A 116,219-nucleotide genomic window follows, 5' to 3' on the forward strand; every position below is an offset into this window, starting at 1 on the left:
GTGGGTGGCCAACGTGGAATGTATTTGTTTGTTTGTTTTTTTTTTCGTCTCCGACGAAGGCTTGGTTTCCAAACTGATACATAGGCAGGATTTGCTGAGAAATCATATTCTCAGCCGTCCCCAAGAATTGAGTCCTAAGTAATGCATCGATTGGATACGAAAAATGAAAAATCACAAAATGAATACACAGCTTTGGCTCTTTACAAGTGGACTGATAAACTTGTTGACCATCGCGAAATATTTTGAAATATTATTAACTGACCAACAGCCAACAACAACACATGTTCCTGGTGAAATTTCCCCCACGTTTTCAATTTACACCTTTAAATAACAGAACTAAAAAAATTGATCAGCCGCAAAAATAAGGCACACAATTAATAACAGCTACCACTTACTATGCGTTTTCCCACTGAATAATACTCTTACAAATCAGAAGGCAAGAAAAGAAAAAAATTGAGGAAATTCTGTCCAAAATTTCACAATGGATAGCTTGGTAAGCAAAATTTAACACACTTCGTCGATCAGGCTGCAACACAAAATATAACAAAAAGCAAACCAAATTAATCAACAAAAAAATTAAGGTTCGATTCCAAGAATATTTTGTTTATTCAATTCTACCAATTTAAGCTAATGTAGGTTTGACTTGAAGCTTTTATATTTCACACGATTAATCATGATAAATACCTGTCTATGTCTGTTTCGACAATGCCTTTTTTGACAAGATTCGATCTCGGCACGAAAGATGATTTTTTTTACAAGATTCCGAATAAGACGTTTCACTAATTTTCTCAAAGAAGTTCCGAACGAGCGAGGCAAATTGAAATTTATCGAAACCAGCGGACGAAATTCCTTACTTTTTTTCCCGTATGCGGGGTTTTTTTCACTAAAACGTTACATGTGAAATCATATTTTAAGGAGTGAAAGCCAGTTTAGGGTACGATGTCAATTTTCTTTACCTGACGGCCAAAAAAAAACATTTCTTCTATCAAACCGTCATAATGACATCGTCACTGAGCCAGCTTAGTAAAAGACGAAAGGCATGATTGCGTATTTGCAACGTAAATCTCCTCTCGATAGACACAATGAATATTCCAAAAATGCACGAGCCCTAAAGTTACCGTCAAGTTTGACATATTTCATTATTTTTATATCTCCTCTAAACTTCCTTAACAACGGTGTAGAAAAATTGCGTTGATGTTAGGGTTACAAGAAGCCTACCTCAAAGGAATTCAGATGGGCTTGATTTGGCATCTGAACATCTTCTACTTCAAGGGACAACAATTCACGGCCTAATGAGCCTGTTCACATGTCATTCAACCAATTACTTTTCTATTGAGAGAAATGAATTCAGTGAACTTAAGATATCCCCAAACGGTCGCGTTTAGAGTAATTTCCGTCATTTCTTTAGACGAAAAATTACGATCACAATTGCATCAGGAATTATTCACACAGCAAAAGAGAGCCAAAGGTTGGCTCGTTTTGAAAATATACTTTTGCTGATAGTGTAAACTCATTATGCTGAGAAAGACTGTTATCATCAGAGATTTTTCACATAAGAGCACGGATTTCTGATTATTTTGGAGAGACTGACTTCCTAGATACAGTTATTACAGAAGTTCGGTTGTCTTCATACCGAGAGATTGGAACTTTAAATGTGCAAGAACTCTTTTTTGTTTTTTTTGTCTTTCTCCATGGATATTATTTACCCTTTACACCCTGACATCGGTAGGCATGTTCTCCACACTGTTCTAAACATCCCCTACGGATAACTTGTTTAAAAGTCAAGAGCTCCTCTAGATGGCCATCATTTACTTTATTCATGACCTTCATGAGTGATTCAGCGATGATAACGTAATGCTGTATAGTTTCTTTTAAACGACTGGCACAAATGAATCCTTGGGATAGATCATTTGTTCCAGCAATTGGTTGGTTGTCAGAATCTTAGAAAGTCATTTGCAGAGAATTCCAAAAAAACTTTGCATGGAACAACTTTTGACATTCGAATGCTCTTTTTTCTCGAGGCATGTCTAATATTAGACGAGTACTTTCCTGGCAAGGTGTTCTTAAAGTTGCAATGTTTAGTATTTTAATAAATCGATGCGGATGTGACTTGAAAAGTTCTATCAAAGTACACTATTTGCTACGATGTATACTTAGGCATGTCTGTCACTTACTCCAATGCCCCAATGTGTTGCACTTGAAAACAATTTAATTCCTACTCGTGTCTCTCGGTAAAAGATAAATGAGCAACAAAGAAATGTACCTAACTATCGCCTAGCCTGCGGTATGTTCTTCGTATGTTCATCAAAAAATTACATAACATTGAGTCCAAACAATAAACAGAGAGTGTGTTTTCGGAAACTCAGTTGCATGCTTACAGGAAAATCGATCACTTTGCGACACAAAACAACGAAAAGGAAGTAAAAAAAATTTATTTTGACAGGCTGTATTGATCAAAGACGCACTAATAATTTAAGGTCCATGAGGTTCTGGCACTTTCTGTCATTTTCCACAAAAACAAAATGTAGCAAAAATAAAAGGTCCTTCCGGAAAGAATACAGACAGGAGTGGAACAAAACAGCTACGTTGAAAGGATATTAAAACTACCTTTGTGTTTCTAAGTAAACAGTACTTGAGAAACATCAAACCTGTCATCACAGAGGTCATTTATGCCATAATGACTCCTCCCCTGAAAGATAGTAACCTCTACATCACGTTGCGCTGAAATACCTACTTCGACATTACAAATTTGTGGTCTTTCTTCACAAAGAATAACTTAGAATGTTCTCTTTTCGAAACTCGCTGACGCACAAGCACGTGTTTTCAACTTATGGAAAATTAAAAACTTATGGAAAGACTACGCCGTTTCTGAAGTCTCTTAATTTCAGTAAAAGATACTCGCGATACAAACTAGCGCCAGTCTGACAAATAAACAAATTCATCCAACGCAATTAGAAAAATAACAAAGAAATAGGCTCAAAATGTTGTACATCATTTAATGCATAAAAACTTCCTTTCGTTCCAAGAAGGACTGTATTCAGCAAATATGGCACTAAACCGCTGCAAAAAAAATGTTAAATGTTCTATGTTTTTAGACACAAGTTAATTCTAATTGCTCATCTCTGCGAAGATGTATTATTGCTCACTTTCGTTCGATTTGGAAATTTCTGTGCGCATGCCTTATATTCCTACGTTGCACAATTCATCGAACAAACGTTAGTATAAAAAAACTTGTCACTTACGTGTTCTGGATTAGTGTTAGATATTTGACATGAACACCCACACGGCTTAGCCCCCTCAAATTTGACAAGAGCTGATTAAAACTCAACCCAAATCCTCGGTGAATTCGACTCTGCGAAGCAGGTGAAGTGAGCGGATGTCGAAGATGAGGGAGGTTGAATCCACACTACTTAATCACTTAGTCGAGCTGTCAGGATCCTACTGATTTCAATAGCCACACAAAAAGAGTTTCAAGTGATTCTATATCTTACGTGAAGCGTGCAGCTTTGAAAAGGCCAATGTCGGGAAGAATCTACTGTCAAGAAAGACAGTAATGGATTCATACGGTGTTTCTTAAGACAGTATTCAAATTACTTGAAAGTTCTTATTTTGATGGATTTTCACCCTAGGGTACGAGAATTTGCAAGCTATCAACTTCAACTTTGCAGGGCGGGCGCAAACGAACTCAAGATTTATTATAGGCTGCCAGTGACTGAAGATATTTAAAGCGAAGGGGAAAGATGCGTTGTGTTATTGAAATTCTCAGTAAGTATCCTCTACTGTCAGTTAGTCTCCTTTTAATATTTCAAAGCTAAATAAATTGCCCTTGTTTTTAATGACACCGTTTAGATGTAAAAAAACAAGAAGACACGTTCGAGACAGAAGCCTCAATTTTAACGCAGTTTTCACACAATTAAACCGATATCGGCCGGAAGGTAACAAAAATATACGCTTTACGCTGAATCACGTCGACGCAAAGATTCTAACGAATAATTTACATTTTGATCGGAGTTACCTTTATTAGTGAGCTCAAAATTACAAAGTTTAGAATGTTTCCGTAAATATGGCAGCATGAGTGAAAGCAAGAAAGAAGAAATTACCAATTCTCAAGACTAATGAATTTATCAACGCAAATGTACAGTTTTGATAGTTGTGATGCACCGTTTGAAGTACGGCCCGCATTTTTGTTGATGTGATATTCGAAACATAACATGAAGCGCTCTTCGGTATAGTTAAGCATCTATCAACATTTTTCTTTCTTTTCACCTGGTGATCTATTGAGTCATTTTTGCGCCGCGGAAAACCGCATTTTCATTAAGGGAGAAAAAAAAACCAAACATTCTCTTGACTCGATAAAATAGACAAAACACACAAGTGGCAATGATAAACTAAGAAGGAACAAGAGTGGAAAAGTGTGATACAGATTACGAATAGCGAACTTAAAAAATTGGCCAAATTTTTTAACATACGCAAACCAGTACGTTTCCTCTTTAAACTGAAATATAACATATTTCATTGAAAACAAAACCTCTTCGGGAAAATAACACCTGTGGGTGTGGATCTGTACACGAGGTCTATACAACTCGATCACGTGAATACAAAAAAAAAACAGTTGCGTTGACAATGTGGAAATTGTCGAGCCGCTAACATCTCTGTTATCAAGGTGCATAACAAAAGCACATTTGCATTCACAAGTCGTTAGGAATTACAGTTGATGAGAATTATAGTTAAAACCTAACAAGGAAAAAAGATTCAAATGTATTTAACAGATTAACCATGTGTAAAGATTTGTACAAAAGGGCTGGACCGTGATAGCCATAAAATAGACACTGAATTAGCGATCTTTCAGCTATGGAGTATTTTTTCTACAACTTTGTATTTGGGCGTTTTTATTTAATCTTGATTAAATTATAGAATAAATTATCATGGCGCCAGTATTCTGCTTGCTTCGGAGGGCAAACTAAATTGACTTTCGGGTTTCTATCTGCAAATACGGATTTGAATCCTTTTCAATTAATTGCTCATCACTCGCAAATTTGTCTGTAAATTTGCGCGCTCAGGGTTTCCAACACAATGGCAATGTCTTGAAGTTGGTGATCTTTCAAAGAGTAAGATTGAAAATTTTTTTTTCATTTGATCGGTAAGACTCAAACAAAGCCGTTTACAATTTACACAAAACGGCGATAGAACAAAATACATCTTAAAGATAATTATTTCTATCTTACCCTTAGTCTTCACTCGCTCTCCTTCCTTTGCAACCCGTATACGTGGCTGTCTTGCACTTCCAAGGGAATCCTAAATGTCAAAAATGTATCCATCGTTACAGACTTTTTAAAAAGACATTCTTCCAAGTCTGACCTACAAAATTTTTCTTTAAATTTCCCTGATGCCTTCATTACGCTGTTTCGAGCGCAGTGAAGACAGAGGTAAAATGGCGAAAAAGGTAAGGAGTGTAACTAAACAGAGTATAACAGAAGAGCCCAGCCGAAAACGACTATAACTGACCAAATTATCGTGGGAAACTGAATTCCAGACACTCTTAGTTAGAAGATAACACTTCTGGATTTACATAAAGTACTAACTAAAGCATATAGCTGAAGTCAAAAAATAAATTAATTTGCGGTTATTGTCGCACACTTCATGCATGAAATATTTTTCTGTTAGATAAGCGACACGAGTTTCATGCATATGAAAAGAGAAGATCGAAAGAAATTATGAACAAAGGCGTTGCCTATTATCCATTTTGGTTAAAAAAAATCAAACATGTCTCGATAAAATAATGAGAGAGCCACCACTATATATTGAATATTTAATGTAGTATGTTACCTGAGGCGATTCGCACCAAAACTTTAATTCGCTGATTCATTTTGCTACGCATTTATCTGTTACTTGAAAGTCATGTTTAATGGAAAACTGAAAATCTCCATCAAGTTAGATAACCATCTTTTAAAATGAAGAATTTATGCTGATTAATTGAATGTAGCCACAAAGTCTCCCATTCATGACTTTTAGGAAGCGGCGTTGAAGAGGTAAACAGGAAATTGTAACACTGAACGACATGAAACCTCTTCTCACACAATTTAAGAGCTCATGCTTCATGAATCTGACTCTAAATACTTGTTGATGACAAACGACGTTAGGCAACATGATTTGAATATGGAACAGCGATTTCATTCAAAAGAATATGGAAATACTCGAACAGACGGTTTGTAATGTTTGAATTAATTTAAATGCTTTCGCCTTCGGTTTGTCAGCTCATCGAGAAAAACGTTTCGCTTAAAATGTTGCGAGGCTTTCCTTTAAGTGGGGTCACTCTGTTATCTAACTCAATAGCTGCTAATGAAAATAATGTAGCATGTATGCTGACATTATCTTCTGATGGGCTAACCTGTTTTGAGCACCATGAAGAGCGTACAAGATCGATCAATAGGGAAGGCTTCCTCAAATAAAAGAAATAGATCCATTCATTCGTCTTCCCGCGAAATTTCACTTATGAGAAATATCCCAGTGGTGTTAAATGCTGTTCCAAGCAAGCGCTAAGAAAGCCCCTTTTTTCTGAAATCTAGAAAATTTGGTCATCGCGAGTTCCGTAATACCTAAGGTTTTTCCTATTTGTAGTCTATGGAGACCAAATCACCAAAGTAGTCTTCTTACTATTCGTCTCTCTCTACAAAAAACGTTCCATGTCTATTTATCACAATATCCAAAACGTAGAGACCGAATCAATTTTTTTTTCGGTGCTTTACATGTCTATGGCCTTGGCAGACCTTTGTGAGAAGTTCTGGTAAAATTGTGAGTGTGCATTCGCTCTCCTGTGTGTAAGCCTATATAAACTCATTTCTATGTGCTCCCTACACGGATTAGACAAAAACAAAGGTTCCTGAATCAAATTATTAAAAGCCAGTTTGCTGTCTTTTGTATTTTTAACTCAAAGGAATAACGGTTCCACTTCCTGTGCGCATGTCGCTTGGGCGACAACAATTCACAAATCCACGAATACTTCATACCTAACGTTAAGCTGTCGCTCAGCTTGGAGGATTGTGCCGTTTGAAGATAATCAACTCGAAGAATGAGAAGATAAAGTGAAGATCAAAGTATAATAGGATGGGACAGAGGGCGATAATTCATAGCGTTGGCGAATCGTTTAAGCTAGATACTTCTAGCGAGTTGTACATTCACGTTCAGTAGGAACAGAGTGTTTTTCTAGCCCACCTACTGACGCAGGCTATCGTACAAACTTATCACCATATTTCATCCTGGTTTTACAGCGCAACAAGAATCACTTTCACCTTTGTGAATACTGAATCAAGTGGTGGGCGTAAGCAAACAATAATCTTTCTCTCTTTTTGTTTGTCAAATCGTTATTAAAACAACTCCTATAAAAGAAGCGGTAAGGTTGGGGTAAATTGAGTAAATTGTCTTGTTTCATAAAAAGGAAAAGAGTAGGCGTTAAAGAAAAAGATTTGCATGATTTGTAGCGGTATAGCTAAGGTGATTGTACCTTGTCATTGCACGAAGCACTTCTTTATTACCCTAAAGAGCTATGGATGTTTTTCTGTTCTTTCCTTTCATTTGTTTGATTGTTTGTTTTTTGTTGTTGTTGTTCTTGTTGTTTTTCATTTCAAATTCTTACTTTTCGTCTAATTTTACCTTTCCATCAGATATTTATCTTCATTTCATATTTTTTTTTCGTATTTGGTTCATTTCTTTCCAGGCACAAGCGTCCGGTTTTGGACGAAACCGTTTGACCTCTGACAGTAAGGTCTGTCAGTCTTAGACATTAGCATCCATTGTTATACCCTAATGTCCGATTCTAGCCATAGCTTTCGATTTTAGACCCTACCGTTCGTTGTTGAGGTTCTCGATAGTTTACGGTTGATTTTTTGCGATTTTGACGATTGGTGGTAACACTTTTAGGCCTTTGACGATTTACTCTTACTAAGAAGATATTACTCAGGTTAAACCAATTTCAAGTTTTTCTTTAAGACGAGTAAATTATATTCACACCAATTCGGTCTTTTTCTGCTAAGGGCTTCTATCAAAGATTGATTATCAGTATCAAGCAACACCTTGGTTCCCAATATTAGAAGTTCAAAAAACATTACCAGTATGGAAGGAAGCACGATATGGGTCAATCATCATACCAGTAGGGCTTAGATTATCGAAGAGTCTCTGTGGTTCCGTCGTAAAGTAGCAAAGCGCGAATTCGAGGTTCGATATCCTCATGGAGATGCAGAATTTCTTCTTTGTCAAACGCTTGTAAACAGACGAAAAGAAAGACGTATTTCCTCAACATTAGCAGAGCTTTGCGGATCTGACTCTTCTAGTCTTGAGCATTCAGAGTGCGAACGAAATTAGACTCACAAGGGATTTACCGCGGTGAACACAAGTGCTCGTTTCGCAATTCTTTGCTTAAAAATTAAATAAATATGGGAATGAAAACGGTAATAGAAAGCCTATGATCAATCTATAAAGCAATAAAAATGATCCAATGACATATTTCAAGAAGTAAAGATTTCAGAACACCTCTCACCGTTTTGTTCTTTCTCTCTAGCTCCGGTCAACAGTTATGGTAGATCCAAGTCGAGTTATTGTCAGGAAGCTATGCTGTAATTTTCTGTTTTCCCATTTGGTACTCTCGCCAGCTGGTACAACGTTCTGTCGCACTTTTTTAATTAAACTGTCGCACTTTGTTACACCTGTCGCACATGGTAATAAAAAGGCATCGCACTCTGTCTTAACAGACCATCGCACTTTGTAAGAAAATCAGCTTTCGCGCTATGTTATCATCATTATCATACTCGTCACATCATTATCATTATCACCATTACTTTCATTACATCATCAATATCATCATCCTCATTATCATTTTCACTTTCATTATCTTTGTTATTATTATTATTATTATTATTATTATTATTACCATCAAAATCATCATTATTGTTATTATCAGTATTATCAGAATGGATGATGGTTCTTACTGGGTCCTCCTGTCTTGCGAACAGCTAACCACTGAAGTTTACAACAAATTGCCACAATTTATTTTATTATAAAGTGCAATGGTCTATTAGTACATTGGGCGTTTTTTCATTACAAGGTACGAAAGGCGTTATTACAAAGTGCAACAACTGTTATTACAAAGTGCAACTGATCCTAACATTGAGACGTGTCGATCAACACGAAAAGTCGAATGGGCTCCCGATTTACGGTAATTCATTGCTGCACATGCGTATCATCTCCACATTTGCGCTTATGAAATCAGACACAAATCTCATGCAATTGGGTTGACGTATTCTCCAGTGATTTAAGGAACTACTTCAGTGTTTTTCTATCATAGACAATGCAGCCAGCACTCTGAATTAAGCTACAAAAAAATGAAAGTCTTTTTTGGACGAAAATATTTATTCTAAACCTCGTCGTTTAACCGTCAATGCTGTTACTAACTAGAAAACAAAGTCAACAGTCTGACATGTACATTAACATTCTAAAACAGTGTGCATATTTATGGGTTTAAACTAGACAAATACAGCATTATTTGTGCAGTAGAAAACAGTTATAGCACACGAAATATCGTATCAAATAATACTCGCTTATTTCTAAACTTCACTTAACACAAACTGTGTTCTGATGGCATGCGGCACTATTATGATTCAGTGTGAACAGATTATCGGGGTCGGCTAGTTTGAAAAATATGAACATTTTTTTGATGATCGTAGAATTAAAAAAACACATTAGACAACTGAGCTAAGGCCGCCAAAACACAATGAAAAAACTAATAAACTGGACTCTACGGATAGAATATGACATGTTAAAATTTCAAATCAGGTTTTCTATTTTCAAGATTTCGCTCGATTTGCGCGATGTGATCGGCAATATTAACATGATAGCACATGAAGATATTAGTTAAATTCGAGAACGGTTAGAGTTTACAGATATACAAGCAGACAAATCGAACAATATGGAACCACTCAATTAAAATAATTAACACAGAGAAAATGCGTTGTATTTCAAATAAGGCTTTCCTTTCATTGCAAAAGTTTTGCAGTATTCACGTCGGGTAAAAAACTAACCACGTTATTTTCGAAATAAAAGTAATCTTACCTCCCAATTGAACGCTGAAAAAGGATTTAGTTAACAATCACGGGTAGTGCTTGATCTTGACAAAGTTAAAAACAAGCTACACCAGAACGAAAAATTGTTTTCTTAACTTAATCAATATTAATGAATACTAATGACGTAGGCAGCCATGATCCCCAAAATAGTTTGCAATACATTTGAGGTTTTTTCTTTTTTTATTTCATCGTTGTTGTTTATTTCTTTGATTGTTCCATTGTGTCTACAGGTTGTGAATTTTAATGACATTTAAACCTTTTTCGGAATTTTTTCTTCGCAGTCCCAATCGAGGTCTCATTCATTCGGATATCTATGAAGTGTTGTTTTTTCAAAAGAGAACAGCTTTCACTCTAGCCTTTGGTCATCGCCAAACCACAATTGTGCAAGCTTTTGTTAAATGAGCATATACTTTTAAAATCCACTGAAATAGCCAGCTTTAGAGAGTTTAAAAAAATTTGTTGCTTCATCTAACTGATTTTGTACTATGTGTATCATCTTAAGCGAAAATAAAAAAAAAATGATTGCTTAAAATAGAAAATTAGGGAATGTAAATTGCTTATTTTGGTATTTTCTTCATTGGAAACTTGTGGTGGTCTTTCTCGATCGATATCATAAAGTAACAAAGACGGTTAAAGAAGGAACGATATTCAATTTATGGTCTTCTCCCGTTGCAAAATTAATGAAGAGTAACATCATGGGGTCAATTGAACGTGACTTGAATTTGGAATATTCAAACATTTACTTGGAGTTCATCCTGACAATGGACGACACTTTTTATCTGTTTACTAGCCTAATATACGCATTCGTGATATTAGGATAACACGAGAAAAGTGTGTAAATTAACCGCAAGCTTTTCGACTCCTCTCCCAACATCCCAGGTAGGTCATTACGCCGAGTAAAGCGGGAGAACGTGCGGTCTATTCCTTTTATGAAATAGTTATGGCTTTATCAATACATTACGGAATAAGCTTTTAGCCAACCAGAGGGTATTAGGAATATCAGTTCAATAAAGAGACTTACTACCTTGTGCATGCCATGCGCACGGATTTTTATTTTTTCTCTCAGAAGATTAAGTGGCATTTTGGAGAAATTTCACTGATGTCGAGATGCACGAATTTGATCTACCGTGCACAATTCATTGACAATTTGGAACTAAAATCTTTTTGAATATCTAAAATTGTTTTCGAATTTAGTCATGCCTTGTCATCACCTATATGCCAACATCTAACGTCCCTCCGGGTCTTTTGTTACAACGTAACGAAGAAATTTACCAAAGTTCTGTCTAAATTTTCTAGAAAACCTATTTACAAGAAAGCAAAATCGAGCATAATTTTTTCCGGAAAATCCTCAACCAAAGGTTAAAATCCATTAGAAAATTTCAAGTGTGGGCTATTTTCCGCAATGGAAAACTATTCAATGTTGTTTTTTATTGAAAACTGAACGCACTCCGACAGAGAGTAAATAAATATGACCCGTATATCTTGCTATGTTAATTAAGGTGTCACTCTCAGCAACAAATAAACACTGTTCATGCGTAAATTTCCTTTCTTTTTGGAGCAAATAACTGATATGACATCGATCGAAACTAGCTACGCCAATATCGCTCACTTTGAATCACCTGGTAGATAAACATTTGCTGGGACTAAATAAGTCATTTTATGAGGCTTACCTGAAAGGAGGAAACCAAAATCCTTAACTTGTGACAATCGTTGTGTCTAGTAATTAGATTTTTCAAAATTCGTATTTTGAAGAACTGAAAAATTCTAAAGCGAGATGGTTCTACTTAATTTACATTTCATTTTACTTATAACTGCCTTGTCGTCTGGTTTTACTTGGCGTGTGAATGCCTTGTGGTCTGTAATTAACAACATTTTCACATTTTTCCATATAAATTTCCCTAAGGGCACAAGAAATAAACTTCTATCCGCTCTGCCTTGTTTGTAATACGTGGCATTACCCTCTCTATAATATAATCATGAACGGAATATTTCGTACCACTTAAATATATTTGATTTGCTTAGATCTGTTTCATTTGAAATACCCATTTTCGTCATATCGATTTACTGCCTCCTAGCTAGTGGTTCCTCTGTCTAAAAAAAGCTTTTGCGCGGTGTTCATGGTATCGACCTGATTGGGAACAATTCCGAGAAGAAGTTGGCAACGAGATTGTGATTATGGAAACATTTGGGAAACCATGGTTAGTTTTCTTCCAGTTTTTCATCGGCCTCTTCTGAAAGGAGGAAAGCGTTTCATACAACTCGAGCCCCAATAATTACTGCTTTCTCGTCAATTAAGTGCGGCGAAAAACTGGGTAGGATCTCTTACCTTCTTCCTAAACGGTGACGCAGAAATTTGACGCTGTTGATTACACGATTTTTCTAGAAAAATGAATCCCCTAAACCTTGTAATTTTTTGTTTGTAACACTGGTGAATAAGTAAGAATGTTTACAGCTAACAGTAACGATGATGAGGACAACTTTGTTGTTCAATATTCATTTCTTCGCTCCATCTCTTGAAATGTTTTGAAAATCGATTCTCAGAACCCTTATGAATTTGAGAATTTTGCTGAGTACTTGCCAGTCAAACAACCTGAATCTTGAGTGCATTCACATCATAAAAAAGATATGGAACATGATTAGCATTTTATTTGAACGTCAGATGCACGAACCAGAACTGTCACATTGAGAAAGTTTTGGTGACCACATACACACAAAGAAAATGTTTCACGATAAAATCATATGTATGACTATGTTCCTCTGACGGAAAAAAAAGTGTTAACCAAAATACAGATTAGGAAGAAATTTTTTCCGAAATGATTTTCTTTATCCAACGAACATATTTTTAAGTTTTAATAATCTTTTATTTTTCCTCTCAAAAGCGTTCATTTGTTGACAATTTAGGGGGAATCTAAAATTTTCTCTTTAGCCTGGACACACACAATAATTAATTTCCTAAAATTCAGTTTCAGCTCACAATGTTTACTTAAAAAGGACAAGTAAAACAAACAAAGTAAACATGTTTTGTTTCGGGTAAACAAAGCAAGAGTAAACAAAATTGTCACAAGCACCTAAGCGCAGCTAACATACAAAGTGATGCATTCTAAATTTATGGAATTTTAATTAGACCGATGAACCTCCTCTTTCGTTTTCCGCGGACACGCGCGCTAATCCTATTCCCTTATTTCTTGGGATTACTATTATTCAACGTGCGGGGCCAAGGCTTAAAAATCAACACAGAGCTTATTTCATTTGGATTTGAAGGTTTTTTCTTTTTTAAGCCAGTTACGTATAGGTTCAAGGTTATTAAATTTTTAAAGTAAACCAAGCTTAAGAGTAAATTTAAAAAAAACTAAATATTCGAGAATTAACAAAATGACAAGAATTTTACTTCACCACGACATTCACCGAGTTCTTCCATAGTTTTCAACACTCTTTTAGGTCAAAATTGTACGATCTACCCACCGAAAAATTGGATCTTTTTTACTCATTTAACAAATGTAATATCCCACAAAACTTCAAAGTAAGAATTACTTTTACCACAATCCCAGACTCATCGACGTTAAACAATGACCTGGGCGGTTCAGGGACGATACTAATTTGTTTTGTTTTGTTTTTTCATGGAGGTAAGTTTGGCTCACTGCTCTACGATTTAGTTTTTTCTTTAATTGTTGTTTCCACTAAAGCTATTGAATCGGATGTTGTCATAATTCGTTGACCCAAGCAGTTTTTTTTATATTCCAGCTTCTTGCCAAAATGCAAATTAGCTAGCTGGCAAAATCACAAAGAACTCCGCTTCAAACACAGTTTTTTCCACTATTTTAATGAATTATTTGGCGTACCAGGCTCCGATTGTTAAAGATTGCTAATTCTGCTTCTTAGGTTAGATAGAGAACTTCGAGCGAAGCAAAATACGAACAATAATAGATCTATAATGTGGAGATTAGGTAGAGAGAAGAGGCAAAAGCTTTGTTATTTCGTATGCGTCTTCACGGTGAGATAGCTGGTGAAACTACGCCATGTTCCGTCCGGCTTGTGAACCTGACCATCTTTCCCATATGGAAAGAGGTGTGTATTCCAAGTACTGATCGTGCATTCATTTTTAAGTCCATTTAAAAATTTAACATAAAAGATATAGATATTCGACTTCTTATTTCATTTCAAACGACAGTTTTATTGCCATTTACGACAACTTAAGGCGTTATGTCTTCTTTGACTTAGTTCAGTCTTGGTCTAAGGTAAAAATCAGATGCTATACTTAACTGAACTTGGTCACAGATTGATCATACCCAAAAATTCAAGAGATTTCTTGGAGTCGATAAGTTACAATCTTCTCCACGTCTGACTAGGCCTATATCTTCTTGGTCTATCAAAGCTTCTTTAATGTAGTTCTGTTTAACCCTTTGACTCCCAAGATCTGATGGTCAATTCTCCCCTCTAGCTGCTACACATTTCCTTGTTAATTAGTTACGAGAAGTTGGTGTTCAATCAAGGTAATATCTTCTACCTGATGAGTTTGAATATTCTCATTACCTGTTTGCTGAATAATGTACGGATACTATAAGGAGAAGTTACATGTTTATCACTTCTGGGAGTTAAAAGGTTAAACAAATTATTACTGTTGACGTTCTTTCAGCTGATAGTAGTTTTACATGGCACAAAACGTGACTCGAACTCTCGCGATGTAGCCCTTCCACTCGCGACAGTACCTTTCCAAATTCTCATTACCTATTAGCCTGACAGTGTTAGAAAAGTAAGGAGATTTTATCGAATAATCACTCCTGGAGGTGAAGGTTAAAATAAGCTATTCGGGGAGATTTAGTTACGACTGGAGCTTGGATAATCCGTTGAATACTTACGAATGAACAAAATTCGCCTCAATGGCTTCAAAAAATAAACAAAAAACTCCAATTATACATATTCCTATTATTAACGGGACACCGTATAGTATGACGAGTAGATATGACTCCTTCACTACTCACTTATGGAAATGATTACTTAACTCTAATTGTCCTTTCATATATACTGGTTCGCCGCAGATATGGCTGCGCTATAAACAAGGTTCATAATGGAGTGCTATACAGTAACATTAACACCTCAGATATCGCTTATTTTAGACGCTATACATAAATGTTTACATGGTTACCACTCCTCCACATGATTTATACAACCGCAAAGCTTGGTGCGAGGTTCAAAAGAACACACTGTGTGAAATAATCTGGTACCTAAGATCAAAATATATACAGAGTTTCTATTTCATAGGCATCGTGATGTGGTAAGTAACGATTTCTTACAGCACAGATAATTTATTATTTTAACTATGCGTATGGAAATTCACAGACTAATTTTGTCTTCGTGAGCGAATGGGGCCTATAGTCTTTTTGGCACGAATATCGAGCTTTGTAGATCAACATCAAATGGAAATACATGATCCAAACGGACAACAAAGGCAGTAATACCATTACATTTGAGAAATTTCCGATGTTCAGAGGCTCCAACAAGTCCAAAATATCCTCTCCATTTCCGAGACATCTTTGGCACCTCTGACAAATCTCTCGGAATTCTTCTCGAGCAATACCAGAACATGTCGAAGATTTCCGAACAATCTCCCGAACCCTCTCTTGTCTTGGACCACGAACCATGACTAAATTGTAAAGCGTTCACAGAAATCGCTCCAAGTCGTGCAGTGGTCACACAGAAGTCTGATTAAGCAGCGCTGCCGATTCGTCGTCTGCCTTGTGCCAAGATTTTTTCACGGGGTTAGGAGAAGCCTTCATTGAACGTCGCAAAGATTCCGTTCTTTTAAGATTATTTAGAGAGCTGTTAGAGCCGAGATGATGGCCAGGAGCGTTGAGATAGTTCATGAGGGGTTGGCCGTTCGGGTGAAGAAGTTTATTTACTTTGTTGCTGGTGCGTTTGACGGCACTTATCAACCAATATGTTTTGCAAGTGCCCTTGCCCTGAAAGACAACAAAGGAACAACAAAGGAAAAAAAAATTTATCAGGGTAAGCACATTCCAACACATATCAGCAAGGCAGCACAGTATGGTAACATGGAATTCAGACACAGAGGCAAGAGCACTCGCCTCTCACGGCTGTCGCCTGCGTTCGCACGCGATCACTCGTGGGTTATAGCAGGTACATTATCGTTTGTCCAACTTGGAAAAAGTAACCTGAAATTTCCAAGTTCGTCAAATGCAATCCTTGTTAATCCTCGCAATCCTGGAGTTTTTCTCGTTTCTTGTTTCGCTCTTTACATTTGGGAGTTTATTTCTCCAGCGACATATTGTTAGAAGCCTTTTTCCTAATTTAAGTAGTTTATCTGAGAATGTTAAACTTATTAAAAACAACATGATGTACACTTCTTTAACAGAGGATTCTCGTATCCTCCGAGTTTTCTCCTCCACCCCCACCCCTCCCCCCCCCAATGAATGTGGTTGCAATTCACAAAAAGAGTTTCGTTCGCTGATCAATGTTCACCTAAGTAAACAAATAATAGTGACAAGTTTACGTCTCGCTTTCTTACTTTTAAAAACACTTCTCCTCTTTCTTGAACTTCAAAGCCACCTAGATCGTCGAGTATACCCTTGGTGGCTTCACTGATGTGAATACGAAGAGCTGTAATATGGAAATCAGCAATCATTTTTAGATTCGTGAGTGTCACATTTCAGAATCCGAACATTAAGTCTAGAAAAACTGACAAAGATGGGCTCAAGTAGCTAATCTGGAGTTTATAAACTTGACTGGAATCACAATAGATTTAACTAGAATCAAGAAAATAATCATAAACAGAAATTTTTTTCATTGTAAGTAACAGTTTTCCCTGACTTTAGGAACGTCAGAGGAAATTGAGACTCTGGATAATCGACAAGCAGCAGTCAGTACTAGACAATACAGTCAGTACGACAACTGAAGTTCTCGTCAATTCTCCCCAACTTACGAGAAATCCTTCCCCAGAATATGTTCAAATGTTGTCGCCATATGATATTGAGAGGAGAAAGAGGCACAGACATTCACCATAAAATATTGAGAAAAACAACAGTCATTTTTGTCTGTTAAATTGTGTCTTGAGAATTATAGAAAATACTAAAGAAACTGACCTTCTCCATTAGATTCCATTCTAGACGCAGTGTTTACTGTGTCACCAAACAAACAGTAACGGGGCATAGTGTTACCGACCACGCCCGCAACAACTGGACCTGCGAGAAAAGGCAACGAGGATAACTAGTGACACATGGGGTAGAAGTTACCATTGACTCATACTCACTCCAACTCACATGTCAACTATACAGCCTTTGACCTCTTAGAATGACAAGCGTCTAATTTCTCCTTACCATATCACCCCTGAATCACAAACTAAAGTCACGAGAATAGTGCAAATGATCACCAACTAAAGAGGTTCTTGATCGTTAAACAAATTCTCCTTTTCGGCACCTTAGGAAATTATAGAGAATAGTATGGAGAACTTGCATAATGATGTTAGGATGTAAAGGGTTAACAGCCAAAGGTCGTACTGCATGGTCGTTGGATGAAGATATCATGTTTTTGAAACGGGAGAAATTCTGTGATAAAAATTAACACTGATTTAAGGTTTAATTAAACTTTCCCTTTGCCCTCTGAATGGTCTACATTGTCCGGTACGACTTGTTCAGTAATGGAACACAATCATATTACGATTTACCGCTATGAAGTCCAACCCTGAGCTTAAGCTGATGATCCGGTTGGTGTCGAACTTTGAAATCCGTTTGCACAGCCTCCACGAGATGTAGTGCCATCCGGGATATCTCACCAGCATGCTCATGGCCATTTCTGATAGGCAGGCCTGATACAACCATGTAGGCGTCACCAATTGTCTCCACCTGAATACAAGAAACGGGTTTTAAACTAACTTGCAAGAGCAACCTGGAGAAAAAAACTTCTACATTTCAAACATCTCATATGCACTTACTTTATACACGTCATACTCCTGAATGATGTTATCAAACAGCGTGTATAGATCATTGAGCAAAGTCACAACCTGTATAAAAGAAAATGCCGTTTAACTTACATCAGCAAGAATACACTGGCTTAGCCTAGCCACGCACTCTATGCACCGAAAAAAACAATGAACGCTTGACTTATTCAACGCCGTATTTTAAGGAACACGAGAGGATTTTATTAAGCTTTGTACCTGCAAGAGATCTTAAAGAATACTACAAGAGCTACAGTGAGAGATGAATTAAAGACTTAGAAATCTCACTGGAAGTTGTGATAAATGTTAGTTTCCGAGCAACTGCGCAGCTAACCAAACAACAGTCAACCTATACCGAACTAGGGTTAATGTTGGGGTTAAGGAGAGGTAGATGTATAATTTCTCGGATACTGACGCTGACCTGGAAGATACGGTAATGCTGGTTTGAGAGGGGAAAGAGTGAGGGGGACGGCTTATTACCGGTTGTCCCCGGAGGCACAAGAGCAACTAATGAACAACGCACCTGCATCGGTGTACTCCCAGAGGAGAGGCTGGTGAATCCTACGATATCACTGAAGTAGATTGACACTTCATGGAAACTCTCTGCTTCTACCTCTTGGCCCTTTTTGAGTTGCTCAGCCACAGGTCTGCAATGGGACCAAAAAAGGAATTACTGCGAAGCCAAGTAGTGTCCAACTCGACGCAGAAAATGAAAACCGTCATAACAAATTCAGCTTAAACCAGCTACACTCACCCTGAGAAATCTCTGACAAAGACGTTTATCTTAGTATGGAGTGATCCATCCATTTCTTCAACCTCTAAAATTTGCTGACTGTCTTTGAGGACGTTTACCTTCCTATGAATAGGTCTGTCGATCTCCGTAACTTCTTTAAAACTGGCTGACTGTCTTTGTTTCTGATATTTTCTTGGAGTTGACTTTCTAACTTCCTGACATAATCTTGTGCGTCAGCACGAGTGTAAATCCGGTTCTGACAGATTCATGGTCATTAGCTATTTTCCGTCCGTTGCCTTTCTCGAGTTCCAGGGGCGAAATTCCGTGAGTCTTACCTAAGTCTTAGATCGCGCAATCAAGCCGAATGTACATGCGTTCGTTGAGTTTTGAAATCGAGCCTCGGTACCATGTCCACCTTGTCGTTTACAGTCCTCTTCGGACGGTTAAACTGTCTATCTAATTCCACCTCTTATCCCACCAACTTTAAACATCTTGTTCGTTTGCGTTTTGCGTCAATTTTTTCTTATAGAAGCAAACGCGAAACCTAAACTTCAAGATAAAAAACCCCTCTAAAGGTTTCCATGGTTCGGAGATATTGCGTTTTAACTAGCACAGCAATGATTATGGATTAAAATCGTACTTATGTGGAACAAACTCTTTCCTGGATTTGTTGGGACAACTTCTGACAAACTTAACCTTAAAACTACGAATATGTCAGTCCTGTTCAACCCGCCCACAAATCCTTCATAACATCATACCTACGTCATCGTCTGTTTCCGCTACTGGACGAGCATCAGTACTTGTGTACCTTCAGTTCTTCAACATGTAATAAAGCTAGACGAGAATGTGTCTCTAGCTACATGACTAAGTTACTCAAGTTACTAATAGCTGAAATATTACATCCAAGAAATCTCTAAAAGAGCGCACCACTCGTCCGCTGTTACCAAATGTTGACGCACCTTGGTAGCATTCTTTCCAGAAGTGCATCCGTCTTCTTTTTCTCCTCAATCAGCTGACCGGTTCTTTCCATTACAAGCTCCTCCAAGTTATCAGCGTACTTTTCCATCATGTAAACAATGTTATCGAAGATATTCGTCTTCCTATTAAGGGAACATCAAAGGCACGTATCGTTTGATTACCATGATCTAAGCTTTGCTTTCCCCTCTAAGCTTCTTGCGATCTGTTCGGGGGGTGAAGGATTTCTTTGGGGGGGAGGGAGAAATCACATGATTTTCAGGGGGAACGGAGTAGGGATCAGTCGTCGCCAACAGGGCATAAAAGGGAGTGGGGAGGGAAATTTTCACTACATTACAAAATTTTAACCTTTCCTTCAGTTTCATAAATTCAATAATCCTCTCCTCCTCTAATCGTTCAGCTCTGAATATATTCAAAAACCTCTCCTCAAAATTGGCTATTGTGACGAAGACCATAAAACCAATTAAACGAAATTCGCATGGAATAAAAATTGCAGCGAGGAAAAACAGTTGACCAGCTAAATACTGACTCTAATCCTCCCTTTCGTCCTTCACAAGTGAAGGCTGGTTAAGGCAAATATAGATGCTGGAAATCTGGTCAACTTACATGCCGTTGTTGACCAGAACTTTGTGCATGATCTTTTTAATCTCGTGAAAGTCTGGTCTCTCTTCCGAGTTGTCATTCCAACATTGCTTCATCAGTTCCCGTAGCTCCTCCACACCAGTTATCAGTGTTGTAACTGTCGGACGGAAGGGTGGGAACTCACCATCCTTTACTCTACGGATAATGTCTACGGCAACAAAGAACGCAAATTACGAAAATTTAACCATGATTTCAAAGGAATAACTACCAGCAAAATGAACCAAAGAGTTTTTAACAAGCAGTTAAAACAAAGTGATCAAATGAACGATGCTTTTTATCATCGTTGATCAACAGTGCGCCAACTAACCTTTTGGTTCCATGAAATTTGCACTGTAAGGACCTTCCCTTGTGTGGAACTCTTGTAAAATTATAGCAAAGCTATAGACATCGCCTTTTTGAGTTCCCCTCAAAGAACGATTTGGAATTCGTAACAGTTCCGGAGCTACCCAAAGTAAGTCTACAAAGAAGAATGCAAAGGACCTTCAATGTCAATTCATTTCTATCTTTTTGTTGGAAATCAGTAGGAAACAATAAGTAGACATGAAGTAGCATGACATAATTTCACGTGACAAAAGTATCGTCACAAATCGCGCACGAGGTGTCGTGACAAAACATGAGGTGTGGTCTTACGACCTGAGGTTTCGCGACAGGAAGCAAGGATGTACTTGAAATGATGAGACAAGCTAGCCACGGCTCCATAAAGCTTAACACTGCATGCTATCGCTCATAAGATCTATTTTCCGGAGGGAAAAATACATTTTGCAAATGGACGAGCAGTATTCTCTCCACCAGGTCGATTGCCTATTTCACACTTTCCACAGCTTTTTCTCCCGCAGTTTTCTCGTTTTAGTCCTCTCCCAAATATTTGACCCTCATCACAAGGTGAGGGATTTTCAATTCACTTCCACATTGAATTCTCATGGGAGGTCAAGGCGTAAAATAAGGGGAGGAGGTCCTGACGTGGAAGCACCCTGTTTTTCAGGTTTGTTTGTCTGTTTTCCGCAAAAGACCTTATTCATAAGAATAAACTTGACAATCCCAAATATGCTGGTAAAACACTAGCGTACGACACTGGCTACTAGAAAATACTTTCAACACCCTGAGAATCCTCTCACCTCGATAATAGGCGTAGTCTTCTCTGTTCTTTTTCAATTTGTTTCTAAAAGAGGGGAGACCATAGTCGGTGATCTTCAACACCCAGCGGCTGTCCACCAAACAATTAGAAGACTTGAGATTACCGTGAGATTTTACATCTGTACTGTGCATGTATGCCATACCCTATAAGGAAATGATCGTGGATTTAGAATTTGCGCAAAAAAAATTGTCTCCCTCGACTTCATCGAATTTTAGCTAACGTAGTTAACCCTTTACTCCCTAACATCAGCGTGCATATTCTCCATACTACTCGCTAGACAATTCCTAGGGTTCTGACAAGGAGAATTTGTTCAACGATCAAGAGCTTCTTTAGTTGGTGATCATCTCCTTTATTCTCATGACATAAATGTTCGATTCAAGGGTGACGTTGTGAGGAGAAATTAGATGTTAGTCACTCTTACGGGTTAAAAGGTTATGACCTTATGGCACAACAACGGTCTTACAAGTATCCTTTAAAGATGACATTTAGCTACCTTCACTATGTCCGCTACAAGGGAAGCTATAAACATGTGATCCAGCTTGACGTCTTCATTTTCTAAAATATCCTATGAGACATAAATCATACTTAAATACCAGGGAACAAACAAAGAAAATATTATTTGTTTTGTAACAAGCTGGGGACAGGGGAAGAAGTCTGAATGCGCCACGAGAAGTAGAACCTCGCACCTTCGGATTTCACCTTCCAATGCCCTACCACTGAATTACAAAGACTTTCACGCGAGCGAGTCCATAGCTACAATCAGCGTCAAAATTAGGTAATTTAGTGTTAACAACTGAGTTGAAAACGTAAATTGGCCACCGTAGAGAGTTTAAAGACTGAAGTTTCGAGCGTTAGCCCTTCGTCGGAGCGATAGCCCTTCGTCAATCGCTCTGACGAAGGGCTAACGCTCGAAACGTCAGCCTTTAAACTCTTTACGGTGGCCAATTTACGTTTTCAACTCAGTTGTTAACACTAAATTACCTGTTTTACTCTCCCACCGACGCAGCACCACAGTTTCTTAAGAAACTTATCCCTTTATTCAGCGTCAAAATTAGTTGACACATCATGTCTGGAGAGTCTTATTTATGCGTAGAATAACACTACTCCTTCTATCAAACTCAATGTCCAACATTTATTTATTTTGAGTTAAATAAATAACTTTTGTAAGTTTTTCGGTTTATTTCTTACCTGTAGACTTCCTCTAGAACAATATTGCATTACAATACAAATTTCAGGCTCCACACAAGCACCGATGAATTGATTCAAATTATCATGTCTAATATCCCTCATCTATAGAAAAAATCCAAACAAACAGAACGATGATTAGTGGTAAGCTGCAAGATGTTTACATCATGGGAATTCTCATAATACCTTAGAGTAAGAGAGCTGCTTTCCACGCAGAATTGGAACGCTCTAAATCTTTCTCGGCAAGAGTAACAAAGTTAAGTAATTGCTTAGATATGTATAGAGATTCTCGCGCTCTGATTGGTCGAGGATTCCGTCATATCTTGCTATTATCACCTCGTACAAGGTGATTATAGCAGAGGCACTAAATTTCAGAAATGATTGCGTCGTGTTTCGTCAATTCTACCGAGGAAATGATAAACGAGACAATACATATTACAATCTGTTCTTTAGTATATCTGTGTCATCCAAACGAAATACCTGTTTTAGCTCCAAAAGAACTTTCCTCGTCAGATCTAAATGACCTTTAGGAAGTTTAGCCACTGTAACCATATTGCCCTGCAAGTTAGAAAAGTTTCTTGATTAATCAAAACTAACACAAAATTCTCGAACGCGATGGGTTATCACCAATCGATATGAGCACTAATAGGACTGTACGCGTCATGCTTGTAATTAGACAAGCGATGTTGTCTCGCATTTCGCCGAGCTAACTGTTATTTTATTTTTTATTAAAACGTGTAACCGATGTCTAGTTTCTTTCTCAAATTTTATCAAGGTTTTAATTATTTGGTAGTTATAACAGGACTTCATGTCGGTCCTATTACCACTATAAATCGATCAATTTACGTTAATTCGGTAAAGATATTTTCGATTAAGTGTAGAGAGGAATCCGGGAAAGCTTTGGTTTTTCTTGACTTGACTCTTAGTTTCTGTTACGTCCCAAATGGTTCACATTACCTTGTAGCTTCCTACAGTTGTGATTTTTCCATCGCTGCTTTCTTCCGTTATCAGGGGCATGGCTTCTTCATTTGTGTCTCTCTGTTACAAAAAAGAAAAAATATCAGTCTGAGTCTGCCCTTCAACCAGAAATTGCTTTTCAGAAGGTTTGAAGGCCTGTAGGTGCATTAATATCCGACATGATCAGCGTTTCTTGTGGGTCAAAAAAACATACCATGGCACTTGCTAACGAGGTATTTGATGCTCTTCGCTCAAAGCCCAGTTGATTATAGTCAATCTTCCATAATCTACTTTTCAGTTCTCTTTCCAACCTGTACTGTCTGGAAAACAAGAAAACAAAACGGAGTAAAGAAAAAAGGTCTCCTTTATGGTCATGCATAACTGATAATGAGTACATAGAGGAAAACCATGACAAAGTTCTCCACGAACAAGCCAAAATTTTGAAAACATCCGTAAAATTGGTTAACTCACACATTCAAGAGCAAACTCTATCAAGATAAAGTTTAATCTACCATCTTTTATTTTGCACAGAAAGCTTTACCACGCGTATACTTTTATAGTTTCTAATCTTCTTTCAACTCCTTAACCCTTTAATCCGAAGATCTGATTGTTAATTCTCCCCTCTAGCTACGACACATTTCCTTGTAAATTAGTTACAAGAATTTGGTGTTAGATCAAGATAAAAACTTCTACCTGATTATTGATTCTCATTACCTGTTTGGTGGACGATGTATCGATATTATAGGGAGAACTTAATCACTTCTGGGAGTTAAAGGGTTAATTTCACTGAACCTTTTTATATATTTTCACACATGATTTTGACAACAGCCACACAAGGCGCAAACATTGTCACTTACCTGACTAAATTTATCACAAGTAGAATGGCAAGGAAACCCAGACCACATGAAACTCCAGCAATGATTTCTTTTTTGTTGTCTAGATGAGGATGGAATGGTGATCACAGTTAAAAAATTCCCGATAATTAGCAAGAAAAAAAATTAGTAGGAGCTGATATATGACAAAACGTGCAAATAGAATAGAAGGCAAATTTTAAGATTAGTCATCCATTAAAAAAAATAAAAAAACTATAAAATATATAATTTTATGTGAAGACAGCAAATTCTTGCTGACGAGTTTCATTGTTCTCATCAACTCTTTGAAAGAAAATGCATTGAAACCATGAGGAGAAGTCACAAATTGATCATTTCTGGGAATCAAAAGAAGTAAAGGAGAGAGTGTAAAGTAACTGGAAAACAGTCTTCATGTCTGAATTTAAAAAGAAAACATCTCAGGCCATTGACACATGCATTTCGCTGGAAAATTCTGTGTAGTAGCTTGAGCATTCTTCATGACCACCCAACAATTAACCCTTTACACCCCAACATCAGTATGCATATTCTCCATACTTTCTCTGTACATTTCTTAAGGTATTGAAAAGGAGAATTTGTTTAACAATCAAGAGTATCTTTAGTTGTTGATCGTTTCCCTTATTCTCATGACCTTAATGTTTTAGTCAGGGGGTGATCTGGTAAGGAGAAATTAGATGCCAGTCACTCTTAGTTGTTAAAGGGCTAACAAATAGATTCCATGTTGCCATGCAGCTGTTCAGTAAACATCACAGATGACATAAAATGTGATAAGAACAAAAAAGGGGCAAACAAGGTGCAGCCATTTGTGTCACTGATGTCCATACCATATTTTGACACCTCCTTTGACCAATTATTGAACAGACCCATGATAACATGACATCTACACAATGTTTGTTTTATGTGATATCAAAGTACAATTTTGTTCATGGTGAAGTCATCTGTGCATTTGTACTCCAATAAAACATAAGTGGGAACCAATCCAATTGTGTGTATAATTCAGCTCATCATGTAAAACTAATTAAAACACAAGTATTGTACGTTCAACATTACCTGGATGCACCCCACCCGTCGGATCAGGGCACAGCTCATTGTTGAATCCACAATCGGGACGGTCCTTGGGTGCTTTTCTACTTCCCCCCACCCACAGTTTGGTAAAGTTTTTGCGGAATACAAGGTGAGGGAAACCTGTCTGGGACCTGTTACCGGACAAATTACCATATTTTATCTGGAAATCTCCAACTTCAACAAAATCTGTCAGAAAAAAAAAATAGAGTATTATTGGCGAGGAAAGAGGAGCAACCAGCTAAGAAAGAAATATGGGTGACATACTAGTTGAGCAAACTGAAAGTTAACTAAAAGACAGCAGTAATGTTTTCTTGAGTTCTGCACACATTAAACAATCCTATTTTTAAATTGGACAATTTCAAAATTGTTGCTGATTGTCACAACCATTTCATGTTGCATTGATTTTAGAAAAATATTTCTGCGTCAATTGATATCATACACAGAAGTTACAGCATATGTATCATCACTCTGTTGGGCATTATTGTGCATTTGAGACCTTAAATAGAAATTTCCAATGGCTAAAATGTATTTTAGCCCACTCACAAGCTTGTGTAACGGTTCAGACCATTTTTTAGTCATTTTTTTTTAGTTCTTATGTTCTCAATGCACACCAAAGTTATAATTACAGTTATTACATAGAGTTTATGTTCTCGAGCATAAATCTGTTTTCAATCCTTCAGGAAGTCATTTTATCCCTTGCCTAGCAGCTTGGGCTAAAATGATTCTGAGCTGGGCTCAAAACATATTTAAGCTCACAAACATAAACACTGCTTTTTTTTCTTTAATTGAGACCACAGTTAGCTTGCATGTCTTGCACTTCACTGATAAATTGACACATGCATGCTGTATTCAGCTTAGGCCTATAACTCACCATAGGGATCCTTGCTGTGAGTTGGATTTTTTCTGACATCTAGCAGAGTCAAGTTGAATTGTGCATCCCCATTGTTATCCAAATGTATTCTGTAACCCTGAATGCCTGTAACAAGTACAAATTGAAGAAAAACACCCTAACTTTGACTTCAAAACATTACAGACATTGTTTCAATCATACAGTAAACAGTTTAAACCAAGGAGCAACAGGAAATCCTTCAGTCTGATTATCCAGGTGAGAGCAGTAATGAGAAGGATTGTTGTCAGTGACTACTACTACTGTCGCAGCCACTCTATGATGACTTCCACTAAGGTTCTTGAAACATCAGTTTCTATATTAGGGCCAACTACCCCCGTCTGACCCACTTTCATCAAGACAATCAAACTATAAGATCAAACGACACATTCCTCTAAACAAAGATTCCCCTATGAAGAGAACTCTGTCATGCTGAAATGAATAACAAATTTTGCAGTTCTAGAGTCATCAACATGGAGCAGTCTTTTGTCAAATGTAACAAAACAAAAAGTCCAAGCCAAGCAGTCCATTCTACCAGAGTGTATCCTGATTTATTCAGCATGAAGCAAGTAGGGGTATTTCTGCCAAGGAGTAATTCATTCTTCATGGAATGCTGATCACTTTCACCCGTCAATAACTTGTCAAATTTTCCTCACAGTTTGCTAAAACCTATCTCTACGTCCACAGATGTAAAGAAGCACTTTTGATGCATCCAAAGTGTTTGTACTTGAACCTACTGACTGAGTGCAAGTGGCAGAGGTGAAACTACTTTGTTCAAGGTCAGGACCAGCTCAAGACACACTGTGCAGTTGAGAAGACCTTACTACTGTTTCTACTAACCATCAAAGGTGTAATCCCGAAGCTGTGCAGATATGTCTGCTCCTGTAGGGGTTCTATTCTGCCCCTCAGATTCTAGAAGGGCTTGAGATCTGTTCAGTGCTAAGCCAAATTGGTATACAGCATTGTACAAGTACCCAGCATATATAGGAGGCTGCATAAAAAAATCAAACATTCATTCACTCCCTACAAGCAGAATAACCATCAAATTTTTTTTTCAATGAAAAGAAATTTTTTAACTGAAATGTTAGAAGTTGAAGAGGCACTTCCCTAAGGTGAACTTAGATGCAGATAAACTACTCATTCCCTACACTTAAAATGCATGTTTCAAATTGTCTCTATATGAAATGGAAAACGTTACATGCTTGCTTAACACTTTACACCCAAACATCAGTGTGCAAATTCTCTTTACTAATCTCTAGAGTATTCCTTAGGTGTTGAAAAGGAGAATCTGTTTAACAGTCATTAGTTTTTTTTTTAGTTGGTGATCATTTGCTTTATTCTTGTGACTCTAATGTGTGATTCTGGGGTAATATTGTAAGGAGAAATTAGATGCTAGTCATACTTAGGGGTGAAAGGGTTGAGGATATGCCCCTATGTTGATAGCATCTATCACTTGTTCCCCTCACTCACTAATGTGAGATATCATGCTATTATCACAGGAAGATAAAATTCACACAGGCCCTGTAAGCATGAGGCTCATGAGCAACAAACCACAGGAGGGAAAAACCATAACTTATGACATGGACCAAAAGAATTAGATCCTATAATATTCTTAACATTTCTATGATGTCAGTCTAGCAGAGAAACTTCATATAAATAGCACATGTTGCTACGCACTTCCTAGCAGGACATGACAATTATCATATCATAAAGCAGACCATAATTATAATATTGTTACATTTCCAGCCTCTTCTGACAATTTTTTTTTAAAGAGACCTACAGGAAGTGAAAAAAGTTTTAGCACACACTCTAATACCTATTAAATTTTTCTATAACTCATTTACCCCCCCCCCCTCTCCCCCATGTAAATGTTACCTGGCTCTGGTGTAGACATCAAAAATAGGTAACCACCAGGTTACACTGCCTAGGGGAGCAGAGGTGGGTGGAGAAACTTATTAGACAAGAATTACAAGATTTTTGCTTATTATGTTTAATGGAGGGTTGTCAACCCCTATTCAAGGGGAAGTGCGCCAAGTACCGTAATTTCCGGTCGTTTACCCGCGGGTAATCTGTTGATTTTGCATTAAACGCGCGCCACTGCGGGTAATAGGGAGGTGCGGGTTATGTGACAATTTTAAAATCCAGTGGTAGTTGAATTGAAAAAAAGTATCACCAACATGCGTTTCCACCTCTCAAGTAAATCTTATTGTGTTAGTAGTGCCGCAAAGCTGCACGAAAACATGATGCCGACTCGAGTTTATTTCACGCATAATTAGTTGCGCGACGAACAAATTATTATCGGCACGCGTGAGAACAAAACCTTGATGGTGACAAAAATTATCCATAGATATCCGGCGCATCAGTAACAAATTTCCATTTAACACCAGCTTGGGCTAAAGAGAATTTTCCCGTTTTAAGGGACTTGTTAGGCCCAATAGAACCGGAGATATCGATTTTTTCAGAAATCGCCGACAGTACTTTATAATTAAAGTTTTAATACTCACCCAGCTTTTTTTCAATAAATCAACATGGCGCTGAACGATCGCTCGCACAAAATGTGGCCACAAATTCGCATTCTGTCAAGTATGAAACGTTGAGATTTGGGCATGGGCCGCTAGTGTTTTTACTTTATAATCTTATCAATAAAGTACATGCTAATATTGACACAGAATTGTGCACGCGTCTGAATTTCTTTGACCTTTAAACTCGACAAAGACGCATTCAAGTTTTCGAAAGTTGGATCAGACAACTTTTAAAAGACTGAAATGTATCACCTTAATGTCACGTTTTCGCCACCAAAAAGTTGAATAACAACGTGCGGGTTATCCACCAGTGCGGGTAATCTGTTGACTTTTTTTTTTTCGCCGTATGCAATAATCGGCCGGTGCGGGTAATCGGCCGTGCGGGTAAACGACCGGAAATTACGGTACTTTTGCCTCTGATTATTAATATCTTCCAAAAAGATTTCTGCTTATATTTGTACTTACACTGTTTGCAAATGCCAAATTTGATTTATTATATGTCATACTGAAGAAAGGACTCTTTGATGTCTTCAGCTTGACTTGAGTCACAAAATTTTCATAACCACTTCCACGTGGATTCTTCACCGCCAAAACGAGTGCTGCCTGCATAGCTTCTGGAATGTCACTTTTACTAATGTTTCTGAAATAGAAATGCAGACAATCTTGTCTAAGCTTTTTCCATCAAGAACAACTGACAGATGAATACCTCAAATAGTTCATATCAAGATATCTTTTCAGGAAGCTAGCCATTTCTGGGCTCCAAGCTCATCTTTTCAAAAATTCACCTTCAATTGACATCAATCATGAAATGGTCGCATTAAAAAAAATCCTTGGTCATACATAAATTGAAAGTTCCTTTATTTAGGCAATATATTTAAAATAATTTATTTTCTTGGAAACCCAACATCAGCTTGCTTCAATTTCATTTAACTAAATTCTACCAATCCAATACCTCTCATGTCTGTGAAAATGCTCCACAGAATTTAAAAAATGGTAGTAAAGAATTAAAAAGAAGAAAATCATTATCCTTCATGAACCAACTTGAACTTGCATTACAAAGGGAAAGAATATGCCGGTCAGGAATCTGTCAACTGTACTACACAACGTATACCAGTAACATCAACATTACAATAAGGAAAGTTTCACCATCTTTCATCATGAAGAGGGCCAAGACAAAACGAACAACTTTATATTTACTTGAAATTTCACTTTTCCTTGACTTCTTTCAAAAATGTAAATTTTCCCAGAGTCAAAGTGAAAGTCCCTGACTTTTCCTTGTTCTGTGGTAACCATGCTTTTGGCAAAATGAGTCACAGGGTTATGTGTTACAAGTAAACCATAATTTACCTCCAACAGTTCTAATCATATGAGAATAATGAGAATAATGACAATACTGTACTCAAACTCATCAGGTAGAACTTGTTGTCTTGATCTAACATCAAATTCTCAAAACTAATTTACAAGGAAGTGTGTAACAACTAAGGGAGAGAATTAACAATCAGATCTCGGGAGTTAAAGCCTGTTAAATACCAACCTTTTTAAAAGAATTTGCTGCTGGTACCAAAAGAACTTGAGCTTATTGTTCCTCTTCACTGTCAATTGATTTAACTCAAATAAGATGAATGCATAGTTTCCATCTATCATTCCCTGCTGCTTGGCAAGGTAGAGGGTCTCCAGGCCAATGGTGTAGCTACCAATAACTAGAACAACTGAAAGACAGAATAAGAAAGAAAGTAAAATCTTTGCCTGGTGGTGGAATGAAGAAAGTTGTTCTTTGCTTAGTCATGAGGGTAAAAACAAAAAGGAAAAACTGAGTCAAAAGTTTACATTACATACAGGAATCAACGCCCAGCCCATCACATTTCTATCTCCAATGCTCAGACACTGAGCCAATAATAATAGAAATAAACGTAATATTTCCTACATTATCCTTAACCTTCACACAACAACATCAGTATGCATATTCCCCATCATGTTCTCTATTAATTTCTAGTGTTACCGACAAGGAGAATTTGTTTAACAATCAAGAGCTTCTGGAGTGGGTGGTCATTTCCTGTATTCTAAAAAAGCCCCAAAAACCCACAACAGTATGATCTGGCTACATCTGGAACCCAGAAGCAGAGATAACAGAACTAACATAACATCTGACTCTACAAATCATGATTCAAACGACTTACTACGTGCTTTACTCTTGAGCTCCTTCAGTGCATCACGAAACTGTGCCTCATGTTTACTTTCATAAAGCACGGGGTTCACGGCTGTGTATTCCATTGCTACATCTATTCTCTCTTTTTCAAATTCCTCCACAAGGTAGTCTTTCAAATCCATCCATTTTGTTGTATTCTGAACAATGATAGCGACTCTAGTCCAATTGTAGGTATATTTTAAGAGACTGATGATACTAGGAGCAACTTGATTGTCAACAGCAAAAGTGCGAGAGAATGTGGGGAATTTCTCTTTATTAGATAGCTCTGCAGCACTGCACATCTAAAAAAAAAAAAAAGACTGCAGAATGAACACATTGACCCTTCAACTCCCATGAATGACCAAGACAGAATTTTTCCTTACAATATCTATACAATATCAACCAGTAAGTGATGAGAATAAAGAAAAATATCAAGTTAGGGATAATTAGTTGATCCAATACTAAATTCTCAGAACTAACATTTCAAGAATTGTAAGGTTAACAGTAAGGAGAATTACAAATTTGATCTGGGAGTTAAAGGGTTAACCAGCAAACAGGTAAAGAGAGTACTCAAACTTATCCCATAGAATTTGTTACCTTGATTTCACACCAAATTCTTGTAACTAATTTACAAGGAAATGTGTAGAAGCTGGAGGGGAGAATTAACAATCAGATCTTGGGAGTTAATAGGTTAAGTTGTTAAACTCTTGCTCTCATGACCTAAATACCCATTCTTCACACTGTCTGCCAAATATAACTTATACTTTTATCTCTGAAATGTGGTGTTAAAATCAAACAGTATCCCCAAGTTAATATTTTTCTTTTGTCTCATGCCTTCTCTAAATGGTAATATATTCATTTGATACACTCCATATAAACTCATATTATTTTAATTACCCCTTGGTAATAAAGGAACAGTGAAGATTAACATTTTTCATTCTAACATAAGTATCTATATTTTCCAAACTCTTATATACAAATTCCCTTTGATACTAACAGGGAGAATTGGTTTCATAATCAAAGCTTCTTGAGATGGCGATCATTTCCATTATTCTCATAAACTTAAAGACTGATTCAGCAGTAGTACTGTGAGGAAAAATTAGATACTGGTCACTCTTGGGGTTTAAGGGGTTAGGGGATTCAATTATACAATTTTAGAGCAAGGAGTGAGGTAAGAAGAATTGTTAAATTTTATTATATGAAAGCTAATATCCAAAGATTTTATATCAACAAGTTGTATAACTGTAATATTTTAATAGTCCTTTCCTCAATCTTGAAAGTAACAGGTTAAAAGGAAATCACTCACATGCATTTTGATAGCAGGTACAGTCATCACTTCATATGATGACTTGATCATAAAGTTAAAACCACTGTAGTTGATACATCAACACTGGCTTAAATTCTGAAGTCCTCAGATCTCACAAAATTTATTTCTTTCTGAAAACCTTGAAGGCTAGTTAAACCACTTTTCATGAAAAAAAAAAAACTGACTTTGCTATTTGCTTTACTCTCATATCAACAGCTGTTCATGGGATACAGCTATTTCAATTTACGTTGTCGGATCAAAGCCTCAAGCCTACAAGACAAGACCGAAGGGGAATATGGGATCTTAATGAATAATTATCAGCAAAATTAACAATGCCTCGTCCATACAGCGAAGATCTCCGATGGTGAGCCATTTGGATGAAAGAAATGTTGGGGTTTCAAGTGGATGAGGTTGCAGCTGCTTTATGGATGTCACCAAGAACTATCGTACCCTTGAAGCTCTGATCCGACAACGTAAATTGAAATAGCTGTATACATGTACTTCACAAAGCTCTGACAAAATTCACCAAACAAGGATCTCATAAAGCACAGCTTTAGACAAAGATAATTTTGAATTCTCTTGGAGATTTAATATACAAGTTATTCACAACAGAAGCTGCAAATTAAACCACCAAACAATAAAGAACACAGTTCAATAGACTAAGTAACCAAATTAGCTCCTTGAATTTGCTAATCTTATGAAGTTTCATTTTAAGACAGCACATGTTGTTTAGTGGCAAAAAAGATGTATTTATATTATACAGAATCACTGAATTTCTTAGCAGGGGGTTAATGCAATACCACTATTCATACAAAAACTAAGACATTGTAAATTTGAGCAATTTGGCATTGTCACTCTGCCCATAACAAGTCACATTGTCTTTATATCCTTAATAATAAAAGTGAGTAATTTCTTCCAGTGGGGTTTAGCGTATTTAACCTGGTTATAAATTTTTAATTTCGGTAGCGATTTCCCAGATGGATCTATTGATCTTCACAGCTCCTTTAGGCTCACACAGCAATATTCAATAATTAATCATTTTTGAAATGAATATCAACAGTGAGTTAAATTTTGCATCAAGACTGGCACAAATGGTCAAGCTTGTAAAAACTGTGTTGATAATTTAAAGACTCAACATGACTTTTTTCACAGTTATTTCAAGTTAATTTCAAACTTCACAATAACAAGAAAATTTTGTAATTTGAGCCAACAAAAATACTCAATTTGGTTTTAAGCTCATATGGAGTGCCAAACCCTTGACAAGCGGCTGGAATTAATTCAAATCTGTGAGAATCCAAGTTTATACATTTCCATAACAAAATTTTAGAGAGTGAAAGAGTGTTTCTTGTAAGCTTGAAATTTCTCACAAATATTCAAAAGAATTTTAAAAAGAAAGAAAGAAAATGGCTCCCTCAATTGAAACAAAGCTCCTGTCAAGGATTTGACCTACACATAGGCACAGAATTTGCATCCTCCAAAATTTCAAGCGTGGAATAATAAATGTAGAGTGCAATATTTTCCGGTTCAATGAAAACCAGTCTGGAATCATCCAGAAAATGGAAAAATACACAGCTGAGTAGAATTTAAAACTTTAAATTAAAACAAAAGTAAATCATAATACAAGACACATGTCACAATACTTATGTATAGTTTATAGCACCATGCACTTCCCTTGTTTCAGCCCAACCACAAAACAATCTTGGCTAAAAGTCTGCATGAAAACATAGGGAAGCTATTCAAATCAAGAGGTATTAGAGCATTCCAACTCCAACTCAAGTAGCTAAGACCACAAGTATGTTTTCATAACTAATGCTTCTTGCTGATGTTCTCAGCAATAAATGTCAGACTAAAAAATCAAAACAGCTTTTGAAGTTAAGAGTATTAAAGAACTGAGTGTTGAGCTGAGAATACCAAGCAATGTATTTGCTGAATCACTGCTTAAAAATAGTTTCAACATAAACGATGTCATATCTTTTCTCTACTTTTGAAATAACACGAATTTCCATTTAGCAAATTAATGGTACATGGAGGAAATGATAGGAAATAACAAGTTCTCTTCTCCCCGCATTTTGATGTTTGTTAGTTTGTTTGAATGTAACTTCCCAGCCTAAAAGGAAATTGTCAACTTGAAGTATCATCTCGAAAATGCCAAACAGATAAAACCACTTCTGAAACGTAACCCGGAGTAACCGCCACGTGAATCATAACAGAAACACAAATCACATTTACTTTTAAGTTGTTTACACCTCATAAGCGAAAGAGGGCGATCTTAAACAGAGGTATGGAACAGTGGGATGAGTTCGCAACCAGTGTGTGTGAAACGCACAGCACCTCAGGCGTTTCTTTTGAACTGGAGACAAACGCGTTACGAATACAAACACATGAAACAAGGGAGTTTAGATCAAAAACAGCGGGTTCGGAAATGTGCATGAAAGTAATATTGACAGCCGAAAACCCTTTTAAAACCTTATTGTCAAATAGAAAGTGAGTAATATATATATTTGCACAAATGAGGCCAAAATTTCTTTTCTTCGCAGCGAGGAAGTAAGCTTTATATCAATAAAATCACACAGAGTTTGAATGTGGCACCGGTAAACGAATAATTCAAAATGGTAATAGTTCAAATTTGCGACACTCTTTGCGACGCGGTGGTGTTTTGCGAGGATTTAATGAAAGAAGGATTTCATGATAAAATGATTGACACTGCCCTTTCTCATGCCAAGTTTAGTTAACTTCACCGCATATCTTGAATGTGCATCTCACTTTTAATCGAATGAACGATGAAATTGAGCGGCAGTTGCTTACAGTGATCCTGCTGAAAGGGGCTATTCTTCGAATTACGGAACACGATGAAATATTCAGGAAGCTCAAATAGAACAAAAACTGAGCAATTAGCGATGTTTTGAATACAGCTGAAGGCAGCTGGTAAACTAAAATCAGTTAGAAACTGACTCGAAGCCAACTGACAAACTAGTGATTCCCCTACGAGAGGAGGTCTACGTGATTTCTCTAGAAAAGCGCATAATAACAAACTTATATAAAACTACAAAACTCAAGACCAAACATCACAATAAAACATAATGAAAATATCATAAAATTCAGAACACGAGAAGACATGATACTTACAAACGAGATTATGGACATGTTGAAAGCCGCCGCGTTCCTGGCAGCAGTTTGACAATTACATCCAGGTCCTATGAACGCTTGAACTCCAGAATTAATTTGATTTAACTGCTCGTAGACAGCAATCAATTCATCGCACTTGGTGTCTTTCCATACAAATGTAACATTATAATCGGCCAAAATCGTTGGATCCGCATTTAATCTCTCCACCGCGATTGTCATAGCCGCTGCGAAAGATTCTCCCTTATTAAAGTCGTGTTCGAAATGTGGAATCACCGTAGAATATGGTATGAGAAGACCCAATTTGTACTCCTTTTTCTCCGCCAACGTTAAATAGTTTATCATTATGAGAAAAACAATAAACACTGCGGTGGACGCCATAACTCCTGTAAACACAGTCATGGCGCAGACGATTCTGAGATGGCTTTGGAGGCGAGAGCTATGCACAAGCGATCGAAGACATCGACGGATCCATCTCTATACGATAAATAAAACTCATCCGAGAAACCAAATGTTTTATCCAGATGATGAAAATTTCCACAGCCCTTTGCGGTTAGAAATTCTAATAAAACTATCCACGACTATCCAGAGTTGTGGTCTCAGCCAGGTTACAATCGTCGATCAATACTCCCTGTAAATTCTTAACACAATAACAACATGGATGGCTTGTCCAAGCAGTTAAAGCAACCCAGTTAAGTTTGACAGATCAACAGTTTGATTATCCATATTTCCATACTTTCAGTCCGATACTGACATTGAGAGGGCGGCTTCAACTGTACCTGACTGTCTGACTTCTCAGAGAGTTACGGTCCAATGTCCCAGCCGGTTGGGTTCATTTGAAAGGCATCCTGGTTTGGCAGCCTCATGAATAATACAAAATTTTTACTTCGTTAGCAACAAGACGGCATTACACTGCGCTGCGAATCTTTTCCAGCCACACAGCAGCAGAAATTCAACGAGAACTTTTACCAAATGAACTCCCTTCTACCTGCAGAAAACAACAAATCAAGAGAGGTCTAATCTACCACTATGGTAATCTTGTTCAGACCAGTTCCAACTGTAAATAGACCGCAATCCCTTGGGAGACGATGAGACGAACACTTCATTACGAAAACACTAGGAAAACAAAGACATCGAGATTATATTGGTCTTTGAAGATTCGAGAACGAAATGCCAGATTTTAAGCGGCAAGAATGACACTTTGTTTTTATTTTTAAAATACATGTACTTTGCTGTAGTAGAGAATTTTCTGGCTCAAATCAAATATGACGGATCGTGTTGAGATATTTCAACCTGCTGTGATCGCATACTTTACAAAAATTTCGCATTATTTTCATAACGTTTTTAAATAGCAGATTATAATCTACATGGTTGAAAAGAAAGAAAATTGCATGTATTTTAATTTGCGACATATGGCAATATTCCAGAAATAATGTTCATTGTTCTTACATGTTCCAAATCTCTGCCGACAGTTTCCCGCCAAAAAGTCTAAGAGCTGCTCATTTGAAAGTAGTGAAAGAGAAATTGCTATTTACAACAATTGGAAATAGACGGATGATACAAAGAGAGACAGGAATCATCTCATACAGATGGCCGAGGAAAATTGGTAAAAATACCTAACCAACCGGCTCCTTTTAACTTACAAGGCTACAATTAAGAAAAGTTAGCGTCTTCCCTGACAAGGAAACTGGTATTTATCGATCGTGAAAGAAAAAGGAAAGGAATGAGATTATACAGATTAATTTCCTGAATAACCTTTATCCATCCGAGACTATTTATTTTCCTCAGCAGGACACGCTTACTGGAACCCATATAAATTTCCACCTTCTAATTTAATTTCCTGCAGATTTTTTACCATTTACCACCTGATCATTTCATTTCTAAATTTAAATCACCTTTCCAACCTGTTTCCGTTTGTTGAAAGATCGATCAGTCCAAAATCACAATAGTGAAAAGCCCTAAAGCTTTAAAAAAGATTACTGATCTCTCCGTATGGCGATCAAACGTTTAATCACATCTCTGATTCGCGCTTTTATTTATTTGTTGTTGTCTACTGAGATTCTTTCACCTTTGAAAAAATGGCTTCAATGTGATCATTTGAGAGCTATATAGGTGAAAAGCTACTCTGTTTATGCCTCTACGGTTCAACGAAACCTTTGAGCCAGCAATAAATGATATGCTATCTTTATTTTGAGGCATTGCTAAATGATGCCTTAGGTTTTTAGCGCCAACATGAAGAGAAACTTGCTTATCCGGAAATTACCTGCGAAACAAGCTTTTCTTGACAACAACCTCAGAATCAATGATGGTCAGATAAGTTTCAAGCAGAACAAACCCACAAAAGCGGTTCTGGTCTGCAAAAATGAAAAAAAAATAAATAACCAAAGGAAAATTTTTTATTACACGTGAGCAGTAGCATTGGCAGCCGAGAAACGTGTAAGATTGTTTCTTGTAAGCGGTTTGTTTACTGTTTTTCATTGTTAAAGCATGTTTCTGTTTATATAGCCGGTGAAGTTAGGCTCTTTGATAATGGTGATTGGTAAACAAAACCCACTGAGATCGTTTGTGCGAAAATATAACCACCCGAGAACTGAAAAAAAAACTGTCTGCACGCAAGATTGCAGCGAAGGCGGTGAAAATTTGTAACAATGTAGAATTTACTTCAATAAGTGCGTGTAAGACCGAATGATGGCTACGTTCGGGAATGGTCTTGTCAAAATGAACGAAGGAAACGAGGCATTAATATAGACAGGAAAAAGCACGATAACACTCTCATGGCTGTTTAATAGAAGATAGAGTCCCACTGTAAGTTTTGTTTTTTTACCGATATCGATGCGGCCTTCGCGTTTCGATTGATAAAATTCGAGACCCACGAAAAAAGATATGTTTACAGTATTTATAATTACGTCGCGTTTCATACCGAGAAAATAGCAGTTTTTCCCCTGCTTTTGTCTCACCGCTTCTAGCTGTCGATCAAACGCTTTATTTTGAATCAAGCTCCCATTCAGTTGATCTCAAGGAACTAAATTTATTTTTGTCTGAGTGTAGTAGATAAATCTTGAAACGAAATCTTAGCTGAGCTGCAACCGCGTTCAGATCCCCAAGTTTAGCTAACAGAATGTACTTCAAACTTTGGCTTCTAGTAATTTTGGTATTAAAAATAATTTACTAGCAATAAGTACAAAGGCACCAAAATAATTAAATATTATTAACAGTAAAATCACAGTTACTAAACATCCCGCAACCCAGATTGCGTTGTAAACAATGATCGTAGACAACATCTATGGGTGTTGCTCGGCTGATCAATTTTAATTTACGCGTTTGTACAAAAACTGTATCTGTTTTTAGTATTTGTAATATTCAAGTCAAAGACCACCCCAGAGCTCAGTGAAAAACACAAATTACTGCAACAAAAGTATTTCCTATATACGACAGCACGCCAGAAAAAGGTAAATTTGATGTCAATGGTTGTCTAGCGAAAACGTCCGTTTATACAAAAGCGAAATATCGATCCGAATCGACAATTCTGTGATCGAAAATGTTTTTTGATTTTCTCATTAAGATCTTGTAATATTCCGGAGTGATACTAAATCATATCGAACCGTAATCCAACCTTTGAATTTGGATGTGATAAACATTTTAGTGATAAAACTCAATCTTAATTTAATGCAACAGCTTCGAGCATAATTTGCATTTTAGTTCTTCACATATTACTGCAACAATCAACATTTTGAAGTGCTTTTTGACGTGCCAAGTGAGCGGTTTCCCATTCTCGTTATGGGTAAAATCAAGCGGAATTTCATCTCGTGCGTTGAGAAAAACGTTTGACTGACTAGAACAAGGAAATTAAAATTAATGACAGGAGGAAAAAAAATTATCGGCGAAAATCAGAAGCTGAGATGGTACGTTGAAATATAACGAGAATATAGTTAACACAATAAACAATTCTTGGTGAGTTGTTCGAAATACAATTTGCCTGGAGAGCTTCTAAATCGACATGAAATGGTCGTTGATTACTGCTCACCTTTTCACGATTTGAACACTCAGTAGTTGTTAGCAATTACACGGTTTAGAACGTAAAATTTCGTTTAAAGAAAATTCTTAATAGTCAGTTTACATGGAAAACCTGGCATAAAATACACAGGGAGATCGGACGGGAATTATTGCTGACGTACTCGAAATCGAGGGCCGACTTACGAAAATGAAACATCGTTTGCGAAGACGATTGTTTTTGTCCTCGTAAACCTAGACTCTTCCGTTTATATGCCTAGAATGAAACACTGGTGATTCCTTTTCACTTACATTCTACTTAAAAAAAATATGTTACAGTGCATACTCCTTGATGAAATTTGATTGTAACTATCGTAAAGACAACGGGGCTAAATATTGTAAAACAAAACTCACCAGAAATTGTGAATATCTTTGATGAACGCGAAGGTGATCGATCGTACAGCCTTCAAAATCAAGTTTTTTACGGAAATGCGCTCGATTGCCCCGCGTTCTTGTGTAAATCCGTCGTGTATCTTAGTAGCGAAGAGTCGGCTCCCTTCAGATCAATATGTATGTAATTACCCGGCGTTTGAAACATCTGCTTGGCTTGTTACTGATCGGCAACGCTTTTGCACGTCAGCTGAATTTTCATTATAACCGCGTACGACTTTATCCCAGCCTGACTAGTGTAATCTAATTTAACGATTAGGGCCAATTAAAGAGCGATTCATGTTCTTGTGATTGATAGCTGTCAATTATTGACCACAGCAGGCTTGTTCTCGATGCACACATCAGCTTTCGGTGCACTGACCCACGATGGTCTGCGATCCGTTAAAGGTGTTTCTGGTATTAATTGTCTCCCTGGGAATTAAACTCGGTAAATGTCTCTTTGGGGTAAACAAATAAATTAACAAGTTTCCTATTCTTTCCTCGATTGGTTATTCTTTTCTTAACGACTGAAAGTCTGGCTAGCAACAAACATCGACTTCATTAACACGCTTTTCGCCGAGACCAAAAACAAGTTAAGTGTTCTGAAGCGCTGACGAGACCCGACGCCCTTCCAATGTTTCCTACACATTTTTACAACAAAGTGTCGTTTCGCGTAGTTGTAGTGATAAATTATCAGACTTTTGGTTCAAGGCGTTTTAATTCATACAGTTCAAAGAGACTGGAATGGTTTCCAAGGATACCTGGTGAATAAAAAATACTGCACAAGTCCTAAATACGAGGCCTGCTGCGCAAAATATTGACTTTCAAACTGAGTCATTAATATCTTTGTACAACCGCACTGTCAGTTATTGATCTGCCCAAAGGACTGTACCAGGACAACTAAGATTCAATCCGAAGTCTGCTCTTGTTTAAGCATGCAGGCCGAAAATTCAGGTGAATAAACATTATTTTAAAAGAAATATTACCTGAGTAAACCACTAGACTGTCTAGGCCTATCTTTATTGCGTTAAATAAAAATATTTTTATTCTCAGCTTAATACAACCGAGAAATACAACTTTTTCACGGTTGAATGAAATAAATAATTGATCATTTGCAACAATAGGAGAAAATCTGAATCTAACAATCCATGAAAGGACGTAGGTGAAAATGTTAAGGTAAACCGACGTGTATGCAATCGTATATAGGTACAAGAGAACGCGTTGTGTTCTGTTTCCTACTAAGAAATCTTAAAAAAAAAAACAAAACAAAAGCAATTTTTCTGCAACTTATGTGAGACGATAAAGCCATTTATAAATATTTCTACCGATTATATCATGTGTTAACATACTTAATCATCTCGACATTGTATTGCTCGAGTTTATGACAGAGTTTGCTTTTCTATTTTGGGTAAAAATTTCCCAAATATTTTTTGAATGGCAGGTAGCTCTTTAAATATGCGGAATTCATGCGTAAAAGAAAGAAGGAAACGAACTGCTTTAGAAGGAGCTTCTCATTAGTAAATTTAAAATGATAGAGTCAAAAGCTTTTTAGTCTTTTTCCTGTGCTTTTAAGAATATTTATGCTATTTGCATTTCGCTCAGGAAGTCCTAATGTTCTTGGAAACAGAAACTTAAGTGCTCCTTAAATACGTTTCCTCTATAGAAACACGGTGACCATACTATGAATCTTGCCCTTCTAAACCTTGAACTCAGACCTCACAGATTAATCATGAAGTTTAACGCTCTCATGATGCAGATTTTAACCAACGCTCTTACTTCCGTGGGACGATGTATATCCACATAGTACCTTTAGGATTGTCTCTCGAGAGTTGGATGCAAAAATCCTGTCCCGGGCTTTTAGCGATACTTAACTGTATTTACATTTAGCTCTGTCAGTACTAATAGCCTTAGAAAAAAGAAGGCCAACATGGCTAAAAAGCTCTTTGGTCTCTCTTAAAAATCTGCTGTAGCCAAACACATCACAGTGGTCTTAGACCGATCACACCTTGAACTCGGACCTTTCGAGTAACTCAGCCAATGAGTGCAAAGGCGCTGCACTTTTTGGCCAATTAGGAGCAAAACTAAAACAACGAGTGACTTCACGGTGAATTTATCTGCGCTTTTCGCCGTTTCGTCGATGTCCTTGAAAATCAACAACTGACGACATCGAAGCCATAAAATCTTGCCCCTCTACTATAATGACAGTCATGATAGGCATGTTTAGTTATTGCACATGTTCTCAAGCGATTTACAACATTCATATTCTTGATTTCGTTTGTTTCGCTTTCCGAATCGCTCTTAAAAGCTTATCGGTTTATCTTCCCATTTTGCAACATGAAAAGTGTTATTTGCCAAAGACAATTTGCAAAAAATGATGTCTTGGATCTAAGATGAAGCAAAACTAAGTTAAAATCACATTCACGTTTAAAAAAACCGATGAAAATAACTGAAAGGCAAGATATCTCGTAGCGTCCAAGAACAACAGATGCTATACAGCATGTATCACAACAATACGAAATACCCTGAAGGCACGATATCCTTCAATTTATCAATAACCGAAAACTGAACTAAAGCTGATATCATCAGTGTATGAAAACTGACCCAGACAAATTCTGTCAACTCAATGTTAGATCACGACTGACTTTCTGCCGTTCCTTAGAAATTTTTCGCATTATTAAATACATATTTTTAACACTATAAAGCTAAATCATTTTGAAACAGTACACGATCTATCGAACTGAAGACTGTTAGAATTACATAACTAGCGCGACTTAGCTGCATGTAGACTTAACGCGGACATTCTGCTCACGTCACCTTTGTTCAGCACCAACTGGAAATTAGATTATGCATGGTATAGTAAAATCAGAGCTTACCTCTGTAGTAACAAGTACAATTTTCAATTTGTATTCAGATGTCGTGATATGATCACAACCGCAGAAATGTTATTCATATTAGCAGTTTCTCAGCTCATTGTTTACAGCATGGTAATAAACGGCGACCAATCCTCATTTAGCAGTTGTATATCGAATTTATAAGGCAATGAAAGGGGATCAATTTTGGAAACGCCAATCTATTAGCCACCCGGATTCTCCTGGAGTGAATATTCAAACTCTATGGCCACCAACTAAAACAAATGCTTATTCTCTCAGACTTCTTGTTTAAAAACGACAATTTTGAGTCCAAATTTAATTAATGTCCGAAGGACGATCACGGTCCGGGAGGAACGAAAAATTTCTATTATTCATCCAAAAGTTTCCAGACTGAGTGCATCACGTTAAAATAACATTAAAATTTCTTCAACGTTGTTTTGATTTCAGCTACCCATGAGTTCTCAGACTCAATGAAGATTTTGGATCCGAGTGGGCGTTTCAAAAAATACAACAACTCGCAGTTGTATAAATTTTAGTAAGATCAACATCGCTTCAATCAGTCTTTCCTTCTCGTAAACTAAGGGGGCTGGTAGACCTTCGCTTAAATTAGTCGTTTGAAACAGCTCTAAAGTAACTAGCTGTAAAAATCAGTTTGCATTCATGATCAAAATAATTAATGATCAATGTATTTTTTGATGTTATTTTCACAACATGCCATACCGGAACTGGTATGAAGAACCAAAACAAAACCTGTGTTGACAACAGATCGCGCGTTCGTAACGGGAGATAACCTCTAAGTTTCCGCCCAAACAACAAACAGGAACAGCTAAATTTTTAGTTTATAGTTTTGTCACGTATTAGCCCATTTTATAAAATTAACGAATTGTGAATTACTTTGGTGGTTTTATTATTATTTCATAGCATCAATTACATGTTGTACTTTCTAGTGTTTCTTTTTTTTTTGTTTCTGTTTTTTTTTCTTTTTTAGGTTATAAACATTTGTTTAAAATATAAGCACGTCATAGGAAAAAAAAAGGAGAGAGTGAACGCAATGATTAAATTTTAGCCGAAACTGTGCGCATGTCGGTGTTTAGATCCTCAAATATATGTCTGAGTTATCTGCTGAATTTTCTGTTGGTAATCTTTCTTAGTCTCGCTTGCTCCTTCTTTAATTTAAACTTATCTGATTTGGTGCTTTCCTACTCCTGCAAATGCCTTTTTGTAATTTTCATATCATCTTATAGCCGCGTAATTCTCTTGCATACTGCCTCTGTGCATGAATCATTGTCTGAAACAGACTCTCTAAGACATCACTGGCACGAGGAAATGAAACAAACTGATCTGATATACACGGTAATAGACAGTTTCTTCAGGAAGACAATGTTTTATGTTTACCCTTTAAGTGAGGCTTTACAAGAGAAGATTACTCCCTCTTGCAATTAGGAAATTATATCCAGTACCCTAACAAAACGACTTCATAACGACACCCACCTACTGCTACAATTTATCATTAGGCCGAAAAATCCTCACATGGAAAATTTTACGCTTCAAGTAGTTAGTACAGATATTTATGTACAATCCCAGGACAGTGCCCTGTATCACTTCATTTCAGATATATAACGTATAAAAACCCAAGAAAATACGCATGCACTTAAGTAGACTTTTCAATTCACTTACTTCCCTCTGTTTTAAGGATAATGTATTTGTTTTAAAAAGACATAATATAGCCCGACGGTGGATAAAAATCATTGACTTACATTGCCTTATATTTAAGGTTACCCACTCTAAGCATGAATGCTCATTTCGATCAATAAGTCGCGACGCAAAAATATTTTCAACCTCCTGTAGCAAGCCACGCACAAAATTTGGCATTTTCCAATGGTGTGAAGTACTCGCCAGCTGATCGAGGGAGAGAGTTAAAACAGGGACATATTATTATTAGTCTATTGTGCCGAAATATAAGTTCCGCATCTCAAGAAGACGTTTTAAGTTTTGTCTCAAAGTAAAAGTGACAAAATACATCTATTTGCATGAGCTTACTCGAATTACAGTCAGTTTCAGTGGCCATAATAATAAAATTCATTTGAAAAGGCCTAAGTTATGAAGGGTATTGTCTGTCATTGATTCACCGTCGCGGAAAAGTGACGGTGCGCGAGGCTTTGCGCTAAAACGGTTTAAAGAGTCTCCGTTTTCAGCACCTTTTCGGGCTTCTTTTGTTTTTCTTTTCGTTTTTTTCAAGTTTTTTTTTTCTGAGAGCGATTTGCGAAGTATGCGTTTCCAAATAAAAACACACCAATACGTACGAGGTTTAACTATAACAAAGGGTGACGTAAAAATTATATCAATAAGCGACAATATTTTCATTCTGCTTTCCCAGTCAAAAGCGGAAAAAAGAAAAAAATGTATGCCATCCTTCTTTTCGCTCTTAACTTGAGGCGAGTTTGAGTAATTGTTCATTCGCGCTCTAGTGTAAGATATCTAAAAATACGATAAAAGATAGAATATCAGATTGAGAAAAGGATGTTTATGAAGGAGGTTGTTTGATAAGCCAAATTAGCTGAAATTTTCGAATGCAACAAATAAAGCTTGAGAAAAGCCTGAAACGTAAATCAGACATGGCGGTACTAAATTAGGTCGCAGCATGGAGGTTGAGGGGATGGAATAAGATGCCAGTGGTAAAAGCTATCATGGTGGTCTTAAAGCATGTTTCCCGGAAAAGGCTAGAATTTAGGATCCTTCGGTTCTCTCTTTCCTTTTTTTTTTTTACCGTCCTGTCCCTGTAAACATATTTTGCACACATCATCAGAGAACTGCAGTACACAATTCAATCGAATGGGTGGATTAGTTGTAGGTGGTGGAAGTTACTATGTGGTCTTAGAGGAAGTTTCTCAAAAACGGCGGAAGTTTACTTACTGTCTTATAATCGTCCCTAACCTCTTTTCGCCTTCTTTCTACACACATTTTGGTTCAACGATGTAAGAAAATGCATCTCGTGAGCTGGCTTAAAATTGTTTACATATGGTAAGTGTCTGTAAGACATTGTAAAGGACCAGATGCGAGTTTAATTGAAAGCTTACACCTTCTCCAGGCGATAATCGAAGCTTATTCCGCGGTCACGCAAACGCGTTTAGATAACTCAAACGTGCTTACCGTAACAAGTCTTAAAATTATTTCATACTCTGCATGTCTTGACGTCAAATTTCATTCAAGTGATAGACCTAGTCTTTTGAAGCCTAAATGGGAGGACTTTGAAGGGATTTGAGTAATTATTAAATTGTGAGAACAGCGGCTTAAAATGTTTGGCTCTCTGTCTAGACGATGCGGAATCGTAGCAATAAAGTTTGCCGAAAAGAAATTATATCCAGGTCAAAACATTCGCTGATATTATAAGAAAAGGTTTTGTTATCTATCCGGCAAAGCACATTTAGCCACAAAGCGTGAACTGACCGATTTTCTACCATTAGCGTGATTTGCCATTAATGTATTAGGCTAATCCTAAATTGTTAATCAAACTAACTCGGGTTGCGCTCGCAAAAATCCATTTACATGCTTTAGTTGCGAGGTTCTATATGCTTTGTAGGCTGACAAAGTTAAAGTGTAAGAGGAAAATTTGATAGACACAGCTTATCATATATGAAACTGCGGTTTCCATAATGTTTTCTCTTTGTTGTCGGCCACGCGTATGTTTTTTTTTTCTTTTTTTTCTTTTTTTTCTTTTTTTTCTTTTTTTTCTTTTTTTTCTTTTTTTTCTTTTTTTAAAGTTTTGAGTCGATGAATCCTTTCAGAAAAGGAAAGGAAGAACTTCACTCAGTTTTTATTTAGTTTTAGGTGTCCATGAGTTCTGATTGTGTACATCATAAAAAAAAAAAAGGTTGGAAATATAGTGTAGTGAAGACCGATTTCAGTGATATCGTGCCTGTAGCCTCATAAAAAACATACGCCTGCGCTATGAGACAAACGGCTGATGATGGTCTGTAATAACGACAATTTCCCTTCAAATATGTCTGGACTAAGCGGATGATTTGGCAGATCCCAATGAAGTTCTAACCAAGAGATTATTCTGAAAGAAATTGTTAGCCTCCTGTGACAGCTTTAAAATCGTTCTTCAGACTAAGCGTTTACATGCAAGTGAACATCGGCTTAGGTCGTAACATGCTGTTATTCGTATTGAGAGGGAATTCATGAAATTATTTCTGCGCAACTACGTCAAATCATATTACGAACTATACTTGACAAGCCGTTCCTTGGATATCCAATGTTATTCAGTTGACACGGATATGTAATTTCCTACTTTTCCATCGCTAAAATTCAACTAATTAGAGCTATTTTTCGGGTACTTCTGAAACAAATAACAATGGGTTAGCTTTGATCATCAGTTACCTTAGGTCTTATCGACGGCCGCCCTTGACTTCCAGTTCAACCACTATTGAGGGAAACAAAGTTAAAAATAACTCCTAGCATATCGCTAGATATTTACATATGTTAATACGGACGACAATATGCTCAAAGCGAAGAGTAAACACGCAATTTTAATTTGTGCTTACCAAAAGTAGGCCGAGTTGAGCAGATGAAAAACTGTCAGGTAATCCCTGAGGTTTTTGGCGGAATGCATACATGTTATCTTAATGAGAGATCAAGCCGTGCCGCGGTAATTTAATACAAATCAGCTGGTAAAAGTCACCTGCTTTTAACGTGAAAACGAAAACCTAAAAATCAGTTATTACAGCATACTTTTTGAATTCAGACTTCTCCAAAGCTTGGGTATCCAATACTTTGTCTAGTTGGAGCCAACGTTCTGATAACGAGCGTTAGTTTGAATATAAATACAGTGTTCAAGCAACGAAATTATAGTGTGTAATTTAGTGTTAACAACTGAGTTGGAAACGTAAATTGGCCACCGTAAAGGTAAAAAAGCTGACGTTTCGAGCGTTAGCCCTTCGTCAGAGCGTCAGCTTTTTTACCCTTTAAGGTGGCCAATTTACGTTTTCAATTGATTTGTTTACACTAAATTACCTGCTATACTCTCCCACCGACGCAGCACCACAGTTTCTTTGGAAACTTAGCCCCTTTAGAAATTATAGTGTGTCCTTTCAAAAGATGCTGTAGTTCCCACCGGGCTTGCGTGGGTAGCGTACGACGGGAACAGATCTTGAAATAAGTGAACACTTTATCTAAGGAATAATTTCTATGGAAGTAACAGAAGCATGATGCAAAGAACACCCCTGAACACTCCTTGTGATGAGGTTTGATCCTCTCTCGCCTAAACCAAATTTCTAGGCATTTTTACGCGGGCCTTTTTTTCTTCCTCATTACACAAATTTTGACTGAAAGGAAGTTCGAGCGTCTACTTTCGGCTATCAGATACAGATAAATAATTTAACATATACAGTTTGAGGGTCTTTGAAATAAAACGGAAAAAAAATAGAATATTTCCAAGAAGGCCGACTAAAAAAAATTATTCATCGACAATTTTTTACTAATGACTGTAGCAGAGGCGGTGTTGGCAAAGAAAAAACAACCTATTTATAATTATTAACGCTAGATGCATCGTTACCCAACGTAAACTTAATAAATGATTGAATTCTTCCTAAACGGGAAGTCTTTATTTCTTCCTCTTACAACTAAAACACGACTTTAATAAAGGAAAGTAAACATGGAAAAAAACTATTATTAAACAATCTTCAAAAGAGTGTGGGAAATTTTTATTTTTTTTAATTTTTTTGTGGCCCTATTTTTACTACTGCTTATTATAAGTAGTGTTCATTACTGCTAAGATCGCTTCCATATTCATTTTTAAAACCGCAGTGGACATACATGAATTCACATCTTCACAGTCCTTGATTTATCACTTAACGGGTTTATTAAGGATCGACTTAATGACCAGCTCTCAGTTGGCTCGTCAGTTCAGCTGGAAGAGCACTGCACCGATATTGCAAAGATCATGGATTCAAATTCCGTACAGGCCTGAATTTTTTTTTCAGACCTGTAACTCTTATTTTCACTAGTGCTCAAGTAGTGTTCATCACTACGAAGATCGCTTTCATATTCAGGTCTCAGTTATCCGCAGTTCACATATATGATTTTCATATATTCACATTCAAGCATTTATTCATCGCTTCACGGGTTTATTTGGAACCAACATATCAACCAGCTCCCAGTTGGTTTATTAGCTCAGTTGGTAGAGCACTGCACTGGTAATGTAGAGGTCATGGGTTCAAATCTCGTACAGGCCTGAATTTTTTCAGGCCTTATTTTCATCACTGCTCAAGTAGTGTTCATTACTGCAAATATTGCTTTCATATTCATTTCTAAGTCCGCAGTTCACGTATATGATTCTTATATATTCACAGTCACTACTTTTGTATTGCATTTATGGTTTTGTTTTGTATTGCTTTGTGATTGGTCGAGAAAACTCGACCTGCGCTTTCAACCAATCAGATACAAGAATAGAGCACCCCATCTCGGAACACACTTCCTCCCAGTCCTCTGTGTTTTTCCGAACGATAATTGAAACGAAAAGGATAGAGGATGAACACAGCGGGTCAAATGTCTGTGCAGAAGCGGAATTTTCAATGTCTATGCAGCGTGCTTTAAGGCTGTCAGAACCAAGTTATCTCATACGAGTCACAAAAAATCGAACAAGCCAGTATGCTAAGGTGTTTGTGTGATCAGCACCAAACAGAATGGTAAATAAACAAGATACCAGTACCTGAATAGGCTTTGTAAGATTCGAGCGTGCAGAATGTTGTCAATTGTTAATTAGGGTGTCTCTAGAGTGTTGTTGTTGTTTCGCGTCGTCTCAATTAGTGTTTTTCCACCGATTAATTACCTTCTTTTGTTTTCCATATCGCATACTTTCGTTCATTGTTGTTTCATTCGTAATTATGGGCGTCAGTTACACTTTCAGTTAGACGTTTCGCATGCATTAATTTTCAATTTTCATGCTTATATAAACTTAGTTTTCTCGGTTTTGGAGGCCTTTTCTCTGTAGTCGCGCTAATCGCAGTTCGCTTTCGAGCAGTATCTTCGTTATTTATTCGTCTTCGGACAGTGCTTTCTTGTCGAGTGCAAGTGCAGTTTGTGAGTAATCGTAACAATGTAAGTATCGTCGTTTCAAGTGGGCTTTCCAAGCACCTTTACTTAATTAATCAATTGTTGTAATTTTGTGTCTTTAGTTTCAACCCTCATCGTTCTCCAGCATCAATAAATCGCTTTTTATCAGTTAATCGTAGTGTTGGAAAGTTACGGTTACCGCGGTCACAGGCTTTGTGTTCGGAAAGTGTTGAGCTTTCCTTTTCCCTAGTTTTTTTTTTTTTTAATTTCTATGAAGGTTTCAATTTGTTTCCGCTTATTTTGCGAGACAGCGGTTGCTTGTTACGATTTCCTTTTAAATTTTTCGCGAGAAATTGGCGTGACACGTTAAAATCTGCGCAAACGCAATTGCAATGTAGCAGATACAAACGCATTACAGAACCCTTGTCAAATTTCTCCTATCAGTCTCCAAAACTCAGCACCCCCCTTCCCCTGGGAGAAAACCTATATTGAACTAGGGGAGGCTGGAGCTACGTACCGTAGTTCACATCAAATTTTAAGGAGCATGATAATGAAAAATTGAGTTTACTTCTTGATTCATTAGACGGTCTCAACCACTTTTGTCGTTCATTACAGGATCGATTATTTCATTTTCACTCATCATTTCCATAGTGATCGACAAAATTGACGTGTCTTCACTTACCTCCGCTCGGAACATTTGATAAGTGAAAACAACTTCCAAGCACTACACGCCAAATTAAAAAAAAAGTGACTTGAATGGTGTTAAAAATTTGAAATTACTATTTTTGTGAGGATGTATCGGAATAAATTTTAAAGTTACCAGCTTATCAATATGTCAATGCGCACGGTTCCAGACTACATGTATACGCACTGGCAAAAACACGTTTCTCAGCTAATGAATAAGACTAGTTTCTTTTTTGGTTTAGTTTTTATTTTTTTAAATGCATCTTATCATCGACACTTTATCCATCACTCTAGTTATCTTTAGACACAGTAGCCCACACAAAAACCCTAACCCTAACCCTAACCCTAACCCTAACCCTAACCCTAAGACTAATATTTCGTAGAGGCTACAAACTTTTCTATTGAACATCTTTTTTCTAAGGGAAAAAAAAGCATTCCCCCAAAGGTATTTTCACAAAACTGGCAAATTAAAATACCCTTAATTTAAATTTATTCGAATTTTTCTTGCATAGCATATCAAACTGTCCTTGCATCTTTACCTCGCTAAGAACTTATTTCATCTTTTTCATCTTCCTGTTTATGAATATCACGTTTATCATACATTCCATACTAATGTACCCTCAAAAATTTTCATCGAAAATTTTAATTAGAATCCAGGCTAACAAATGATGGCATGGATAAAGTTATGAGAGACTAATGGCAAGTCTTTTTCTGATAACAAGGCAAATGTCAGTTTGACGAGAACTTACAGCTGAACTTAAGCGCGTCTCTCAACTTCAAAAAGTGAAAACACGAATGAGCCATGGAAGCTCCTCTTTTGGTTCAATTATCTAATTTCCGTTGAAAATGGACGGAGATATACAGTGAAGCTCTTATCTGCTATTTCTGTTATGTCTGAAATTTTTTTTGCTTTAACTGTAATTCAGGATTATTTAGGCGTTAGCGAGATAAAAGCACACTAATGCCTCAAGCAGAGGGAATCTGAGAGACAAATGATCGATGGGGGCTCAGCGAAGTGAAAACCTTAACTTGCCCCTCTGAAGACAGACTAGTTGCATGTGGTGGTAGCTTAAATAATTCAGACATCAGAGTAAATGACAATAACTTTCCGAGTAAGTCGGTTGTTCTTGTCAATGCTATTGTTCTTTTTCAAAATCAGCATACAATATTCATCAGAAGATTGTTAATGTAGTTCAAATCAGTCAAATTATATATCAGAGCATTTTTAGCCGTCTTCTTCCGCAAAACGCAACCTTTTTCGATCTTTTTGCCGGTGAAATACCTCGCACTGGATGTTGGGAGAGCGCGTAAATCGCCTCAGGCTCGTGATTTACAATGATCGCCGATGCACTCACAAAAATTTCCTTGTCAATTTACCGAAATGAAAATGAAATGGTTTATTAAAGGAATTTTGGATCGATCGATTCTTTAATTAGCACACCGGTGAAATAAATAGTCGATTTTTAGCGAATCAGGACACGTTTATTTGTACAGCTAGCGTGGAAGTCGGTGAATAAAATCTTTAAAAATCGATAGATGAAAACAAAACTCAAAAATGGTAACAGGATTCCCGACAGACCCGTTCCACTACAATTGTATTTGCGGCAGTTTCAAAAGGGAGTTAAAGAACAGCAGCACTTTGAACTTTATGGCGCAGGGGCTACTAGCAACATCAATTCAGTTACAGTAATTTAACGGGGCCATAGCTGTCTGCACGATCTAAGATTACGGGGAAAGAAGCCAAATAACACCAGGCATAATAAACCATAAGAGTGTGAAACAGATGCCACAGTTTTCTTTCCAGAACCATCTATGAATATAGTTCATTGTTTCTGAGTCACATAATTCATATCATGAAATGCCGCGAGGCATCTAAATAGTTTTGGGGGACTATCATCCGTTTAGGTTTCTTTAGTAGGAAATGAGGAACAGAAGCGCGAAATAAGGAACATAAGAAGGCAAAATGCACGTTCAAATCGTGAGGTGCGCCACCAGAGCAAGGATGACCAATTTAAATAATGGGATAGCTTGTACGCTGGCAAGTTTCCAACCTGAACACATATTTTGCGCAATTAGCGCATCAAAGGTCTAAAGGCAAAATGCCGCGAAAAGTGAAACATAAGGATCGAAAATTCTCTAATAAGTCCCAGAACTTAGATTTACCACCTGAATAAAAAACAGATATCTAGCCTAAACTTTAGGTTGAAATCTTCATAATATGACAGATTCGGCATTGTGAACGCGTGTATCGTATCATTTTGACATTTAATTTTGAAAATGTTTGCCTCTGGCGGCTGTCTCTTATTTAAATGACGTTTTATGCAAGATAAACGATCGATAGTAAAAATCTTATCCTTCTCCTGCCAGTATTATAGTATTACTGTCCGCAATTAGGAAGATATGTAAATAGTAAAATAGTATCTAATAGTAAATATTCATAAATAATTTTTTTCCTGTGATTTTGTCGATCCTCGTTCAGCGAAAAAACAGAGGATAAAATGCAAACAAAACTGCAAATTTTATGGAGGAAATGGTAGAGAAACAACAGTCGATCGAATTTCAAAAGAATTCGCTTTTTTTGTTTCATAGCATAGCGTAAGCAGGACTACAATATTTATATGAAGAACAATCAGCATATTCAAATGGTGTGAATGGAAGAGGACAAACCTGATAGATCCGGCTGTTGTAATCCTTGCCGAGTGATTGTTGTTTCAAATCCCGCTTCTTTTCTTCACCACAACAAAGAATTACCGTCAGGCTGGAAAAAATTGAGGTCGGAACATGTGTTAATTTCCTCCCACTTCAAAAGCAGAAAACCATGTGACTTTTCTGGTCTCGAGCCTCGAGGCTTGTGCCCTGAATCATGGCAAAATGAAACGCGCCGCAGTGTACCTATTTCAAAGCGCTTGCAATTTTCCCTGTGCTTAAGTTAGCTTTGGCCTTACAAGAAAGCGCTATCGTCTGCGCGAATCAAAGCCAGCAAAATACATCTTCGAGATCACATTAACTGATCAATAATATTTACAGTTCACTATTTCGACAATAAAACCAGCACCTGTGGGCTCCTGCGGTGTTTTCTACCCGCTGAAACTCATTTTCGCGTCAGGAACTTTGCAGTTATTGGTCGTGTTCGCCCAAACTAGCGCTTTATCTCGTTCCATATCAAGATTCAATCCCTGAAATTCTCATAATTGCCTCAAAACAGCTCTAACCATCATACATCAAAAAAGAAGTGCGAAGTTTTTAAAAAAAACAAACAAACATTTAGCACCAAAAAAACTCCGGGAAAATGACAGTAACAACAAAAACAACGAAATAAATTTTAGTCAAGAATAATAATGGACTAGATATGTATACTCACAACTTTTCGGAGAGCAAACTGAATCCAAATTGAGTTTTTTAATTACGACCCGAGCAACAGAAAATAGATTTGGACACCGTTTAAAAACCTATCTTCTGTAAATCAAAAAAAGTAATCTTGTCTATGCCTTTAATTTCGCCGAAACGGACTTAAATGGGGCGATTTAAAAAGGGTATTTTAAAGTGTCTATATTGTGCTTAAAATGTTTAAAAAGCTTTGTAATCTGAATGTGATTTGACAGCTCGTAATCTAACTTGTTGTAAATCGTTATTTTAAACCCAAACGCGTCGGAAAGGGCCTAATATGTAAACCAAACAATAAAATTACTAGAAACTCGGCAAACATTTGCAAATTTGATACGTCCGAATTCTGAAAGGAATTTAATGCGAAATTACTTTGTCATTTTAATCACAACTTTCGTATACCATGGTAAAATGAAAAATCGGATCGACCTTGAACGTTCAAAGAAGTTTCTTGCGAAAGGAAAGGACAAAAGTAGTACTGCAATTTCATAAGAAAAAAAACAACACAAAAGCGCCTTTATACAAAAATATGCAATTAGATCTATCTATAAAATTAAAAGAAATTCTATTTAATGCTGGCAATCAATTCAGATTCAGATATCAACAGCTGGTGAGTCATGCAATTATCAGCAATGTCCTGAAATTTAATGTTTTCAACTAGTAATAGGTATCTGAATTCTGAGCAAAAATCAGTCGAGTCTTTTTGCAATACTTTGAGTATCCATTGCTAAGGGAGGTTTCCTGAAAAAAGAAAATAACTCGCAATAATTTTGGCTCTATTAGAAACCCTGAAATCATCTCGAGCTTTAAAAACTGATCATTGAAAAAAGTTTTCTGACCCCGCCGACAATTATTGGTCCTTTCTGCCCCAAAAGTTCACGTTCATTGTTGCTAACTTAAACATTTCAGCTCTTCGAGAATGTTTTGGCCCTCACACAGCTTGTACGGCGATGATGGAGCCGTAACACAACATGTGTAACGAAATCTCAAGTTTTGACTTTCAATCTGACAGTCCACTTTTTTATGAGCCGCAGGAAAGCACTTTGCCTCATAGTTTGCCTGGAAAGCTATCTGGGGGCCTGGGCAGAGAAGGGGGAAGGGCGGGGTGGGAGTCCATATCTACATAGCCTTTGCTTCTTACAAGATAAATGGGATGACAATACAACCATTATTTGTTTCTGCACTTACGTGCACTGTTTAGATATGGGAACACTAGATATCTAACACACGGCACGGCCTCAGCACGTAACAGGGAAAATTTGGAAAGAATTCGAAGGGACCGAAAAATGAAAACAGGCAGCCACGCCTCCACTAGCCTCTACTTCCTCAAACATTCCATATGGTATAGGAGAAGTGATGTGATCAGTTTTAAAAGCAGAGATTTGAAACCTGTATTCTTGTATTCAAATTATTTGAAGCTTCCGCAAGCAAGTTTGATTAACATTTTTTTCTAATATTTGACGTTTCTTTATTCATTTTTCAAGACCATCGCCCCATTAGGATCCTCGCTTGAACACTTCAACGATGCCTGAGCCCTTTGATTCTCTCAATTAACCTGTAAGTTCTCCCCATAATTTCAACGCAGTATCCCGAAAACAAGTTCAGCCATTGCTAGCTTCCCTTATTTTCAAGTTCATAAGCAATGTTCAACATTTCGTGCACATGAACGATCTTTTCGCGAGGTTTTCCGCGTTCATTTCCCCTCTTTTGTTCAACTTGATCGATTTTGCGCCATTGATCAAAGAACACAGGTCTGACCCCTGGAAAACGAGAAAAAAAAAACAGATAGAAACTTTGAATAAATGAACAGGATATATACGCATATATTTCAATCCATGTACCGAAAGGTCAAGAGAGAGATAATCTTAACCCTTTACACCCAAACATCAGCATACATATCCCTCATACTGTTTTTTATAAATTTCCTATGACACTAACGATGAGAATTTACACAAATATCGAGAGCTTTTCAAATCTGAGATCATTTCCTTAATTCTCATGAGCCTAATGTTTGATTCAGCGGTGATATCTTGGTGAGAAATTAGATAGCAGTCGCCCTAAAGGGTTTAAGGCATTGTCATATGTCAGTGTCTCTGGTAGTGGACACTGAGGCTCTAGGGATAATTTCTACGACCTTCCCGAAAAATGTATCGTTCCAAAGGATTGGTCTGTAAACGGGGTTTGTGTGAAACAGGCCTCAATAACAACGCAGAAAGAAAAACGGAGGGAGGTCTTGGACAGGTTGTGTAACCCAGCTCAAATCTCCCCTTTGCATCGCTCTACGCTATTTTTGCAAACCGTCTAACACTGAAAACCCTTGTACGGGCTACTCTACAAATGCACTGGTCACTCATCTTCCGCACTTACCTCTTGAGTTTAGTAAGCTTTTTATCGCCTCGTATCCCTTAACTGGATCGACTTTTGTCTTTAAGTTACCTTCAATTCAAGGGAGACAGATAAAAGAAAACTCTGGTTGGAACACAACTTTTTCCTTTCCCTACCAGTCATTCATTCCCTGATGAGTAGGTCTTGAGGAAAACTCACCGGATTTTAGATCCTGTACAACAAGCTCTCCTGTTTGGAAGGCATCGTTCATTGTGGTTGCAATGACACCTACAGGTCCATTTCTCACCCAGCCACTGCAGTACAGACCTAACGTGACAAAACAATCACAAACAGGCAAACGATGCGGGGTTATCCATTCGAAAAAAACTTTGCCTGAAAGTTTCCCGATCGTCATTGTAATCCGTGCTACACACAGTCATCCTTACCCCTCCCTGCGAGTCTGTGGTTTTTTGCACTGCTTAAGTGTCTGTTCACTTTATCAAACGTTTAGTCAAACATTTTACTCGATTTAATGGCGATTGTCTGACACGCTTGAAAAAATGTTCGAAAGATGGTAGCGTTTGGCCAAAATGATCCAATATGTTCGTGTTCTCTTTATAGAAGTTGATAAAAAAGGTTCGGTAATGGAAACGCGAGAAAACAAGAAAACCCCACAAAGGCACGCTATTGAAAGTGTTAGCCCACCCAAATCGGTCTTAGGAACTTGGAATTTTGTCAAAGCATTACCTGGAATTAAAGCAACATCTTTGTCGGACGTTCCAGTATTGTCTTCGGAGGAAAAAAGTAATAATTAATGAACGAGTGAAAGAGTTTGTTTTAATACAAAAAAATTAACTTGAGGCGATCTCCTTGTAGCGCACCGTGCATCCTGTTGCACAGATCACCCAACATCACCACCAAGAAATCTTCGTTGGAGATGTGAAAGTCGGTGCTTCACAGACAATTAGCAACAATTTGGATTTCAGCACTCTTGCGTACCGACGGCTCAGTAAAAAAAATTCGCGCCAATCGGGTCGCTTAACATGTTACGTCATGGGCGCTGCTCTTTCACTACAAACAAAATCTCACACCAGAACATAAAAGAGCACGACAACAACGACGAAAACATCTCACACTAAACAGTCAAATCTACACTATAAAAATTTTCGATGGAGTACCGAAAGTTATTCTTGATTGATTTTACTTCATTTTGTTGTGTGTTTGTGCCAAAAACTTGCGCCACTTTCTCAACCACTCAGATTCAATTAAAACTAGCCACGACTTTGTCACTCGTGTTTTCCCGCGCTTCAGGTAGTTTGCTTGGTTTTACTTCGCAGGAATTTTCTCTGGCTCTTTGAGACATTTTCCTTGATATGACTGGCTGTTGTGATTACTTTTGTTTTGGTTTTACGACACTTATTCTAAAAGTACTCTTATGCTGATAACAATAATGGCTTCAATTTTTGTACTTTTGCTTACTTGCATCAACTACTCTTCCATTAATGTTGAGGATGACACCTTTCCTCCTGTCAAACGAAACCTCGTTATCAAGTGGGATGCTTTTGTATCCAATGCTACGAAAAACCTGAGAGAAAAAATACCGACAAATCAGTTAGCGAGCACTTAGCAAGCACTTACTTTGCGAGGAGAAGCCAAAAAAACAAGCCGAACGAGAAAGAAAAACACAGGGGAGTTGATTCATTTCACCGTAAAATTAGCAATAACTCGCCACTAACTGGAATAATTACAATTGCAGTCTCTCTCAGGCAACGTCCGTCGCGCCAGTGAAAAAAAACAGTGGAAAGAAAATTGATGATTGCGCGCTGCGCGGAACTCTGGAGGTGAGGCGCGCGAAAAGTAGGTGTATTTCATTCCCAGAGTTCCACACAGCGCGCTAACATCAATTTTCTTTAGTGAGTTTTTTTACTCACACGACACGACTTCGCAGAAAGGGAGAAACTTCTCGTAGTCTACGGATTTTACAATCTCTCACCAAGCCACACGGTAAATCCTCATAAACGCCAGTGCCACGGGCTTGAAATGTTCCATCACCCTGCTGCATGCAAACAAACCATACTGTATTAATTCATGGAGCGCATTTCGAGTGAGTGTCGTAAACGCAAGAGTCCATCGGTAGAAAAGAAACTATCAAAAGAGACAAATGAGAACGGATAGTTAAAACTAGCAAACAACTTGACGCCAAGGAAACACGAGTGGCCTTGTAGAGATTGGTTTCGTCTTGAATCTGATTGGATGAGAGGATGGAGCGAATTTTCCGGACCAATCACATGCCAGCGAAGTAAGGCAAGTCCAAAGTAATCCCAGATTACTTTCGGATATTTACCTCAACTAAGTTGTTGACTTCACATCTTACTCCTGATATTTTTCCTAACGCCGACAGAAACTCCACGGGAGTCCTCTGAAACTTAAGCCCCCAGGTTTTGTGCGTTGAATTTTGTGAGGTACCTCCATCTCTTTAAAAGAAAAAGAAAACAAAGATTGTCCAAATTAACGTATCAGTTAAAAGGAGGTGTTTGGTAGAGTTCATTTAACTTACATTGCTGTTTTGCACATCAGTTCTGTCAGTCTTTTTCGAGGTCTTGGAATACCTATAAAGAACACGAATCAAACACAATTAAGCCTGAAAATAACGTGGAAAAATCTTTAAATAATACATAGATTCTTATAGCCGCTAGCCAATAAAACGCCAACGAAATGTTTCTTCAGACAGGTCACAAAGCACATGGCCATAACAGCGTAAAAAGCTTCCAGATATTTCCTTAACCAGAAGCTTAAATTGAAAATACAACCTACTAGAGAGCTTTTCTTGTATTGTTCTGAAGTCTTCAGGATTAAATGTAGCTTTACAACCTGGTAACTTAGTCATTTCACGTAATTCCTTGATAGTGAAAGAAACCTGGAGAGCAAAAAATTAAAAACAATTAACAAATCAAGAAACCTATACGAACAGTATCTATACTGATGTAAAAGAAGATGGTAAATTTTTTAATTTAATTTAAGCCTGATGATACAATTATTAAATAAAATATGATGTTGTTCAGTTAATGTCACAGGCATACTTGGAGAAAAAGAACTCTAAGTGCTTCTACTAGGAGTCCAGCCTTACCTACGTGTCAATATGTGAACAAGAAATCATATTGTAGTAGCATGCAGGATGTTTGTCACTATGAGCCTAGTTAAACAGCCAAGCCTGCCACACAAGTCTTCTATAGCTCAGCAGTAGGAGATCTGAAGTACTAACCACAAGGTAAAAAGTTTGAGTCCTATAGGGAGCATTTGGAGTTTTTTTTTTTCGAGCATGCCTGAGTCATTCGCTCAATGACAACACTGATCTTTCACCCAGTAGCAGAATTTACCTCTCCTTTTTCATTGACTGCGTTACATTGAAAACTCTTTTGCAACATGGCAAATCTTAAAAAAATTAGCAAAATGTGCATTTGATTTTGCTGCTATGTTACACTCACCTGCAGAGGTCCCCTTCTTCCCACTATGTAAACTGTGTTTACTTGACTCTTCTTCAACAGTTCCAAGGCATGATCACAAATGTCTGTTTTCTAACAAAGGTGTAAGATAGGAAGAAATACCAAAATTTTAAAAGTCACTAGGCTAAGCCTATTTTCTTTTTTCAAAGAATTTCTCTGTATGATGGTATGCGCTGGTTAATAATTGTCTGTATCAGAGCTTTTTAACCGGCTTTAGTTGGTCGACTTAAAATTACATTTTGAGATGTATGATGATAAGAGACCTTATTATATAGTCAACAAAATATCGTGTTTCTGATTGGTCAATGATGAATGCATAAATAGATTATAGAGTGCAATAGAGGTTATAGAGTGCAATACGGAGAAGTTGCCATGGAAACACAGGGGAAGCGCCAAATTTGAACACCAACTTATAAAAAAATGGCTGACAGAGTTCGGCTTGTAATATTTTCTGAGAAACTTTCAAGAACTTCACGCTTGATTTACCTATCACAACATTACATTTTTTGATTGGTTCAAATAAAACATGTGAGCATTTTGGAACCCATTGAAGTGTTTTTTGTAGTACGTAAGGCGTGCAGAGTAGCGCGATGGAGTAATTTTGTCGAGAATATAATAAATAAAAAATCATATGAACCTGCTCGTGCATTTCGTGATTTATGGTCACTCGTGATGTTTTGAAAGTTCTCAAATTGCACTCGCCTACGGCTCATGCAATTTTGAGAACTTTCAAAACATCACTCGTGCCCATAAATCACAAAATGCACTCGCGTTCATACGATTTCCTATACTTATTTGGATGCTTTGATTTGATTTTCAACACACATGACAAACTGTTGGAGGTTCAGGAACCACCTTGGTTTTCTTTTTGAAAAGTTTAACACCTGAGAAAGTGCATAGCACATCAGCCCTTCCAAAATTTTACTTAAACATTGTTCAATGAAAATAATAAAAATACATGTTTAAAATTACTCTTGCGTATGACAATGAATCAGAGCCCATTATTCTTTTTGTTTGGAAGTAGCAGAGATGTGAAAAGCTGACAGAATGCTTGTTATTAATTACCTCTAAAAGTTCTATTGGACTGAGTAGAATCCTTAATCCTTTTTATACAAAAATATGCAATTAGATCTATCTATAAAATTAAAAGAAATTCTATTTAATGCTGGCAATCAATTCAGATTCAGATATCAACAGCTGGTGAGTCATGCAATTATCAGCAATGTCCTGAAATTTAATGTTTTCAACTAGTAATAGGTATCTGAATTCTGAGCAAAAATCAGTCGAGTCTTTTTGCAATACTTTGAGTATCCATTGCTAAGGGAGGTTTCCTGAAAAAAGAAAATAACTCGCAATAATTTTGGCTCTATTAGAAACCCTGAAATCATCTCGAGCTTTAAAAACTGATCATTGAAAAAAGTTTCTGACCCCGCCGACAATTATTCGTCCTTTCTGCCCCAAAAGTTCACGTTCATTGTTGCTAACTTAAACATTTCAGCTCTTCGAGAATGTTTTGGCCCTCACACAGCTTGTACGGCGATGATGGAGCCGTAACACAACATGTGTAACGAAATCTCAAGTTTTGACTTTCAATCTGACAGTCCACTTTTTTATGAGCCGCAGGAAAGCACTTTGCCTCATAGTTTGCCTGGCAAGCTATCTGGGGGCCTGGGCAGAGAAGGGGGAAGGGCGGGGTGGGAGTCCATATCTACATAGCCTTTGCTTCTTACAAGATAAATGGGATGACAATACAACCATTATTTGTTTCTGCACTTACGTGCACTGTTTAGATATGGGAACACTAGATATCTAACACACGGCACGGCCTCAGCACGTAACAGGGAAAATTCGGAAAGAATTCGAAGGGACCGAAAAATGAAAACAGGCAGCCACGCCTCCACTAGCCTCTACTTCCTCAAACATTCCATATGGTATAGGAGAAGTGATGTGATCAGTTTTAAAAGCAGAGATTTGAAACCTGTATTCTTGTATTCAAATTATTTGAAGCTTCCGCAAGCAAGTTTGATTAACATTTTTTTCTAATATTTGACGTTTCTTTATTCATTTTTCAAGACCATCGCCCCATTAGGATCCTCGCTTGAACACTTCAACGATGCCTGAGCCCTTTGATTCTCTCAATTAACCTGTAAGTTCTCCCCATAATTTCAACGCAGTATCCCGAAAACAAGTTCAGCCATTGCTAGCTTCCCTTATTTTCAAGTTCATAAGCAATGTTCAACATTTCGTGCACATGAACGATCTTTTCGCGAGGTTTTCCGCGTTCATTTCCCCTCTTTTGTTCAACTTGATCGATTTTGCGCCATTGATCAAAGAACACAGGTCTGACCCCTGGAAAACGAGAAAAAAAAAACAGATAGAAACTTTGAATAAATGAACAGGATATATACGCATATATTTCAATCCATGTACCGAAAGGTCAAGAGAGAGATAATCTTAACCCTTTACACCCAAACATCAGCATACATATCCCTCATACTGTTTTTTATAAATTTCCTATGACACTAACGATGAGAATTTACACAAATATCGAGAGCTTTTCAAATCTGAGATCATTTCCTTAATTCTCATGAGCCTAATGTTTGATTCAGCGGTGATATCTTGGTGAGAAATTAGATAGCAGTCGCCCTAAAGGGTTTAAGGCATTGTCATATGTCAGTGTCTCTGGTAGTGGACACTGAGGCTCTAGGGATAATTTCTACGACCTTCCCGAAAAATGTATCGTTCCAAAGGATTGGTCTGTAAACGGGGTTTGTGTGAAACAGGCCTCAATAACAACGCAGAAAGAAAAACGGAGGGAGGTCTTGGACAGGTTGTGTAACCCAGCTCAAATCTCCCCTTTGCATCGCTCTACGCTATTTTTGCAAACCGTCTAACACTGAAAACCCTTGTACGGGCTACTCTACAAATGCACTGGTCACTCATCTTCCGCACTTACCTCTTGAGTTTAGTAAGCTTTTTATCGCCTCGTATCCCTTAACTGGATCGACCTTTGTCTTTAAGTTACCTTCAATTCAAGGGAGACAGATAAAAGAAAACTCTGGTTGGAACACAACTTTTTCCTCTCCCTACCAGTCATTCATTCCCTGATGAGTAGGTCTTGAGGAAAACTCACCGGATTTTAGATCCTGTACAACAAGCTCTCCTGTTTGGAAGGCATCGTTCATTGTGGTTGCAATGACACCTACAGGTCCATTTCTCACCCAGCCACTGCAGTACAGACCTAACGTGACAAAACAATCACAAACAGGCAAACGATGCGGGGTTATCCATTCGAAAAAAACTTTGCCTGAAAGTTTCCCGATCGTCATTGCAATCCGTGCTACACACAGTCATCCTTACCCCTCCCTGCGAGTCTGTGGTTTTTTGCACTGCTTAAGTGTCTGTTCACTTTATCAAACGTTTAGTCAAACATTTTACTCGATTTAATGGCGATTGTCTGACACGCTTAAAAAAATGTTCGAAAGATGGTAGCGTTTGGCCAAATGATCCAACATGTTCGTGTTCTCTTTATAGAAGTTGATAAAAAAGGTTCGGTAATGGAAACGCGAGAAAAAAAACCCCACAAAGGCACGCTATTGAAAGTGTAAGCCCACCCAAATCGGTCTTAGGAACTTGGAATTTTGTCAAAGCATTACCTGGAATTAAAGCCACATCTTTGTCGGACGTTCCAGTATTGTCTTCGGAGGAAAAAAGTAATAATTAATGAACGAGTGAAAGAGTTTGTTTTAATACAAAAAAATTAACTTGAGGCGATCTCCTTGTAGCGCACCGTGCATCCTGTTGCACAGATCACCCAACATCACCACCAAGAAATCTTCGTTGGAGATGCGAAAGTCGGTGCTTCACAGACAATAAGCAACAATTTGGATTTCAGCACTCTTGCGTGCCGACGGCTCAGTAAAAAAATTCACGCAAATCGGGTCGCTTAACATGTTACGTCATGGGCGCTGCTCTTTCACTACAAACAAAATCTCACACTGACCAGAACATAAAAGAGCACGACAACAACGACGAAAACATCTCATACTAAACAGTCAAATCTACATTATAAAAATTCAATTGATGAGAAATTTTCGATGGAGTACCGAAAGTTATTCTTGATTGGTTTTGCTTCATTTTGTTGTGTGTTTGTGCCAAAAACTTGCGCCACTTTCTCAACCACTCAGATTCAATTAAAACTAGCCACGACTTTGTCACTCGTGTTTTCCCACGCTTCAGGCAGTTTGCTTGGTTTTACTTGGCAGGAATTTTCTCTGGCTCTTTGAGACATTTTCCTTGATATGACTGGCTGTTGTGATTACTTTTGTTTTGGTTTTACGACACTTATTCTAAAAGTACTCTTATACTGATAACAATAATGGCTTCAATTTTTGCACTTTTACTTACTTGCATCAACTACTCTTCCATTAATGTTGAGGATGACACCTTTCCTCCTGTCAAACGGAACCTCGTTATCAAGTGGGATGCTTTTGTATCCAATGCTACGAAAAACCTGAGAGAAAAAATACCGACAAATCAGTTAGCGAGCACTTAGCAAGCACTTACTTTGCGAGGAGAAGCCAAAAAAACAAGCCGAACGAGAAAGAAAAACACAAGGGAGTTAATTCATTTCACCGTAAAATTAGCAATAACTCGCCACTAACTGGAATAATTACAATTGCAGTCTCTCTCAGGCAACGTCCGTCGCGCCAGTGAAAAAAAAACAGTGGAAAGAAAACTGATGATTGCGCGCCGCGCGGAACTCTGGAGGTGAGGCGCGCGAAAAGTAGGTGTATTTCATTCCCAGAGTTCCACACAGCGCGCTAACATCAATTTTCTTTAGTGAGTTTTTTTACTCACACGACACGACTTCGCAGAAAGGGAGAAACTTCTCGTAGTCTACGGATTTTACAATCTCTCACCAAGCCACACGGTAAATCCTCATAAACGCCAGTGCCACGGGCTTGAAATGTTCCATCACCCTGCTGCATGCAAACAAACCATACTGTATTAATTCATGGAGCGCATTTCGAGTGAGTGTCGTAAACGCAAGAGTCCATCGGTAGAAAAGAAACTATCAAAAGAGACAAATGAGAACGGATAGTTAAAACTAGCAAACAACTTGACGCCAAGGAAACACGAGTGGCCTTGTAGAGATTGGTTTCGTCTTGAATCTGATTGGATGAGAGGATGGAGCGAATTTTCCGGACCAATCACATGCCAGCGAAGTAAGGCAAGTCCAAAGTAATCCCAGATTACTTTCGGATATTTACCTCAACTAAGTTGTTGACTTCACATCTTACTCCTGATATTTTTCCTAACGCCGACAGAAACTCCACGGGAGTCCGCTGAAACTTAAGCCCCCAAGTTTTGTGCGTTGAATTTTGTGAGGTACCTCCATCTCTTTAAAAGAAAAAGAAAACAAAGATTGTCCAAATTAATGTATCAGTTAAAAGGAGGTATTTGGTAGAGTTCATTTAACTTACATTGCTGTTTTGCACATCAGTTCTGTCAGTCTTTTTCGAGGTCTTGGAATACCTATAAAGAACACGAATCAAACACAATTAAGCCTGAAAATTACGTGGAAAAATCTTTAAATAATACATAGATTCTTATAGCCGCTAGCCAATAAAACGCCAACGAAATGTTTCTTCAGACAGGTCACAAAGTACATTGCCATAACAGCGTAAAAAGCTTCCAGATATTTCCTTAACCAGAAGCTTAAATTGAAAATACAACCTACTAGAGAGCTTTTCTTGTATTGTTCTGAAGTCTTCAGGATTAAGTGTAGCTTTACAACCTGGTAACTTAGTCATTTCACGTAATTCCTTGATAGTGAAAGAAACCTGGAGAGCAAAAAATTAAAAACAATTAACAAATCAAGAAACCTATACCAACAGTATCTATACTGATGTAAAAGAAGATGGTAAATTTTTAAATTTAATTTAAGCCTGATGATACGATTATTAAATAAAATATGATGTTGTTCAGTTAATGTCACAGGCATACTTGGAGAAAAAGAACTCTAAGTGCTTCTACTAGGAGTCCAGCCTTACCTACGTGTCAATATGTGAACAAGAAATCATATTGTAGCAGCATGCAGGATGTTTGTCACTATGAGCCTAGTTAAACAGCCAAGCCTGCCACACAAGTCTTCTATAGCTCAGCAGTAGGAGATCTGAAGTACCAATCACAAGGTAAAAAGTTTGAGTCCTATAGGGAGCATTTGGAGTTTTTTTTTCCGAGCATGCCTGAGTCATTCACTCAATAACAACACTGATCTTTCACCCAGTAGCAGAATTTATCTCTCCTTTTTCATTGACTGCATTACATTGAAAACTCTTTCGCAACATTGTAAATCTTAAAAAATTAGCAAAATGTGCATTTGATTTTGCTGCTATGTTACACTCACCTGCAGAGGTCCCCTTCTTCCCACTATGTAAACTGTGTTTACTTGACTCTTCTTCAACAGTTCCAAGGCATGATCACAAATGTCTGTTTTCTAACAAAGGTGTAAGATGGGAAGAAATACCAAAATTTTAAAAGTCACTAGGCTAAGCCTATTTTCTTTTTTCAAAGAATTTCTCTGTATGATGGTATGTGCTGGTTAATAATTGTCTGTATCAGGGCTTTTTAACCTGCTTTAATTGGTCAAACTTCAACTTGAAATTACATTTTGAGATGTATGATGATAAGAGACCTTATTTGGATGCTTTGATTTGATTTTCAACACACATGACAAACTGTTGGAGGTTCAGGAACCACCTTGGTTTCTTTTTTAAAAGTTTAACACCTGACAAACTGCATAGCACATCAGTCCTTCCAAAATTTTACTTAAACATTGCTCAATGGAAACAATAAAAATACACATTTAAAATTACTCTTGCATATGACAATGAATCAAAGCCCATTATTCTTTATGTTTGGAAGTAGCAGAGATGAGAAAAACTGAAAGAATGCTTGTAATTAATTACCTCTAAAAGTTCTATTGGACTGAGTAGAATCCTTGCAACATCAAGAGCAACATTACCCTGACCCAATATGACAGCAGTTTCTGAGCTCAGATCTGGTTCTAACTGTAAACAGTGGATTCAATTAGCAAAACAGAAAAATAGAGAGAGACCACAAAACAAACATACACTTATAATTTATAAGCAATAAAATGTGTTTGTCCCTCAGCTACCTCAGTTCAAACAAAAAAAACCATTTTTTTATTTTGGTTGATGGCCAAAGATACTTGGAATATTTGATCATGTCTCACTGATTAACCCTTTAACTCCAAGTGATAAACATGTAACTTCTCCTTATAGTATCCATACATTATTCAGCAAACAGGTAATGAGAATACTCAAACTCATCAGGTACAAGGTATTACCTTGATTGAACACCAAATTCTTGTAACTAATTAACAAGGAAATGTGTAGCAGCTAGAGGGGAGAATTAACAATCAGATCTTGGGAGTTAAAGGGTTAACAAATACACTTTATTGTTACAATTCTGGAAAATAGAATGAGAAAAAAATTTACCAATGTTAAATTTGTATTATGCACTATGTTATCTCAGTCACTGGAAAATCATTATCATGTGGTATTCATGTACACAGTTTAAGATTTATACATTTGGAATTAAGTGTATTTTGGAGTAAGTTTAGCTTTTGTTTAATTAAATTTGATCATATAAATAACTGCAGGGCAGGGTAGCATGAGGAAACAGCAATAAAATTACATACTTGAGAATTAGCTGGTAATCCATTATACCATTCCACAAATGCTCTTGCTGAATATACTCCAGGTAAATCCTATGAAGTTGTAAGTACATATGAGTATTCTGTACTACCATTATAATTGACTACTGAAAAAATCCTTCTCAGGACTACACTCACCCAGACCATCAGACTAAACTATCACATGACTAATTATTCCCAAATTGTCACAGAATAGGTGGATTACTGACCGGGCAACCAAGCATTAGAAATATCCTGTTCAGATTAAGAAAAAATGACATTTTACCTCACCAGGAATTCCAAATGTTCGGTCATCTTCTGCTCCATAACACTGCAAACCAAGGGAAATCATTTGACAAGAGACATTTGATCATACCATCTTAAGATTGCTTATCAGGATTGTTCTATCACTGAATGAATTCCTATCAACTGGATGGTGGATTCATTAGGATGATAATGTTGCTTAAGTATACACTAGTTCCCATTGATTTAAAATATAGAGATGAACACATAGATATGTTGAATATAAGGACATGCTGATGATGATCTCAAGCTGGGTCTTGAGATCATCTAATTCAGTCACTACTCCCAACAAAAGTGCTTCCCATGAATATCCTTGCCCAGACAGTCACACTGAATGATTGTCAATTCACAATGCTAGGTACAAACCACATTTCTCGCAAAACACCTGTAGCCAATAGAGTTTTCAGAATGTTATACTTTATTTTAGATTTGAATATCTTTTTAAAATCTGTCTTAAATCGCCTAATGTACATAATAAAACTAAATTCTCTCTATCTTACCAAGATAACAGCATCATAAGCTTGGAGTAACTCTGTAAGTTTCACATCTTTTCCAACATTTACATTTCCAATAAAAGTACATCTGTCAGATGAGGCTGTAGTTGTGAACTGGTTTATGCAGTTCTGCATAACAAGAGTACTAAATCATGTCACTGACATTTCACTTGATTTAAAACAGTTAAGTCTATAAACAGCTCAAGACAATTGACTCACATATCTGACAGAGTATATCCCAGTTTCTATGGTAAGAAGCAGCAAGGCATACTGTTAATCAACTAAATACAGTGCTTTCAATAAGACCCAGCACCTGCCAGAGCTCTGGCTGGTATTCTGTTGTGAAGTACTGGGTATACTTTGGAAGCTTTCGAGCAAACTCACAAAGTGAGACCTAAAACACCTTGAGTTCTTTCAGTTGACTTTTACCTTTCTAAGCAGGTTTTGATAAAAATGATTGATATTTTCTTATCATATATTCCTGTATACATTTCATAAATTTCCAGCAAAAAAAGATTTTGAGTTTCCAAGGACATACTAACTTAAATTTTGCTAATCAGTAACCATATGTCCTTTCAGAAGACTTTTTGGGTGAAACTCAGGGAACATGCTTGCATGTCAGCAAATGGAAAATTTGATTGGGGGAGTAGTGTAGTGATACTCCTACTTGCTTCATGTGTGCAAACACTAAAATAGCCTTGCCTTAGTTTCAGGATGATCAGGGGCAATTCCAAATCTTGCTAAGCCGAATGGTACAGGAAGACGTTCATAAACATCAGTCACAGCATCTTCATGGGACTGCAAAAATTAACATACACCAGTCAGTTTCCGACTCCATAAGGAAAAAGGGGGAGGGGGGAACGTACCCCCCTCCCTCCACCCCACGCCCTTTTCCGAAGCCAGTCACTGAAAGGGAACAAGCAATAATAATTATTTAAAATGCCTACCTTCAAAATTTGCTGCGCTGTGTAAAATCCCGCAGGACCACTGCCTACAATACCTACATGCGGTCTGTGTTTTTGATGTTTACTAACAGACACCGAAAAACACCTGAGATGTGTAGTGAACAACCTCCGAACGCCAGATTGCACAGAGCTTGAGATAGCGTTGCAAAGACTTAATGATGGCTTCAGAGATGTCTTCATAACCTTTTAGAGCTTTACCTCTTGTTCTCCCTTTTTTCTAAGAATGATCAGTGATCAGTCTTCAGATCACCGTAGATTGTGTGGTTTGCCATGGATTACTGAACTGAGTCCACGATAAACTTTGGATTTATAGACAAATATTCTGGTGGTGTAACAGTCATCTAGTGAACATCTATGTCATAGATTTTCAACATGGCGGAAGCGAGTGGCGGGGAAAACACTTCTTCGCCTTCTGCAACAACATCTACCGATAGCAGCGATCAAGCTACAAGTGGAGACTCACTGAAAGGAAAGCCCACTTGCATATTATGTCTTGGTATGGCTGGATCTGGAAAGACAACTTTTGTGCAGGTATATATTAAACGGTTCCTTCGGTTGTCAAAAAGAGATAGAACGTTCCGATTGCGTTAATTAGGTCCCACGTGCCCTTGATGCGTTCGATCACATCGAGGAGAGATAATTCGTTTGGCTTCCAGAATTATGATTCAAGCGTAACACTTCTACATTATACTGGAAAAATGATCCTTGTTACTCACTGCAGTGATGACAACAATCCTCGTAGTTTTTGAATGAACTTTATGAATGATTTGGGGAAAAAAATTGGCCAAATGATTTCACTATTCTTTAAGACATAATTTCTTATATAAGTTTGAGTTTGCAATGAAATTATCGACTTCTTAAATGACTGACTGAAGAGTTTGTATTTTTAAATGAATTGCATTGAAATGAAAGTCCACTTGTCCGCAAGTTATCGCAAGTTATGAAGCAAGAATGGAGAAACGCTTCGAATAATCAGTATGTTGAAATCTTAAGGTTAAGGTAACATGAATGTACTTAACCCTTATCTCTCATCACCAGGACAGAATATCTCCTTCCAATATCAATACAATATCAAGTAGGCAAGTGATAAGAAAAAAGAAAAATATCAATTAGGAGATTATTTTTTGATCCAGTACCAAATTCTACAAACTAACATTGCAAGAATTATATATCAGACAGTAGGGAGAATTGCTAATGAGATCTTGGGAGTGAAAGGATAAAACTTCCAAGAAACTAAAACCATTCTGTAACCTTTCAGAGACTAACAGCACACTTGTATGCTAAAAAGGAGACTCCTTACGTTGTCAACCTTGACCCAGCTGTGAAAGAAGTACCATATCCAGCAAACATTGACATCAGAGACTCAGTGAACTATAAAGAAGTCATGAAACAGTACAAGTTAGGACCAAATGGGGGAATTGTTACATCACTGAACCTGTTTGCAACAAGATTTGATCAGGTTATGAGCTTTCTGGACAAGAAACAGTCAAATGAGTTCAAGTTAGTAATGCTTTCATAATTGCAAAATGAAGCCAAAATGAGCTAGTTTTACAAGGATACCACTAAATTTTTTAAGAAATTTGATTCATTGAACAGTGAATTTTTTCACATTCTAAAGATTTATGTGAACCATGTTACTTCCAGGATTTTAAAGCTACCTCTCCTTTATTTTTTGTATTTCTTTGATGGCTAATCAAAAATTACTTATCTCCAAAAAAAAAGCTGTAAAGGAGCCTAGATGATAATATCACTCTCATTTATCGAGCACAATTTTTTTTTTTGCCATTTAATTCATATTCCCAGTAAGCATCTGATATCAGATTAAATATACTATTATTTCATTGCAGGTTTGCTATCTTTGACACGCCAGGCCAGATAGAAGTATTCACTTGGTCAGCATCAGGGGCCATCATAACTGAGGCACTCGCATCTTCCTTTGCCACAGTTGTTGTGTACATAATAGACACAGCAAGAAGCACAAATCCTGTCACTTTCATGTCCAATATGCTGTATGCCTGCAGTATCTTGTACAAGACCAAATTACCATTTGTAGTTGTTCTAAATAAGGTGATTTAAGTTTTGTTTTCTCTGCTGGTATAGACCAGAAGTGTCTGTCTTATTTCCAGGCCTAAGTCAAGTCTCTCAGAGTTCTTCTTTCAGGTGGTAACCAGTAAAAATTAACTTCCTATAGTACCTTTTCTTACTGCCTAAAATCGCTTGGGAAAAAAAAAGGTTGCACTACTAGTTTTAAAATTTATTTTACCCATGATGTTTAACGTAAGATGAGAATGCTGAGTCTCTTGGTATGATATCAAAATCTGTTTGAGTCAGCATTTGGCATTTAGTGCTACAATCTAAAAAAAGAATGTAACAAGGCCAAAAACCATACTTTTTCAATTTACTTGAGGATCGCATTTTACTACAGATAACTGAACCAACAATATTTTTCATTTTTAGACAGATATTGTCGATCATAACTTTGCTGTTGAATGGATGCAAGATTTTGAAGTGTTTGAAGAGGCTTTGTCTCAAGATACAACTTACATGTCAAGTTTGACAAGGTCAATGAGTTTAGTCCTTGACGAGTTCTATCAGAATCTTCGGACCGTAGGTGTATCATCAATGACTGGGGCTGGTTTTGAGGAGTTCTTAAAGGCAGTAGACAATGCTGTTGTGGAGTTTGAGACTCAGTACAAACCAGGTAAAATACTTTGAGATATGTTAACCATTTTACTCCCTAGATCTTCTACCTGATAAGTTTTAAGTACTCTTATTGCCTGGACTCTTGATGATGTATGGATATTATAGGGAGAAGTTGCATTTTAATCATTTCTGGATTCATTTGCAAAATACCATGTTTCACCTTGGTCTAAAGAGTGGGGGAGACCACTGACCTGAAAGTTGGTGCTGGATTCTGGGCTGAGAGGTCCAGTCTCAAGACCTTGTTGGGTGATGTTGGGGTGTTCTTGGGAAACCACTCTCCACTAAGAAATATGAATGGGTGTGGGCAAACTGTCAGGAATCCCTGAGAAATTGCTGGGATGGTACCCTGCACTGGACTGTCTTCCTATCCCAGAGGAGTAGAAAAACTGCTTGTTACTCCTCGCCACAGTGACTGATATAAGCTCTGCCTGGATGGGTCACTTGGCCCAAATAGAGACTTACCACTTTTTTGTAACTTGAAGTTAAGAAGGATTTTTTAGCTTTTCCCATGAGTGTGGAACATTAAAAAAATCAGTCAGAGTCCCTCACAAGGTGGGATACTCAACAATGAAATTGAAAGATCTGGGGTTCAAATTATTTGGGTCATGCTCCAAGACGTGTTACATATTTCCCTAAAACTGTAGTTGCCTGTTCATAGACATCTATTTCTTTTAAATTTTTTTCTTGGAAACTAAACATGTGAGCCAGTGTCTTTAAAGAATTACTTGTCAGACTCTGAGAATGAAAGGGTTACAAGTGATGCTATCCACTTTATTTTACATTTCCTTCCATTTTCCTCAGAATATGAAAGGCTGAAAAAGGAAAAAGAAGAGAAGGCAAAAAAAGATAGAGAAGACCAACTAAAAAAGGTGCAGCAAGACTTGGGCAAAGGAGAGGCTGTTGCTATGGAAACAATCAAAACTGGTGCCCAGGCCATTGAGTCTGCACATGCAACTCCCTTCCATATCTCCCTTGGTGCTGATTTGGATAGTGATGATGATGATGAAAGAGGAGATGAGGAGGAGTGGGACGAAGAGGAAATAAAGGAACATGAATCCTTCAAGAGATTCTTAGAAAAGGAGAAACAAAAGGGGCAACATGCTAAAAAGGAAGAAAGTGGCTAACTGTTCAAGTCAAATGCGTTGAAAAAAAAAACAGACCTTGAGACTATATTTATCAGAAGAGCAAAAAAATGATGTTATTTTATGCACAATTATGTTATACACTAAAATTAATTAGTAGCCTGATAGGAAAGGAATTACTTCAGTCTGTAAATCAGCCAATATACATGTCAATTGTGAATGATAAGTTTTTCAAACATTTTAGCTCACACAGCTGCTTAAAATGTGGCAACAGACATCGAACTGTTTTCAACTTCTTATTCCTCTCAGTTTCATTGCTCAAAGCTCCCACTAAACAGCTGGTCATTCAGGCAGCAGGCATTTTGGTCAGAGCCAGGGTAAGTATATTATCAAGTTTTGGTGCAAAGCAGGTTATGCTGAACAAATTTTTATCTTAATCACTTTGACAAAATCGTTTCCTCGATTTGATATGATTCATAAATCAATCTCCCTTGGTAAGACTTGTAGCTCATGTTAGCTTTATACTTCCTGTAGAGTACATGTCTTGAAAGGGATGAGGTTATGGTGGTGTCTGGATGCATATGAAAGTAGTCCCGTTTAGACTAGGAGATTTGTAGTCTAAGGAGTATTATGTTCGCGGAGTAAAAAGCCAAGAGAGGCTTGGGTCGGGTCGGGTACTCGGTTAAAGAACGCGACCAGACCCAAACTTCTCTCGTTTTGTCACTCCTCCGCCACTATATTGCTGTCTACTATTGCGCTTTCAGTTACTAACTTAGCGCCTGGAATAGGTTACCAAAGTATTTTTGAAGAACATCATTTACTCCCCCTTGGCATGAGCTTAGTAAAAGTGAATGTCCTCGAAAAGCCATACGAGGTAGTCTGAAATAAATTTATGCCTCCTTGCAAGGGGTATTTAATCTTTTTGGTTCTCAAGGACTGAAAAATTACACACAACCGTTAGGGTTCTACAGGAGTACTTAAGATCTGCGGCGAGGCCAAATTTTTAGGCGAAACACCAACTTTATTGTAGAAAGTTGAGATAAAAAAAGAAACGCATTTCAAGGACAAACGTTTGATAAAGGAAACATCCAAGTAAAAATATTTTTAACATCAAGTACAGAGTAAATACCATTACCAGTGTCAGCTGGATATAAGGATTACTAATCAGATCAAAGGAAACGAGCCATGAAATTGCATCTAAATTCCTTGTTGTTTCTGCTCTCTTTGATCCTATGCAGTAATTAACACAATCAAATTTAATTAGAATCATCATCCGTTTTCTGTAGTGAGGCAATTAGTGAAGTAACCCTGGGCCCTAGTAACAATACAGGCATTGTTTACATACCATTGGATTAACAAAACTAAACTGACAGCTGTAGACATCTATCACAGACTGTGTTGATTTACTTAAATTTAATTTTCTCCTGGGTGGTCGAAGGCTGGGAGTCAAAAGAAAACGGAATGTCTGAGGTTAAAAATAGTTGCCTGGTAATAGAAATACAGTCTTTTGTGGTCACGTCCTCGTCATCGAGTTAAAGGCTTTTTTCTTGCGAAAGGGGTTAAGAAATTAATCTTTAGGGCGTGATCGCCTACCTGAAAAAAAGGGAAAAGATGAGTCTGTCAGTTTTTTCAAGGGTAATTCAACTTCAGTGGCATCACCGCTCCACGGCCGTGTTTATATATCCTTGTTTGTGTGCATATATTCCAATACTGTTTTTCCCTTTTAATTTTCACCCCCATAGGCCAGCTCGTGGAGGCGATACTGCATCATTCCAAGTTAAATTTTCCATTTTTGTTCATTTAAGGTTTGCTGGTTTAAGAAACCTGAACGCTATTCAAAAACAATCGAGTCTCGTTTGCCAACTGATGTCAAGACCTCGCCGCGTGAGTTGATTATTTGTAACGTCTGCGCGCGAGGTCGTCGCGAATAGCTCGTGTCTCCCTCTTCTCGAGCGGGCATCTCCTTCCACTCACCTCGCGAGTCTCCCTTGTGATCACTCTCTTCTGCCTTACCACTAACAGAAGCCCGTTCCTATCCTGAAAAACAAAATTAAAAAAGAAGGGAACTCAGTTTAGACATGGCCTAGCCATAAAGTTTGAGACGTGTCATGGTGTTTTGTAAACAAAAGCAAGAAGCAAGCTTCTCGATCTTTTACGAGATATTACGGCACCACTTGATCATAATCAGTAACTTTCTTGATGATACTTGATAATACACAGTAATACTCAGTAAACACTTCACAAGGCTCTTGAGAAAAAAGTGCATCTAGTTTGAATCGGTGAAGGTATATTTTTAATGATGAGGGTTAGGATGTTTTTCATTTTTCGGCGAGAAATTTGTGGTTTTCCTTAGCTTCGCTATGCTGTTGATTCTACTTCCATGGGTTGTACTATCAGTTCTGAGTGCAACTAAAAATATTTTGTCCAAATATGCTATTCGTCGCTGGATGAGATCGATATGTTACAATCTATGACGATTTTTTTTGTCAGTCTGCAAGCCAGCGATACGGAAAATATATCGACTTAAACGGGTTTTTAAGGCCTCAGCTTCATGCTTTCCATTGACATATCCAATTGCCCCTCCCTCCCCCCTCATCCCTCCCTGGGAAAAGGCGCAGTCCCGGTTTTTTAATGGGAAAGCATTCAGCAGGAATTAAACATGAAAATACGCAAATTAGTGTCGAATGACAAGACTTCGAGAGAAGGATGCTTTGTTTTCTTACTGAGCTTTCGTTGCAATTCTTCAGTATAAAAATTGCTGCAGCTAAGTGAAGCCGAGGTCGTACTCAGGCCAATAACGAGAGCCATAAAGAACCGGAAGACAAAGGTCTCGACTGGTTTGCATATTCAAAGGACGAACGTGTTCTTCTGCAAATTCTTTGGAAGTGTCTGTTGGGAAGGACTGGCATCAAGGAAAATAAAGTTAAAGAAGTCCTTTCCTGACCAGCAAAAAATTTTTGAGGATGGCCCTCCCTCTTTCGAGCCCCGTCATAACACCCCCACCCCTCTTACCGCAACCGAAAACCTTCCCTGGAATGTTTCTGAAGTGTTAGCTTCAGTCTTTGCACAAAAACAGCGAGGTCCCCAGCATCGACGAGAATCGGGCGAAATTCGTGTCTCTGTTGCAAGGCCAACACAATAAGTTTGAAAACTGAGCCAATTCTGTATTAAGCAATTCAATGGGGTTGACCTTTGCTTAAGCAAATTTCATTTCGTGTAAAAGGATATCCAATTATTGACAAGAGGACTGCGGTGTAGTAGAGTAGAAAAAAGTAATTAAGTGCTGTTAAATCATAAGTTTTGTAATTATAAGTAATTACATGATCTTAAACGTTTTATATTTCATAATTAAAATGGTGCGGTGATACATAAATACAATCATTGAAATTTATTTGCATTTTTGTCACGTGATAGCGGCGACGGTTCCCTTGGTGACAGTCTTCGTCCGAAACACAGTCCTCTGAACACCAAGATGGCGGCGGTGGCTGCTGTAATCAGGGCAGAAACAACGGGTTCTGTAGCCTCAAGCTTTGAGCAAATTCTTCCCAAAGCAAAAGAAAAACAAAAAGAAAAGGTTAAGGAAACCTCAGATCCTCTCAAAGTCCTAGATCCTGTAAGAAAAAAGCTCACATCAGTCGAAGCTCAACGTGTGATAGCAGTTGTTGATGACTCGATCAAGAGATTGGAATTAGTCTCCCTGTTGCCATATATCATCGAAAACTTAAACCGTTTTTCGGTCGTCCTTGGATCCGATCTGGTACAAGTTTTGGAAGAGCATGATCGCATTCAGTCGTCTTACCAAACAGCAATTTCTAAATTCTCACTCGACCAAAGGCGCAGTCGATCGGCTACTCCGACGGCATCGCACGTTTCATCGCGTCGCTCCAGTGAAGCTTCGCAAGCTATATCAGAGGACGAACAGGGAATACCTAGCGTATCAGGTACTTTGCCGGAGAGCAGGGCAAGTTCTGCTGGCAGCAGGAAATCCTTCACCCAGAAACCAAGTCAACTGAGCCCGCTGCAAACCAGCAACGATCAAAGTGTGGACCTCAAAGTTGTCGATGCCCTTAGCACCCAGATGAAGTATTCTGTTAAAACCATTCTCAGGTTGTTTGCCTCAAATCCAGCCGCCGTAAACGCACTTAAAGATCTGAGAAACGAGCGATCGGTGGAAGGAAATACAATGATCGACGAAATGACCACGTTGAGGGCGATCCTATTTGAGCGATTATTGACAACACCAAGCGAAGAGAAAGAGAGGAAACAGTATTTGAAACAGATTGTCGCTAGAGAAATGAAATCCAGTGAGACAGGCAGAAAACTTCAGGATGAACTGAAAAGAGCCATTGATGATAAAGAAAACGAGGTATACTGGACATGACTTCTGTAACAATTCTTAACTATTGTAAATCATGGTATTCGAACCCTATATACTTTCTCCCCGCTCAGTTCTACAAACAGGAGAGATCACACACCAATCACTGAACTTAATATTTATTTTTTTAGATTTCCAAGAGAAATGACATCATTCGTAGACTGAAAAATGACATCTACAATGTAGAGAAAAATGCGGAAGAGCAAAATCGTAGGGTCATTACCGAGGCAGCCAAGCAAGATGCATCAGAAATGAAGAATTCTGACAGCAAGAAAAGCAAACTGCAACAAGAAAGCATAGAGTTAAAAAAGAAACTTGAAAGCGACACACTCACTCATAGAGAGAGTGAGCTGGCTTTGAGAAAGGTAAGCATTAGTGGTTAATTACTACAAGAGCTCATCCTAGTGTTGATTGTATGAAGAAATTTACAGTATGGCTCCCTTCTGATGCCCTGGATGTGATGCCAATCCATTGCAGGAACTCCCTCAGTCAACACCATATTAGTCCTATGGTATAAATATTCTCCGCACTGTTTGTTAATGTACACCTCCCATGGTAATGATGAGGACAATTTGTTAAAAAATCAAGAGGTTCTTCAGTTAGTGATCATTTCCAAAAATCTCATGACCTTTATTGTTGATACAGTGGTGATACTAAAAAGAGAAATTAGATGTCAGGCACTCTTAGGGTTTCAAGAGGTATTATTTTATAATAGAGGTCTAAACATCCATTCTAAACCAACCAAAATTGCAAGTACCATTAACCCTCCCTCTCTAATAGGCCTATCCTTACCCTTACCCTTACCCTTACCCTTACCCTTACCCTTACCCCCCACCCCTCAAAAAAAAAACAAGCAAACTCCGCAAATAGCATTAGTATAGTCATTCATTTAGGCTAGGTTATGTTTCATCTTAAAATAGCTTTGCGACTTATATTACTAGATCTAGGACTATACTATTAGGTCTAGGACTTGGTTTTCAACCAAAGAAATGCTTACTGTTACATGTTTCCTAAAATCAGAACAACAGTTCAGTTGGGGGGGGGGGGGGAGGGAGTTTCAAAGTTTTGACTTGAGTTTTGATTCTTGGTTCTTCTAATTCCCAGAAATTGATAGGCCCTCCCACCTCCGAAGAGGCTTATAACATTTACAATAAGTTTACCTAAAGAAATATTCTATCTACAGCGAAAGTACAAGATTGAAACTGAAGTTGAGAATTGGATACAGAAGTATGATACAGATATGGGAGAAAGACAAGTAAGACTTATATATATTTTTTTTTTTCACTCAAGAGAATAGCAAAGAGAAAAGTCACAAGCTAGGCAGCTTTGTATGAACTTTCCATGCGAGATTTTTAGAGAGTTTGATACAGTTGAGGCAGCTGATGATTGATTAAGGTCGATAGAATGTTGTAGCAAATTTTTAGAGCCGATTACGACGTAACAAGCGTCAGCCCTCCGTTGAAGCACAGAGAACAGCCATGGCACTTAATTGAGAAACTATTTTTGAATCTTTCCGCTAAATTTTTGCACTCTGCAGGATGAATTTGATGCCCTAGACACGATCTACACGGAGGAGAAAAGGCAGCTAAATGAACTCGAGGAGCGTTTCAAGACCCTGGAGAAAGAGTACTTGGAAATCGTGGAAGCGAGAAGAATTGCAAAAGAGAAGGCCGAAGCTGCTGAAAGAGAGCTGAATTTGAAAATACGAGCGGCGAGATTAATACAGTCTCTTTGGCGAGCGCATAGAGCCAGAAAACAGCTCAACAAAAAGAAAAAGGGAAAGAAAGGCAAAAAAGGAAAGAAAAGTGGAGGAAAGAAGAAAAAAAGATAAACTTCTCCATGAGGTTGAACAAAACAAAAGCCATCTTATGTAAGAAAAGCCTACAGAATGCTGAACTAAAGTTAGCCGAGTAGATTTCTCCTATTATCCAACTGCTCTTCTTTCTGTTGAGTCTTTCTGCCCGTTTCTCATGAGGCGGGAAAAGCAAAACGGATACAGAGGCGTAGCGCGCGCAGCCGACTGGTTAAACATGTTTTTTTTTACAGTCCAAAATAATCAATTGTTCAATATCGCAGGATATTTGTGCTCTATTCGCGCGTTATTTATACTTTACTTTGTGCAGTTGGATAATAACTATGACTACTCGCTCCTCCGATCCAAAACTATGAATTTTTATTGGCAGCCTTGTACGTCTTTTACATGGAATGTGAGCTCTATAGAGAGCCGCTGCTCTGGAAATGAGCCTACTCCTCTCTTGAAGAGTTGTCCCGGGGAAGAAAGAAGACAACTGTAGAGAGCGGCGAGATCCTAGCCCGCATATAATGTCGGGAACTTGCTTAACTCTAGTAAAATTGGTTTTCTTATGACCAATACGAACTTGCGAAAAATCGTCAAGTTTATTGCTCGTTAATTTTAAAGAGGGGGCATGGAGGTTCATTAAAAACCTTAAAAGCGTAGTAAAAATCATCCAAAACCGCAAAAAAAATCGATCAAAACCGAAAACCGCGTTCAAACCGTCGTAACCGATTAACTTTCACGACCCAGTTATCAAAATCCTAATCGATCCGATACAGTCAGTGACAAGTGGAGCATCATGACGGAGGTTTCGCGGCTATTCGAGATCAGTGGAAGCGCATAATTGCCGCTCAGATCGAGGTGAAACCGGAACCCAAATAGGATAAAAAACTTCTTTTAAAAAAGCTAAAATCTCGAAACCGAAAACCCCAATGCCCCCCCTCAATAAAAGTCACCGTAAGATTTGTGCAAATATTGTAAATATGTAATTAAGGACGAACATTTACGGCGAAAAACTGATTTTTTTGTTCAGAAGAAACTTTTGTACAGGTTAGTTGTGTTACACTTTTAATGGGAATTCTTGTCAGTGATGTAACTTAAATTATTATCCACCTAACCCATGTTACTTGCGCTATACAACGCTGGGGAACAAAAACTGTGGTCCTCCTTTAGAATGTTTTTCTTTGATCCGAGACAGTGTGGGAGTAAATAAAGAAAGTGTCCTATAACAGTTGTGTCTATTTGAATATTCATTAAAAGTCTCCCTTTCCTGACTCCTTTCTGAGCTGTGCAGTAAAAGACTCCTCGTACCAAGTCCTTACGGATTTTATTCTATTTAGTCGGCGAGTGTACGAGTCCAAGGTCCAGTTGTATAAAGGCCAGATTACACTATCCAACAGATAAATCACTGTCCAGCGGATAATTGTTAAATAACTACTGCGCCATCCACCGCATAGAGATTTACCCACTGGATTGCGTAACCATGCTTCGAACAACCGGGGCCAGAATGTTTGTCAGAGTTTGCCGGCGCAGTTTGATGTTTCATTTTTGACATGATCATCTTATGAGGTAATTCTTGTTTCTACTTTTTACGGGTTTTTTGCCACGCCGACGCGACTTTCAGCATCCATTGTTCACCTACATAACAAATAACACGTTTCAGGCACGCATACCATACATATTACCTGATCACGTACGATGAGTTCTTCGCTTACCTTTTTCGTTACAACGGAAGTCACACAAGTAGACAAATAAGTTTTAAAGGAAGTCCATACTCGTGGATGATACAAGAAAAATCTTGAACGTAAGGTAATTGTCGGCCTTGTCAAGAGAGAGAATGCAGGATGACTTTCATCAAAGTGCATTGATACCCGCAAAAGATTAGGAGCTTTAAGGAACTATTCATATCCTTGGATATCACGCAGTACTTGAGAAGCGTTGCGTGACAACCTAATGAACGCGAATGCCTCAAGAGTATAGAGGTTTGTGTACCTTGAATTCAGTGGTTGGTGTCCTGGATCGGCTCTCAATACAAATCTTAAGGTACATTTCTTCTACACTGTTTTAAAAAACAAGTCCTGAATCATCAAGCATAACAAGAATGAAATCTGAAAGGTCACAATATGCAAAAACGAACGACTTCGAAGTGTAGCGTAACTTCCGCTAAAAATAACGAGATTATGACGACAAGGATAGAGACAACTAAAAAATCAACTTATTTATGAAACAAAATAAGCAGGTTAAGACTTGAATCTGCAGACACAGGCCGGATGAAACTAATATCTTTAATAAGAGCACGGGGAAAATCCTTTTGACGTGATCCTATTAATACTTTGTAACAATGTAAACTCTGATGCACGAAAAATTGAAAAAGTTGTGTGAAAGCCCTTCCTAACTGTTTCGATGGGGCTTACGTTAGTCTCGCGAGCTGGGAAATGCGATGCGCGCGCGTTAACTCTCGCGGTCTCGGGTAGCTCGCAATAAAAATGACAAAAACAAAACAAAACAACAATGAAAAAAGCCGTAAGATCTGATACTAGTATATCATTTTGCTAATTACATAAAAATCACTTTACAACAAACCCATTAATTTGTTATTCCACGAAGGATCTGTTTTCGTTATTTAGGGCTGTCAAAAAAGTTCACAACAGCCACTTGGGCCAGCTGGGAAATTACGCAGTTCTCAAATGTCGTGTCTTCTCGTTGTTGACCTTTTCAATCTCGTGGTCATTAGGCATATAAAGATTTAAATAATCGACGCTCAAAGCTGCATTTTTATGCAGATATTGGTCCATTGTGAGTTTTAAGGCGGCAGCGCGTGAAGCACTCATTTTAAAAACCAATCAAAACTTTGAATGTACATTTTACCTGACAGGTACCGACGGACCTAATGAAGCATATCTCTTCTGTCAACTGTTCCATATTTATATGGGTCTCTTCACACGCATTTCCCATTTGATTTCCGTCCTGGCTCGTATTAGCGGGTAATAGTACTTGTGCTGATACTGGACGGTAATAAACAAGCCAAAAGGATATAAACTTCTGCGGCAATTAATTTGTTATCAACTCTTCGTTCGACGAACGTGTCAAGGTGGAAGATCACGCGTCAATTCAGTCCAGTTCGATAAACTACCGTCGAGTCCTGACTAGAGTAAAACGTGCTGTGATGGAACTTGAACTCGATAGTATTCAAATCAGGGAAGAAAAAGGCCCCAAACATCGCAATGGAAGGGCATTTTCACGAAAGATGAAACGGCGAAGATTGGTGGACAAGAGAGGACGAATTCATGTGAATTACGTGAACGTACCTGATCGTGGGCAACTATATTATCTTTCAGACCACTTCACAACTTTAATCGAAGCTCAGTGGAGATACGTTATTCTCATTTTCTCGCTGTCTTTTATAGTTAGCTGGCTGGTGTTTGGAACGATCTGGTGGGGAATTTACAGCTACCGCAAGAAATACCACGACATCGAATGTATTGAGAAAGTTGACTCGTGGACTTCAGCGTTCTTGTTCTCGTTAGAGACGCAAACAACGATTGGTTATGGAGGCCGACAAGTCACACCGCACTGTCCGGAAGGAGTAATTTGTTTGTTAATACAATGTATCATTGGTTTGTTAATCTCCTCCACAATGCTAGGTCTCATATTTGCCAAACTTTCGCGCCCTCACAAGCGAAGATGCACTATTCTATTTTCACGTCACGCTGTTATAGGTCCGCGTAATGGCAAACTTTACTTAATGATGAGAATTGCGGATTTGCGAAAAAGACAGCTCATAGAGTCACACATTCGTGTTTTTCTTATCGATCGATACGTCTCGCGAGAGAAAGAAAAAATTTGTTGTTTTAGGCAGCCTCTTTCAATAACTTGTGACAAGGACGATGACGATGACGAAAAAATATTTTTATTTGCACCAGTAGTTCTGCTGCACGAAATTAATGAACAGAGCCCCTTTTACGATTATTCGCCCGATGATTTACTTCTAAAGGATTTCGAAATTGTTGTACTTTTGGAAGGGATCGTTGAACCTACAGGAATGACTATGCAAGCACGAACATCTTACGTGGGCGATGAAATTCATTGGGGACATTTATTTGTTGACATCATGGAGTATAGAGACGGTGGCTACTATGACATTGACATCTCGCGGTTTCACGAAACTTTTGAGGTGGAACTCCCGCGAGGGACTGCTAGAGAGTTTTACGAGAGAAGACTTGAAGAGAACGATGAAGAATGTTCCCAGTCAAATTCGCAACAGCATGAAATGAAGGAATTGGAAAACACCAACGAAACGGACGAAGCCCCGCGCAACGATCGCAGTGGGGTAGCCTTGATTCCGAACGGAGACGTGGGAAAGCAAGACGGAGTGACTAAATTATGACCACTTGTTTTGGGCTGGTAACTCATTCGTGAATGGAGTGAGATTGAAAAAAGCGAACAGTCCAGTCATAATTGAAAGCCCTGCTGTTTCCATAGGAAACAACTCTTTTTTCAGCTCTACAAGAGTCCACCATTTGTATTCAAAACGCATAAAAAGTTCTACGGTCATTTAATCTTTTTTGTCCCTTGACAATTGATTGGTTTTCAAGCAGAGATCTTTTGATCTTCTCGATCAATTTTGGTCATGTTTTTTTTTTAATAGCTCCGTTGTACCTAATTGAGCAGCATTTAGTTTCCAACGCACATTTTTAAGTGGTCAAGCCTGTGTTTTGTATTAGGCCTTCTCACAATGTGCCGGAAAAATTGGATTTGCATCATCATTTTTTTTCAAACTGTTAAGTTTAAGAGTTGTTGACTCAGTTATGACGAAATACTCATTCTTGTTTTTCCAATGATTCCGTTATCGCTTATTACGAGTTACAAATAGGTTGGCTTTTAAAATTAAACGGAACATTTTTTACCATTTTCTGTAAAACAAAGGTGATCGATAAAAAAGTGGGTTGAAACATTTTTAGTTTTTATTACGAAGACCAGATGGTTAAGTTCTGACGCATACAAATGTTTTGAAAAGAAAACAATTATTTTTGTCGAACAAACTGTTGTTGGAATATTTGAATGTTAATATGCGTGTCTTTTTCCTTCTTAAAGAGTAGTCCTTTTAGACCAAGTGGTTTAGTGGTTTGTCGAAAATAAAACCGAGAAAAAAATTGTTTTTCAGTTTTGTTCTCGATATTTCTACTTGTTTGCAATCTCTGCCCGTTCAGCCTCGGGTGATATTTAGGCATTGTTTTGTAGTTTCCACACAAAAATAATTTACCTTCTCTATGCATTCCTTATTGGTGATAATAGGGCAATTTGCTGTCGGCGGATAGTCGATATTGGCAATCCTAAAGTCTCGTTATTTTTATGCAAACAAAAGTTCTTTTGACAGTGATCCTTAAACAGGCCTTCCGGCGATAATCCGAAGTTGCCAAGAGTTAGCCCCTTTGTGCCTCACAATTATCTCCGAATACCATTTAATTCTTTTAAACAGCGGTTTAACCTATGACTTGAAAGTGGTCGATCATAGAATAAGCACATCACGCGATTTTTTTTAACCAAACGAACCGTGTGGCCAGTATCAAAATTGACTTCGCGTGATTTAACTCAAAATGCGATATTACATCATTCGCCCCAGCAGGAGTTTTCACGCGATCCAAGTGATTAAATATGTTAATATTTTCTCTAGTTGGTAGATAGAGATAGCTATGACGCTTTGATGAAGTTGTATCTCCTTAGAATACTGCAATTCGTCTATGATTTATTTGTAAAGGCAGGCATGCAGCAAGCGCCTATAATTGTTGTTATGGACGAAACTACTCGTCAAGGACCTTGTATCGAAAAACACTTGTGCTGCACAAGCGGGGTAATAATACTTCGTTTCCAGGGAAACACAATAACAGATTGAGAAACAACACTTTCGAAACATCGGACTTAAAAGTTGCATCTAGCAACATCGGGATAACATGTTGAGACTCGTAACAAATCAAAACATGTCCGTCACGGTTCATTAACGACTACGATTGTCATGCAGGCTTATATCACCCTTCGAATGATACAGCTGCATGAATCATGAGTGCAATTTTCCATAATTGCCGTCATTGTCAGCTAAATCAACATAGGAAAAATTGTCTTCCTTTCACGAGTGTGACACGAACAATACACGCGTGACATTATGCCTCTCGATTACTCGCGCGGAACGCTATTCGTGGTTCTGTTACGTAAATCCGGGGCCGTCCACAATCGGCTTCTTTACATGTAAGTACTTCGACATGTCTACACGTCTTAAAACATTTTTTTACTACCGGTTGGTTGATCAGAACGAGAATGATCTAGCCATTGTTGACACTATTCGGAAAAATTTCCGCACAGCCCCATACTTAATTATGCATATACATCTTACTGGTGATACACTGAATAATAAAGCCCCATATATGGATGTATAATGATGTATGGGGCTGTGCGGAAATTTTGCCCACTATTCTATCAATGTGTGGTTATAATTTGTTTTGTTTTTCATTCCGCTTTGACCTTCTTCACAGTTGGACGATGATTCACGTGAAACATTTAGCTTTATCACATGATCAACCACCACATCATATAATTGTCATAGGAAATAGTCAGGTTAAAGATAAAATAAACAATCAAATCGAGGGTTTTGGAAGAAAATGAAGGGTGGTTGCCAAGGGGCATAATGTCCGAAAATATCTCTGCGGTTCGTAAGGAAGCAGGGTATTTATAATAGATAAAGGTGGTAAGTTTCTAGAGAAACTGTGGTGCTGCGTCGGTGGGAGAGTATAACAGGGTCATTTAGTGTTAGCCCCTTGTCAGCCCTTCGCTCTGACGAAGGGCTAACGATGGAAACGTCAGCCTTTTTAAATGTTTACGATAGCCAATTTACGTTATCAACTCAGTTGATAACACTAAATTACCCTATTCGTGATGGGGGTGTTTATTAAAATTTTCTACTCCTGGATAATTTTATGATCACCGCATTGAACAATGTTTGTTTGCTGAATCTCCGCCAGAACTTTTTTCAACTAAAAGCCGACAAGCAAAAAGAAAAATGATCTAATGACTGCTAATCAGAGCAACTCAAACTGATAAGGATCAAAAGAAACTAATGAATTCATGTAGGGGCGGACTAACACGAGTGTCTAAGTCGAGGGTGGTTTTAGTCACGTTAATTACACGTTAAATCGGTTGAAAAGGAGGCCCGGTTTCCAGATCAATCACGAAGCGAAGCAATCCTTTCTAACATCTAACACGAGAATAGACATGCTCCATGATCCACTGAGTCGTGCGCAATCCGTCAGTATTGTTCAGTGGTCAGCAGACAACTTCGCAATAACTTCCAGTTCAGGCTTTCAATGCGGATAGTTCTAAAATAAAGAGCAAATTTAAAGGTAACCGCTAAATTTTCACCCAAACTCGCAGGTAACCGCTTAATTTTCACCCAAACTTGAAGGTAACCACTGGAAATCCACCCACAACTCACCTCCAAGGCAACTAAAGACAGCTGGTTCCGGTATGGGCATACGCACGAACCTGCAATGCTGGAATTTACCACGTTTTCCACAAGCTAATTTACTAAGAAAGGAAGATTCGCAAATAGTAGGTTACCCACGAGAGCTAACGGACCCAAAAAGCTCGAAAAATAAGTACCTTAATCTGCTGCTTGCACTTTCAATTATTATGCATTCTTAGGGATAAATGTTCAACAACTGAGAGAAATGCATGGAAAAGTCGAAATCATCTGTAAAGACCAAAGAAAGCCTTGAGGCTAAGTTGCATTTTGTTTGACATTAATTTGCAAGGGCAATCATTCACATTCCAAGACGAGAAAATAAGTAAAAAAAGTTTAATCAATTTTAGACTGAATGTCTGGTCTGATTGTCTAGTGAAGACGAGAAAACGCTGCTACCAATCTCTCTACATTACCACTACTAAAACAGCGCGCGATGATAGCTTATGTGACAACTTTTCACATATAAAACAACCTCCACCATTTGCTACTCTACAACAATCACTACACTATACTTGATGACGAGTACACAGACCTTTGTGACAAATGCTTTGCCTTTAAATTGTACAGGGTGACGCAGAAATCTTTCACAAAATGGTATGTAAACAGAAAACCTTAATCAAATAAACTTTGCAGTCGAAAAGTCCTCAGTTGTCCTACTCCTTTCTTTTGTTTCCTTTGGTATTTTTCTAAGAACGATTCAATTTTTCCGCATATTTTGCATAACAGCAATCTTCTGTGCCTAATGTTTTCCTCTTAAATCATACGCGGGAAATTGGTGTAAAGACTGACAGAAAATAATCCAATTACACATGACCGACTATGACCACTGCGGTCACTTTTTCTGAGCACTGATTCTTCCCAATATGAAGGAGAGAAAGCACTTCATGGACTGACAAAACACACGTTTCTAGGCCTCTTCCTGTTGTTTCTGCCTGTAATACTCTCTTGGCGAACACCTTCGCGTTTCAACCACATGTATGTCATTCAATCTAGAAAAATCGGCATGGTAGAAGCCTTTCTCACTGAATTGAGACTTCTCCAGAGTGTTACAGAAGTCATAGCCCCACAAAATTTCACTGCTGAGGTAAGAAGACTTAGGCTGTGTGTTCAGCCCGGTCGCTTCAACCACTCCATCCAGTACTACCACAACTTCGAAATCTGAGCGCTGGAGCATTTGAGGTGTGACGTCATAAAAGGGACTGTTCTCGTCAATTATGTGGATGACTACTAGAGGCAAGAGTAAAAACAGTTTATTCCTGAAGTCGTTGTCAGGGTCACGCCAATCGTAGCACACTTTAAGATCCTCTTGGTGAAACGGGATTTCTTTTCCTTCTTTAGTAGTGTGAGTTCTGAATAGCTGCATTCGGACAGATGCGTCAACAATTTGACTCTTTCTCACGTCTCCAATTCGAAGCATCAGACACATTTTTCCATCTCTCGGGGCTATAACAGCATACTCCGAGAACATAACAGTCTTCCCCCGCTCTCGTGGTCTCGAGAGCTTGGCAAATGTCAGTCCTAGCATGAACGCGTCTATAAGTAATCCCACAAGGGTCTGAAGTTGCAGGACTATGACTGCCTCAGGGCATTTTGTTGTGATTGCTTTCTGCCCATAACCAATTGTTTCTTGAGTTTCAACAGAGAAAAGATAAGCAGCTGTAAAGCTTCTAACCTGTAAGAATAAATTAAGTTTAGAGTTTTTGAAAGCATTTAAAAATTTACTCTACTTTTTTCATAAGTCTCTATTCACTAATACCACCTTTTAACCCATTAACTTCCATAAGTGACTAAGGAAGATTTTCTCCTTACAATATCAATACAATATCAAGCAGAAAAGTGATGAGAATAAAGAAAAAGATCAATTTGGGGATTATTAGTTGACCCAAAACTAACTTCTCTGAACAAACATTATAAGAATTGTATGATTGACAATAAGGAGAAGTACAAATTTGATCTGGGAGTTAAAGGGTTAACCACTTAGAGACACTGTTCTTGAGTATATAAACAATATAAGAAAAAGAGAATTCAAATAAACTGTATGAAAGGGAGTAAATTTGGTGAAATAATAAAGAAAATGTTTCTTCTTCTGGTCACAACTGTGGAACAAAGAAAAACCTACGACTCCCCGTGAGGGATGAGCCCCAGACCTCCAGATTCTGCTCCCCTGTGCTTTACTACTGAGCCACAGAGAACTATGTGAGTTACTAAGCCACTCTGAGGGTTATATGTGACACACATCTTGCATACACTACTGCTATGATTGGCAATTTTGAAAGCTTTGCAAGCATAAGTAAGAATTAAAAAAGGTGGTAATTTGATTAAAATCCCAATTGACAGCAGAGGAGTTGATTCCTGTGCTTTAAAGGAAACAATCAGATTGAGTGTCCAGTTGAAGGATTTAATCATAGAGGCTGTGAAATTCTGATCCAGCTCCCTTTAGAATATATTCATGATTACATACATCTCAGGCAATCACCATCATTTGGCCAAGTAACATTTTTCATATAAAAATAATTTTAAAATATGCCCATAACTGAGTTTTTCTAAACATATCTTGGACAATAGATATCTAAGGTGCAACACAGATACTGAGATCTTTGAAAGAAACAACAGTAAAAGCACCCCTTGAGTTGAGTACTTTCCAGGACAGTGCCTCTGATGTTTTTCATTCATTACCCACTGCTGCAAAAAACTCTGTAGTTTTTGGTGATATTAAAACTAAAGTGAGGAAGTATCTTATAAATAGGGCAAATGTACGTTTAATTTCTTGATTTGTATACATTCTGGATTACTTAATTTTTTATTTATTTATTTTAAACAAATAAATAATTATTTACTTTTTGATATTAACGTAAATTTTTACAAATGAAGAGCCACCTTTCAGTGGAAATACTGTAATAAAGTTATTACTATTATTATTATTATTATTAGAAATTCAGAGATTTAAGCCATGCAATTTTAATCCAGCTCCAAAAACCACAATCACAACTTATCCTCAAACAATTTGTCAACTATTTATGATAACAAATTATAATAACCATCATAATTGTGTAACCAACTTATTTTGAACACATGCTGAAAAATTTTTAAAAACCTAATAATTTGCTGGCTTTCTTTCTTTTGCACCATTATAACAAAGGAGAGACACTCTAGAAAAAAGGTTCAAAAATTGTTGGAAAAGTTTCTTCCTTTTCCATTCTTATTTGTCGCAGAAATTGTCCATGGAAAATTCCAAAGAAGAATGGGAGTGCAAGGAAATTTTTTTTGGCAGAAAACAAATTGACCTGGAATCTGAGGTAGGTTGGTCTTAATAATTAACTGCTGTCAACATAAGTTGAGAATATTTGCCTTTTTGTACAGTTTTTTTAGACTGAGTGCGGTAAAACCAGAACCAAAGCACTCATAATAGCCCATCAGAACTGAGGAAATATAACATGGCACCCATCAAAACTTGAAGTAAAAACAAGCAAACCACCTAAAGCGTGGGGAAAAGAAAAATGACAGAATTGCACTTGGCTGAAGCTTTGAATCTGATTGGTTGATAGAAGGGCACAAATTTCTTAGACCATTCACAGGGCACACAGCATTCACAGCAATCCCAATCCCAAATTACTCCTGACCTCAATTGCCTAAGATAAAACTAGCAATGCCTGTTCAATGATTTTGTTAACTTGGTTATTGTCCTTGAGAGGTTGGCTTGCTGCTTTGGTGATTAAATACTTAAAACTATGAATGAGTAGCAGAGTAACTTGGGACAAGAACATTCCACTCAATTTTGGTGAAGTTAGGAAAAGCTCTAAACTCCCTGAAAACTGGCTTGAGACTTCTGCTGTGATAGGTAAAGGCAGTTGGCAGTTTTAAAAGAAAAAGCCCCATAAAAATAGCATGGCAGAAAATAACTTACAGAACTTGTTTGAAATCGAGACTTAGGCCCACCCCTTCTTCGACAGAAGAGCCTCCTGTCCAACCCAATCCCCCTCCCCCCTCTCCCCTCCCGTTGTCAAAAAAATAATACAAAGCGATGGATATAACCATGTTCTTCATGTTATTATTGTGACTGTCATGGGTGACTAGATCTAACGGAAAACTTGAACAATTGTGCTTAACATACCTTCTCAATGCAGATTATTGAGCCCCTCACATACGCTATCAGCCACCAAATGAAACCAAAAACAACCCATGAGATGATGTAGCTGGATATAAATATAAATATGACCCATTTCCAGCGCAAATCTATCATAGTCGTAAATATGTCTGCAAGATAAAGTCTTGTTTTACGAGGAACATTCTTTGCAAGAACTTTCAGCTCACCAGACTTGTTGACTAAACGGCGTTTGTCGGTATCCAGCAAAATTTTGCCTTCAGTTTCACCGCGAAGCGAAGCGGAGTTGATCGACAAGGCAGATGTAGGAACGCCAATGTGTTCTTCGAGCACAGCACGAGTTCCGACGTTAACTGTAGTTGTGGGCTCTGTTTCCTCGTCTCGATCACTTTGGAAGCTGTCATTCACAAGATATTCTTTTGATATGCCAGGATCCATGTCTTGTTTGGAGGTGACCCTTCACATAAAAACCTTGTGTACACTAGGAAGTAAAATGTTGCGTACGACTGGAACAAGTTTATTTTCCGTGTGGAGAGAGGGCATGGGTCGAGTGAATTGATCATCTGCATAAAAAGTGTAAGTTCCGCGAATTTTAATTTTTTACGACATTATGGATCAAACACTTTCCAATATGGAAATTAAGAACGCGGACTAGTTAAACGCGAAGTAGTTAAACACGGACTAGTTAAACGCAGACTAGCAAAATGCGGACCAGTTGAACGCGGAATAGTTCGACGCAGAATTATAAAATGCGGACCAGTTGAACGCGAAGGAGTTAAACACGGACTGGTTAAACGTGGACTAGTTTAACGCGAACTAGTCTAACGCGGACTATTTAAACGCGGACTGACTAAACACGAACTAGTTATATGCGGACTAGTTAAATGCAGACTAGTTAATCGTGGCCCTATTAAACGCACACTTGTTAAAAGCGGACTAGTTAAACGCGGACTGGTAAGATGAGGACTAGTAAAACACGGACTTGTATAATGCGGACTAGTAAAGTGTGGACTAGTTTAACGCGGACCAGTTAAACGCAAACTAATTAAACACGGACTAGTTAAATGTGGACTAGTAAAATGTGGACTGGTTAAACACGGACTAGTAAAATGTAGACTGGTTAAATGCGGACAAGTAAAATGTGGACTAGTGCTAAATGATAAAATTACAAATATAGTTAATCTACAATATCGTAAGGGTTTCCTGTATTGGTGACGGAAAGAAAAGGAATGGAAATATTATATTATTTTAAGTCATTTAATATAAGTTATAAAAAGGGCAGATTGATTACTTCGTACTCCTTCATGGTCTTATCTTAAAGGTTGAGTTTGATCACGTTCTTCTTGTGAGTTTGGCCACGTTCTCCTTGTGAGTTTAATCACGTTTTCTTCGTTGTGATCGTGAGGTTGACATGGAACTCGTGATAAGCCATGTTCTTAAATAAGTTGATTTGTTAGTCCAGGAAGAGTAAATCTCCCTGATAATAGGTCGCGTTCGACACCCTCTTGTTCCCAGAAGTAATTTAAGGTGCAAACAGGTGATACCCCTCATGTTCCGCAACCGAAAGCAAATTTGGGGGCGGTACTTGTGAGCGCTTTTCTTCTTTAACTCTTGTGACCAAGATGTTGTTATGTAACAATCTTTAAAGGTGATTTTCTCTTAAGATACCCTTTCAGGTATAAATAATACTCTGAACTAAGGTTATTTGCAATTTTTATATTGTCGATCTCGTTTCTGTTCTGGCCGATCTCAACCGTAAAGATATGAAAATTAAGGTAGAAATTGATTTTGTAACTGCGTAATCAACCCTAAGGTGCATACTCAGTATGTGGGAACTATAATACGTAGTCAAGCGCGATTCGCTAGTTGAGATGGTACGATGATGACACAACAAGATTGACGGCTTAGAAATGTCATCCGCAGTGTCACCTTTATAAGCGGAGACTCAAGTTTTCCCTGGATATTGAAGCTAGTCCCCGTTGTATCAACTTGAGAAGAAAAGAAATTAAAGAAGAATCAACCAAACCAACAACGAGTGTTAGAGAATTTACTTCTAACAAACTGGTGTAGGACCTCGGGCTTATCAACAACCTCCTCGCTACCCGCGCTCTTTCCCACAAGTGCTTCTTTAAAACTTACAGTTCCAGTACGAACGTTTTAGAGGGCAAGAACCTCGAAGTGCGCGTGGCATATAGACGTTTCCATTTTGTTTGCCATTAGAGAAAACTGAACGAACATTAGAGAGAACTCAATGAAAAACCAGGAGAAACCAGGCTACCAAAAGAAAAGCCGGGAAATCAAAGCAAAATCGCAAAAATGCAGACCAGTTGAACGCGGGGTAGTTAACCCTTCAACTCCCATAAGTCATAAACGTGAAACTTCTTCCTATAGAAGAATGGTAAGATGTGGACAGGTTGAACGCGAACCAGTCAAATGGGAACTAGTTGAACGTGGACTATTGAAACGTGGAACAGTTAAACGCGGATTACATTAGTAAACACGGACTAGTGAAACGGGGGCTAGTTAAACGCGGATCACTTAAACGCGGACAAGTTAAACGCGAAGTAGCTAAACGTGGACTAGTTAAACGCGAAGTAGTTAAACGCGGACAAGTTAAACGCGAAGTAGTTAAACGCGGACTAGTTAAACGCAAAGTAGTTAAACGCAGACAAGTTAAACGCGAAGTAGTTAAACGCGGACTAGTTAAACGCAGACTAGCAAAATGCGGACCAGTTGAACGCGGAATAGTTAGACGCAGAATAATAAAATGCGGACCAGTTGAACGCGAAGTAGTTAAACACGGACTGGTTAAACGTGGACTAGTTTAACGCGAACTAGTGAAACGTGGAATAGTCTAACGCGGACTATTGAAACGCGGACTGGCTAAACACGGACCAGTTAAACGTTGACCAGTCAAATGCAGACTAGTTAAGCGCGGACTAGTTAAACGCGGACATGTAAAATGTGGACCAGTTAAACGCGGACAAGTTAAACGCAGAATAGCTAAACGCGAACTAGTTATATGCGGACTAGTTAAACGCAGACTAGTTAATCGTGGCCCTATTTAACGCACACTTGTTAAAAGCGGACTAGTTAAACGCGGACTGGTAAAATGAGGACTAGTAAAACACGGACTAGTATAATGCGGACTAGTAAAGTGTGGACTAGTTTAAAGCGGACCAGTTAAACGCAAACTAGTTAAACACGGACTAGTCAAATGTGGACTAGTAAAATGTGGACTGGTTAAACGCGGACTAGTTAAATGCGGACAAGTAAAATGTGGACTAGTGTTAAATGATAAAATTACAATTATAGTTAATCTACAATATCGTAAGGGTTTCCTGTATTGGTGTCGGAAAGAAAAGGAATGGAAATATTATATTATTTTAAGTCATTTAATGTAAGTTATAAAAAGGGCAGGTTGATTACTTCGTACTCCTTCTTGGTGGTCTTATCTTAAAGGTTGAGTTTCATCACGTTCTTCTTGTGAGTTTGGCCACGTTCTCCTGGTGAGTTTAATCACGTTCTCTTCGTTGTGATCGTGAGGTTGACATGGATCTCGTGATAAGCCATGCTCTTAAATAAGTTAATTTGTTAGTCCAGGAAGAGTAAATCTCCCTGGTAATAGGTCACCTTCTTGTTCCCAGAGGTAATTTAAGGTGTAAACAGGTGATACCCCTCATGTTCCGCAACCGAAAGCAAATTTGGGGGCGGTACTTGTGAGCGCCTTTCTTCTTTAACTCTTGTGACCAAAAATCTCTAAAGGCGATTTTCTCCTAAGATACCCTTTAAGGTATAAATATATCTGAACTAAGGTTATTTGCAATTTTTATATTGTCGATCTCGTTTCTGTTCTGGGCGAACTCAACCGTAAAGATATGAAAATTAAGGTAGTCCGTGTTTTACTAGTCCTCATTTTACCAGTCCACGTTTAACTAGTCCGCTTTTAACAAGTGTGCGTTTAATAGGGCCACGATTAACTAGTCTGCGTTTAACTAGTCCGCATATAACTAGTTCGCGTTTAGCTATTCTGCGTTTAACTTGTCCGCGTTTAACTGGTCCACATTTTACATGTCCGCGTTTAACTAGTTCGCGTTTAACTAGTCCGCGCTTAACTAGTCTGCATTTGGCTGGTCCACGTTTAACTGGTTCGTGTTTAGCCAGTCTGCGTTTCAATAGTCCGCGTTAGACTATTCCACGTTTCACTAGTTCGCGTTAAACTAGTCCACGTTTAACCAGTCCGTGTTTAACAACTTCGCGTTCAACTGGTCCGCGTTTTATTATTCTGCTTCTAACTATTCCGCGTTCAACTGGTCCGCATTTTGCTAGTCTGCGTTTAACTAGTCCATGTTTAACTACTTCGCGTTTAACTAGTCCGCGTTTAACTACTTCGCGTTTAACTAGTCCGCGTTTAACTACTTCGCGTTTAACTAGTCTGCGTTTAGCTGCTTCGCGTTTAATTAGTCTGCGTTTAAGTGATCCGCCTTTAGCTAGTCCCCGTTTCACTAGTCCGTGTTTACTAATTTAATCCGCGTTTAACTGTTCCACGTTTCAATAGTCCACGTTCAACTAGTTCCCGTTTGACTGGCTCGCGTTCAACCTGTCCACATTTTACCATTCTTCTATAGGAAGAAGTTTCACGTTTATGACTTATGGGAGCACAGGCGGCCCAAGCTCACGTCTCGAGAAAAAGCCAACGATGAATTCATGAACGCGTCACGCGTTGTGTGACTCGGTGTTAAGTTACGGGAGGAACCGTTGAAAATTTGAACACGTTATAAGGCATAGTATGGGGAACGAAATATGGTCGATTTACAACGATAAATATTTCGAAATCTGAATATTTTACACGTAAAATCAATAAAAACTTACTCATGCCCTGTGTATCCGTTGTAGTTTCTAGCGATTTCTGCTGTTTTAAGCTTGCTTTACCATCACTGTTATCCATGTCAAAAGACGAAGTCAAGGCTGCACACTCCGATTTCGACCTTGGTCCACGCGGAGGTGATTTGCGCCCCGAAAATCCTCCCGATCGGCATTTTTCTCAGCCACACTTTACGATCTAAGATCGCTGCACCCTGGGACATGTCTCAATACCAAAACTTCACGCGCATTTCGCTGGAAACGAGTGTTTTCTACCTGAATTTCCAAGTTCGCTTCTTTCTGGTTATGCTTTGAACACGAAGACTGGACACGGCCGCGAAAGAGACTTGGGTACGAGGTCAATTTTCTCTCTACCGCGAGTGGTACGGTCGATTAATGTACAATACTTACCCCATCTCCACAGAGGCAACTCGCCTTAACCTATTGTCCTAATCAACCAATCAGACAGCGAGTCGAAAGTAAAACAGACAAAAAACGTACAAAATTTGAATATTCTGTGGGGTTTTCTGTGAGCATCTAAGCTTCGATTATTTTCGCGAAAATGCTATCGAAGAGGAAGAGATGCGGTGAAATTAACGGCGAAGCGAATCAGAAAGTTAAGAGTGGCAAAGTTTCAAGATGAAAATCCTAATATTTCATTTTGGGAACTTTACTGCTAAAATCACGGGTGAAAAGCTTATATTAATAGAGAACAAATTTCCTAGTGCGAACCTTGGATAAATATTTAGGTATCATAGCTTTTCGCAAGTTTGACGTCGGAATCCGATACGAATATTATTTTTTCCTACACGTAGATTTCTTGTGAAATTCATGGAGAGGTGAAATATTTCTCCACCTGAAATTGACTGTAATTAAAGCGAACGTTGTATGTGAAGTCTTACATACCGCAATGTAAATACCATTGTCCACATGATGTCCAAACGTCGATTGCATCTACCCTTCCATGCATGGCCTATCAAACTACAATGTTTTGCCAGTTGATGTCACTAGACTTCTGGGTAAGTATAGTACATTAATCGACCGTACCGCTCGCGGTAGAGAGAAAATTGACCTCGTACCCAAGTCTCTTTCGCGGCCGTGTCCAGTCTTCGTGTTCAAAGCATAACCAGAAAGAAGCGAACTTGGAAATTCAGGTAGAAAACACTCGTTTCCAGCGAAATGCGCGTGAAGTTTTGGTATTGAGACATGTCCCAGGGTGCAGCGATCTTAGATCGTAAAGTGTGGCTGAGAAAAATGCCGATCGGGAGGATTTTCGGGGCGCAAACCACCTCCGCGTGGACCAAGGTCGAAATCGGAGTGTGCAGCCTTGACTTCGTCTTTTGACATGGTTAACAGTGATGGTAAAGCAAGCTTAAAACAGCAGAAATCGCTAGAAACTTCGACGGATACACAGGGCATGAGTAAGTTTTTATTGATTTTACGTGTAAAATATTCAGATTTCGAAATATTTATCGTTATAAATCGACCATATTTCGTTCCCCATACTATGCCTTATAACGTGTTCAAATTTTCAACGGTTCCTCCCGTAACTTAACACCGAGTCACACAACGCGTGACGCGTTCATGAATTCATCGTTGGCTTTTTCTCGAGACGTGAGCTTGGGCCGCCTATGATGGGAGTTGAAGGGTTAACTACCCCGCGTTCAACTGGTCTGCATTTTTGCGATTTTTCTTTGATTTCCCGGCTTTTCTTTTGGTAGCCTGGTTTCTCCTGGTTTTTCTTTGAGTTCTCTATAATTTTCGTTCAGTTTTCTCTAATGGCAAACAAAATGAAAACGTCTATATGCCACGCGCACGTCGAGGTTCTTGCCCTCTAAAACGTTCGTACTGGAACTGTAAGTTTTAAAGAAGCACTTGTGGGAAAGAGCGCGGGCAGCGAGGAGGTTGTTGATAAGCCCGAGGTCCTCCACCAGCTTGTTAGAAGTAAATTCTCTAACACTCGTTGTTGGTTTGGTTGATTCTTCTTTAGTTTATTTTCTTCTCAAGTAGATACAACGGGGACTAGCTTCAATATCCAGGAAAACTAGAGTCTCCGCTTATATAAAAACAATATAAAAATTACAAATAACCTTAGTTCAGAGTATTATTTATACCTGAAAGGGTATCTTAAGAGAAAATCACCTTTAAAGATTGTTACATAACAACATCTTGATCACAAGAGTTAAAGAAGAAAGGCACTCACAAGTACCGCCCTCAAATTTGCTTTCGGTCGGTTGCGGAACATGAGGGGTATCACCTGTTTACACCTTAAATTACCTCTGGGAACAAGAAGGTGTCGAACGCGACCTATTACCAGGGAGATTTACTCTTCCTGGACTAACAAATTAACTTATTTAAGAGCATGGCTTATCACGAGTTCCATGTCAACCTCACGATCACAACGAAGAAAACGTGATTAAACTCACTAGGAGAACGTGGCCAAACTCACAAGAAGAACGTGATCAAACTCAACCTTTAAGATAAGACCACCATGAAGGAGTACGAAGTAATCAACCTGCCCTTTTTATAACTTACATTAAATGACTTAAAATAATATAATATTTCCATTCCTTTTCTTTCCGACACCAATACAGGAAACCCTTACGATATTGTAGATTAACTTTAATTGTAATTTTATCATTTAACAGTAGTTAAATGCGGACAAGTAAAATGTGGACTGGTTAAACGCAGACTAGTTAAACGCAAGCTAGTTAAACGCGGACTTGTAAGATGTGGACTAGTAAAGAGTGGACTGGTTAAACATGGATCATTTAAACGTAAACTAGTTAAACACGGACTAGTTAAATGCGGACTTGTAAAGTGCGGACCAATTAAACGCGGACTTGTTAAACGCGGACTAGTTAAACGCGGACTAGTTAAACGCAAACTAGTTACACGCGGACTAGTAAAATGTGGACTAGTTAAACACGGACTTGTTAAATGCGGACTAGTAAAATGAGAACTAGTTAACCACGGACCAGTTAAACGCAAACTACTTAAATGCGGACTAGTTAAACTTGGACTGTTTAAACACGGACTAGTTAAACTCAGCCTACTTAAACGCAGACTAATTTAACGCGGACTTGCAAAATAAGGATAAAAGGTAGCGTTTGTGGTCTATCGTCTTTGTTTTCTGAATATAAAGGCAAACAACAACAACAAAAAACCTGCATCAGGGACTCTGCAGCTTACTGACGTTCTTGTGTTACTGGAAAATCAAAATTACTTCGTTACGGTTCTTTGTCCCAAAATACATAATTTAACTAAAGATAGCGAAAACGAAACTTTTTAACTGATCAACCTAAACCAAAGATATTTTGCGGTCTCTGTCCTCCATTGAAGGAAGAGTCAGTAAGTATCGAAGGCGTGACTTTGCACTAGCGTAGTGAAAGGCAGGTTATTTGACACGTGATAGGGCAAATATCAAGGCTCCGCAGTTACGCTTGATTCGTGCTTTGGGTTAGCAGAATCAGGCAGGGTGCGTATTTATACGAGGTTACTTCTTGTGCCTTCAAGGTCAATGAACCAGTTGGCCCAGCTGGACTTAAGACTCTTCCCAAAGTGAATCACATCTGGCAAGACAACAGCAAGGGACAGTTCTGCAGGCAATGTCTCATTCTCTGCACTAGAATTCAGTACTAACAAGTCCTTCTTATAACATTCCTCGCAACCAGTTACAATAGCCATGACAAGGAATCTGTTGCACTTAAAGCCCCCTGCCAGACAGGTGTTACAAGCTGTAAAAGAAGGTATGTGCGAGGTGTGGTCCTTTTCCATGCAATTTGCGCACACAGACTTAATTGCTAAACAGTCATTACAGCTAATTAAACATGGAGATTTACAAGACAACTCCTTTAGACCAAGGAACTTTTTCAGCAAGGCGCTTTTTCAGCGCCAGTACGGTGTCTACATCATTAACAGGAATGCGGCTTCTGTGACGCTCAAATGCCGTTGCCGAATCAATTCGATAAAAGCTTACAACTGCTTTTAAAATACCAGCATTGACGGCCATCGCGTAAGTTGACGATCGAGTCGAGTTTCAAAGATCATATAACGGTGACATATGACCTTGATATGGATGGTTCATGCGTCCATTACTAACGAAATATGACACTCTCGCGTACTCCTACTGGTATGTGATAAAAAACGTACTTTTATTGGATAGAGTAAATCAACTGTCCTTATTTTACATCCAGTTTTTAGGATATTTAGGGTGATCCGGTCATTTGTCAACTGTCAGTAAAAGCCCACCACAAATGTTAGTTGTCGGTTAGATTTTCAGCGATTTGTCAGTTGTCAGTTGTCAGTTGTCAGTTAAAATTTTGGCCATTTGTCAGTTGTCAGTTAACCCCATCCAGACCCTCTTATATCAATCACCTCAATATTGCATTTAAAGGAGAGAAAGATGAGAAAGTGAGGGTTGTGAAGGCACATATTGGCAGTAAGATTTTGACTTCTATTGTGCAGGACACTCAGAACAACATTCAGCCGGCCTCTGACTCAAATTCAGAGTCTGAAAGTGACAGCGACATGGTATGGTGCATTGTTGGATCTGGTGGTAAATCTTCAGAACTAAATGACTCAGGAGATCAGACAGCGGATAGTCAACAGGAGCAAGAAGCTGAAGAAGCGATACTTGAGTCTAGTACGTCTCGATACGGACGGAAAAGAACACGAGTCCTCCGAGAAAACTATGTGCCATGGCATAATATAAATGGAGAACGGTAATCTGGAACCTATAAAAAAACACCAAATTAAATCAAAGTAGGTGAAAAGAAAAACTTAAGCTGTGAGAAAAATGGAAAGCAACATCACAGAAATCCTTATTAAAAAAATTCTGGAAAAGGTGTGTGACCCTCCGCTTGAATAGTTAACAAAGAGGTATGACCCTCCCCTGACGACCCTCCCCTCTGGGGCCCCAGCCCTCCCCTACCATGAAAAAACGCACCTTCCCTTATGACCTAAAAAAACGACGGTTTTTGTGTTTGAGCGTATCATCCTTCAAGGGTAGCATAGGAGAAACTCAAGGGTTCGCGTACATTTTATTTAATATGGGAAATTCTCCATCCCGCGTTTATCTTGATTGTAATGTGTCATCAATGAGGAGTACTTCTCCGCTAGTCACCGCCGCTAGTAATGGCTGCCTAGATTCTGTGAAGGAGATTCTCGTACGAACTGAAGCAAACATCGAAGCTCGTGGAACACTTACAATTGAAGGCGAAATTGTCGAGTTTTGTTCACCGTTGTTCGCCGCTGCTGCTGGAGGGCATCTTGATGTTGTAAAACTGCTGATCGAACGCGATGCAGACGTTAACGCCAGAACAAAGACAATTAAACTCTATGACTATTGCGATGATCGAACTCCTCTGATGATGGCATGTCATGGTGGCTACCTGGATGTCGCTTCTTATCTCATTGAACATGGTGCAGATATAGATCTACAAGACTCAATTCAAGACACTTGTCTTCACTATGCTGCTAGAATGGGACACGTTGAGATAGTTGACAAACTTCTTTCTGTAGGTGCGGAACAAAAACAAAATGATATTGGTGTGAGGCCACTATTCGAAAGCTGTGTTCATTGTAGAATTGAAGTGGTGGAGTATTATATTAAAAGACCGGACTGTTCAAAGGAGCAAAGAATTGATGCTCTGGAACTTCTGGGTGCCTGCATTGCTAAGGATGATGTTGCTTATGACACTGAAAAAGCATTAACTTTCATGGAACGTGGGATGGATGAGAGGTTTGTTTGAATATTTTTCCAACACACTTTTTACAGTTGATACTTTCTTTATTCCTTTCTATTACACAACTTACTGCCCTAGGAACTAGCTGACAGATCTGAGTGAAAATGCTGGTCACCAGCTAATAAAGGCGACAATCAGCAAGCTGTAAATAATTTGACCAACGTCACTATTCCTCGCTTTACTGGCGAATCAAGTCAAGTTATGGGAAACAATTCCTGCATACTAAATGTATACCTTCGATTTGTTGACTCTTCAAAACGACATTATAGTGTATGCCGGGATGTGCAAAGATGATTATGGAATATAGCTAGGAGAGAGTACGTGAGTCGAGAAGTTTAGGATGGCGATGCCTTGTTCGGTTGTTGTAATCCGGTTCAATCCGTAGGTTGAATGCGTATATTGAGACTCTACAGACATTCTACCTAAAATTCCATACGTTTGCGGTTAAGATCGGCCAAAACTAAAACGAGATTGACAGTATAAAAATTCTAATGATCTTATTGACAGAATTAGAATCATATTTTAAAAGATATCCTGAGAGAAAATAGCCTTCGAAGACTGTTACTAAACGACAGAATAAACAGAAAATTTGGAGAAGAAAGGGTGTGTCCAAGGTAGCGCCGCTAAAAGAGATAAGTGCTGTTCGTACAAGTTACCTGATTATAAATTCAGTGCAGAAGATAAAAAGTACCATTTGTTTATACCTAAAGTCACTTTTAAAGAAAGAGGTATTGAATGCCCTAAATTAAAATTTACGAAATATTTTCGACATGGACTTAACCAGAAAACAAAAAAATCAAAGGGGTTTAATATATGAGAGGAGTTATTTCAAGGAAATTCCTGTATGTGATCAATTTTTGTAAGTTAAAGTCATTTTCTTTATAATTAAAACAGCTTTTTGCAAGATAATAGAAACATTCCAATATTTAACCACAAATTGTAGTTTATATAGAAACATGTCTCCACACGTTTCTATAAGGAATAGGAAATGATCAACTTGCCTATTATAACTTTTTTACTGAATGGCTCATGGTAATAAATTATTTTCATTAACTTTCCCAACACCAATACATGGAAACTCTAACAATCTTTTCAGATTAGTTACATATCTATTTTTATATTTTAAAAGGTTTGAGGACCCTGCACATCCATTGTTAAAAGAGATGTGGATATTAAGTGAAGAGAGTCAAACTCCCAAGGAATTCATTCTGCAGTTAACTGGGAATAATGAAGCCATCAAAATGGAGGGAATGTTCATCATGATGAGACTCCTGGGATCTATGGATTTATCTCAGTGCAAAACAAGGTACCGGAGAACTGTTTCAGCTGACCCTAAGGGCTCACATTCCTCTCGTTTGAGGAGGTTCTTGAATAAAACCTGGAAATTTTTTGAGAGTCTCAACTGTATGATGGTGAATGTGGATGATTTCATATACATATGTGAATTACAGCTGCAAGAAGGTGAATTTTTACCATCAGAGCACATCAGACAGTTGTTTGAAAAAGTTGTAGCAAGAAGAGAGACAATCATGAGGGAATTGGGAACAGGGACTGAAAATGAGGAACTTGAAAAAATGCTTTATCAAGCCCTGTATCTTCTAATGTTGTACTCCAAAAGTCATGTTTCAGAACAGAATGATCATGAAACTGCAGCTATGACTGACCTTCTTCCCAGACTTTTGTGTTCAAACCCTCGTACCTGGAATGGGAATACGTTACTGCACTTGGCTGTGTGGCATGGAACTCCTTATATAGTATGCAGCTCATATGATCGGGAGCACAGAATGTGCGGTGGAATGTTCAAGCCTCCCTGTCTTGAGACCATGAGGCTAATTTTACATGCAGGTTGTGATGTGAATGCCATGAACATTGAGGGAAACACTCCTCTACATTTAGCTGTTACTTTTAAGCCAGGACCAGGACAAGAAGATGTTTTGAAAGAGACACTGGACTTGTTGTTGCTATTCGGTGCAGACACAAAGCTTGAAAACAACAGTGGTCGAATGGCAATGGACTGCTGTGAGACTGACGAGGCCCAAAGGATCCTGAGTGCCATGGATATTGATGTCAGAAATGTAAGAAAATTTTAATTTTAAGTTATGATTCTTTAAAATCATCACAGTGACCAATTCATTTACAACATCATGCCTGTCTGCCTATCTACTACTTTGATTATTTTGAACCATCTTGATGTAGTACAATCCATTGTAATGTTGTGACAGCCTAAAGGAGCTATTTGAAGATCAGTTTGTGTTGTTGGAATGTCATTTGACTGAAACGTATCCAGGTAACCTGTTTACATGCATTTGCTACGGCACGACTAGTAACACTGATCCAGTTTCATGCTAGAGATTTACTGAAAACTGATACCTGCAAGTAGATGATATTTTCAGGTTTTGTCATGCGTGACGTAAAAGTCACCCCTTGCTTTAAACGTAGGCATGTAACACATGGTAACATAAATGCAAAAGTAATTTTTCAGGATTGATTGGGTAAGGGAGCTAGGGACTTTTAGACATCTCTTTTTGACAGATCACTCATTTCCATTATGTATATACATGCTTTTCAGATCTCACACATACCGGTAGCATTTTCACTTTCCCAGCAGTGTGGGCAACATACCACTTTTGATGATTAGACTACAATTTTTACTGGAGCTTCCATAGCGACCCTAAAATGCAACCCCTCTTGCAACCAACTAAGCGACAAAGTGAAATTATAACATAGCTAGTAAATTTGTCCAATCAAATTCAATTGTGTAAGCATGCTTCATATTCCTATTGTGCATGCTCATGACATCAGCAAGCAAATCTCTCAGGAAAAAAAATTTTCCATCGGGTTGAAAATGTTATAAAACAATCGGTTCATATGTCAGCTGCACCTCGAGCAACTCTTGTGCATCTTTTATGCACTCAAACTTCCTGCATGCTTCATATCTTGATGAACACACACTGACGTATGAACAAATTGTTAATCAACGTCTGCACTATGTTTTCATGTAGCTTTGTTTTGGTCTTTTTCAGTGCCATAAAACTCATTTGAAATGTTGAAAGGCATCAAGGTGAAAAATGTTTGGACAATTCAATAATTCCCTCACCCGTTGCAACTTTTGTTTTGATATTACTTACATATTCACACTTATTATTGAACAGGATATCGTAAATTTCGGTTTGAACTGCACATGGTGTTGCATTTGTGTAATTTCTTTGTTTTTCATTCCCCCTGTTCAGTGGCTCCCCAATAAAACCGCAAGTTACCTAGACTAGTTATTCTGACCTTGCTTGAAAAATCACCTATTTATTTCACATAGAATCCCCAAAAAGCGCGAGTTAATACTTCAATTGCATCTAGCCTTGTTTTTTTAAAAAAAAATTACTAAAAAAGTTTGAAAGCTCATCAATCAAGACTCAACTCAAGACTCAAACTAGTGATGGTCAAAGTTCTGAGACAGGAAAGAAATTGATTTTAAACTGACAGTAATGGTTGCGACATTGTGCATAGCGTTTAACAAGTATGATGTGTGTAGTCTGTACAATTATACTTTTAAAATTGCTTTGGTTTCCTCTAAGTGGGTATATATTCTCCCTTTTCACTAAGGATGAAATGCTTGCAAGCGGAAGTGGCAAAGAAATAGACGAGGGATTTCGTATAGGAAGGCAAAACGACCTAAACCAGAACTATCAAGAAGAGACTGAGAAGTTAAGATCAACAAGCTCTGGTGGTAAGCTGTAAGGGTGTCATCTTTAGGTGATTAAGCAAAGTGCAATTTATAAATGGATGGGCAGCTTCCCCATGGTACATGGGGAAAGACATAAAAGTAAATGCTGTATTTGAACTGTTGTCAGCAATGGAAAGAATGCATCAGTAGACTGTCATGAAAAAAAAAAGGAAAAATTTATTTTTAACTGGCAAAGCAATAGATTTGTAATTTCATTTATTAACATGAGGCCAGACCATGGATATAACCAGAGAGGGGGTGACAAGAAACTAAAATGATTTAAAACAACCAGTTAAAGCACCAAGTAACATTGAGTACTTATTCTTGGTATCTTAAGCCTAAAAATAAAATGAATTCAGAGGGATTTTAAGAAAATAAGACAACTATGAATATTCTGTTTTTAAGATAGATTTTCTCTCGGTATAACAGTTAACCTCAGAGTGAAAACGGTTATTTTCATTTCTCTAAGAACAATTGAGGAAGTTGAGACGAAATATGAAATATGTCCAAGGGCAACTAAGAGAGAGAGGTGGAAAACTGAGGGAGATGACAAAGCAGTTGACAGATGTCAAATGGCAGTTACGAACGAGGGATGCAGAATTGAGAGGGATAAGTAAAGAAGTGGAAAATGGTGCAGAGCAGGCACAAAAGAGAGATGAACAACTGACAGAGATGATACAGCAGCTAACAAATGTTGAAGGGCAGCTACAAGAGAGAGATGGACAACTGACAGAGAGGACACAGCAATTGACAAATGTTGAAGGGCAGCTACAAGAGAGAGATGAAAAACTAACAGAAGTAACACAGCAATTAACAAATGTTGAGGGGCAGCTACGAGAGAGAGATGGACAACTGACAGAGAGGACACAGCAATTGACAAATGTTGAAGGGCAGCTACAAGAGAGAGATGAACAACTGACAGAAGTAACACAGCAATTAACAAATGTTGAAGGGCAGCTACGAGAGAGAGATGAACAAATGAGAGAAATGAAACAGCGGTTGACAAATATGGAAAGACAATTAGAAGAGAGAGATGGAGAACTGACAGAGAAGACTCAGACTTTGACAAATGTCGAAGGGCAGCTACAAGAGAAAGATGAACAACTGAGAGAGATGAGAAAGCAATTGAAAAATTTTGAAGGGCAGCCACAAGAGAGAGATGGACAACTGACAGAGGTGACAGAGCAGTTGAGTAATGTCTAAGGGGAATTACAAGCAGAGGCTGACAAGGCTAAAGATTTACAGGACTTAGTTAACAGCTTAGAAAAACAACTGAACGACCATCCCTACTCAACTAGCCAGAGGAAGGAACTTTAGTCCATAAGTAAGATGAAATCAAATCATCTTCTTTAACATGTGTCAATTAATCTATCATTCAAAAATTAAATTCTTTTAGATGATGAAAAATTGCACAAATTACAAGGAAGCCATACCTCTCTTCATAAAAATAAGTGACCTCACAAAACATAATTTTCTGAGGTCTAAAAATTATCATGTAACTTTATCATACACAATGTATATATATGTGTCAATAGGAAGTCTATGTTTCGGTTTTTCCATATTACAGTGCTCAATATGTAGAAGCAGAGTGTGATCTGAATCGAGTTAGGAAAAAACAAAGAGACTACGCTTCATCCTGTAGTCCAGTAAAACACTACTAGTATCTGGAAGGCACAGGTTTGAATCCTGAATTTTTTCAGGCTTTTTTTCTATGATTTCCCCAGTTGCAGCTCACTTGCACAGATCATCTCTTTGCTTGTATTTCAGGCCAAGTTACAGTGTGATTTATTTCATATCACTAATATCATCATAGAAATACCATTGCAGGGTTTTCATTAAGAGATACAGAAACTTGAGAAAAGTTTATTAATAAGTAACAGGATAATTTTTTCCAGGTCTTGAAAATAACAACTTAGGTCATCACAATTTAGCCAGAGAATCCTGAGTAGTAGCCAGTCAATTTTTCTGATCTACTATGCATAAAGAACACCTTTCCATTCTTCAGTGGAAGGCCTTATTGTCTTACATATATATCCTACATTTACATGACAAGGATCAAAGTAAGTGTGTTTCAGGCCAACAAGCAGTGAAGGTTCACATAGGTTCTGCCACATCCAGACACAACTCTTGCACAATTGTTTTTTTCACTTGCTTGAGTCTAACAGGCTTCGCTACCCATTACTTAGGGATAGACCAAAGAGGAGTATAATTCTCAAGTTTCAGGATTTTTTCTTCTGTATTTTCTAGGTAGAAATTCTACATAATAATTATGAATTGTATTAGTTTTCTCTTGTACTATTTTGCATGTGCCTTGACCAACCAGCCAATTAGATGTAAAACTAACTCTAATTTCTGCTTGGTCTCTATTGTTTAGTGCATTTCAAGCAGTTTGCCAGTTTTTACTTTTAGTTCTTAATGTCAATAATGATGTCAATCTTTCTCTGATTGGCATATGTGATAACTTTGGTTTCAGTTTTTTTGACTCTCAAGGGCAAAACTTCTCCAATTCATCATTTATAAACAAGGGGAAGATCAATTTAGATAAGCAAGAAAATCCCACTTGCAGATTAATTACCCATGGTTTGATAGATAAATATTTTGTCTTATCTCATCCATCATATAATCTAAAGAAGGTGTTAATAGTGACTGCTTTTTGTTAAATATAAACTCTCTTCATCAGCCAACTGGGCGTAGAACATCCAACTGACAACAACTATTCTCTTGACTCTGAAATTGACTTCCGCTCAGGTTGTCAAAATGTCAGTCACCACTACCAACAACAGTCCTTCTCAGGACTACACTCACCCTGACAATCAGACTACACAATCACAGCTCTCTCTTTGTTGACGAGGTAAATTGCTTTCAAAAACCTCTCTGCATTATGCACCATAACTTTTTAACAATGGTGCGTTTGGATCAATGCAACATGCTGCAGCAACATTCCCTGGTGAAGCAATTTTGTTTAGTATTCTCAAACTTGGTTATGGCTAAGAGACTCAGCATTATCCTAATAAAAAGCACAAATTTAATGCTGCATTTCATAAAATTCTTTGGGAGAGCACAATTGCATTTCAACATTGCGGATCTCATTAAACTTGGAAAAATCTACAAAGTATTTGCCATTTTCAATAAAGTCTTGACCAATGACATTCAGAAAGTCATAACCCCACAAGATTTCATCACTGGTGTATGATGTCTTGGGCTGGGTGTTCATTCCCGTATGTTCAACTATTCCATCCAAAACTACAACAATCTCATAATCTGATTCCTTAAGCTGATCAGGTGTAATCTCAAAAAAGGGACTTTTTTCATCAATGACATGAATTATCACCATAGGAAGCAAAAGAAACAACTCATTCCTGAAGTCGTTTGCAGGGTTTTGCCAGTCATAGCACACTCTAAGATCCTCCTGATAAAAAGGGATTTCTTTTCCTTCAGAGGTTGTCCACTTCCGAAATAATTGCATTCTTATCGAAGCATCAACAATTTGGCTTTTGCGAATATCTCCAACCCTGAACATCAAACACAGTTTCCCATCCCTGGGCGCAATCACTGCATTCTCTGAGAACATCACAGTCTTCATGCGTTCACGAGGCTGGGATAGCTTAGCAAAAGTCAAACCAAGTAAAAAAGCGTCCAAAATCAAACCAATCAAGGATTGTATCTGTAACACAATGGCAGCCTCTGGACACTTGGTTGTAATTGCTCTGCTTCCATAACCAATGGTTTGTTCCGTTTCAATGGAAAACAGGAAAGCAGAAGACCAATCATACACCTGGAAAAAAACAGATCTGAATTAAATCATTGAAATATATAGTTAATTAATATTGAATGCTATCAGATTCATTTTGTGAAAATGAAAAATAAAGTAAGTGCATAGAAAAATCTGAAAAAGATATTTCAAACTGATGTTATGAAAAGGAATTTTTTTGTCCTCCTTCCAGGATTATTTCAGCTGGAAGGGTTCTTACCTGCTATCAATGATTCATTTGAGATGGTTCATCTCAATTGAGGACAATTTTTCAGATGTGAGCAGAAATATGAAAAATTGGCTAAATGACCTTTGAAAAAAAAAAAGGAGTTCCCCATACCACCCCTCCCTCAGCTTTTTATCAGTTAAAAAAGCTCCTTTAACATTTCTTCCTTTTACAATTTACCTACCGACAATTGCTACCTTGAATTGCTCATACCCAGTCTAAACCGAAAACAAATTACTCAGTCACGCAGTCATTCACCATACGCATACTGTCACGCATTCACAGCACCTCCAAATTTTAGTACAAATAACCAAACGAACAGAAAACTACAGATGACTCGATTCGTAAACTTACCTCCGTGACACAAACCGAAGGTCCCCTAATTGCGATAATCAGCCACCAAAGCAGGGCAAACAACAGCCATGACAAGACGTACGAACCACAGAATATCAAAATTACCCAAGGCCAGTGAAGATCGATCACTGTAGTAAACAAATCGGCGAAGTACAACTTGGTTTTCCCCGGTACATTTCTGGCCAACACTTTGAGAGATCCATTTTTACCGACTAACCGCTTCTTTCTAGAAGAAGAACGATTGAGAAAGAGTCGAGTGTGTTCATCGAAAGTCGGCGAGGAACGTGGAGGATGTAGAGAAAATGAAGCTCTATTAGCTTGATTTTTTTGCACTCGCATGTTCACCAGATTGGTAGAGGAGACCGGTTCTATCCTAAGGAAGGGTTCAACAGTTTCGTTAGCCTCAATCGAGTCCGTTGTTTGACGAAAATTCGAATTTTCCGTCATACTTTTGCTGTCAGTGACATCGAAACAACTTAAATAGTATGACAGATTCGTGCAAAATTAATACCCAGTCTCTCAGCTGTTTATATAATGCTCTTAACACTTATCGGTGTAATCTCTCCACAGTATGCATATAGCATTATACGAGCCATTTGCGGTTGATTAAAGAAAAACAGTTGAAAACCACAAAAACAAAAGATAATGTCCATATTGGAACTCGCTTGTAGTATGAAGACGTTTTGACGCCAGAGGAAGTCTTGAGCGGCCACCCACGGGGAATGGCAGGTTGGCCGCTTAATACAGGTTCCGCAGATAGAAGTATTCTAAGAAAGGATAAAAATTTTCATTTTATGCCATAGGTGAACTCTTTATGCAGAAAAACTCGCTTAAAATACTTACGGGAGATAAGAATGGGTTAAATTTTTACTTGAAAGATTATTCTTAGTTTTATTTCAGTGGTTCCGATTATACCCCGTAAGCTTGAGTTTGAACCGTATCAAGAACCCATTGGGGCCCCTATCTTTTTATAAAATTCAGCTTTTTGAAGCTGATTTTCATCCAGTGAAACCTGGTTAACTATAAAACACGTTTTTGTTTTTGTCGTTGTTGTTGTTCTAATGTGTATGGGGTATTAACTTGTTCTTCAATCAGTGAAGACACGAGACATGAATGTTTCCCAGACAACCGCAAATTCCGCACCCACATGTACGTTCGTCTGAAACAGAAACTCTGAAACTGAGAGGTTCCGAGAGCCTGGCACAGGCAAGGCACAGGCCACACCCGGGATATGAGCCCGCCCAGGAGCCCTTTACCCCAAATAAAGGCTCCCAGGCTGTGATCCTCCTCCGAACCGTTCCTTATTGAGAGGAACGGAGATCAGATCCGGAAACGGCGGAAATCATGAAGACTAGGTCCAGGCTAAGGAAAGCTGGACAGCAGTAGCTTCATACCCATGACCCCTGGCGAGTGTCGGCTACAAATTTTTCTCATTTCCAAGAGCTAGGTTGGCCCAATCGCAGTTTGCACCGGCGGAAAAAGCTCTTTAGTTCCCATACTTTCTCTACTAAGATAAATGCGCTCTCTTAACTGTAAATTTTAGTTAAAAAAAAAAAAACAGAACTTACTGATAAAGCTGATACTCCATGTTTTCAAAAAATAGTTTATTCGTTAAATTTCACTTTTGTATCAAATTCCCAATCTTCCAAATATATACGCATTTATTTTTATCCTTGTTTAAACAATGATAAAAAACGGAAAACTCTGCCCACGCAATAACCCTTAGGATAATAGGCCCTAAATTAACATGCGTATAAAAGTTCTCTATCTCGGAGGAGCGCGGTAGTGAAGCAGTGCGAGGGCAGAGTGACGAAGGAAAAAGAAATCGAGTTTTTATTCTTGTTTTCCCATCGCGGACTGTTCACTCTTGCCATGCCACTCTATTGCGCTCACCGAAATGAAAATATTCCTTCCCCTTGGAACGTACACTAGCCTTCTGACAAGCTAGCCTGTCTGACATTCACACATGTTTTCACCCTTGTCCTCAAAGTGTCCGTATTTAACCTTTCTCCCCCTAAAATCAACTCCTCACTCAGACGACAAAAATTGTCAAGCGACGTTCCCAGATGTAAAATTTTTAGCTAGTGGACTAAGTCTATTGGGGATTGAAACAGATGTCTAGCCTCGTTCCTAATGGCTTGCGTAACTAACAGACTACTGTAAAACTTAAGGTCGAAAGTGTTTTGTGCAGGAAATACTGACCAACCGAGTGAGTGTGGCGGAACTTCCGAAACAAAAACTTGACATTCTGTTGGTTAAGGTTACCTGAAACTTAAGAAAACTGAAACTGATTAGATTTAGCTATGGTTCAATCATTAAAGTCTAGTGGTCTTCAATCTTAGCTGACAGGAACAGGTTATCTATATTTGTATTGCACAGAAAACAAAATACGCAAACGGTGATCAGAAACTGAAGACTTCATTGATTTTGATTGTTCTGTGTATATTCGCACCTTGAAATGTGTTTAGAGCGCTGTTAATTACCCAACAAAAACAAACACGGTCAACATCACTGTATTTATTGCGATGTAATAGAGGAGATGAGGCCATTTTTCATCGAAACTTCAGATTTTATGGTGAATTCGTCTGCTTACTTATTCGTATGAAACTGAAAGGTAATTAGAATCATTAAAATTAAATCACTTCGGGAACAAACAATAACATGGTAAACGAAAACAAAAATAATCGTATTTATGAAAAAATAAATAAAATCGAAGTGATTACGTTCATATGTGTTATTTTTTAATTTTGGAGCGCATTAATGTTCCGTCTGCGGTACTATAATGATTATTTAGCAATTACGTTGTCAGCAAAGTTAATACATTCATTCTTCAGTACCCTCCTAACACCTAGATTAAACATGGGCAATTGAAATTTCATCCCCGTTCGCCTCGTTATCTTCAGTGCTTAGAGTTGTGTCGGTAGGTCTCTGCTCCGTGTTATCCGAATCGTAGTCAATGTCCTCCTGTGTTCCAGCGCTCAGTAAAGATGATTCCGAATTCATTTTAAACATTTTTCCTTCGTAATAGTCCTTAGCCGAAACCTGGGGGGTAGGAACCGAACGGGTGTCGTCAAATACTGAAAAATCGACCCTGTATCTGCCAGACCTCCATCTAGACTCGTCTGTTGTGTTTACAAACTCATGACCCCACAGAATTTCATCCGCTTTGTAGGACGTTTTCGCTTGAACTAACATACTGGTAGCCTCTACAGTTCCTTCAAGGAGAACGACTATTTCGAAATCGCAGTTGAGCAAATCTTTGGGGTGCATTTCATAAAGGGGGCTGTTCTCATCGATAACATGCACCATGGTCAGGGGCAATATCAAAAATATTGCACTGTCCTCTATCAGACCGTCTTCACAAGACCAGTCCGTTCCCACGGGCAAGTTCTGCTGATAAAACGGCAGTTCAATTCCTTCTCGAGTCTTCCTCTTTCGAAACAAATGCATTCGAACATGAGCTTCCAGAATCTGGCTTTTCCTCACGTCACCCACCCGAAACATTAGGCACATTTTGCCGTCACGCACTGCGACCACGGCGTTTCGAGAAAATAAAATAGTTTCTGCGCGATTCCGCGGACGCGATAATTTTGCGAAAATTAGACCTAGCATAAACGCACCGATTATAAACCCGATCAGCGATTGCACATTCAATAAAATAACAGCTTCTGGACACTTGGGTGTGATTTGTCGGCCCCCATAGCCAATAGTTGTCTGCGTCTCAAGCGAGAACAGGAACGCGCTTGCAAACGAATCAACATTGTCGACGCAGACGTTGTCTCCGCGGATAAACGTTACAAGCCACCACAAAAAGCCAAATAGGAGCCAACTACCACAATACATGAACGAGTAAACCACACAAATCCATCGCCATTTAGAGTCAATCATTGTAGTAAATAAATCCGAGAGGTACATCCCATGTTTTTGTGGTACATGCGACGCCACCACTTTCAGTCCTCCATGTTTTCCCACTAATCGGCGCTTCTTGCTGCCGTGTTTGGTCGATAGAATTCGCTTCATTCTGCTCCTTTTGCTCTTAGCCTCCCACGGTCTCTTCCTTCGAGTATGACTTGTGCCGTTAGGCTGTTGTATCCTGACCTCTTTTAGCTCATACTCATCACCTTGTCCACCCTCTTCGGTCTCGTTCATGTCAGAGTAGTCAGATGATGTTCTTGAGTCTGAAGATTCGTCCACCCCTCGACGTTGCCAATGCCGTTTAGCTTGGTCCCTCGACCTGTCCGATGGAGAAGACATCTTTGAAAAAAATTACCAACCACCCGTACAAACGGCAAGTTCAACAAAGGGCGCATCAAATTATTAGAAAACCTTGTTCTGAACAGTTCGTAAATTACTTCCAATGTACCATAACGCTATTAGTCATTAAACATGTGACGTGAGTGGAGTGACGAAGTAACCTTGATGACACTTTCCCCGTTGTGCGTGTGACTAAGGTTGTTTTGATCAATATATCCCTTAATTATTGTGAGCCAATTTTTAACAGAAAGAAATTGTGAAGGTAAACAACTCAGACATAGCTTAAAAACTCACTGAGTGTATCCTGCGGATATCACATCCAAAACCGCAATGAATTTGAAACAAAGGAATATTAAGAATTTCTCACGTCCTTACCGAACGCGCAATTTCCCTCTTCCTCTCTGCTTTACCCTTCGTGAAATTTAAATTTGTTTATCATTCAGAACCCACTGAAGTTTGTGCATCACTATGCGGATAATACTGTTATTGTACTTGGCACTCACTTGGGATTTTACAAAATGCTGTGATTTATTTGCATTCAGCTGATATTTGCATTTGAACGCCTCTGCAAGACCTCAGAATGACCTTTACATGATTTTTAAAACAATACGGGTGTCACGCAGTAAACTTCGCCGGTTGATATGTCTACTAACTTTGCTTTCCAGTAAAGTGCCTTCCGAATACTGGGAGAGAATTTTGAGGAAATTTCAATCGTTTCGAAAGGTGCTATGTAAATATCGTTTGATAGAACCTTAAAACATGAGAGACGCAATCCGAAAGCTGTTTTCAACGAGGAAACGAGACCAGTTTCCTTATCTCGTCGATTTCATTTCCGCATATGCTCCACGGCCGTATTTCTTGAATAGACACTACCCCAATGGATTAAAATTTGGCCATGCCCCGACAAGTCATGAAATCAGAAGGCTGAGGTCAGATTTCGGACAGTTCTAACCGATTTCGGATTCCGAGAACTTCTGATCGATTCCGGACGCTTCTGTCTAAGTCTGTTTTCGGTCGTTTCCGTCCATTTCGATCGACTTCTATTTTAAGACATTTCCAGTGTGAGCACTAAAGAGACAGCGTTACGTTTAATTTTGTAGAAAATCAACAACGATAAAAGGAAATTTTAAATTACTATAATTTTCCGGAAAGCTAGAACTTTGCTATATCGACAGGGACAAAAAGTGCGGTTTTCTTGAATAACTTCTTTATTTCGTGAATACCTTAAACAGTGTGCCTACAAATCCGCTATTATACCCGCTACTGTCCTAATTTGTCGATTGCCCATTATCAAAACAGCTCCATTTTGAAAGAATTTGTTTTCTCTAAGAGAATATCAGTTGATATTCTTTTTCTCTCAAACTATGACATAAAATTCTCTCTAAGCCTGAATAATAATAATAATAATAATAATAATAATAATAATAATAATAATAATAATGTATTAAGTATAACCGAAAAGATTATTAAGAATATCGAGACTTTAAGATCCCAGATACCGATGCGCTTCATAGCTTCATGCTTCTCACTTTAATTAAGATTAATTTATTTCGAATTTCTCTGAGACAGCAGGAGTAAACAAGAAACAATGCTATACTCTTTTTAAAATTCTCTCGATTATTGCCATTTTAGAAGACGATGCTGTAACCGTGCACTTGTCAAAGCTGAAACTGAAAAGTTTTACCTCATTATTTTTAACCATATCTTTTGGACCTTTGCCGTGCTCTTTATAACTATTTTACTCTAAACAGCGCGAAATCATTTACCAAATATGCAAAGATATAGATTTTTTGAATAATTGTTGGTAGCCAAACTATGAGGGAACTCTTAGTGGGATGATTTATAGATGGCCATTGCCATCAGAATTTGTGACTGCTTAATAAGGGTTAAATTTTCTTGATGATGAAAGCTTTGAGAGTTTGACAACTGTGGAGCTCTCTCGAGATGAACCTCCGAAGGCGATCTTGTCGGGACCGGAATCCTAAAGGGGAACTCAGATCTCTTTCTTTTACATTGTGCATGTAAAATGTTTTTTTTTTTAAAGTCGCTTATTGTAAATTAAAATTTGATGTAGGCGGCCACTTAATGGGCTTTGAGTTGGTGCTCGAGCGCATTGCTCAAAAGAAAAGTAAATTTTCTATCTTCAAAGAGTTCCATATTTCCGACTTTTCTCGCGCTTTTTTCGAAATTTACTTCTGATCCTTTCTTCTTTGCTCCAGGTATTAAGGCGAACTTTCTTGTCGACTGTTTACTTACATTTAAGCTGATTGGTATCACGGGATGTTGTGATGTGCTTTAATGAAAGCCCTTTTTTGCGACAAACCGCAAATTTTGATGAGATGCACAGTTGAGTGTAGAGTCACTTTGTGT

The 116,219-nt window shown here is 38.1% G+C and overlaps 8 protein-coding genes, 1 long non-coding RNA gene and 1 pseudogene across 15 annotated transcripts; 4 read left to right on the forward strand and 6 right to left on the reverse strand.

Moving 5' to 3' along the window:
* Positions 1-13,925: 13,925 nt before the first annotated feature.
* On the reverse strand, positions 13,926-53,479 carry LOC131769840 (atrial natriuretic peptide receptor 1). 3 transcript variants are annotated; one of them, XM_066170890.1, is made up of 24 exons: positions 53,337-53,479; positions 35,647-36,631; positions 31,207-31,516; positions 30,564-30,738; positions 29,495-29,669; positions 27,348-27,498; positions 26,493-26,597; positions 25,607-25,807; positions 24,545-24,623; positions 23,902-24,007; positions 23,688-23,768; positions 23,211-23,288; positions 22,734-22,835; positions 22,039-22,110; positions 21,526-21,688; positions 20,718-20,867; positions 20,375-20,558; positions 19,753-19,893; positions 18,584-18,707; positions 18,058-18,126; positions 17,791-17,968; positions 17,210-17,308; positions 16,636-16,727; positions 13,926-16,069 (listed from the first exon to the last, which is right to left on the reverse strand). In XM_066170890.1, exons 2-24 carry the CDS (start codon positions 36,043-36,045, stop codon positions 15,800-15,802), a joined length of 3,504 nt encoding a protein of 1,167 aa, XP_066026987.1. In that variant the 5' UTR covers positions 36,046-36,631; positions 53,337-53,479; the 3' UTR covers positions 13,926-15,799. The 3 variants fall into 3 exon arrangements, with proteins under 3 accessions (XP_066026987.1, XP_066026988.1, XP_058941554.2); XM_066170891.1 differs by lacking the exon at positions 53,337-53,479 and adding an exon at positions 47,313-47,333; XM_059085571.2 differs by lacking the exon at positions 53,337-53,479 and adding an exon at positions 40,048-40,203.
* Positions 53,480-55,281: 1,802 nt separating this feature from the next.
* Positions 55,282-69,665, reverse strand: LOC131769835 (NADPH:adrenodoxin oxidoreductase, mitochondrial). Its single transcript, XM_066171122.1, has 27 exons — positions 69,349-69,665; positions 69,104-69,199; positions 68,408-68,530; positions 67,891-67,935; positions 67,611-67,679; positions 66,856-66,957; positions 66,294-66,383; positions 65,625-65,727; positions 65,368-65,419; positions 65,155-65,284; positions 64,804-64,866; positions 64,289-64,394; positions 63,538-63,579; positions 63,015-63,122; positions 62,838-62,906; positions 62,087-62,230; positions 60,947-60,984; positions 59,864-59,953; positions 59,193-59,295; positions 58,936-58,987; positions 58,723-58,852; positions 58,372-58,434; positions 57,858-57,963; positions 57,126-57,167; positions 56,598-56,705; positions 56,421-56,489; positions 55,282-55,813 (listed from the first exon to the last, which is right to left on the reverse strand). Exons 1-27 carry the CDS (start codon positions 69,544-69,546, stop codon positions 55,665-55,667), a joined length of 2,490 nt encoding a protein of 829 aa, XP_066027219.1. The 5' UTR covers positions 69,547-69,665; the 3' UTR covers positions 55,282-55,664.
* Positions 69,666-69,709: 44 nt separating this feature from the next.
* On the forward strand, positions 69,710-74,537 carry LOC131769839 (GPN-loop GTPase 1-like). The gene is made up of 5 exons (XM_059085570.2): positions 69,710-69,897; positions 70,625-70,866; positions 71,214-71,433; positions 71,824-72,067; positions 72,871-74,537. Exons 1-5 carry the CDS (start codon positions 69,739-69,741, stop codon positions 73,191-73,193), a joined length of 1,188 nt encoding a protein of 395 aa, XP_058941553.2. The 5' UTR covers positions 69,710-69,738; the 3' UTR covers positions 73,194-74,537.
* A 2,075-nt stretch (positions 74,538-76,612) lies between these two features.
* Positions 76,613-80,544, forward strand: LOC131769836 (dynein regulatory complex protein 10-like). Its single transcript, XM_059085565.2, has 4 exons — positions 76,613-77,517; positions 77,658-77,891; positions 78,710-78,781; positions 79,064-80,544. Exons 1-4 carry the CDS (start codon positions 76,624-76,626, stop codon positions 79,355-79,357), a joined length of 1,494 nt encoding a protein of 497 aa, XP_058941548.2. The 5' UTR covers positions 76,613-76,623; the 3' UTR covers positions 79,358-80,544.
* LOC131769842 (uncharacterized) lies at positions 80,373-82,210 on the reverse strand. The gene is made up of 2 exons (XR_010718550.1): positions 81,314-82,210; positions 80,373-80,959 (listed from the first exon to the last, which is right to left on the reverse strand). It is a non-coding gene; the product is annotated as an uncharacterized lncRNA (long non-coding RNA).
* LOC131769837 (G protein-activated inward rectifier potassium channel 3 pseudogene) lies at positions 80,695-85,232 on the forward strand (annotated as a pseudogene).
* A 1,042-nt stretch (positions 85,233-86,274) lies between these two features.
* Positions 86,275-91,452, reverse strand: LOC131769838 (G protein-activated inward rectifier potassium channel 4). Of its 3 annotated transcripts, XR_009339080.2 has the most exons (4): positions 90,946-91,452; positions 87,367-88,506; positions 86,805-86,896; positions 86,275-86,688 (listed from the first exon to the last, which is right to left on the reverse strand). XR_009339080.2 is itself a non-coding variant. In XM_059085569.2 (2 exons), the coding sequence occupies exons 1-2, from the start codon at positions 91,372-91,374 to the stop codon at positions 87,742-87,744; spliced, it is 1,194 nt and encodes a 397-aa protein (XP_058941552.2). In that variant the 5' UTR covers positions 91,375-91,452; the 3' UTR covers positions 87,153-87,741. The 3 variants fall into 3 exon arrangements, 1 of the variants encoding a protein (XP_058941552.2); XR_009339081.2 differs by lacking the exon at positions 86,805-86,896 and having other exon boundaries at positions 86,276-86,688; XM_059085569.2 differs by lacking the exons at positions 86,275-86,688; positions 86,805-86,896 and having other exon boundaries at positions 87,153-88,506.
* LOC131769810 (protein fem-1 homolog B-like) lies at positions 91,452-107,136 on the forward strand. 2 transcript variants are annotated; one of them, XM_066171354.1, is made up of 6 exons: positions 91,452-91,512; positions 99,316-99,548; positions 100,267-101,542; positions 102,676-103,621; positions 105,144-105,267; positions 105,734-107,136. In XM_066171354.1, exons 3-6 carry the CDS (start codon positions 100,734-100,736, stop codon positions 106,465-106,467), a joined length of 2,613 nt encoding a protein of 870 aa, XP_066027451.1. In that variant the 5' UTR covers positions 91,452-91,512; positions 99,316-99,548; positions 100,267-100,733; the 3' UTR covers positions 106,468-107,136. The 2 variants fall into 2 exon arrangements, with proteins under 2 accessions (XP_066027451.1, XP_066027450.1); XM_066171353.1 differs by lacking the exon at positions 91,452-91,512 and adding an exon at positions 96,921-97,220.
* Positions 107,137-108,281: 1,145 nt separating this feature from the next.
* On the reverse strand, positions 108,282-110,063 carry LOC131769811 (ATP-sensitive inward rectifier potassium channel 11-like). Its single transcript, XM_059085538.2, has 2 exons — positions 109,596-110,063; positions 108,282-109,039 (listed from the first exon to the last, which is right to left on the reverse strand). The coding sequence occupies exons 1-2, from the start codon at positions 110,040-110,042 to the stop codon at positions 108,290-108,292; spliced, it is 1,197 nt and encodes a 398-aa protein (XP_058941521.2). The 5' UTR covers positions 110,043-110,063; the 3' UTR covers positions 108,282-108,289.
* Positions 110,064-111,267: 1,204 nt separating this feature from the next.
* Positions 111,268-114,364, reverse strand: LOC131769790 (ATP-sensitive inward rectifier potassium channel 8). 2 transcript variants are annotated; one of them, XM_059085514.2, is made up of 2 exons: positions 114,225-114,364; positions 111,268-113,829 (listed from the first exon to the last, which is right to left on the reverse strand). In XM_059085514.2, exon 2 carries the CDS (start codon positions 113,742-113,744, stop codon positions 112,449-112,451), a length of 1,296 nt encoding a protein of 431 aa, XP_058941497.2. In that variant the 5' UTR covers positions 113,745-113,829; positions 114,225-114,364; the 3' UTR covers positions 111,268-112,448. The 2 variants fall into 2 exon arrangements, with proteins under 2 accessions (XP_058941497.2, XP_058941496.2); XM_059085513.2 differs by lacking the exon at positions 114,225-114,364 and having other exon boundaries at positions 111,268-114,156.
* Between the last annotated feature and the right edge of the window lie 1,855 nt (positions 114,365-116,219).

Source organism: Pocillopora verrucosa, chromosome 8 (assembly GCF_036669915.1).
Source record: "Pocillopora verrucosa isolate sample1 chromosome 8, ASM3666991v2, whole genome shotgun sequence".
In the NCBI taxonomy this organism is placed as follows: domain Eukaryota; kingdom Metazoa; phylum Cnidaria; class Anthozoa; order Scleractinia; family Pocilloporidae; genus Pocillopora; species Pocillopora verrucosa.

Coding starts and splice junctions, on each gene's coding strand:
- LOC131769810 (XM_066171354.1), top strand. CDS start 100,734: ATGAAAAAACGCACCTTCCCTTATGACCTAAAAAAACGACGGTTTTTG. Junction 103,622..105,143: donor TGGATATTGATGTCAGAAAT/GTAAGAAAATTT, acceptor CTTTTCACTAAG/GATGAAATGCTTGCAAGCGG. Junction 105,268..105,733: donor AAGATCAACAAGCTCTGGTG/GTAAGCTGTAAG, acceptor CATTTCTCTAAG/AACAATTGAGGAAGTTGAGA.
- LOC131769790 (XM_059085513.2), bottom strand. CDS start 113,849: ATGTCTTCTCCATCGGACAGGTCGAGGGACCAAGCTAAACGGCATTGG.
- LOC131769835 (XM_066171122.1), bottom strand. CDS start 69,546: ATGAAGACATCTCTGAAGCCATCATTAAGTCTTTGCAACGCTATCTCA. Junction 65,285..65,367: donor CTGATGTGCAAAACAGCAAT/GTAAGTTAAATG, acceptor TTTCTTTTAAAG/AGATGGAGGTACCTCACAAA. Junction 56,706..57,125: donor AGATGTTGCTTTAATTCCAG/GTAATGCTTTGA, acceptor TTGTCACGTTAG/GTCTGTACTGCAGTGGCTGG.
- LOC131769811 (XM_059085538.2), bottom strand. CDS start 110,042: ATGACGGAAAATTCGAATTTTCGTCAAACAACGGACTCGATTGAGGCT. Junction 109,040..109,595: donor CTTCGGTTTGTGTCACGGAG/GTAAGTTTACGA, acceptor GTTTTTTTCCAG/GTGTATGATTGGTCTTCTGC.
- LOC131769839 (XM_059085570.2), top strand. CDS start 69,739: ATGGCGGAAGCGAGTGGCGGGGAAAACACTTCTTCGCCTTCTGCAACA. Junction 69,898..70,624: donor GAAAGACAACTTTTGTGCAG/GTATATATTAAA, acceptor GTAACCTTTCAG/AGACTAACAGCACACTTGTA. Junction 70,867..71,213: donor AAACAGTCAAATGAGTTCAA/GTTAGTAATGCT, acceptor ATTTCATTGCAG/GTTTGCTATCTTTGACACGC.
- LOC131769836 (XM_059085565.2), top strand. CDS start 76,624: ATGGCGGCGGTGGCTGCTGTAATCAGGGCAGAAACAACGGGTTCTGTA. Junction 77,892..78,709: donor GTGAGCTGGCTTTGAGAAAG/GTAAGCATTAGT, acceptor TTCTATCTACAG/CGAAAGTACAAGATTGAAAC. Junction 78,782..79,063: donor CAGATATGGGAGAAAGACAA/GTAAGACTTATA, acceptor TGCACTCTGCAG/GATGAATTTGATGCCCTAGA.
- LOC131769840 (XM_066170890.1), bottom strand. CDS start 36,045: ATGACTGTGTTTACAGGAGTTATGGCGTCCACCGCAGTGTTTATTGTT. Junction 26,598..27,347: donor TCGGGATTACACCTTTGATG/GTTAGTAGAAAC, acceptor TACTTGTTACAG/GCATTCAGGGTTACAGAATA. Junction 20,868..21,525: donor AGACTACGCCTATTATCGAG/GTGAGAGGATTC, acceptor TCTTCTTTGTAG/ACTTACTTTGGGTAGCTCCG.
- LOC131769838 (XM_059085569.2), bottom strand. CDS start 91,374: ATGGATCCTGGCATATCAAAAGAATATCTTGTGAATGACAGCTTCCAA. Junction 88,507..90,945: donor CAATAATCTGCATTGAGAAG/GTATGTTAAGCA, acceptor TTATTCTTACAG/GTTAGAAGCTTTACAGCTGC.